The 144,179-nt window shown below is 44.0% G+C and overlaps 1 long non-coding RNA gene across 1 annotated transcript; it reads left to right on the top strand.

The window, feature by feature from the left end:
* Window positions 1–9,006: 9,006 nt before the first annotated feature.
* On the top strand, window positions 9,007–57,349 carry LOC144767922 (uncharacterized). The gene is made up of 4 exons (XR_013598385.1): window positions 9,007–9,094; window positions 15,496–15,546; window positions 18,449–18,567; window positions 56,144–57,349. It is a non-coding gene; the product is annotated as an uncharacterized LOC144767922 (long non-coding RNA).
* The last annotated feature ends 86,830 nt before the right edge of the window (window positions 57,350–144,179 follow it).

Below are 144,179 nucleotides of genomic sequence, written 5' to 3' on the forward strand. Positions count from 1 at the left end.
TCACTCACACCCCATCCCCATAGGCTCCTTTCCTCCCTCCAACTCGCTGGCTCCCCCGCCCCCCCCCACCCCACCAGGCTCTTGAAACGTGACGCTTTACCAGTGCTTCCCTCCCACTCGCTCACTCCCCTTCTCCCCCACCCCCACCCCCATCCGACTTGTTTGCCAACTATTTACCCCTTCTCCATTCTCAAACATTCCCTTCTTTAGCTTTCTATTAGAAACCGCTAGCATCAGCCTCCCATTCTGTGCTTTTACTCCTCCCGCCTCATTCGCTTCCGAGTCCATTTTCACGTGATGTTTTCCTTTTTCTCAGTTTTCTATATAGTCTCTACCGGAAGCTATTGGACACCTTTAAAACTCATTTGCTCCAGAGTCCGTTTTTACGTGTTGGTTACTTTTTTTACCGTTTACAATGTAGCCAGATTTTTTACTTACACTGGTTACTTTGATTAGTTTGCTTCAGAAACAAATGCGCTCCTCTGACATAATTTTTTTTTAATTACACACGGCATTCACGCTTTATTTTTTGTAAGAAACACTGTGATTACTTTGCCTAATCTCCTAAACAAACATGCTGCGTGACAGCATTCTTCCCGGAAATCAGAAAACTAGCCAGACAAACCTCAGTAGATGTTCATTTGGAGGCCCAAGTCAAGAGTCCTAGAAAGACCCTTATGTGATGTGTCTGAACACTAAACCGGGTTAATCTGCGAACAAATATGGACAAAACGGAGGAGCTACGCTCGCAACTAAGATGGCCGCATAGGCTCCCGGCTCCGCCGACCTCCGTCCTCCGCCGCACAATCCTGCTACAAATCCTGAATTTCTACCCTGCCTCCGGGTGAGTGAACGGCTACGTTATATTTTGGTGCAATCCCGGGATTTTTTCCAGCTTTGTAGACGAAGTTACGTCGAGTTTTAGTTTGGGGCCTACACCAGCTTGTCAGCCGGGGACTCGAGTACTGGCCCAGCCGGGTTCCAGTTGAATAACATCGGCTGTGGGTGACCATCAGGGTCCGGTCCTTGGACATGGGAAAAAAGTTTAAGCCCGATTTTGACGGCGGGTGTTGTTCTAGCCTACAATCGATGGAGGGTTGATGAGGCACGACAATCAATCATATCAATCATACCATTTGTATAGCGCGCTACTCACCCGGAAGGGTCTCAAGGCGCTTTGGGGAGGGGTCCGCTACTGCTCGAACAGCCAGGTCTTGAGTTGTTTCCTGAAGGCGAGATGGTCCTGTGTCAGCCGGAGGTGGATGGGGAGGGAGTTCCACGTCTTGGCTGCCAGGTAGGAGAAGGATCTTCCTCCGGCGGTGGTTCTTCGGATGCGTGGTACGGCGGCGAGGGCGAGGCTTGTAGAGTGTAGCTGACGGGTGGGCGTGTAGAAGGTCAGGCGGTCGTTGAGGTACTTGGGGCCCAGGTCGTGGAGAGACTTGTGTGCGTGGGTAAGGAGCCTGAACGTGATCCTCTTGTTGACGGGGAGCCAGTGCAGGTCCTTCAGGTGGCCGGAGATGTGGCTGCGTCAGGGGATGTCCAGGATGAGTCGGGCGGAGGCATTCTGTATGCGCTGGAGTCTTTTCTGTAGTTTGGCTGTGGTTCCCGCGTAGAGGGTGTTCCCGTAGTCTAGTCGGCAGGTGACGAGGGCCTGGGTGACCGTCTTCCTGGTTTCGGTCGGGATCCATCAGAAGATCTTTCGGAGCATGCGCAGGGTGTTGAAACACGATGAGGAGACGGCGTTAACTTGTCTGGTCATCGAGAGGGAAGAGTCCAGGATGAAGCCCAGGTTGCGTGCGTGGTCGGTTGGCTTGGGAGCGGTGCCCAGGCGGGGGGCCACCAGGAGTCGTCCCAGGCGGAGGGCGATGGTCCCAGGATGAGGACTTCCGTCTTGTCTGAGTTCAGTTTCAGGCGGCTGTTCTTCATCCATTCGGCGACGTTTTTCATCCCTTCGTGCAGGCTCGTTCTGGCGGTGGCGGGGTCTCTGGTGAGGGAGAGGATCAGTTGGGTGTCGTCGGCGTAGGAGATGATGTTGAGGTTTTGGTGGCGTGCGATGGTTGCAAGTGGTCTCACGACACTGCGCTGCGGGTGTGGGTCCCTGGCACGGAGACCCGGTCTGAACCCCGCCGGTGTTTTCCGGGTTGGGATCTACGCCTGTGGCCTCGGAACCTGGAACGCGACCTTGGTAAGTCCTCGGTCTCCCTCCGCGACGGTCCGTCCCAAAATTAGCCAATTCCCCCGGGGTAGGCCGGGCCTCGGGGGACGCGAACATGGGTGTCTCGGACCACGATTCGGTGGGACGGACTGAGTCTGAACCGTCGATACGATCGGTATTGGCAGCGATCGGGGCCTTACATTCCCATGTGGAGTTCATTGTCCGAAAAATGATTGTGGTTGCACACGGACTTGGACAAATGGGACCGGACCCTACACCGTCTCAAAATCCTGATCAGCCTACATCACCTATTGCGGTCCCTGTAGCGGCAGTGTACCCCGTGCCACGAGAGGTGTCGGAGCTTCATGGCAATATGATGGCCGATAATCGTGTACTCGACGTGCCGTATGGTCTGCCAAGCCCACCAACATCGTCTACCGAGTTTGGTTGAATTGTTGCTCCCCTTCCGGACTCTCTTGCTGGGATCTCTCTATGGAATGATTCAGTATTCTACCCCTCTTTGACGCTTTCAATTTACTCACAGAGGCACAGACGTCGTGAGCTTATGTCGACGAGGGTCACCGTTGCTGCCGATAAAATTCCCAGGGACTCTATAACTTTGCCTCGCCTCATACAGAACTATACTGAACTGTTTTCACATTCCAACTATCCTGCGGAGGCGAAAGCCTGTCTGGAAGGGGCTTGCTCGACTGATCGGAAGGGTCAAGGATGAGACTGACTGTTGGGGTTTGGCACCATGGGTTTTCTGAAGTGGGATTCGTTACCATTGTATTTATGGGAGGTAGGGTGGTCGTTACTGTTTCCCCTGTTTAGTTTTTAAATTTGCTTTTCAATGGAGTTATGAGTTTATTATGGCGATTCTTGGTTCTGGCGGGGGGAGGGGAGACCGGGGGTCCGTATTGAGATGTCCTCCTCCAAGTTTTACTACATTTAGTACCTAGTTAGATGGGGCGACAGGCACGCAGCTAGTTGGGGATAGGGCGCAAGCCATATGCTGGGGTGCAGGGTGGGGGAGGGGTGTTTGTTTAGATTGTATTTGTAGTTTTTTATGTTTGAAATCCTTCAAAATCCTGATATAGGTGGTCTTCTTGAGTAGCGGATTTGTGTTATGGGGTGGACGGGTTCTGGTGGAGATATCACTTGCGTGAGTTAGCCAATTGTCGCGTAATTTCTCACAGTGTTCGGTACAGTGGATGTAGCTTCGTAACCTTCTTATTGCTGCACCCTTCCCCCTCCCTTCTATCCGGGGTTGTTATTCAATGTTTATCCTGCTTTCTTGGGGAGGTGGGATGGGTGGTAGGCGTTTGTTTTGACTATCCTGATTGTAGTGCAGCCATATACCAGATGTAACACGTGAGCAGACTCTTTTGATGATTCTCCGTCTATATGCCCTGTATGTATATTATTGATCCTTCATTCCGCGATGTAAGCCACCTGTTATTATTGTTCTTTTTCTTGTTTCTTAAATAAAAAGATTTAAATTTTTTTTTTTTTTTAAATATGGACAAAACAAGTCCAATCTGCGGCCCAGAAACATTTCTGTCAAATCCGATCTTCGTTCTGTATGTGACAATCACTCCATTGTTTACTGATGGCAGAAGCTTTAAGCCTCTCTCTGCCTCAGGAGTGAACGAGGTGTAATTTACTGTGAATAAAACTCTCCGGGTGGGACGAGTTATTAGAAGTACATTTCTGCATCACACCAATTGCACCCTTATAACCCGATGTTCCTATTACCAGCTCAATGGCGACCAGTTTATCACCCTCTAAAGGATGAGAGGCTGAGCCTGCCCTACGAGTATTGAGATTTGGTAGAGGGGACACTCGGATGTCGGGTCAACTCAGTAAGTCATCTGGCTTAGTGAAGGCCAACAGCTTGTCTGTCTAGAAGTCTTTTATAATCGTGGTTGAGTTTACTTATATTTATTTCCATGTTTAGAAACATGTTTTGCTTGTGTGTGTAAAATAGGTACTTTGACGGTTATGGGTGGCATACGGGACGCTCTGTGTGTGGGCTTGTTTAGTTTTACACAATAGCACACGTCTAAGTATACCCCAGCTGTATATTAGTATCAAAGTGTGATTTTTGTTTATAGTAGAGCAGTAATAAGGTGCATGGTTTCGGCTACCAAATAAAACGTATTGAAGGGTACAGCGTTCATACTGATGAAGGGTCATGGCGAACACCCCCTTGCTGTGCTTTGAAAAACGCTCCTTTTCGGGTGGAAGGAATTACCCATAAACACGCGGGCGCATTGCTTGTAGCTGAATGGCGTTTGGCAGGTCTTGTGATTTTCATTCTGTTCCAAATATGCATTTTATATATTTGTTTAATTGCATTGCATCTATTGGAAAATCCAAAGACTCTACAAGCACTACATGCTTGTGTTGGCTAGCACAAAAAGTAAACAAAATAACTAAGTAGAGAGGACCTACTAGTAGTGAGCACTGTTCCTACTTGAAAACTATAAGTTTTCCAACAATATAACATAGACTACTAATCACTTTATACAGACAGTAACCAGTATTAAGATTTCATATACTCTTTTTTAATTTTTCAATCATAGTATTTTTTTTCAAAATTTAAACATAAGTACAAAATGTTCGTGTATCCTGATATACACTCAAAAATAACATATTGCTTGTTTTAACATGATTACATCTATCTAAAACTTAGAGACACAGCAAAAGGGGGGAAGAAACAAAGATACCAGCATTATCAACTGGTACAAACTAGAGAAAAACTTCCTAGTTATCTTCTGCCTTACAGTTCAGTTGGAACAGAAATGCATAGTTCAGATTTCATCAAATGATGGCCTAATTGCAACCCCCAAATTAATAATAGGCTATATCCTCTATCTAAAACATAGTTATGGAGAAACAGAAACATTTCCATACAAGACATGAAATAATATCGTCCAGGCTTCATTGTAACCAGGAGAACTTATACAGAAATGGTTTTCCGGCGGAGCCATAGGGTCCAGTGAGCCAAGTAACATCGAGTACACATCTTTTGTCAAAACTATCCACTTTCAGTGCGGCTACCTGGCTTTAGGTATAATTTTTTATGTATTCTCTTCCGTGTATTCTTATACGTCCTATTATCGCCGTATGGTTTACATTAATCATGTTAAAACAAGCAATATGTTATGTTATTTTTGATAGCATTGATAAGCTTTTTGTACATTCTAGGATTTCGCCCCTGAAGAAGGGTACCTTCTGGTCCCGAAATGCATTGGGCATCGCATCTTCATACAATCAACTGATATTGATACATGAACATTTATGAACAATATTTTCTTAATTGTTTAGAAATATGTAATTATTGTATTTGTTATGTATTCATTTACAACCTAATGTTAGACACATTGATTTATATCTACAACAAGTGTATATCAGGATACACGAACATTTTGTACTTATGTTTAAATTTTGAAAAAAAATACTATGATTGAAAAATTAAAAAAGGAGTATAAGAAATCTTAATACTGGTTACTGTCTGTATAAAGTGATTAGTAGTCTATGTTATATTGTTGGAAAACGTATAGTTTTCAAGTAGGAACAGTGCTCACTACTAGTAGGTCCTCTCTACTTAGTTATTTCGCTAGGGACCGATCACCATCTACAGATAACCTCAGACTGGGCTGGTGAGGCATTAATAACACAGAACGATTCAGTTCTATGGTTAGGGGCAACATGAATCTTATTAACATCTGCTAAGAGGCCCTGTTCCACACCCAGTGGCTATCAGCGCCTTTACCGAACTCAGTGGACCATTAAATCCTTGCTGTCTAAACCCATTTGTACAGTACTGCGCGAACCTAGATGGTTCAATCAGGAGTGCACAATTGCAAACAGGAAGCTCCGCAAGGTCCTATCTCAAAGCCCTAGGTGTAATGGGATGCGGTCATTAATGCCGCCAGCTTAAATAATGGGAATATATTTTGGACTACCATTAAAGATCAATGGGACAACCGTTCACTCCCATCAGATGCAACATAATGAGCGCCACCTAGGAAAGTCACTTTTCCACTATTTACCAAGAGCCTGCTTTTTAATCCGACCCTTTTATTAACAGGGTGCCACCTGGAAGCCCATTATCAATAAACAAGGTTGAGGAGGCTATACGTCAGAGTGCGGGCAAAAAAACTCCTGGCCCTGATGGGTTGGCCATTGATCTTATTAAATATAAACCAGATTTTTGGGCCCCACTGTTGTTAAATATTTTTCATATTCTAACCAATGCCCCACTGTCTAAGACATGGTGTACTAGCACGATCGTTCCCATTTTTAAAAACGGCGATTGCACACAACCTTGTTGCTGTAGACCGATCTCCCTCATAGATAACAGCCTTAAAATTTTAGGCAGAGTTTTATACACAAAAATTTTAACCTGGACAGAGCACAATCAGAGGACAGAGGCTGCGAGCTCGTTCCCATCGATCCCGCCGAGCTGTAGTCTTCCGGTAGCAGCGCATCCAAACACAACAGCACGCCAGGGGGCATAAGAGATCAGCAATGGCCCTGTACTTGATGGAGTGGAGCAGCTACCGACGAGATGTGGCTTCCCGACAGCCGCATATCTAACAACAGCCACATGCCTGGGAGCTTATGAGATCTGCCCCGAAGAGACCGCTTTGCTTGCATCTGTTCTTCCTCGCCGGCCCTCGCATGTGCTGACGCCAGTGGAGTGTCCTGAGGCACAGCGAGGGTCCGCGACCTTACCAACAGCACTGTGGAGACAAGCCCGGACGGGAAATTGAATCGGGTGAAGCCCGAAGCAATTCTACCGTGTGGCCCTGCCCCCTTCCGGCCAGTGATGAAACATCGCCGAGAGCGTTCATGGAAATTAAATAACAGCCAGAGAGGACCCCCGCGAGTGAGCCTCCCCTGCTGATGTAGAAGACTGCCATTTAGACCTGTGTTTTTGTAGTGTATAAGTTAAAATCCCATGTTTAGAACAGGGAACTAATAACTGTCATAAAAGAGCTGGAAATAAACTGGAACGTACAGATTAGGGCGCTATGATCCCCCCTCGGTCTTTCATTATTATAATGTTGCAGAAAGGGGTCATTTCGATAAAAAAATAAACAGTTATTATTAAAGAGAACCCCGCAACCACGGAGTGAGATGTTGAATTATGAGTTTGTTGCTTCTCCAGACCAAGTCCTCCTAAACTATACTGTCTATCAGTATGGATGCTTGTAGTTCTCTGTCGTAAGTAACATTCCTATACACTGATTTACACATTTTGAATGAGTGTATGTGTGTGATGTAAAGTGCTCTAACAGCCTACACTGGTATGAGTGGCGCTATAAATCTAGTTAAATGCATCCGAGCTACAGTGGTTATGGAGAATTGAGGGGACTGTTAAAGGGGTGGTAGTAAGGGAATCCGCAGCAAAGGTGGTCATTGGGGGTCCAGCAAACAAACAAGCCGGCCCTGGATATAATAATATACGTACAGCTGACAACAAGGCGAGTGCTCTTCTGCAATGGCCAAAGTCATACAACTGAATTGAATTACCACCTATCTTAGTGACTCCACTCTTGACTAAGCGTTCGTCCAGTATTAACAGGCTTGAGAGCAGCAATGAGCCTGGCTGACTGTAACTTATGTGCGCCTCAGTCTCACTCTCCTGAGGCTTGCCTGATGCGGAGAGTCTTTGACCGCTGACCGAACAGGTTACAAGGGCACTAGGCTGTGCCCTTCAATTTCTGGTGCTTTGCAGATATATTTTAAGATCTTTTTAGGAGTTTCTCGTTGCTCAAATGGGTGTCATTTCTTATAATTGTATGTTTCCCTCTTCTTCATTGCTTGGTTTTGCTTGTGAGAAAGTGTCACTCATAGTGGTTGAAATGTCACTCACAATTACACTGAAATTAAGAAAATGTCACACATCTGAAACCCTGGCAGCTGTGCTGGTGTATGACAAATGCGGCATCTTGCAGGGGGCTTTGGTTTTCTCAGAAAAGATAATCTGCAAAACCATCAAATGACTGACCCTCTTATGATCCCTCGGAGGGTCTGTACAAGTGGTGACCGACGACTGACTCAGCTTCTTCAACACTTCAATGCCCCCCCCCCGCCCGTCCCATGACCACACTGGGGGCGCTGGCAGCCTGGGCAGCTTCAAGCTTCTCCCAGCCCCAGTGGCTGTTTAAATGTCCCAGATACAAAGCGCGCCAATGCACCTTAGAAACGGGGATGACTGCAGCCAGGCTTAAAATAGTGAGTCTCACGCGCCGTGCAACTGCGCATGCGCGGAAAACACACACTGTCTCCAGCATGCACAAAGAGTATAGTCCCAATGGAGCTTGGAAACTGGGATTAGAGTGCCTCACCTCTACTTTTGCACCGCTCAGTAGAGGCTGCAGGGCCTGGGGGAGAGGTGGGGGCACGCGGGGGGGCCAGCTGCCTGTGAGGAGTGTGTCCCGGTGTGTTATTGCCCCCAGAGTGACGCTCACGCCGAGCCACAAGCGCGTACAAAACATGGAGTCTCACGGCTGCGCACGCGCAGGACCGCTCGTCACTGCTGCGCATGTGCGGAGCGAAGACTTTACTTTCTATCCCCGAGTTAGGACTTTGCACGGAGTGCAGCCTGTGAACTGCCCTGGACAGAAGACACTCAGTCTCACTGCGCCTGCGGAAAGGAAAAACACTCAGTCTCACTGCGCCTGCGTAGAGGAGAGACACTTTCCTCAATATAGAGGAGCCAACCCGAGACGCTTTGCACTGAAATCGCAGCGTTTGCTGTGTCGCGAGGCGCCTCGTGGTCCTTGGTGGTAGAGGTGTCTGTCCTCCGCGCATGCGCAGTTAATCCAAGGCCTCTTTACCCCGCGCTCATGGTTCAGTCCTGCACTCGGGCTCAGCATAGAGCACAACACCCACATGAAACCCCAGGTGAAGCCCGACCAGGTGAGGTCATGAGGTGGAAAGATTGTCTGCTTCTGGAGGATCTCGAGCCTGCTCTCCGGGGTTCATTTGTTGTTGTTGTTGCATCGATGGATGATTATTTTGTTTCAACAATGCTCATTGGCCCTCACTGCTGGAGTTGGGTCGCTCTTTTCAAGGCCTCAGCAAACGGTGATATTTTGTCTGTGTGATGAGAAGATCGACTTGAATTCCGTTTTTGTCTTTCCCCAGAGTAAAGGGGGGCAGCCCCGTCAACTGAAAGTGAAAGAACGCACTCCCAGCCAGCACCGACTGCGCCTCATTGCACCTGTCCTGGGCCTGCACAGCATCATCTGATGAGGCTAAAACTCCCTCCAAATATGTCTCAACCTCACTAGGGCCTCAGTAACCAGGCAGCGGTCAGCCAATGCCCATCAGGTAAACAAGCATTGGCATCGCCAGTAGATCTCGCCTTTGGGACCTTATAAGTGTTTAGTTATCCAGCACAATATCCTTGGTGCAACAACATCAACTGCTGCATGGCGAAACATGTATAAGGTCCCAAAGGCGCTACCTATTAGCTATGCCAATGCTTGTTTTTATTGGTTCCTGTTTGTGCCTTTTAGAGATGCAAGCTTCTGTTTCGTCATCGAGTCTAACTACTCCCGCATTTTGTTGATCTAGGTCATGGGTACTCATAAACATTTTCTCGGGGCCGCAAAGTTTGGTCTATGGTGTGACCGAGGCCCGCATTGATGCCAGCGGGGTGTAAAGTCTGGGATGGGGAAACAAAGCATGTATATCTAGTGGCTGCCTTTAAGAAGGAAGGTGTTCCTAAAGTTAAAGGCCTAGTTACTTCATTTTCCTAACTGTCATTAACTTTTAATTAAGTGTTTGCTGTATATGTACGTTTCTTTTTCATGTTAGTTCTGAGTCGAGTAAACAGCAGCCCAGTGCTGCTGCTGCCCAGGGGTCCGCAAGTAAAGACCTGAAGGGCTTTAAGCGGCCCCCGGGCCGTACTTTGAGTATCACTGATCTAGATCCTCCCGGCGACCGCCCCAGCTACATGTGTATTTCCATGTTCTTCGAAAAGGGGTTGCAGTTGAGCAGACAGGCTCGTCAAGTCTACAAGGAAGTGTGAGTGTGACGAGGCTGGTGTATTTATTCACCACTTAACTAATCAGTCTCCTGTCTCTCCGTCCTCACGTAAGTCACAATTTGTGACACATTTGCTATTTTAAGGATTGTAATAACATCACTTTTGTATATTTAAGTCCATACAGGTACTGAAAACAGCAAACCGCAAGTACAAAAATGAAAAGTACAGGGGGCACGAGCTGTAAACAAAACAAAAAATAGGTTCCAGAGGGGCAGGGTTTGCAAATTAGCATAGGCAGTGTGCAGTAATGTCACAGAGAGGGACATTGCAAGTCTAATATGCCTCTCTTTAATGGTAATGAACCGTGATTCACGTATTATAAGCACGCACTTGAGCAGTGTATACCCTCATGTACATAAATAAAGAAGGCTTAAATGTATTTTGGTACAACAATGTGGGAGAGTTTTAATGAAACGTGGGGGAACATGTTAACATTGACTTTTCTTGGGCAGAGCAAGTTTCTAGTGGGAGAAAGCTAAAATATTGTAATGCATGATATAGAATGAATATAGTGCTCTCTGAATCTGACTTGCATATCTATGTACTTTTTTTACTGCATTGCACAGATATTCTATGCAGTAGTCTATTATTATTTTCCTTTTGCATGATAGCGTTTATTACAGTTAGCTTATAGATGCCACTTCTTCAGCTATTCACTAATGGTGAGCATTTTTATTTTGTTGCCCGTAAATATTCTCTATCTCAGTGCGACTCTGGTAGTTGGCAGCCCACTAGCGATTCATTTGATGTTTACTAAATACCAGGCAGTTGGGGTAAACCTGCTACTTGCTACCAAATGGGTGTTTGGACCCACAACAAACTGGAACAAGCATTTGCAATGCATTTGGTCTCACATTTACGTAAGTTTGGGCTATTGGCATTGTAAATGACAATGCCTTTTATTTATGTTTTGGGTTTCAAAACATAAATAAAATGCTTTGTCATTTACAATCCCAATAGCTTAAACTCGTGTAAATGCGCAACCTGTTGCATTGCAAATGCTTGCTATCTTCAGTCTCATGGTCTTTTTAGTAACATTAGAAAACTTAAATTTGAAGCTTTTGTGTGGGCTCTTATGGCCTAGGGCGCTGTACACACAACCATACATTTCTAATTCGTTGTCAACAAAGTTTGAATTTGAATGATTCTGCCCAGGTTTAACCAAAAGCTGTCAGTTACTGAAACATTTTGCATAGTGTATTTTCCTGTCAACAAATAAACATGTGTGTGGCATAAATGCCTCAGTGGCCGCTTACTTCTTTGAAGTACTATTGTCCTTATAGTAAAGTCCCCAATTTAATTATATTCAAATGGCATTAGATTTATGGAATTCCCCCTTCCCACCCCACAACAGAACCAATCCTATGGATTACCTAGATACCTGTGTGTGTGGTTTGATTGCCACAGTTGTCCTTGAGGACTCCGGTTCTGGTGTGCATTACTGGGTCAAAGGTGAAGATGGACATATACTGTTTGAAGAAGTTATGTCCAGTGGTCCTTTTGGCAGCGGCTATAAACCACTCGCGCCTCTTTGTCCCATGCTCCACTGACATCCCACTGATTTTTCATGGAAGATTAAATCTGCCCCTGTAAGTGTATCCCGCCCCTGGGAAGCCCGTGGGATCTATTGAAAGCCAATGGCCTGTTAAATTAAACCACGCGAGCTACCGGGGCAGAACCCACAGATGGCCGCCGCGGTGCGTGCATCTGCGGCGCGGCGGCCGTGCTCTCAGGGCTTCTACGCGCTTGGTTTCTTGGCCTCCAGGTGTAATATTACTGTAGCACCAAGGCCGCAGGCCACGGCTCTCATTCAGTCCATTTTTTTCGTAAATGTATTGTTTGGGTGAGGGGTTAAGTTTCTCTAAATTTCAAACAGGAAGAGGACTTTTCTGCAGATGCGCCACTGAAAAATCTGTTAATGTTATTCATTGCATAGGAAATTAAGGTGGTGGACATGGTGGTGGTGGATGCGGTGGTGGTGGACATGGTGGTGGTGGTGGATGTGGTGGTGGACATAGTGGTGGTGGTAGACTTGGTGGTGGTGGATATGCTGGTGGTGGGCGTGGTGGTGGACATTGTGGTGGACATGGTGGTGGTGGACGTGGTGGTGATTGACGAGGTGGTGATGGACGCGGTGGTGTTGGACACAGTGGTGGTGGACGCGGTGGTGGCGTGGTGGTGGTGGATGTGGGGGTGGACGTGGTGGTGGACATGGTGGATGTGGTGGTGATGGACGTGGTGGTGGTAGACGTGGTGGTGGCCTCGTGGTGAATGTGATGGTGGTGGTGGTGGTGGTTGTGGATGTGGTGGTGGTGGTGGATGTGGTTGTTGTGGACATGGTGGTGGTGGATGTTATGGTGGTGGACGTGATGGTGGTGGATGTAGTGGTGGACGTGGTGGACATGGTGTTGTTAGTGGACGTGGTGGTGGACATGGTGGTGGTGGACGTGGTGGTGGTGGAGGTGGTGGACGCAGTGGTGGTGGATGCGGTGGTGGTGGACGTAGTGGTGATGGAGGTGGTGGTGGACGTGGTAGTGGTGGTCGTGGTGGTGTACGTGATGGTGGTGGACATGGTGGTGGTGGACGTGGTAGTAGTGAACGTGGTGGTGGTGGACGTGGTGGTGGTGGATGTGGTGGTGGACGTGGTGGTGGTAGTGGATGTGGTGGTAGTGGACGTGATGAAGGACGTGGTGGTGGTGGATGTGGTGGTAGTGGTGGTGGACGTGGTGGGTGTGGTGCTGGTTGACGTGGTGGTGGAGGTGGGTGTCATGGTGGTGGTGGACATGGTGGTGGTGAACGTGGTGGATGTGGTGGTGGTGCACGAGGTGGTGGTGGAAATGGTGGTGGTGGATGTGGTGGTGGATGTGGTGGTGGTGGACATGGTGGTGGACGTGGTGATGGTGGTGGACGTGGTGGTGGTGTACATGGTGATGGTGGTGGACATGGTGGTGGTGGTGGTGGTGGATGTGGTGGACATGGTGGTGGTGGATGTGGTGATGGTGGTGGACATGGTGGTGGTGGACATGGTGGTGGTGGACATGGTGGTGGTGGACATGGTGGTGGACGTGGTGATGGAGATGGTGGTGGTGGACGTGGTGGGGGTGGACGATGTGGACGTGGTGGTGATGGATGTGGTGGTGATGGACATGGTGGTGGTTGTGGTGGAGTTGGTGGTGGTGGATGTGGTGGTGGATGTGGTGGTGGTGGACGTGGTGGTGATGGACGCAGTGGTGTTGAACGCAGTGGTGTTGAACGCGGTGGTGGTGGATGCGGTGGTGGATGTGGGGGTGGACGTGGTGGTGGACGTAGATGTGGTGGTGGTGGCCTCGTGGTGGTGATGATGGACATGGTGGTGGTGGACATGGTGGTATTGGTGGATGTGGTGGACATTGTGGTGGTGGATTTAGTGGTGATGGATGTGGTGGTGGTGGACGTGGTGGTGGTGGTGGATAAGGAGCCTCGTATACCACACATATAATAATACATAACAGAGCCCGTTTACACACTTATCACACTATCTGCTCCATCCTTTTGTTGTTGTTAGCCACTGCCATGGCACTCCTCACTGTGGTAGTGCCCCCAGCCTCCGCTCTTCAATGCCCTCGATGAAGTCTGCATCGATCCCCTCTCGTGCACAGCTCCCAGGTACACGTCAGTGTCCTTCTCCCACCAGCAATGTCCCCTCTCCCTCCTTGCAGGGCATCCCTTGCCCTCTGCAGCCCCCGTCCCCGAACCCTGTGTTACCCTTTTAACCCCCGAATTACTGCTTGTCTACTACAGTGCCCTTTAGCTCCCTCTTCAGCACATCTGTTACCCCCACCAGGCTCAAGCAGTGCAGCTTTCACACCACCTGGAGTTCTTTCTCACCTCTAGAAGAACCCCTCTCACCCTTAGTAGTGCCACTCTCATCCCCAGCAGCACCCCTCACAGCGTCCTCTCACCACCCCACAGTGCCTCTCACATCCTCGCAGCACCCATCACACCCTCGCAGCGCCCATCACACCCTCGCAGCACCCATTACACCCTTGCAGCACCGCTCTCAATACAGCTTCAGTTCTCTCACCTCTCTCAGCCCCCTCTCACTCTTAGCAGCCCCCCTCAAGCTTTGAAGCCATCGCTGTTGCATATTTATCTTATGCAACTAACAACCATTGACAAAGCCAATAGTCCTGGCTTGTAGTAGATGTAATGTTACTTGTTATATATGGATGGAATGCCGAAGCAGCAAAATACCAGTGGGGCGACACACTATGCCGAGCATGTATTTTCAGTTTGGGTTTTTAAGCCTTGCCCTTCATTACACCGACCACGTCCCTCTGGGAGCCATCACAAGGTTTTTCATTTCACTTAAAGCCCTTTCTCCGGTATAGTGACTTCCTGCTGAACAGGGAGAACAAGTTCACTCAGACTTGGCAGTCAGCTCCAGAGAGACTAATCCATGCCCGGGCCCCTCATCCATTGCCACCTTGTGATTCTTACAGCGTTACAGTTCATATCTCATTCCCCTTATTGGATTTTGTCATTTTAGTGTCATTTTGTTCAATACATTTTACTTTTTTTTTTCTATTTTGGTTTGGGTTTTTTATTGTTTTTCATTTTGACTTTTACTTTTTTGGTTTCTACATACATATTTTACATATTACCTTAAGGTAAGCCTGCCTGTTCCGTGCTTAGGTACCAGGGGGTTGATCCTAGGTTAATTGAATGGCTTTGAAAGTTCACTCTGACAACGGTTGTGATTGTTCCTCATCTACCGTAAATAATAATTCAGTTTCTTACAGAAACTATGTGAAATTATCTGCAAAACAGGCAGTTGATAACCTACCAGGCTTGAAGCACCCTGTGGACAAACTGGAATATGGGAATAGTATTGTGTGGCAATAGAACCTCTAAAAAAATTCAGCTTGGATATGAACCAAGAATCACGCTTGAATATCACAACTTTTTAAAACAAGGTAGTCAGGAAAGATTGGCGTATATATTGCAGCTCTTTGCATTTTGGCAGCCCCAAGCAAATTTGAGAACAGAGTGGATGTATGTAGCAGAGGCGAGTCTGTTCACCCAATGTGAGTGGTGATATCCGCTTTGCTGATCTGCCTGAAGTTATGATGCTGCTGACAGTGGCCTGTCTGCTAATAGCGATGGCGTGACTGGTGGATCTATGAAGCCAAATAAGAGAAAGTTATCTTCCGACACCACAGTCTTCGTCACTGAGACCAGTAATACTGAAGACTCTGAGACTCACAGCAGTAATTTCTCCTTTCAGAGCGTTATTGCTGGAGATGGAGTAAAGCCCAGAAGTAAGCACATTACTAAGGTACCAACATAGTTTAATATTGTTCATTTGTATTAACTGTTTCTCTTTTGAAGCATTTGGAAATGCATTTTCTAGTTTTGTAGTTTTTATTGTAGGCTGTTATCTTCGGTTTAAAGGGAATGGTGTTGTAGTGTGTGACCTTAATGTTGCAGTTTGCATTTCATTACCATCATTTGCTTACCCTGGAGAATCTCCGGGGTGCAGGAGGTTTGCTGTTTCAGAGTTCTTTCTTCAGCTTCTGGGCAGTTGTTGCTCTGTGGGGATCTGTGATCCTGTTTCTCTGCTCTTCTTGTAATAGCTCTTATTTTATTATTTTGAGAATTTGTAGAGCGCGACTGACACCTTGCAGGCTTCCTGGCGCTGGAAATTACTCTGTTAACGGTAAACCGGAAGAACAGTCGGACGGGCAATTTATTTGGGGAAGAGCCAGGTCTTAATACGTCTCCTGAAGGGAAGTAGCAGTGATATCTGACGTATGTCGGTGGGCAGGCTGTTCCACAGCTTGGCCGCTGCTACACTGAATGATCTGCCCCCTGTTCTAGTTCTGTTAAATCTGGGTACTTTTACCAGACAGGCAGAAGATGAACGTAAATCTCTGGCAGGAGTGTACCACCGGAACAGGGCTTGCAGAGGTTTAGGTCCAAGTCCGTGCAGCGCCTTAAAGACAATGCAGAGGGATTTGAAGGCCACTCTTTGTTTTAGGGGTAGCCAATGCAGCTCAGCCAGAGCTGCTGTGGCTGAGGCCCTCCTCGTCCAGCCAAGAGCCAGCTTGGCGGCGGCAGATTGAATTCGCTGTAGTCGGTCCAGCATCGTGACTGGAGACTCCAGGAGCAGGGCGTTGCAATAGTCAAGGCGACTGAGTATCGTGCACCTGACTATCGACGCCCTGGCTTGTGCCGGGAGAAGAGGCATGATTTTCCGCAATGATCGAAGCAGGGCAGTGCAAATCCCCACGGTTTTCGTCACCTGGGTTTCCATACTTAGTTTGTTGTTCAGCATGGCTCCCAGGTTGCGCACCGAAGGAACTGGCAGAGGTTTGTCTCTGAACTCCGGGGGCCAGAATTCGTTCGGAAACTGACGGGGTATCTTAGTGCCTGAGCAGAACAGGACCTCCGTTTTCGCGGAGTTGAACTGGAGGGAATTACTGTGTAGCCATCCAGCCGTCTCTCTTAGGCAGTCGTGGAAGGTAGAGAAAGGAATGGCATCTTCACCTTCCCACGAGAGAATAAGCTGTGTATCATCCGCGTAATTTATTGTTTTGACCCCAAAGGATTGGATCAATTTGATTAGCGGAATGAGATACACATTAAAAAGGATGGGGCTGATGGAGGAGCCCTGAGGGACTCCCTGGGGCACTGTTGCAAAGGCGGATTATCAGAGCTCCATCCTCCCGCCAACGATAATAAGATGCCAGGCATCACCCAGCACACACCACAGCCTATGATGGGCTACGTCTATCTGCTCGGTGCAGTTAGAGCGTGGATATAGTTCTCCGGACCCATCAGGCTGTGAATGTAACCTAAGGGCTTAAGATGAAATGTAGAGCTTACCTCCTTCCTGAGTGGCTCAAGACTGCTGTGTGCAGACCCGATAGCTGGTAGCACCCTGGAGTATGTATGTATAAATCAGATTATGTTGGAAGTAACCTGCAATATAGTGGCAGGCAGCACCCTGCCATAGAGTAGGGTTTCTCATAGTATTTTATTTCCTGACACATTAATGGAGATTGTTTTTTAACAGGCAGAAGACCAACACTGACCGTACATTTTTCTGGGTTTGTCTTTAAAATGACGTACACATTAGGAATGGCATTTCGTTCTGCTGGAATAATAACACAAGTTATCTTGCACTCTGCTATGATGTTGCATAGTATGTTGGCTGCAATGCATTCCATGTTTCATTCAAACGTGCTTTCTAAAGGCCACACACATGATTTGCTGCTGTAGAGAAATAATGCTCCTGTGTACTGTGGCAGACTCAGAAATATTGAAAAACTTAATGATTTTCTTTCAGCACTTCATGTAAAGCCTTTCACATTTTGACTCAGTCATTTGGCAGAAACATAACTTAGGACCATTAAAATAGTTGTGATGGGGAACATTTGTGTGGGGTTAGGACTGGCTCGACCAGAGTGCTTGCTGTCTTGGAAGAGTATGGAGTTGACCACCTTGCCTGGTCCGGTGTGGAACCAAGCCAGCGATGCTTTGCTGCAGGCTCAATTGGCCTGATAGCTGGTTAACAGTTTGAGGAGGAGGAGGTGAAGAGCTGGCTAAGTGTGCCATGAGGCTGGCATTTCAGTACATCCCTGAGAAGTGAGCTTTGAGTCGATGTAGTGTTTCTCTTATACCACGTGCAATTCATCCTCCCCAAAGCCTCAAGAATTCCTGGGTGTGAAGGGCGGCTGATTCTGATTGGGTGCTTGATAGTTTTCCAGTTTTCTCATGTTCTTGATTGTTCATGTTTGTCAGTAGTTAATTAAACACGCCCAGGTGTTTTATCTCTTCAGTTGGCACAAGCTGCAATAAAAGTTTCTTTGTCATTGCAAAAAAATATGAATGGCCGACGAGCCTCTGTGGGTCAAAGAATGGAAGGGCTGGGGAACTGTCATTCATCCCACTGCTAAGCAGAGCAGTGTCATGCTTCATCCTCCGTCAGGCCTCTGATTTTGACCAACATCGCTTAGAACACTGAGACTTTAGAGACCATCCTTTTAATGAGAAAAACAAAACTACAAGTCCCATAAGCAATAGTGGTGGAAGGTGTCATGCATGACCTGGGACAACATCCGATTCAGCACTTCCAGTTCCATTTTTTAAGTATTTGAGACAATATTGAATTTATAACCTTTGTTTTTTATGGTCATGAGTCACCAGAATACTAAAAACCTGTCTTTTATTTTCAGGGTCAATTAAGTAATGGTCACCAGCTTGGAAGCTCTGGTAATTCTTCAGTATTTGTCATTGATCTCCATATGTGACTGGTTTGGGTCTGCCCCTGCATCGTTCCCGATAACTCGCACAGGTAAGGAGTTTGTAGCAGCAACGTGATAACCCCATACTCGTCTGTAAGAAGTGCACTCGGAGGCAGGTGTCCGATCATTTTTGTGAAACAAGCAAGCGCGAATATCTGCTATGTACATTTGTTAAAATAAAACAGTCAAATCACTGTATATTGTTCCGGAGGTTCGTCCCAGAGACATTATCTGTAACTGAACGCAGACACCCTAGGAAGCAGGTGCTTTTAAGACAAGTTGCGTTCACTCACCTGAAGGTGACATGCTTCATCATTGGGCTCTACTCTTCACCAGGCCCTCGCTACAATGCCTGGTGGGCACCACCAGAAGGCACTTTGTCGCAGATCTTTTAATAAGTACGCCGGATGAGTATAGTTGGACAGAGGGTGTTGTGTCATAAGATGTGAGATTGGTGAAGTCTGAATAAAAGATCAACTATTGACCAGTTTCCGCAATTTAGTTAATGTGATCTTCCTGGTCTATGTTGAGATTAAAAACAGTGGCACAGAAATTGAGGAACTAATGGCCCCTATCACTGTGTGAAAGTGTCGATCACCTATGGACCTGCTGGTAAGCTGGGGTCTATACTTTAGGTCAACGTTTTACATGCCTTGTGTAGTCATGGAGCAATCTGTTGGCATTTCATCAGGACCAAATATTGGAAAATGGGTAAATGTGACCTAATCTTCTCCACAGCGTGAGGAGCTCTGTAACTCAAAGCCCTGCACCATGCATAGGTGATAAGGTGCCTATTACCATCGTACTACCACAGGTGAGCGCTGTCTAACAGGGTGCACTAGATACTGTAACCCTCCTAAAATTCAGGGCATATTGACTTATCCAATAGCAAGGACGCCGCATCAGAGGGCAACTGGTTTGAAAAGCACATGCTTCCTAGGGTGCCTGTGTTCAGTTAGAGATAATGTCTATGGGACTGAACCTCCAGAACAGTATACTGTGAGTTGATTTATATGAAGAATGTGTATACTGGACTGTCATTTTCCTCGTCATCTCTTGTGATATGTAAAATAAAACACAACACACCTGGAGGCCAACAAATCTATTATGAATTTAATGCAAAAATAGCAAAAGGCCAAGCAAACTAACAAGTCACAATTGTCTTTGCAATGGACGAGAGCATCCACCCTAAAGCAAGTTGGAGTATATAATGCTAATGCTACACAATGTATTTTTTATACACTTTTCTCCTAATACAAGTCAATGAAACCTGAACACATGATAGAAACAGTTACTGAAACGACACGAATGAGTAGGAGGCAGGATCTTCTCTCGAGAGGAATGTGAGGAGTCTGTGAGTTGCAGATAAAAGATACACAGACAAGCTGCAGAATTCACTGTTTCTGGAAATAACACTTCTGTTTGTCAATATTCAATTCATTACAAGATGCAGGAAAGTGTGCAGATGGACATCACTAAATAAAAGGGTTCTGGGCCCTAATAGAATCATGTAACTTTGCAGGTTATCATTCTATCCGACTTGAGCCATTAGTAGCACCTTGGGACTAGTGATCATACTAACCAGCTTCAGTCAGTATTGGCTACCTGAGACCTATTATCCTGCTAAGTAACTCCAGTCAGTAGTGACCCCTGTACCTTAAATCCTGCAAATATTCAAAACCAGAGGTCAACTCTACTGCCAACCAGTTCCGGTCAATATTGACATATATTGTTACCCTGCCTGTAATGAATTCCAGAGGCCAGCGTTGTTGCTAGCCAGCTCCAGTCACCAGTGGCCCGTCACATATTATCCTCAATAGGATCAATGCCCAAGGCCTGTGCAGCTGCTAACCTGCCCTAGTCAGTAGTGTCCTCCCAGACCTGTTATTCTGCATATAATCAGCAAGGCTTTGGCCCTAATAACACTCACCCCCACATCCTTACCGTATAATAGCAATGTAATTTATTTACTTACATCATACGGTAGGTACCGCACTTTTTCACACGATCCCAAAAACAAAGAAAATCACAATTTGCCTAATTGTTCAGCACTCCACCATGTCAAAAATGACCAAATCACACCAAGCACTATAGCCTGCCACATCACATGGCACACTCAGCCACAACATGACAAGATACCACGGCTGGGATTTGGGGCCATTAATCCTCTTTTCGAGGCTTGTGTGCTGTAGATGCACATGCTTTACATACTCCTGCCATCTTGTGTTGGGTGCGGATGTTTGCAAGTTATTTTCCTTTGAAGAAGTCTTTCCAGTCACGAGGTAAGGTGACTCCACCTTTCGGTGATAGTGCGCATGGGCATCGACTGCATTGTTAGATTGTTTTTTACCCCAAACGGGTTTGGATGTGTATTACTGCACTCCGAAACCGCTCTTCAGGTTCCCCTCAGTGCGCAGTCCACGCTACCCTCAACTGTATTGTTTCAGTACACGTTTCCCTGTTCTCCGCATTTCAAATCAATTGGCAAACTCTCCATTTTGTGGGCAACCGTCGGGCCTTGCTGTGTAGATCAAGTTTGTAACTTGTGCATCTCTCCGGGGCACAAGAAGGAAGACTGCGACGCTTGTAAGTCGTTTCGGTCCAAGAGGACTCTACACGATTATCAGGCTCGATGATGAGAGAGACAGCGTCAAAGCATTCAACACACTCTGGATATCTTCGGGGAAGAATCTGACCAAGACGAGATAGAAGCATCCGCCGTAGAAGAAGAGGCCCATCTCTATGCTAGAGCGCAATCGCTGGGGCATGCTGGGGCAGCCATGTGATTGCAATTCTACGTCATACCATTACCATAGGCGACTGACCAAATGTATAGGTTATCTTGCGCCCTTCTGACATCTAAACAGGTCTAATAAAAAGCATTTGGGTGTCAGCTCAATACTTAGTTGTGTGGCATGCACTATTTCTTTGACAGCTAGTTTGATCACACATCAGAGTACTGGCTGATAGGTCTGACGACTCCAGGAGCAAAATAAATATCTGCATTTCCAACCACAGATTGGTATTATCAGTTGACTGTAATGCCCTTTGGTTTGAAAAATGCATCTGCCACTTTTCAAAGGTTGGTGAACTAAGCCCTTGCTGGATTGGAATCCTTGAGTGCAGCATATCTACACAATATTGCTGTCTTTAGCTCCACCTGACAGGATCACCTGATTCACCTTAGGAAAGCACCGGGGGCTCTGAGAAGTGCAGGCCTCGTTATCAAGGCATTCAAGTGCCAGATAAGGCAGGGAAAGGTTGCATACTTGGGTCACTTTGTTAGTGGAGGCCAGGTTCAACCATGGCAACCCAAGATCTAGACCATTCTGGACTGGATGGCTCCAACTACCCAGACTCAAGTGAGGGCCTTCCTTGGCTTCCCTGGATTATGTCAAGCAATTCATTGTGCAGACCGATGCCTCTGAACATGGTATAGGAGCAGTGCTATCCCCAAAACATGACCACGGTCAAGATCAGCCACTGGCTTTCATCAGTAGAAGGCTAATCCCCAGGTAACAGCGTTGAAGTGCCATTTAGATGGACGCCTTTGCTGTGGGTTGGTCCCTTGAGAAGTTTAGGTCAAACCTCTTTGGCTCCCCACCATTCCTGAGGCAGTGGTGTTTGCCGGAGGTGCAACAGGTCCCCCACTCTTCGGTTCCTGCTTCTAACTTCCAGGTCTGGCCTTTGCCCGCCCCGCTTGGCTTCGGTGACGGCCGCCTTAGTTTACAGCCGTCGCCCACAGAGGACCTGTTTTCTCCACTGTGGGGCCCTACGGAGGCGGGTGCGGCCTTTGCTCACGCAGTGTCCACGGCTCTGGGTTTTCTGCGCATGGGGACCCGGTTGCTCATTTCCCGGCAGACCATCTTTTGGAGGTTCTCCACCAGGGCTCTGGTGGGAGGGAGCTATTTCTACCCTTTGAGGGTTCGCTCGTTTCTTCCCTGATGGAGACCTGGGGGCGTCCCGCCACAGGCGATCCGGTGCTCCAACACCTCCTGCACCGGCACCTTCCAGCGCCACGTGACCTAGCATGTCTTTCCCTCCAACCCTCTGCTTCCAGTCCACTTTTGCGGACTTCTTTTCCCTCCTTGCCGCCACTGTTGTCTCCGCCATCGCGGGAGGCCCGCTGGCTGGACTCTTGGGGACACAACATGTTCGTCTCGACCAGCGATGCTTTGCGGGCCCTTAACACCTTATGCGTGTTGGCTAGGGCCACCTCTTCTTTTTGGGACTCGGCTGAGTCCATGGGATTCGCCGCGTCACAGGAGACTGTTTAGGTCGACTTACGGCATCATGCGTTTGATGGCCGGGAGCTAGCAGCGTTTATTCTCCGCTCCGCTCTGGACATCTCGGAAGTGCTGGGCCATGCCATGGCTACCTCGGTCGCCCTCCGTTGGCATGCTTGGCTTCGGGACAGTGTGTTCCCTGAAAATGTTCGGGAGCGGCTGGTTGATCTTGGCCCGGTAGCTCTACCATCCCTCCCATATCTTTTACCATTTACAAGGGCAGCCCCTGCTGAGATACAACCTGTGTCCACCTGTTGACACCAATCAAGATCTGCTTCCCAATCCTCCACCCTGGGGGTGGGGGGCGGGCTGGCTGGCTCCCCAACCGCTGCAATATTACGCTTGCCAACCGCCGAAGCCAGGGCCAGTCATATTCTGCTAAAACTTTGCCATGTCACCTCACTCGTGATATTCATTGAATTACCGGACAACTCCACACCACATTAAAAAAAGCCCCCCCTCACATTCCCTTACTCAGAAAGGTTGTCACCCACCCTATTCAGTGCACAAAGCTCTGGAGTAGTAGGTCCTATGTAGATCTGTAGTTAAATTAGACCAAAACGAGTTCTAATTGCCACCTCCCTGGCACCCTGAATGGCCTCAACCCAATCGCCATCGCCAAGTGTGCCTAGATCCCTCTGCCACACAGCTCTCCGCGTCCCCAAGGGATTCGGAGAACTGTAGATCAACTTCCTATAGATGGGCTTTTTCAGTCAGGGGATTAGTTAGTAGCTGGTCCTCCAGTGGGGATGCATCAGGCAACTGCCCCCTTCCCGGATGTGACTTTGCAGAGCGTGACCCACCTGCAAATGTCAGAACCGTTTTTAGTCACCTAATTTATACTTTTGTGGTAGGATCGTGAAGGACACACGCACCTGTCCCCTCCACACATCGCCCGGCGTTCTAAGCTAATCAATCCCCATTATGTGAAGCCCTGCAATCCTCCCACTGCACTTAAGAGATCACTATCATACAGTGGAGTCATTTCAGTCCATTTACCTTCTCAGCCTAAACACTTGGTAGCCTCTCTCCACACACTTACCACTGTTTGGCTACGAGTAGGTAGGGTGCTCTCAAGCTTTCTTCGATAGAGCGCCGGGGTGGGGTAACCTCTCTTGCCCATGGCCAATCTATCTACCTGGTAAGCAGGATCCTTACGGTCCGCAAAAACCCAGTTGTTGACTGCCACCAGCTGCGTGACCCAGTAATACTTCTGAATGCTCCGGACCGCCAGTCCACCTTAATGAACTCCCCTCTGCAGCTTACTCAGCATGAAGTGCCACCATCCCACAACAGCAGCCAAAGTTCTCAGACTACCTTTTGAAAGAAAATCTCTAGTGGGATCTTAAAGGACTTTTTTTGCACGATGTACTAGAGGCCCTGGAGGGTGATCACTTAAAATAGGGCGACCCGGCCCAGTAAGGAGTGCCCACTAGTGTGGGGCATCCCTGCGAAGACGATCTAATTTCAGGAGTATGTTCCTGACTGTGGCCCTCTTGTAATAAACACGCCCAAATATTTAATGCCATGTAGTGCCACCCGAACTGTGCAGCCGCAGGGTCCCTGCCACCAGCAGGAATATTAAGGACTTCTTCCAGTTGATCTTATATCCTGAATAATCTCTAAATATGTGAAAAATGTGTAGGATTCGTTCACTCAAGAAGGCTGATTACGTGTCCTACAGCAAAACGTCAGCGTAGGGGGAGATTCTCTCATCCCACTCCTGATCAACTGGAATACCCCATATGAGAGGTCCTTGCGAACCCACTCACGTGAGAAGAGCATAGGAGACAAGGAACATCCCTGTTGGACGGCAAAGACTCGGGAGACTGTATTATTGACGCACATGCACGCTAGAGGGTCCACATACAAGAGCTTGACAGCAACGCCACTGGTTCAGCAAAGGAATCCCCTGTCGCATGTGGTACGCCATTAAGGTGTCGGAGATTTAAGCGCGTTCCCTGGTGTGGCATAACGCCCGATTGATCAGGATGATCCACTGTTACAATTACTGTCCGCAGGCAGATCGCCAAGGCCTACTCAAGGACCTTAGTCTCAAAATTAAGCAGGGAGGTAGGTCTATAAGACCCACACTCAGTTGCTGGTTTGTCATTTTTTGGGATGACCACCACCTCAGACGTTCTTTGGTCCTCTGGGAGACACCCTTATTTTCAGGCAGTCTGAAACCTCCTCTGGAGGCACTTCCTGATTTTATCCATCATGCTTTTATATAATTCTAAGGGGAGCTCATTAGGCCCTGTTGCTTGCCCTGTTTGCAAGGTTCTTATTGTCTTATTTATTTAGTCTACTGTCAGGTCTTGCTCTAGTGCGTCTCGTTCCTCATTTGTTAGCATTGGCAGGGTCAGGTCTTACAGGAAGTCTCTCCCAATATTTCCGTCCCCTTGTTGTCAATAACCTCAAGGATCCAGTTCCGTCCTTTGTCTCGTCTTTTTAGCCATGTAAGCAACTTATTGGCTTTATCAACGACATCATAGAGACCATGCTGGGTAGCCAGCGCATGAGTGCATGCTATTTTCCATTAGTGCTCTTAATGTGTGCTGCTTCAGTTGATAGTGTAATGGGAGAGAAACTGTTTCCCCACATGCCAAGCGAGCCTTCCAGGAAATCACATTCCCTTTCCTGAGCCTCGCACTTCAATTTACGCTCCTTCAACATTCTCTCAATCAAGGCTTGTGTCTGGTCTTGAATCACTGCCTTGAATTCATCCTATAGCTCGCAAGTTGATTCAACAGGCCGCCCGTTCTCCTTAAAATAGAAGTCTGCTCCATCTCTCATATGAGCTTTGAACGTCTTGTCTTTTAAATATCACAGATCAACCCTTGGGGGTAGCATGAAGTCAACAACCAGACCATCGAGTTGCACCCCCACCAGCGAATGGTCTGTGATTCCCACTGCTATGTGCGTAGCAGCTCTAAAATCATCTTTATGGACAGTCTGGGTGAAAAGATAGTGCAGGCATGTCAGACTACCATGTGCTACAGACAGGTGCGTCCGGTTCTTTTACCCTCTTCCCCTCTAGGGGCATTTAGGAGTATCATGAATATAGTATAGGGTCAGTTCTGTCACTTCAGTCACCCCAATGCGTGTATACTCTTGTATACGGTATACACCTGTTACAACGCATTTTTTACAACGCAATACTGTTACAACGCATCTTTTACAACGCAGATACTATTACAACGCATACATTTACAACTCATACTGTTACAACGCAGATACTGTTACAACGCATATACTTTTACAACGCATTTTGTATGATATGTGTATAGGCTATTATTGTCAATATATTTGAATAATATATATTTATATTTAATTTAAATTTGTAAAAATTAATTTTAAAATATATTATTTTTATAAGTATTTTGAGTATTAATTTGGGTATTAAAAAATAATTAAAATATGTAAAAATTAATTAATTATTTTATTGTATTTATAAATATAATTATAATTTATTTTTATTAGTAAATAATATGGTAAATGTTAATTGAGTATAAATATAGTTATGTGAAATATAAAATATAAAATATTAATAATAATAATTAATGTGAGTATTAATTTGGGTATTATTGAACTAAATTAAATTTGTAAAAATTAATTTTAGAATATATTGTTTTTATAAATATTTTGAGTATTAATTTGTTTATTAAATAATATATAGTTATGTGAAATATAAAATATAAAATATTAATAATAATAATTAATGTGAGTATTAATTTGGGTATTATTGAACTAAATTAAATATGTAAAAATTAATTTTAGAATATATTGTTTTATAAATATTTTGAGTATTAATTTGTTTATTAAATAATTATTAAAAATATGTAAAAAATAATTAATTATTTTATTATATTTATAATTATAATTAGTAATTAATATGGTAAATGTTAATTGAGTATAAATATAGTTATGTGAAATATAAAATATTATTAATAATAATTAATGTGAGTATTAATATGGGAATTAAAAAAATAATTAAAATATGTAAAAATTAATTAATATTTTTATTGTATTTATACTTATTTTGAGTATTAATTTGGGTATTATAATATTAATTTAAATATGTAAAAATTAGTCAATAATATATTTGTTTTCATTTATAAGATATTTATTTTATTAAGTTAATAATAATAAATTTGAGTATTATTTTGAGTATTATATAACTAATTTAAATATGTAAAAAATAATTAAAAAATATATTATATTTATAATTATTAAATTTATTGTATGTATAATTAATTTGAGTATTAATTTTGGTATTATAAAATTTAATAGTAATAAATAAATCTATTTAAAAATGATAATAGATTATATTTAAAAAAATTAAATTGGGAATTAAAGAAACAGTTTAATATTTTATACGTTTATAAATAGAAAATAATTTAAAAGATTATATTTGTGAAATACTTATTATAATACTATGGTTCCCACGGTTTAACATTGTTTTCAATGGATACATTTGTCCTTCATTTATTTTCATGATACCTTGATATATGTATAGCGGTCCGAAATTAAAGCAAAGTAAAGTAACAGAAAGGAAGAGAAAATAACAGAAAAGAAAGAAGAAAACAGGTAAGAAAAGAAAGTACAATTTTTACATGAAAATAGTTATGAAAATATACAATGCATTAATTAAATAAAAATGAACAAACAGTTTTTTAGTAAGTAAAAATTTTATTTTCTTATTCAAGAAATATATTAAAATAAACTTCTATTTTTTTAACATTTAATGTATATTTTTGAACATTTTTTATATTCATGAAATAATATAAAAAAAAAACTTTATTGCAAATAATCGATTAAATATAAATGTACAGTAGTCCCTTGTTTATTGTTGCAGCATATCCTGACGTCATTACGTTTACGCGAGCGTCATCGGCCATTTTGTGGAGTACCGGAGCAGGAAGCAGCAGGAAGCAGCAGGACGCTGATCTACGTTCAGGTAGGAAAACACTTAAATATTAAATAATATTGTAAATCAAATAAAGATTATCATTTATTTTAAGGATAGGTTAAGTAGAGGTTGCTCGAATTGAAAAAAATGTTATTAAAACAACATGTCGCTACTCGTATTTTTAGAATATGCCTATGTTGGGTCGGAGGGCGTGGGGAAGATCGGTAATTAGATTAATGAAATAATCAGTTCTATGAAATGATGTAAAAGTGTTTTATATTGTAATTAATATAAAGTAAATATAATTATGTATGCAATGTATTTAAATGCATTTTCGAGTGAAATTAAATTTAGAAAAATGGAGTTTGAAAAAGTTAGTTTCACGTAATTGTTGATGAAATATTATTCAAATGTAAACAGTGATATTTCCAATGTTTTATTCGTTCTTTTTAAAAAAAATAATGTTTTTGTTGGACATTCAAAATATTGGAATATTTGCAAAAAAGTGATATTATGATTGGTTATATTGTTTGCCATTAACTTTTATTAAAAAACTTTTGATTATAATTCTGCTTTGTCTTTCAATTGTTAAATTTAAAGTGAAAGATTCATGATTTATTTCTTTTTTGCTTTATTATATTTAAAGGCAGAATTAATGTTCACCGTTATTATAAAAATAAGGTGAAGTGTATATTTATGGTTTTTGTTGGAGTTAGTATATTTGGATTGAGAAAATCAGGTTACATTGGATTTTAACATTGAAAAGGCCAGATTGTGTTTCGCTTTTTGAAGAAAAGAAAGGAGATTAATATATGTATGATTTATTTTCGTGTCTATAATAACATTTAGCACATATTTGTAATTTCTTGGAAATATCACTATTTTGCTTAAAAAAATAGTTTTATCAACAATTTTATGATGTAGTTTTGAAAGAACAGTTTTGAAAGTTATTAAAAATGCATTTATTACATTTGCAAAGTAATTTCTAATTAATTAGTAATATTGTCAAAAATTTAGGGTAGTAAATATTTAATTTGCAATTTTCAAAAAAAATTATTTAAAAATTTTAAAAAAATTTGAATCATGTGAGGGGTTTATTAAAAAATTGTTGGTAAAAAATTACTAAAAAATAAATAAAAATGACCCAACATCAAATTTAGAATTTTTTTTAAGTAAAAAGGTTTATTGCCAATTTAAATTAGAGAGTAAATTTAGATAAAAGCAGGAAAGTAATGTGAATAACAGTTTAAAAAGAAAGGATGTTAGCAAGATTCTCAAGGTAATCTAGAGCCACACACAACGAAAATTGTTGTAAAAGTCCCAATAGTCGTTCAGACATTTCCTTAGTTCTTTGAGTAATCCGTGAGTTTAGACTACCTGTGAGAGTTTGTGATAGTCTCATTTCTTGAAAGCTTTGCTCCTTCTTCAAAGTTTCAAGAAATGAATAGAAATTAGGGTGGGGTTTTCCAATTAAATGATTGAAGGAGTTATGCCATCCCTCAATGGCATTATTTGTTTTAGCCTCTCCCTGTAGGCAACTCGAATAACAGTTCCACCACTCCACATGGAAACGTGGCTTCCTCCTGCGACCCGATCTGCCTAGGTGTCCAATCCATGTGTCTTCCATATAATTTAGAATTGGTGCCAATTTGTCTTCGTTTGTTAAATAATAATCAGATTCTGTAATGGCAGTGTAGTACTCGTCTACACTTTCGGGAGGGACAAAACAAAGAGCTGTTAATTTTTTTCAATTCTACTTGAAGTTTGCTGTCTGTTGAGTATTCTGTAACTAAGGGTGTTTTCTGTAATTTACGCCAGAATGCCTGGGAAAAATGGAAAAAACACCCTTGAATTTGGGTATCCGTGTACATTTTGGTGATCACATTAATCATGCTCAATTCAAAATCCATTATTATTTTCCTAGGGCTTTGCTTAGTTATAGATTTTATCACAGCTAAAAATTCTGTGTAAGTTGCAGAAGTCTTATCAGGCAGCAAACTATACACTAGGGGTATTACACTGTTGTTAATTTTTGCGTGGATAGTATAAATTTGGGTGAATGGATGGGGCGTGCTTTTAAACGTCCCATCCATCATCCAAATTTCACTAGTTTCAAGCTTTACAAGGTTACGTGGAGTACTAAATATTAAAATACGCTTTAGAGGGTTTTCGTTATCATGCAGTAGGAAAGGTTCATTAGCAAAAGAAATTGTAAGTTCGTGAGGAATATTGATATCAGAAAAACTATGTGGCGTATTTACTTGAGTATTACTTGCCTGCTTTTGACGTTGTATAATTCTACGCAAATTATGAATAGTTGGAATATTACTAGCAACATGAGTAGGGACATGTTGTGCAACCTGTCTCAAAATAGATCCTGTGGATTCATTGGAGGTGCTTGCAATAGCTTTCATTTCATTAACTGTTTCTCTAACATCAACTTCCATTGCAGAGGCAGAGTGGTTATGGTCAGTTGTTCTTACAATAATATCATTGACCGTAACCGCTCTGCCGCTGCAACGAGTTGTATGGTATTGCACGCATCTCCAATGAATCCGTGGATTACTTAACCTATCCTTACAATAAATGTAACCTGCATGATTAAGTAGTTGGTTTCCTTTCCTGGAAGAGATATATTTAGCTGTTGGATGTGTAGACATTTCCTGAAAAGAGAGAAAAAAAATATTAAGTTTGTGAATATAAAATTTTTTACAATAGATTTGTATGTACTTTTCCTATTGCACCACTATTATTATTGTATAACTGTTTATTATTCTGCATTTTCTTATATATAACTTTTATATAGAATTAGAATAATAAATAATATATTTACTCTATGCAAAACTTTTTCTACTGCAGTATTTACCAGGTGTTGGATTAATATTTTACATGTTTCAAGACTATCAAGTAATTTATCTACTGTTGCACTTAACTGCAGTTGTAATAGAAATTTACACCTGTAGAATATCATGCACTTTCCCTACTGCAGCACTTACTCAGAGTAGGAACAGTAATTTAGACCTGTGGATTATCCAGCACTTTCTCTACTGTTGCACTTAACCGGAGTTGGAATAGTAATTTACACCTCTACACTATCCTGCACTTTCCCTACTGCAGCACTTACCCGGAGTAGGAATACTAATTTACACTTCGACACTTAACTGCACTTTCATTACTGCAGCACTTACCTGGAGTAGGAATAGTAATTTACACCTGTGGATTATCCAGCACTTTCCATACTGCTGCACTTACTTGAAGTAGAAATAGTAATAATTTACACTTCAAGATAATTTAGCACTTTTCCTACTGCTGCACTTACATTGAGTTGGAATAGTAATTTACACCTATGGATTATCCAGCACTTTCCCTAGTGCTGCACTTACCAGAAGTTGGAATAATAATAATTCACACCTCTAGATTTTCCAGCACTTTCCTACTGCTGCACTTACAGGGAGTTGGAGTAGTAATTTACACCTGTGGATTATCCAGCACTTTCCATACTGCTGCACTTAAATGGAGTTGGAATACTAATTTACAACTTAAGACTATCCTGCACTCTCTCTACTGCACCACTTACCTGGAGTTGGAATAGATATCAGTACCTTTACACTATCCTGCATTTATTTGTATTCATGCTTTATTCATATGTGTATAATGAAAACTGATTTTCACTTACTTTTTGAATTGGATCTTTTTTTTGCTGAGATGGGTTTCTGATATTGTTTTTGGTTATAGTAGATCTTTTTGAAGATCTTGCTGGGTTGTGTCCTTTAAAAAGAAATGTTTTGTTGAAAATGTGTGACTTATAAATTGTGAAGAAAGTGACTTTTTACTTCCTTAAATTTTAGATGTTTTTAAATTCAAGAAAAATAGAAATAATGTACAATTTTACAATTATATTACTGGAAATATACTTTTGGTCTGCACTTTACCTTATGCTGCACTTACCCGGAGTTGGAATATTATTTTACAGGTTTCTTGACTATCTAGCACTTTCTCTACTTTTGCACTTACCTGGAGTTGGAATAGTAATTTACACCTCTACACTATCCTGCACTTTCCCTACTGCAGCACTTATCTGGAGTAGAAATACTAATTTACATCTCGACACTTAACTGCACTTTAATTACTGCAGCACTTACCCGGAGTAGGATTAGTAATTTACACATGTGGATTATCCAGCACTTTCTCCACTGCTGCACTTACTTGAAGTAAAAATAATAATAATTTACACTTCAAGATTATTTCACACTTTTCCTACTGCTGCAATTAAATTGAGTTGGAATAGTAATTTACACCTGTGGATTATCCAGCACATTCACTAGTGCTCCACTTACCAGAAGTTGGAATAATAATAAATTACACCTCTACATTTTCCAGCACTTTCCCTACTGCTGCACTTACAGGGAGTTGGAATAGTAATTTACACCTGTGGATTATCCAGCACTTTCACCACTGCTGCACTTACATGGAGTTGGAATACTAATTTACACCTTAAGCCTATCCTGCACTTTCTCTACTGCACCACTTACCTGGAGTTGGAATAGTTATCAGTACCTTTACACTATCCTGCATTTATTTGTATTCATGCTTTATTCATATGTGTATAATGAAAACTGATTTTCACTTACTATTTGAATTGGATCTTTTCTTTGCTGAGATGGGTTTCTGATATTGTTTTTGGTTATAGTAGATCTTTTTGAAGATCTTGCTGGGTTGTGTCCTTTAAAAAGAAATGTTTTGTTAAAAATATGTGACTTATAACTTGTGAAGAAAGTGACTTTTTATTTCCTTAAAGTTTAGATGTTTTTAAATTCAAGAAACATAGAAATAATGCACAATTTTACAATTAAATTACTGGAAATATACTTTTGGTCTGCACTTTACATACTGCTGCACTTACCCGGAGTTAGAATATTATTTTACAGGTTTCTTGACTATCTAGCACTTTCCCTACTTTTGCACTTACCCGGAGTTGGAATAGTAATTTACACCTCTACACTATCCTGCACTTTCCCTACTGCAGCACTTACCTGGAGTAGGAATACTAATTTACGCCTCGACACTTAACTGCACTTTCATTACTGCAGCACTTACCCGGAGTAGGAATAGTAATTTACACCTGTGGATTATCCAGCACTTTCCCTACTGCTGCACTTACTTGAAGTAGAAATAGTAATAATTTACACTTCAAGATAATTTAGCACTTTTCCTACTGCTGCACTTACATCGAGTTGGAATAGTAATTTACACCTATGGATTATCCAGCACTTTCCCTAGTGCTGCACTTACCAGAAGTTGGAATACTAATAATTTAAACCTCTATATTTTCCAGCACTTTCCCTACTGCTACACTTACAGGGAGTTGGAATAGTAATTTACACCTGTGGATTATCCAGCACTTTCCCCACTGCTGCACTTACATGGAGTTGGAATACTAATTTACACCTTAAGACTATCCTGCACTTTCTCTACTGCACCACTTACCTGGAGTTGGAATAGTTATCAGTACCTTTACACTATCCTGCATTTATTTGTATTCATGCTTTATTCATATGTGTATAATGAAAACTGATTTTCACTTACTTTTTGAATTGGATCTTTTCTTTGCTGAGATGGGTTTCTGATATTGTTTTTGGTTATAGTAGATCTTTTTGAAGATCTTGCTGGGTTGTGTCCTTTAAAAAGAAATGTTTTGTTAAAAATGTGTGACTTATAACTTGTGAAGAAAGTGACTTTTTACTTCCTTAAAGTTTAGATGTTTTTAAATTCAAGAAACATAGAAATAATGCACAATTTTACAATTATATTACTGGAAATATACTTTTGGTCTGCACTTTACCTACTGCTGCACTTACCCGGAGTTGGAATATTATTTTACAGGTTTCTTGACTATCTAGCACTTTCCCTACTTTTGCACTTACCCGGAGTTGGAATAGTAATTTACACCTCTACACTATCCAGCACTTTCCCTACTGCAGCACTTACCTGGAGTAGGAATACTAATTTACACCTCGACACTTAACTGCATTTTCATTACTGCAGCAATTACCCGGAGTAGGAATAGTAATTTACACCTGTGGATTATGCAGCACTTTCAATACTGCTGCACTTACTTGAAGTAGAAATAGTAATAATTTACACTTCAAGATAATTTAGCACTTTTCCTACAGCTGCACTTACATCGAGTTGGAATAGTAATTTACACCTATGGATTATCCAGCACTTTCCCTAGTGCTGCACTTACCAGAAGTTGGAATACTAATAATTTAAACCTCTATATTTTCCAGCACTTTCCCTACTGCTACACTTACAGGGAGTTGGAATAGTAATTTACACCTGTGGATTATCCAGCACTTTCCCCACTGCTGCACTTACATGGAGTTGGAATACTAATTTACACCTTAAGACTATCCTGCACTTTCTCTACTGCACCACTTACCTGGAGTTGGAATAGTTATCAGTACCTTTACACTATCCTGCATTTATTTGTATTCATGCTTTATTCATATGTGTATAATGAAAACTGATTTTCACTTACTTTTTGAATTGGATCTTTTCCTTGCTGAGATGGGTTTCTGATATTGTTTTTGGTTATAGTAGATCTTTTTGAAGATCTTGCTGGGTTGTGTCCTTTAAAAAGAAATGTTTTGTTAAAAATGTGTGACTTATAACTTGTGAAGAAAGTGACTTTTTACTTCCTTAAAGTTTAGATGTTTTTAAATTCAAGAAACATAGAAATAATGCACAATTTTACAATTATATTACTGGAAATATACTTTTGGTCTGCACTTTACCTACTGCTGCACTTACCTGGAGTTGGAATATTATTTTACAGGTTTCTTGACTATCTAGCACTTTCCCTACTTTTGCACTTACCCGGAGTTGGAATAGTAATTTACACCTCTACACTATCCAGCACTTTCCCTACTGCAGCACTTACCTGGAGTAGGAATACTAATTTACACCTCGACACTTAACTGCATTTTCATTACTGCAGCAATTACCCGGAGTAGGAATAGTAATTTACACCTGTGGATTATGCAGCACTTTCCCTACTGCTGCACTTACTTGAAGTAGAAATAGTAATAATTTACACTTCAAGATTATTTAGCTCTTTTTCTACCGGTGCACTTACATTGAGTTGGAATAGTAATTTACACCTGTGAATTATCCAGCACTTTCCCTAGTGCTGCACTTACCAGAAGTTGGAATAGTAATAATTTACACCTCTAGATTTTCCAGCACTTTCCTACTGCTGCACTTACAGGGAGTTGGAGTAGTAATTTACACCTGTGGATTATCCAGCACTTTCCATACTGCTGCACTTAAATGGAGTTGGAATACTAATTTACAACTTAAGACTATCCTGCACTCTCTCTACTGCACCACTTACCTGGAGTTGGAATAGATATCAGTACCTTTACACTATCCTGCATTTATTTGTATTCATGCTTTATTCATATGTGTATAATGAAAACTGATTTTCACTTACTTTTTGAATTGGATCTTTTTTTTGCTGAGATGGGTTTCTGATATTGTTTTTGGTTATAGTAGATCTTTTTGAAGATCTTGCTGGGTTGTGTCCTTTAAAAAGAAATGTTTTGTTGAAAATGTGTGACTTATAAATTGTGAAGAAAGTGACTTTTTACTTCCTTAAATTTTAGATGTTTTTAAATTCAAGAAAAATAGAAATAATGTACAATTTTACAATTATATTACTGGAAATATACTTTTGGTCTGCACTTTACCTTATGCTGCACTTACCCGGAGTTGGAATATTATTTTACAGGTTTCTTGACTATCTAGCACTTTCTCTACTTTTGCACTTACCTGGAGTTGGAATAGTAATTTACACCTCTACACTATCCTGCACTTTCCCTACTGCAGCACTTATCTGGAGTAGAAATACTAATTTACATCTCGACACTTAACTGCACTTTAATTACTGCAGCACTTACCCGGAGTAGGATTAGTAATTTACACATGTGGATTATCCAGCACTTTCTCCACTGCTGCACTTACTTGAAGTAAAAATAATAATAATTTACACTTCAAGATTATTTCACACTTTTCCTACTGCTGCAATTAAATTGAGTTGGAATAGTAATTTACACCTGTGGATTATCCAGCACATTCACTAGTGCTCCACTTACCAGAAGTTGGAATAATAATAAATTACACCTCTACATTTTCCAGCACTTTCCCTACTGCTGCACTTACAGGGAGTTGGAATAGTAATTTACACCTGTGGATTATCCAGCACTTTCACCACTGCTGCACTTACATGGAGTTGGAATACTAATTTACACCTTAAGCCTATCCTGCACTTTCTCTACTGCACCACTTACCTGGAGTTGGAATAGTTATCAGTACCTTTACACTATCCTGCATTTATTTGTATTCATGCTTTATTCATATGTGTATAATGAAAACTGATTTTCACTTACTATTTGAATTGGATCTTTTCTTTGCTGAGATGGGTTTCTGATATTGTTTTTGGTTATAGTAGATCTTTTTGAAGATCTTGCTGGGTTGTGTCCTTTAAAAAGAAATGTTTTGTTAAAAATATGTGACTTATAACTTGTGAAGAAAGTGACTTTTTATTTCCTTAAAGTTTAGATGTTTTTAAATTCAAGAAACATAGAAATAATGCACAATTTTACAATTAAATTACTGGAAATATACTTTTGGTCTGCACTTTACATACTGCTGCACTTACCCGGAGTTAGAATATTATTTTACAGGTTTCTTGACTATCTAGCACTTTCCCTACTTTTGCACTTACCCGGAGTTGGAATAGTAATTTACACCTCTACACTATCCTGCACTTTCCCTACTGCAGCACTTACCTGGAGTAGGAATACTAATTTACGCCTCGACACTTAACTGCACTTTCATTACTGCAGCACTTACCCGGAGTAGGAATAGTAATTTACACCTGTGGATTATCCAGCACTTTCCCTACTGCTGCACTTACTTGAAGTAGAAATAGTAATAATTTACACTTCAAGATAATTTAGCACTTTTCCTACTGCTGCACTTACATCGAGTTGGAATAGTAATTTACACCTATGGATTATCCAGCACTTTCCCTAGTGCTGCACTTACCAGAAGTTGGAATACTAATAATTTAAACCTCTATATTTTCCAGCACTTTCCCTACTGCTACACTTACAGGGAGTTGGAATAGTAATTTACACCTGTGGATTATCCAGCACTTTCCCCACTGCTGCACTTACATGGAGTTGGAATACTAATTTACACCTTAAGACTATCCTGCACTTTCTCTACTGCACCACTTACCTGGAGTTGGAATAGTTATCAGTACCTTTACACTATCCTGCATTTATTTGTATTCATGCTTTATTCATATGTGTATAATGAAAACTGATTTTCACTTACTTTTTGAATTGGATCTTTTCTTTGCTGAGATGGGTTTCTGATATTGTTTTTGGTTATAGTAGATCTTTTTGAAGATCTTGCTGGGTTGTGTCCTTTAAAAAGAAATGTTTTGTTAAAAATGTGTGACTTATAACTTGTGAAGAAAGTGACTTTTTACTTCCTTAAAGTTTAGATGTTTTTAAATTCAAGAAACATAGAAATAATGCACAATTTTACAATTATATTACTGGAAATATACTTTTGGTCTGCACTTTACCTACTGCTGCACTTACCCGGAGTTGGAATATTATTTTACAGGTTTCTTGACTATCTAGCACTTTCCCTACTTTTGCACTTACCCGGAGTTGGAATAGTAATTTACACCTCTACACTATCCAGCACTTTCCCTACTGCAGCACTTACCTGGAGTAGGAATACTAATTTACACCTCGACACTTAACTGCATTTTCATTACTGCAGCAATTACCCGGAGTAGGAATAGTAATTTACACCTGTGGATTATGCAGCACTTTCAATACTGCTGCACTTACTTGAAGTAGAAATAGTAATAATTTACACTTCAAGATAATTTAGCACTTTTCCTACAGCTGCACTTACATCGAGTTGGAATAGTAATTTACACCTATGGATTATCCAGCACTTTCCCTAGTGCTGCACTTACCAGAAGTTGGAATACTAATAATTTAAACCTCTATATTTTCCAGCACTTTCCCTACTGCTACACTTACAGGGAGTTGGAATAGTAATTTACACCTGTGGATTATCCAGCACTTTCCCCACTGCTGCACTTACATGGAGTTGGAATACTAATTTACACCTTAAGACTATCCTGCACTTTCTCTACTGCACCACTTACCTGGAGTTGGAATAGTTATCAGTACCTTTACACTATCCTGCATTTATTTGTATTCATGCTTTATTCATATGTGTATAATGAAAACTGATTTTCACTTACTTTTTGAATTGGATCTTTTCCTTGCTGAGATGGGTTTCTGATATTGTTTTTGGTTATAGTAGATCTTTTTGAAGATCTTGCTGGGTTGTGTCCTTTAAAAAGAAATGTTTTGTTAAAAATGTGTGACTTATAACTTGTGAAGAAAGTGACTTTTTACTTCCTTAAAGTTTAGATGTTTTTAAATTCAAGAAACATAGAAATAATGCACAATTTTACAATTATATTACTGGAAATATACTTTTGGTCTGCACTTTACCTACTGCTGCACTTACCTGGAGTTGGAATATTATTTTACAGGTTTCTTGACTATCTAGCACTTTCCCTACTTTTGCACTTACCCGGAGTTGGAATAGTAATTTACACCTCTACACTATCCAGCACTTTCCCTACTGCAGCACTTACCTGGAGTAGGAATACTAATTTACACCTCGACACTTAACTGCATTTTCATTACTGCAGCAATTACCCGGAGTAGGAATAGTAATTTACACCTGTGGATTATGCAGCACTTTCCCTACTGCTGCACTTACTTGAAGTAGAAATAGTAATAATTTACACTTCAAGATTATTTAGCTCTTTTTCTACCGGTGCACTTACATTGAGTTGGAATAGTAATTTACACCTGTGAATTATCCAGCACTTTCCCTAGTGCTGCACTTACCAGAAGTTGGAATAGTAATAATTTACACCTCTAGATTTTCCAGCACTTTACCTACTGCTGCACTTACAGGGAGTTGGAATAGTAATTTACACTTTAAGATTATTCAGCACTTTCACTACTGCTGCACTTACATGGAGTTTGAATACTAATTTACACCTCTAGAGTATACTGCACTTTTCTTAACGCAGCACTTACATGGAGTTGGAATATTATTATATAGGTTTCTTGACTATCTAGCACTTTCTCTACTGTTGCAATTACCTGGAGTTGGAATAGTAATTTACACCTGTGGATTATCCAGCACTTTCCCTAGTGCTGCACTTACCAGAAGTTGGAATAGTAATAATTTACACCTCTAGATTTTCCAGCACTTTCCCTACTGCTGCACTTACAGGGAGTTGGAATAGTAATTTACACTTTAAGATTATTCAGCACTTTCCCTACTGCTGCACTTACATGGAGTTTGAATACTAATTTACACCTCTAGAGTATACTGCACTTTTCTTAACGCAGCACTTACATGGAGTTGGAATATTATTATATAGGTTTCTTGACTATCTAGCAATTTCTCTACTGTTGCAATTACCTGGAGTTGGAATAGTAATTTACACCTCTACACTATCCTGCACTTTCTCTACTGCAGCACTTACCCGGAGTAGGAATACTAATTTACACTTCGACACTTAACTGCACTTTCATTACTGCAGCACTTACCCGGAGTAGGAATAGTAATTTACACCTCTAGATTTTCCTGCAGTTTCCCTACTGCTGCACTTACAAGGAGTTGGAATAGTAATTTACACTTTAAGATTATCCAGCACTTTCCCTACTGCAGCACTTACATGGAGGTGGAATATTAATTTACACCTCTAGTGTATCCTGCACTTTTCTACACTATATTACTGCAGCAATTAAATAAAGTTGGAATAGTTATTACTAGCTTTACACTAATCTGCATATATTTGTATTCATGCTTTATTCATATGTGTATAATGGAAACTGATTTTCACTTACTTTTCGAATTGGATCTTTTCTTTCCTGAGATGGGTTTCTGATATTGTTTGTGGTTTTAGTAGATCTTTTTGAAGATCTTGCTGAGATGTGTCCTTTAAAAAAAAATGTTTGGTAAAAAATGTGTCAATTATAACTTGTGAAGAAAGTGACTTTTTACTTCCTTAAAGTGTAGATGTTTTTTAATTCAAGAAACATAGAAACAATGCACTATTTTAGAATAATATTTTCCATTTCAACTGGATTTATATTTGCTTAAAAATGCTGTATTTGGTTTGTCACGAAAATATTTTTATTACCTTTTTTAAAGATGTCGATTAACTTTTTTGGGGCAGTTATGATCCGGAAATGTAATTTAAAAGTAAAATTTCTGTCATAAAAAATTATAATATTTATTCTTAATGCGACATTTTTTGAGTAATGCCTGATAAAGTCGTTTAATGAATAATGATGATGTACCTTCTTGTAACTTTGAAAAACGGTTCGTTTTTTCCCAAAAAAATGTTCTATCCTAGGTCTCACGTTTTCCTTGGATTGGAAGTGATTTCTATGAGTAATATAAAAAATAAGTATTAATTATTTCTTATCGTATTTACAATAAATGGTGTTTTATTTTTCAACTTATTTAAATTCCCAGTAATATTTTCGTAACATCTAAATAAAATTTAAATAAAAAGGATAGTTACTAATATTTTAATTCAGATTTACTTATTAAAAAAAATCTATTTTGTTAACGTTTTCGATAAACGTTACTTACTTGTTAATCGTTTTATTCAGTTGCTCAGTAGCTCAGTCAGTCTAACTGATATGAAAGGGTGAAAAGGTCAGATGTTCAGATTTCACGTCTGCTCTCTCGGGTAGTTGAGAATCAACTAGTTTCAAAATGGTGTCTGGTTACTATTTATAAGTTTGGTTTAGTAACTCAGTTTTATTTATAAAAATATGCGCTACAATTGGTTTTTAATTTTACATTTATTTCTGTGTAAACGTATAATGTAAAAATTAATTATAAGTAATTTAAATAGCGTTATATCAGCCGTTTTGGCATCCATTTTGGATAATGTGTTGTGGTATTTATTAATTGAAATAATAGTAGGACTAAATAAATTGTAATACCTTTTCAAAATGGCGTCCATGAATTATATATATCTGGTTGTAAAATAAAAAAAATACATATCGTGTATATTATTAAAGTTTCGTTTGTTTTAGTTTTAAAAAATGGAATTACGAAAAATGATATAATTTTAACACGTGGAGTATTAATGTAAGTATTCGAGTATTAAATTTAATACTCGAGTATTAATTTATTAAATAATTAATTAAAATTAGTAATAATATGGTAGTTTTTCTTACCGATTTTTAATACACTTCCCCACCCAAAACCCCTATTTTCCCTGCATCCCGTGCCAGGTTTTATTTTACAAAAAAATATATATATATTTATTTATGCGTTGTAATGGTATACGTTGTTATATATTGCGTTGTAATGGTATTTTTGCTAAATAAGTACTATTTTGCGTTGTTATAGTACTCGTTGTAAAAACATGCGTTGTAACAGTATTCGCGTTGTAAAAAATGCGTTATAACGGTATGCGTTGTAAAAGTATGCGTTGTAACATCATATATCCCTTGTATACTCTATCGTAAGTGTCTTACCCTTTCACAGGATGAGTCAGTCTTGTCTGGGTCTCTTTCCTGTTTCCCGGCACTTGAATGGCACGCCTGAACACTCGAGAGAGCAGTGACCCACCAGCAGGCTTTTGTGGAGCGCTTTTGTCATGAATATAGTACTGCATTCAGTAGGGCACCCACTCTTTTCTTTGCAGTTGCCTGAAGATCAGCAGTCCCAAGGTAGCAGTCACACCTAGCCTGTCTGTAAGTGCAGCCCCCTCTGGAGGGCCGACCATCAGCAATTGAGCCCACATTGTGGCTGGCTGGACCACAGGCGTAAGCTCAGACAGGGTGTTCGACACTGGAGTAGTTGTAGTCCCTCATGGGCCTCTAACACAGAGTAGTCAGAAATTCAGCAGCTAAAAGCCCAACACAGGCTCTCCAGGAAGTCAGTAGATTCAGACCCTGATGTGTTAGGAATTTGGCAAATGCAACCTTGAACGGGACAGTTGGCAGCACACACTCTCCTACTGGGCCTCAACAATCATGTTATCATAGAGTTTTATTTTCACCCTTAAACTGTTGGGAGAGTCAGTTGTGGGGTGCGGGGTCCCTCAGACTAGCTGGTCCTGCTGAATGGCTTTCCGACCCGCCCTACATATAACTGGGATGAGTCAGACCTTGCTTCTTCCAGGACAGCCTTGTCCTCCTGCTGGATAGTCAAACTCCCTTCCCTTTCTTACCAGACAGGCAGGCTTCTAGGCAGACTTCTAGGCTCTTCAGGACAGGTACACAGCTTCTCCATTAAGTAATTCAGCCTGCAGGTGATGTCCCTTCAACTTAGATAGACTGTCAGGCTGACACCATCCCTGATGGCACAGCAGGCACCTGAGTACTTTGTAGAGCACTTTATTCGTTGGTAACAGAGGACTTTGAACTGGGGTATACAACAACTGGGGTATACAAGAGGGATAGATGGTCCCACTTGTATACACAACTGGCAGGCAGGAGATGCAGTTTACTCTGTTGCACTCTCACATTGCATTTATGCTACGCACACCAAACCCTAAACACGCACTTGATGTTAGCGCAAAGTCTGGGCACAGGTATTGAAATGGAGCATTACATGGGTGTGTCAGTAGGATGCCACTCCACTGACCACGATGCAAAGATCTCATCAGGCTATTGATCCTTACAACAGGTTGCATTGCCATCACCGCTCTAGCTGTTAAACCCATGACAGTCCTCTGCCTTAAATGAGGGCACACTTGGTGTGACCCTTCAGGTCACAGGGTCGGTCCAAGATCTCATAGTCCCTTGTTAGAAGTTGCACAGTACTGGGGTGGCAGAAAAATCTCATGTAATTGTTTTGTGGTAGATTTATCCCAGTAACGTGCAGTTACAAGTTTGACGCCATGGACTGGGGTGTTGCCACGAGGAACAGATTCTTCTGCCTGTCAAACCACATGCCATTCACTATTTCATAGCGTTTTTCTGCTTTTATTTACCACTTGTTTTAAGCAGGTGGTAGATATATGCAGGTGGTTGGTTGGGGGGGGGACGGGTGAAGCAGGGGAGGGAAGAGGAAAGCATATTCTAACAGAGGGAAGAATTGTGTGTTTTCCCCAGTTAGTATTTCAGTTTCAATTTCAAGAATACTTTATCCGGTATAAAAACAATACCATACAAAGTGCATTATTATAAAAAAGAAAGGCATTACAACTGGTAAAAGTTAAATGATAAAATGGGGGTATATGTAAACAATCTCAATAAAGTTTTTTCATGCCTTAAATGTCCGGTTAAGAACGATTTGTACAATAAAAACAGAATCCTGGGCCATTTAGTGCAGCCAACCCTTCTATCACAAGAGATGATCAAGGACAGTTATTCGTCACCTCTAGTATTCCTTAGTCTCACAGCCGATCTCAAGAAGTTTACCATACTAAACAATGTTAGAGGATCTACTGACAGTTTCAAAAACAGTAGTGCCACCTTTACCTGGTTGAATCTGGCTTGCCTTAAAAGCGGTTTTAAAAACAATGTCCTGGGGTACGCATAAAAGGGGCATATTAAAACAAAATGAAGAGTGTCCTGCGGAGACCACTGGTCGCAGCCGCACGGCCCTTTATGTCGATATCTGGTGTGTACCCTACTGGAACTGATAAAATATGGTGCAGGAGATTCAACCTGAATATGGTCATTAAGAATCTGTTGTGTTTATTCTACGTGTTGGACAGGTAAAATTCCATTCTTGGGGTTGATTTGGTTAGCAAGTGGGCTCTTACCGAGGATTTCATCAGTTCTCTGTCCTCCCTTTCCAAAGCTGTTTGCCTTATGAATTCTATCTTTATGATACCCTTGTCTTTAGGTCTGAGTTCAGCAGGTTCATCAAAATACTTAGCATAGCCCAGCCCTTTCAGGGTATCCCTTACATATTTAAGCCAAGGTATCTTTAGTCCCCTATCCAGGGCAATGCAGTCCGTTAGTATTTACCTGCTTAGTGTGGCCTCTGGGTTCGTCCATATTTTAATCCAACAGGTTATGAGTTTGAGTCTTAACCTGTCGCTAATATTAGAGCGGCCTAACTCCTCGTGAACAATATGGGAAGGCGTGATTTGTGGTACCTGCAGAACCCTTCTCAGGAATTTGTTTTCCTCGTTTTGGAGCAACGAGATGTCTCTAAAACCCCATACCTCGCTCCCATACAAGGTCCTAGCACAGCATACTGAGGTGTACAAGTGCATGATTTCCTTTGGTGACCAGCGGCCTAATCTTTTTGCAAAATTCATGATTGAGCCCACCGAGCTAATTTGGGATCTACATTTGTCATTAATCAGTGTTTTGAATCTAAGGTGATAGTCAAATAAAATCCCTAGGTAATTAAATGCCTGCACTTTTTCTAATTTGTGAGACCCGATTGTAAAGATAACATTCTTAGACGGTCTTTTCCCTGTTTCCATAATATAAGTTTTAGTAAGATTGGGTGTTAGGTCCATATCCTCCATGAAGCTGACAAAGCCGTCAACAAGGGACTGTAGTCTCTGAGCTGTGCGGGCCAGGAGTACCGCATCATTCGCGTATAGTAGGACCGGTATGCCTCTCCTGCTTATACTTGGACAGTCCACCCCTAAGTCTCCTAGCGCCTTGTCCAATCCATTTATGTATAATGTGAATAGAATCAAAAATACTTTATTCGGTTTTCGTAATTTAGAATAACCATAAAAGTACATAAAAAAAAAACAGTTGATTGTACAATAAAAACAATTTTTTTAAAAGAACAGTATCAATATACATATAAAATACAGTACATGCGGTTTGATGTCTAAATCATTAAAAAGTTAATTATTGCATTGAAGAAATTACACATAAAGTCAACTGTAACAATTTCCAGTTCATAGTAGAGACATATTACTCTCTGCGCTAGTCCTAGATCTTAATACAGATTTCAAAAATCTAGCTAGCTGGTTTGATGTGACCTCATCCTCCAAATATTGCAATCGGAGGAAAGCTGGGCGACATCTGCGTAAATTAATTAATTTTAGTATCGGAATTAACCATCGTTTTCTTTGGGCCGAATAAAATTTACAAAATAGGACAACATGGATGGTTGTTTGAGTTGATGTTTCATCACATGGGCATAAGAGTAATCTTCTTGACCAATCATTTGTTCTAGGATAGGGGACAAAATGATGGAAAATATTAAACCGGAACCTAGTTAATAATAGCCTTTCATAGGATGTTAAATTGAAAGTTAGATACGGCTGGATAAGCAAGGACGTTTGAACCATTATAGAGTGCTGTACACTCTTTTTTCTGACCCCACTGCTGAGGCACAGCTGTTCTAGGTGGGTCAGACAGGTTAGCTTAAATGATTTCCTTGACAATCCTGCGATCTGTGTGGGGTTATTAAAATAGTCCACCATTCCTAGATCATCAAGAAAATTTCTGACATAAGCAATCCAACCTATCCTGTGCACTTTTTCAAGTGAAAGACAATCCAAGATGAGATTTTGTGAAAAATATGTTTCTGTGGATGTTCATATGCGATGCCACAACATGAGGGGCTGGATTGCTATCAAATCTGTCAGAAATGGGAGTCCTAACTCCATGTGGCAAGAGTAAGTTGAAGAGCCCTGAGGCAGCGCAAGGAGATATCTCAAAAAGGTGTTTTCCACTCTTTGTATTGGTTCCACCTTCACGTAGCCCCATAGATTACGGTGGATATGCATTTTGCCTTGTAGATGTTTAGTAACTCAGTTGGAGGCCGCTTACCCAGTCTGCGTGAAAAACTAATTAAGGCCGCAGTTGCTCTTGTATATGACAACTTCCTTGCGTCAATGGCCTGTTTCCATGTCTGTTTATTATCTATGACAATACCCAAATATGGATACGTAATCGCTGATTCCAGCTTAATACTGTCTAGGAAAATTGCTTTGGACCGTTGTTGAGTGTTTCCTAAGGTCATTACAAATGTTTTTTTTATATTCATTTTTAGGTCCAGAGCGGCCATAAATATTTGATACCTGTCAAGGGCATTTTGGAGTTCCCGGGAAGTACGGGCTAGAATGACCGCGTTTGTGGTAAGTCCTGGCACCCTTTCACCATGGCTCCCTCAAGGGCATTGGTGTAGAGAGTAAAAAAGAAGGGTGCCAGGACACATCCCCGCCTTACTACCCGCCGTACTTCGAACGACGCGGTCAACTGTCCACACACACCGTACCTAACTCGTGGAATTGGCTCCTGAGTAAAGTACACGTATGAAATCCAGTATGACAGGTTCTACCCCCATGTCCTGCATGACTGCCCATAGCTTGTTGTGGCTAACGCAGTCGAACGCTGCTGATAAATCAACGTATACTAGGTTGAGACACCCGCCCTTCGCAGACGCATACTTCCCCGCTAATAGTGTTAGATTCAGGACCTGTTCAGTGGTACCTAAGCCCTCACGAAAGCCAAATTGGAGGTCTGATAGTACCTTTTTTCTTCTGCCCAAAGTTGGAGTCTCTCTAGGATGATGCGGCCCGCCACCTTCCCCAGAGAGTCCAACAATGATATTGGTCGGTAACATAGAGGGGATTGCCTGTCACGCTCTTTAAAAATTGGTACTAGTATACTAGCGGATCATGTGGTAAGCAAACCGACCATACAAGATGCTTCCAGTACCCAAACTAAAATGGGGGCCCCGAGTTCCATATTAAATTTAAATAGGTCTACAGGGACTCCTTCCGGGTCTGTTGCTTTACTGGTCCTACTTGCTGCTAATGCAGACTCCACTTCCTTTAAGGTAATGTCAAGATGTATTGGGAAGGGAGTGGGATTGATCTTATTATTGCTATCCCCCATCGCAGTTTTTTGGAGAAGCTTTTCATTTTCGGGTAAATCAAAGATCGGGGCAATATGGTTAACTCAGGTTTGTTCATCAATTGCTACATCCACTGCTGGATTGGAATGAGTGTCCGCTAGAAAAGGTGACTTGACTATGGCCCAAAAGGTGGTATTGTCATTTATGACACAGCTTTTATGGAGTTCTTCCCACAGCTCGTCTTTTAATTCCTTTTTCCTTAGTTTTAATACACAGTTATATTCCTTTCTGAGGTGTGAGATTTCATTTTTATCCCTTACCGGTCGTTGAAGAGCCCGTTTCAGTTTGGAATGGGCTTTGGTGCACCATGTGTTAAACCACCCGTTTGATTTTACAGTCTTTGATCTTACATTGGCCGTCAGGGCTTCTTTAGCTGCTTGGTTGATTAACTGAAAATTATCCAGAACCAGCTGGTGGTTACTTGTGTCATCTAGACTTTTTTTAATGGCTCCAAGGGAGTTGGTCACTATATTAGTTGTAATTTGTAGTGGGCCTATTTTTCCCCATTTAAGGGTATAGCCATTTAGTCGGTTTATCGACAGATTTGTCTGCACCAAAAACTCGAATAAATTCCCTCTATCTACAGATGGTGGCAAAGATAGAGTTATGCTGTTTGTATAATGGTCGCTTAGTGCGATATCGTGTGTTAGAAATGTTAATAGCCTGGGGGACGAAGATGTAGTGACCTATATGTAGTCTATAGTGCTAGAGGATTCTCTCCCATTATAGGTGTTTGTTAGGGAAATTGGAGGCTGCACAAGTTCATTTGCTAAGCCCATTTCAAGATCGAAGATTTTTTCATTCAGGAAATTTCCCATCAGGGTATGATTGAAGTGGGTAAGTGGATTATCGTTTTCGTCCTCAATGCCACACAATCCGTCAGCACTATATCCACAGATATATTGATTAAAATCCCCACCCCCTATTATATCTAGGTCCTTCCTTACTTTTCTTTTTAGTTCTACCAGACTGGTATAGATCTCTGTTAGTACATTTATGACCTCATCTGCAGCGAGGTTATTGTAGAAATTAACAAGGGCTATGGGGGTAGTTTTATTTATGTTTAAGGTTATAATTTGATAGTTAGATGCTACCTTAGATACATCGATTTTCAATGACCTTATAGTATTGGAGACGAAAATGACCAGTCCGCCCTTTGCTCTTCCAGAAATCGAAGGCAAAGCCATAGAGTAAAAACTTTTATAGCCCTCAATATGGATCTGGGTAGTTAGCCATGTCTCCTGAAGACATATGATGTTAAATTTGCTAATAAAATGTATCCAAAATTCATTATTTGCTTTGGATTTCAAGCCTGCGATATTCCAAAAAAGCAACCGTAGCTCGGCCCTATCAATGTGTTCAGTTTTAGAGGCCCTTCTGGGGTCACAGTGGAACTACCTACGGGATCCTGTCTGAGTTTAGGTTCCACCATGCTTTCATGAAATTGGTCCTCCTGATAATGTTATATCTTTTGGGTCTCTAATAGGGAGTCAGTTTTGTTCTTCCAATCCCGATAGTGGGGTAAATCGATTTACTGTGGGAAACATCTGTTAGAGATCATGTCTCTTACAATTCTCAAGTGAATGGGAAAATGGCATACAGGTTAAAGGGGGATAGAAAAAAAGCCCAGGGGAAGTATGTTAATTTCACCTCTGACAAAGTAACTTCTTGACAGCTCATAATGAATTCAGTTTACTACCCTAGGTGATCCAAAGTTAAGCACTATACAATCGCCAGGACATGATCTTGGGCCAGAACCCACCCACTGCACCCTTCTTGCCATTTTAAAATCTCTGAATAGTGCCTCATCTAGACCTATTTTTGAACCTATCCAATGTAGGGCTTTATTTCTAAGCGATTCCCATCCCTCTTCATCTGAGGTAGATTTACGTGGGACGTTTGTCAGCACCACAACATAAGGTGTTGCTGCCGGTGGAAGATTCAAAATTTCATCTGGCCTTAGTTTTTTCGTAATCTGATTATCGGGCGTTGATGAGAGAATCTGTTGTAAGCGAGGGGGAAGCGTGGGGGTACCTGATAGAATAGTATCTGTGGTTGCCTCAGCAGAATTATTGACCTTTCCACAAGCTTTAATTTGGGAAGGTTTAGATGACTGAGTCTTTGGTCTTAAACTAGAACTTGTTTGGTTTGACGTATGTTCTCATTTCCTTCTTGGCTTATAGTTTGATTACTTTGTGGGGAGTAAATATTTTTATTAAGCAGCCCTGAGTAAGAGGATAGCGTATGCTCAATTTGACTCAGTCTGTTTTCCATTTGGTCCAGCCTTAACCTAAGATACATAACCAGCCTTTCTAGTACTATAGTAAGGGACTTAATATCGTTATTTACACCAGCACAGCCCTTGTTGTGTGCACCCTGAGCTTGTGTCGATGTTTTAGATATCCCTCCTTTCTGCTTTCCTTGCTTGGTGCGTTTCTTTCTAGGGTTTACTGCTTCTATATCGCTGTCTGGAGGAGGGGGATGTGCGCTTGTGACGCTTAGGGGGTTCGCATGGAGCGTATTGGCCTGATGACCCGGATGTTTCTGTTTTTTTTGTGGGGGTTGTTCGATAGAATCTGAATCGCCTAAAGTGATTCTATCATCGTTTTGCTGGACACAACCATTTACAAAGGGTTTTGTTGGTACTATCTGTCTTTGGTTCGATGACTAGGCCGATGGATTAAGTTCCAAAGAATTTGCATTTATCTGTTCCTCAGCTGTACTAATCTGATTTTCTAGGGCGGCCATTGCTCCCGTTAGGTAGCTTGGCAGTGTTTTTTGTGTATCCGCAACGGCCCTCCTTCCGTCCTTAGCATTGGGGCTGACATGCTTCCTTTTTTGCCATCCCTATGCTCTCTAGGTATGGTCCTACCGTCACAAATTACAATTAGGGTAAGGTACAGGAAATAAGTATTAGCCAAGGGGAATGGCCCAGCCCAGCCCCGGTCGGCCACTGACGGGCACAGATGGGCCCGAACTTGGCCCAGGCTTAGCCCGGCGCGGCACGCGCGTGGTCCCGTGACGCGGGGCTGTGCTCGATTTTAAACGCCTCCAGGCGTGGGAATGGCGATGGCGGCTTCCGCAGCAAAGGAGCCTGCGGGTTGTGGTCCCCCTCCGCACTGCGGCTGCGAAAGAATGGAGGCTGCGGCGGCGGGAGGGAGATGGCCAGCGGCAAGGGCAGGCAGCAAGGTCAGTGTCCAAATGCCCCCAACAGTCTAAAAACAAACACCCGCTCCACCGGGGCTGTGCTCGATTTTAAACGCCTCTAGGCGTGGGAATGGCGATGGCGGCTTCCGTCGCGAAGGAGCCTGGGGGTTGTGGTCCCCCTCCGCACTGCGGCCGCGAAAGAATGGAGGCTGCGGCGGCAGGAGGGAGACGGCCAGCGGCAAGGGCAGGCAGCAAGGTCAGTGTCTAAATGCCCCCAACAGTCTAAAAACAAACGCCCGCTCCACCGGGGCTGTGCTCGATTTTAAACTCCTCCAGGTGCGGGAATGGCGATGGCGGCTTCCGTCGCGAAGGAGCTTGGGGGTTGTGGTCCCCCTCCTCACTGCGGCCGCGAAAGAATGGAGGCTGCGGCGGCGGGAGGGAGACGGCCAGCGGCAAATGGCAGGCAGCAAGGTCAGTGTCCAAATGCCCCCAACAGTCTAAAAACAAACGCCCGCTCCACCGGGGCTGTGCTCGATTTTAAACGCCTCCAGGCGCGGGAATGGCGATGGCGACTTTTGCCGCGAAGGAGCCTGGGGGTTGTGGTCCCCCTCCGCACTGCGGCCGGGAAAGAATGGAGGATGGGGCGGCGGGAGGGTGACGGCCAGCGGCAAGGGCCAGCAGCAAGGTCAGTGTCCAAATGCCCCCAACAGTCTAAAAACAAACACCCGCTCCACCGGGGCTGTGCTCGATTTTAAACGCCTCCAGGCGCGGGAATGGTGATGGCGGCTTCCGCCATGAAGGAGCCTGGGGGTTGTGGTCCCCCTCCGCACTGCAGCCGCGAAAGAATGGAGGCTGCGGCGGCAAGAGGGAGACGGCCAGTGGCAAGGGCAGGCAGCAAGGTCAGTGTCCAAATGCCCCCAACAGTCTAAAAACAAACGTGTGAATAGAAAAGGCGCCAGGATACATCCCTGCCTCACACCTCTTGAACAAGGGAAGTGATTAGTTGTGTTCCCCTCTTCATTAAATCTGACCTGTGCAGCGGTGTTCTGGTGGAGCACTCTCAAGATATTTATCACGCATGGGTCAACACCGAGCTGCCCCAAACATTCCCATAGTTTCCTCTGATTAACCCGGTCAAAGTCTGCCGTCAGGTCCATGAAGGCCAAGTACACCGTCCCCTTACTTGCCACGGTGTACTTGGCCACCAGGTGGTATAGATTAAGGCATTGGTCCGTTGTGGATCGGCCATTTCTAAACCCATACTGAGTGTCCGAAAAGATGTCATGTTCATCCGCCCAATCTGTCAGCCGGTTAAGGATAACCCTTCCCAGGACTTTCACAGTCAAGTCTATTAACGAGATCGGACGGTAACATTGTGGGTCGCTCCTTTTCCCCTTTTTAAAAATCTGGACTATAGTGGCCAAGGACCATGACCTGGGCATCCCTGCTTCCACGGCTGTACTAAGAATTCTTGTGATTATAGGGGCCCGAGGTATGCCTGGCTCTTGAAGACATCTGGCGGGATCCCATCGGGGCCTGGGGCCTTGTTACAGGTCAGCCCGTCTATTCCTGCTTTGATCTCTACCAGGGAAAAGATGATCTGCATGCTGATTGCGTTTTCTACATCTGGGCTCATTGAGTCTTCCGAGCCAGCATAATTGTAAAGGCCTTTAAAATGCTCCTCCCACAATTCTGGGAGAATATGACAGACCACTTTTGGTTTATTTGATTCCTGGAAGCAAGGATCGTTAATTACTCTCCAGAATTCATTTGTATCCCTGCGCTCTGCAGCATCTTTTAGTGTCTCCCATGCCTGATTCTGAAGCCTGGTCTTACGCTGTTTATGGCCCTTTTATAATGTGCCCTGCACTCTACCACTTTACTCTTATTTTTTGGGGATGGTTTTAAGTGCTAGCTTCAGTTCTCTCTGAGCCAGGGTGCATGCATGGTCAAACCATCTAGGGAGCAGTGGGTCAGGTTTTATCTTTTTGCCCCTCAGTAACCCGTCGGTATGCTGCGCTGTGCTCTCAAATGCGGTGATCAGATCAATCCCCTCCACTGCTGGGTCTAAGCATTTCCAAATCTGGCTTTCCGACTTGGTGAATAGCGTTCTGTAAAACGCTTCCCCATCTATGTTCTTCCATCTCAATCTCCAGCCGTGATCAGTGGCTTGAACTAAGCCACTAGATTTCCCTTGAACGGGCTCAGTCATTGGGTTAGTATCCCTGATGGATAATGCCAGTGGGTTATGGTCACTGAAAACGCTGACCTCTATGCTGACATTCGTAACCCTTCGTTTAAGTGTGTTAGTTTCGAATATATAGTCAATTATAGTATCCCTTCCCCTACCTTTAAAGGTTGGGATGACTGTGTTATTTTCCCCCATTTTGACAAGATCCATCGTGGGTATGAGGGCGTGTGAACCCAGGATCTTGCTTAATTCCCTGCCCTCTTTTGTGTGTTCTAAATGCCAACCCTTATTAGTTGGGCATGAATCCCATTCTCCCCTGTCCCATTTCAGGAATGGGCATGGGTGGCAGTTGAAATCGCCCACCAAGATCAGCTGGGAGGATGCGTCCCCTGCCTCCTGTATACCAGCCAGCCTGTTATGTAGCTCCCCCAGTGTTAACGTGGTTTTTCCCACCACCATTGCATTGTAGAAGTTAATAAAAATTAATTTTAGTCCCTTTTTGCAGTACCTAATTCCCTGCATGGATTCCGAGTTCCAGCCCAAGTGTTCCCAAGTCCCTTGCATACTCAGGTCCACATAAATAATTAGGCCGCCCTTAGCGCTTTCCATGGTGGTTTTGCGTGCCGGGACAAAAAACATTTTATATCCTTCTAAGTGAGGGGCAGTGATGTTGATTTCCCAGGTTTCCTGAAGGCAGATGATATGAAATTTCCTGATAAAATCTAGCCATTCTTTATTTTGTATTTTAGCCGATAATCCTGCAATGTTCCAAGAGACCGCTCTAATCTCGCTGGTTGTAAGGTTATCCATGCTATTCCCCTTGGTGCCCTTCCCTAATGTTAAAAGTGTCTCCGGCCGCCTTGCCAACAGTTCATTTCCCTCCCTCCACGCTTCCCCACACCCTTCCAGAGAGGTTGGGTTACTTGCCTCTGTTGTATATACCATTCCCTTTGCTTCAGTCCTGAGCGGGCTCTCCTGAATTATCGCTTCTTCAGGTCCCTCCCCTCCCCCCTGTCAATCTAATTCGTCCATTGTAAATGCATTAGCAAGTGGCACATATCTCTTGGTTACTGGTTTGGACCAGTCTTCCCATTCCGGAGTGTTCATTCGCCGCCTATAGCCTGCATTACCTACTTCTCTGGCTGTGTCCCTGTAAAAAAAACTCAGGGGCAGCATTTTGATGCAGGAGCCACCTTCTACCTCATTGGGCCTCCACTGCCTTGAGGAGAGCAACTCCCTAACTAGCTCTGGGTATCTAAAATTTACAATTACACAATCTCCCGCGAACTTCTTCTTACTAGCTCCTATCCAAGCCACCCTCCGTGCCATGAGAATGTGCCTATGATGGAATGTACTTACGTTCATGTTTTTGACCATCCAGTGTGCTGCCTTGTTAATCAGGGTTCTTGTTGTTTCTTCTCTATCCTGGCTACATGTTGGAACCCCTGTCAGTACTATAGTGTAGGGACAGGATGCCGGCGGTAGATCCAAGGTCTGTAGACCCTGGGTACTACGTGCATGGTCAGATGAGATTGGGATTGGAATAGTGACAGTCTTTCTCTCCCCATTATGTGTGGTAGCTGTAAAGGGATTGGAAGCATTACTTGGCCCCGAGCTTAATTGGTTCCTAGTGTTTTCCCTTTGTCCCTCCCTGGCTACCTCGTTCCCACCTATAGGCTTGCCAACGTTAGAGTTCCCCTCCCCTATTCCCTTATTGCTGTTAACTGGCTCCAGGCAAGGCAAGGACCCTGTCCTCTCATCCGCCGCCCTTACACTAGTCGCGGTGGGTTGTCCCCTTTCTTGATCTAGTATCCTGCATATTTTCCCCTCTAATCTATTTATTTCTTCGAGCACTGGCCCTAGTTGTGCGACTAAAAGTGATTCCAGCTTCAACTCTAGAGCCGTAACGATTCCCTGGGACCAATCCACTCCTCCACAATTTGGGCAACTTTGACATGCTGTGCTCGCGGTCCCCCCCTCATCTTTGTTAGTCTTGTCCCCCCTTTCCGTTTGGTTGTAATTTTGGGTCTTGTTGTGTGTGACCCTCCCATAGCTGAGTTACCAGTAGCCCTGAAGACAACTGGGACGGGCAACTATAGGGGCGGAGTTTGTAGTGAGTAGGAACTTTTTGGAGCGTGTCACCACTTCCCTAACTGACCCTTGTGAGGAATCTGATTCACCCACATCCAATGTTACTAGGGCTATCCCTTCCCCCAAACCACTCATCTCCAGTGACCCTGAGGGGATGGCCGCATGCCCATTTCTTTCGCCCATAGGCGTTTGAACTAGGTTTGAATCGCTTCCCGTCTGCTCATTTGATTTGGCTAACTCGCCAACCCCTTGTTCTAGCGAGTTGGTGTGAACCTGTGCCTTAGTGCATTGAGTAAATGTAGTGTGCACAGTGTTTGCTTGATCTGAGGGGGTGTCAACTCTGGGGGAGGGGCAAGCTGCCCAAAGAGGATCGTTTCCGTGCAATCAAGGTGTCCAAGGACAATCGCTTTTCAGTCAACTGTATTTCATGTGTGAGAAGGGACTCTGCTCTCAATATAAAAGTGTCCAGGGTCCCCTTCACTCCTCCCCCCACCCTGGTCTGTGTGGGTTTACAGTTCGCCATACTCGGGTCTAGAAAGAATCCTAGCTTTACTCCAATGACAAGAAACAGTACCTTTAGTAATCTCTCCACGGACAAATGAGCTGTCAATCAGTTGCACTTCCGGAGGCTGCTAGATGTCTGTCCCCCCTGGAACGTTTGACAACAATAGACAGATCCCGTGGAGAGTCTTAAGGGGGTGGCCCGGCCCAGCCTCCTCTGGCCCCGAATGGCCACAGATGGCCGGCCCTTTGCCCGGGCTTAGCCCGTGCCTCCCGCGCGCGTCCCACGACGCGGAGGGAGCGCTGATCCTTTGAGCGCCTCCGGGCGCGGAAGTGGGTGGAGGTGGGCGGGGTGATGCAGCAGAGAGAGTTCTGGGGGCTGTAGTCTCCTCCCTCGGCGGCTGCGTGGTGTTTCTGGCAGCGGCGGCGGAGGAGACCAGCAGACGATGGCCCACAGTATTGGCGGCGCGTCAATGCAGGTAGGAGGTCGCCAGTGATCGAGTGTTTGCCCCAAAGAGATTAGAAACAGAAGCTCCCGCTCCACCGAGGGAGCGCCACTCCTTTGAGCGCCTCCGGGCGTGGAAGTGGGCGGAGGTGGGCGGGGTGATGCAGCAGAGAGAGTTCTGGGGGCTGTAGTCTCCCCCCTCAGCGGCCGCGTGGTGTTTCTGGCAGCGTAGGCAGGGGAGACCAGCAGCCGATGGCCCACAGTGTTGGCGGCGCGTCAATGCAGGTAGGAGGTCGCCAGTGATCGAGTGTTTGCCCCAAAAAGATTAGAAACAGAAGCTCCCCCACTTAGTAAAAAAACAGCATAAGTCTTGGCTGCTTCTGCTGCACCCAGAGTCTTGTGGGTCTTTTCTGTCTAATTTTTCTGTCTGGAAAAAAATTGTGTCCTGTTTTTCTGCACCCGGTAAATCCAGGTGCAGAAAAGCCTAACAACTGATAATCAGGTGGAATAAAATGAACTCATGAAAGTACTCCTTAATTTCATTGCCCTTGATTCATACTCTGTACCATAGTTGAGGGATAGGTCTAGGCATAGTCCTCGCAATACACAATAGATTTGCGTGCGGCAGAGGCCAGAGCTCAAAAGTCAGGATACCAGATACAAGTAGGTAGTAACTCAGGGCAGGGGGAACGCCTGTTGTCCATAGAGGGGAAATTCCCATCCTAGAAATCTACATTAAAAATTCATTAATAGTATTCTATTTTAAATATCTGTTTGGTGCCAGTCCATATGACTTTAATGTCTGCTTTTGGGATTCTATGTTACAAGTCTATAGGGTACATGTATCCTTTGTGAGCTTAATAAAATGTTGGAAATTCTACAAATCCTCACTCCTACATCCAAGTACTCTCAGGCTACCATTCTACACTCTGCTCTGTCTGAAGAATAGCACAACTTTTTCAAAATTCTGCAATTCTGCATTGATATGGCTTGCAAATTATTTTTGGGGAAATTTACATGTATTAACTATTTAATTTTAATACTATAGGTGATTGAAATTACGGACGAAGAAAGCAAGATTTAGCACCAGCCAACTGAATGTTAGTGCCATAAGGAGGATTATTTTGAAAAACATCCAGCATTCTAAATTTAAACAATTTCCAAAATCTAGGTGTGGCGAGGAAGTGGGAGCTGAGGAAAGTACTATGCCTGTAAGTCTCTAATTCTGCATTTCATTAACCCAGAGCAAAGTCATATATGTCCACACAGCATCAGAAATAATGCCAGAAAGACCAATCACCACATCCTCATCTGAAATATTATCAGAAAGACAAATTGCCTCAGCATGACAGAATAACGTTCATCTAAAGCACGCATGACCTAAAGCATCATGTAATTCCAGAGTGGCAGCACACACTGCATAAAAGAAAGATATAACAAAAGATTTCTTCTGCAAACCATCAAAGAAAAGACACTGAAAGAAGACTCCGAAGCTGACACGCTAACAACCAAAAGATTGGAAAATCACCTTTGTTCATCAACCGTTTTTAACCAGTTACGCATGTTTGAGACTATCTGCCTCGGGACATAACACCTCGACCCACTCTGCTCACTCTGGCGAAAAACTAAAAAATTCACCACTTTATTGTGTTCATGACCATCTCAGATTGTTTCCTTTTTATTGTGTACTGTAATTCTATGTAAATCGCCTCAACATTATCTGTTGTGCAGGAGTGATATGTAAAACTGTTAAATATAAAAATGAATTAAGAGAGCACCGTTGCTCTACAGCTAATGTAAATAAATCCTCGTCTTCAGAACTACAATCCTTAACCTTACACCAAATATAGAAAGGGTAAAAGGAACTGATGTTCTGCGACTGGTGAGCCACAATATTACTGTGCATGTTCTAATGTTCTCAGTTACTGCCATTACGCCAGTGCAAAAAGGTACTTCTCAGTTTAATCATTAAATATCAGACTAACACCTTATCACTGCATTGCTAAGAACCTATACAAATAGATTTGAGAAAAACTTCAGTCACAAAATAAGTTGTTGCCGGAGAGGCTATAACCAAAAGACAGTTATCTGCTATAACATTTCGACAGGTTTTAAAAAGCTGCATTCAGACATATTTTGCTCAATTCAAGTGTTAAGAAGATTACACACAATTTCTTTTAGAGATAAATGCTGAACATTATCTAAACAAGCCCGATTCTAAAATCGGGTTCACTCTTACCGTGGCATATAAGCAAGAGAAAACTAAATGTAGAGATATTAACTCTAGGAATACACCTTATAAAAACACGGGCTGTTGAAAATTAGTACGATTTGGTGAACATTATCTGCGCCATCTTGCCTCTTCCCCTGATGCCACACTCTTGTCGTGCGCGCCCGCCATTTTCTAAGATGCCCCGATCAGAACGAACCCTTTTGCATACCGCTGGCCCCTGACATAGCCCTTCGCCTTCACTAAGCCCGCACGCTGACCAACCCTCCCGCTTGCACCTGCCTTGAATCATAAACCCCTTCTTCGGCGCTGCTCTGCCCCAGGCCCTCATCCTGTTCCCAGCGCGACACCTCCCTGCTTTCCTTTCATGATCTCCGGCCCTTAGATGCAAACCCCCTTTTTCCCCGTGTGCCCGTTTTGTCCTCCCCGTTCCCAAGCCGACACCCAGCTCTGCCGATACCATCCTTGCCCCTCCCCGTACAATAGAAAGCTTCCCCCATCAAAGAATCCCCGGGTTGATCAAAGCCCCCACCCCATGAGATCCGATCAAACCCCCACATTCCGTGAATCGGCGGATTATCCAGCTGCGCGATGCTCATCACCTGTTGTGACTAGGGTGGGGACTTCAACTGTAAATGTGTGTGGGAACGGGCCCAAAGGGGAGTTCCGAGAATGTCTTTTCCGTTCATCAAAGCTTTAACATGAATGTGTAATCTACAATAAAGTCATAAATGTGTGTATAAGAGGCCAGGCCTCAGGAATACAGTTAGAGCACCTCAGAACGATACCTTCTGTCCGTTTCGTTGTGTTCTCCTCCGGAGAGAATAAAAAAACCTTGTTTCCTGCTTTCCAGTCTCCAGCGCCTGCCTCTTCATTGATTTAAATAACTAGAGGGTCACAGAGGCAATACCGCCGGGCAACTATCGATTGTCCCCGACCCGATTGAACTTTTTACAATTGGCGTCCCAAGCGTGGGGCCCATCAGCGACTCGTGGATCCAGTGGGAGAGGTCCCGACGACAGAGTGAACGACTGCAACGATCGGGAGAGCTCTTGCCCAATAGACCCTCGTCTGGCAGCCGATCATCCGAACTTCACTAGTTCCGAACAGACCTCTCTCGAGTGATCTACGGTCCTGACTGGGAACCATCAGGAGTGCCGTGAGAAATACGAGAAAAAGAGGACGATCGGGCGCTGGATTCGGAAGACAAGAAACTGTCCATGCGGTCCGGGTAAGGTCGTGTTGCCACGACAAGTTGCGAAAAAATTTGTTTGATTGCTTGATTGTTCAAAAATACTAGTATTGCTCTTTTTATTTTTATTTTTTTATTTGGAGATTCACTGTCTGCAAACGGAGAAACAACAGGCTCTCTCTCTTTGCAAGCAGTGGAGGATAGGTAGGGTAGCAGCCGTGCTTGTTTTCTTTCTCCCCCACTCAATAATTGCTTGAAACTGAACTGTTGTTCGCAAAAATATTGTTTCCTGGAGATTCCCTGTCTGCAAACAGGGAAGTGACCACCCTTTTTGCAGATAGTGAAAAGGGTAGGTAACGCAGATCTTTGCGGACCTACTCATTCCCCCCATTGTTATTTATTGGTCTTTTGGTTTTGGTCCATGAGGTATTCACTGCCTGCAAACAACGTAGAATAGAAATATTCTGTCTAGTCTTTGCACCTAGTGATAAGATAGGCAGTGCTGACTTTTTTTAGTCCCTCGTTACGAGCCGTCATGTCTGTCTTCTCCCCACTGATTAATAGCCTGTTTAGCCCGGACCGGGTGTTAGAGGTGGACCATATAGCTCCACTAGAAGGCACCCCTAATAAGGACATGTTCATAAACTATGGGTTAGTCACCATAGCTTATAATAAATTATGGCACAGGTATACCGAAGAGAGTCAAGACAAACAGTGGCCACTGGCAGGATCCTTTGACCTTGATAAAATAGAAACGTTAGAAATAGCCCTTCGAAATAATAAGACAACGCCAATTATGCTCGACAGTCTCGGTATGTGGCGCAGAGAGGCTATGCAACGACAGAGAAAAGACGAGGACAAACAAAGTAGAGAAATATACCGACAGGACAACCCCAGGACACCGCTACCCACGACTTATCCCCCAACACTATGCAAAGGACGACCAGACTCAGGGTCAAACCAATGCGCTTTTTGTAGGTATGTCGGACACTGGAAAGCCCAATGCCCGACTCTACTGAGCGTGAGTAAAGGCAAAGGGCCGACAGGAACGACAGACCGGCAGTACAAGAAAAAGCGCGAGACAAAGAAGAACCCGACTTACATAGACAGACCAGACAGAACCACCACGTTTGATTATGCCCGATGGCACAGATTTCGCCAGGGAAATTTCAGCGACATGCTCAAGTTCTCCTAGGTCGGGCAATGTCAAGACGGGAACCCAGCCTCGTTTCAAATTCACAGACAGAAAGAGATAATTATGACCAATAACTGTTTTATATTCGTCTTGGGTCTTTGTATGTCATACTTGTACTGTCCCCCGTCTGAGTTTGTGTGTATGTAATGTACAAATCTGCGTCATCCCTCTACACGTGTTTCCGTGTTACTCAACCTCTGTTAGCAGAAACTTAGCATAAAAGCAACCTGGAAAGAAAGAAATGGTAAAACAAAATCCGTAGACCATTAGTGAACTTGAACTTTTAATTTAACACAACAAACAAGGAATAATAACGATAAACTGTAGAATATGAAAATCAAACAGAACATTCGCCCCCCCCCCATTCTGGAACCTTCCAAAGTAGGGCAGGGTTACGGCTACGCCCAACCAACGGCAACCCATATAAGGCGAGCCCGGCCGCCAACTCTTGGTCAGGAAATCTTAACGTATGGGGGAGCCGGAGGAGAGGCAGGAGCCCGCAGCCTGGGCATTTGCAGGTAGTCCCGCCACATGTCTCCTTGGCCGGCCGCAACGGGCCTGGAAAGACTAAAGTGGTCCCGCCACATGTCCGGAGAAGAACGAGGCACCTCTTCCTTTTCTCTTCCGTCACAGCCGCAGCAGTCCTGGACGGCGGGATGCCCTGCACGTACCTCCACAACAATTTGTCCAAGTTGGGCTGGGAGGGAGAGGCGACGCGGACGAGCCTCTCCCACCTCCACCGGTAGGAGGTTTCCCAGCCCCTGGCCCGACGCCGAACACCCCCAGTCAGGCGATGGTGCCAATACTTCCACAGCACCGAACACACCATGGTGGCGCCCCAGTACTTGCGCAGCACCGAACGTGCAATGGTGGCCATACTCCCACAACACCGAGCACAGGACTTGGGGAACACCGGAGGTGGAGAGGCCTTCATGCGGGGCGATGAAAAGGAGCGGCATGGGGTGCACCGGGAGAAGGAGACGAAGCGAACGAGTCTCCCTCGCGCCCCCCCAGGTGAGGGCATCGCAGCTGCACCCCAGCTGAACGTCCCGCTTTCACAAAACAGGGACCTCTTCCTTTCACTCCGAAGGGTCCCTTCCACTCTTGCAAACTCGACGGGAGTGGCCCCTGTAGGGCCTCAAAATGGCGTCTGGGTCCGCTGGAAGGTGGGCCCCGGCCACTAGAGTAACTTTGACCAGCAATATAACTCGAACATTTGCCCCCTGGAGCACGAGCCCCCATCTCCGACAGCATCTCCGCAGCCTTGAAGATCCTACAAAGGTCCCCGGCGGAACCTTCGGCCTTCGCAGGTTTCCGGTAAGGGACGGCTGCCTTGATCGCCAACGAAACAAACATGACATTGCCACCCCTTCTGTTAGCATGAATTCTAGAACTGCCGAAAAAGACTCTGGTCCAAACTGCCAGTAATGAGAAACATTTCCCCTGATGCTGCTTCCGGACTGAGCCGGCCCCGCCCAAAATGGCGCCGGTATCAATCGGAACTTACGAACGCCTCGTGGTGTTCCTTCGCACTAATATAAACTTGATGTTCTGAGATTTTTTGTGATCCTTTGTACACTTGGCTAGAAAAGACAAGGAGAACTCACTCGACGAACAGTATGAAAGAATCCCCATTACAAATGTTGATTACAAATGTACAATGTATTATATTTTTTATAACTGATGTAAACCTCATTTACGACGCACACGTACGGTATGCCTATAGGAAATCTGATTACAGCTATTATGATTATGCTTCTAAATTATGAAAATAAATGCCCCCGAACCCCCAGCCAATTAATAGACGTTTTAGTTTCTTACAAATGAATGAGTAAAACTTTCCGATGTTTTTATTGCTGCAAACGACACCCCCCACTGTACGCACTTTAGCCATTGCCACGACCGGCCAAATACGACCGCACCCTCATAATCCATATGCTGAAATGATTTTGCAAAATAAAGTCTTTTGAAACTATGGACGGGTATTGCATGCTTTATTTTAAAAATGTGGGATCGGTGGGACAGTTCTTTTTCTGTGCACCCTACTCTGCTCTCTCTTTAAGGTTAAAAGAAGATGGTTGCCCAGCCCTGGAGGACGGATCGGATCGACAACACGACACTCCGCCTTCAAAGTACGCGACTGACTCATGAACTCTCGCGTAGAGGAAGACCTTGACTTCCAAGGATGGGTAAAACGAACGGTGTAAATGAGGGAATGTAAAAGGAGGGTGAAATGAAATAATGTAAATATTATAAAGTACAACGTTCAAAAGGTATCAGGGAACGGAGCTGACCCAAGAACCGAAGAACCTTAGAACGCCACAGCGTTAAAAGAGGTTTAAGGATCCCGATAGTAAAATACATCCTCTGACTAGATACCTCGCACTAGGCACCTCTGGTTTCCTTTTTACGTTTCCCCGTGCACGACCTATATGGACATACTACCCCCCCCTCGACTCCAGAAACCATATCCCCGGGGACCCTGCCCCGAGGAGGAAAGACGAGTAAGAGGTAAGTAAAGGACTTATGAATCCATGTATTTGAATGCGCGCGAATGCTGTCTCCCCCACCCCCCCCCCTTTTTTTCCCTCTGCAGGTTACATCAGAGATTACAGCCGAGGTGTGGCGAAGATCTGAAGCCTTGCCATGTCTAATACGCGAAGCGGACTAGCGCCGCAAGGTGGTGTCTAAGCACGCCTGCAAACTACTCACGTATCGAACAAACCTGAAAAATTAGCACAACCTGATAAAAAGTGATCACCCTTAAACCAGACCGGATGAATGAACCCATGTCACGTATGATGCGAAACTATGAGGGAATGTGTGTGTGTGACTGAGACGTTGACCCAACTGGTCGAAGGACCGAGAATGCGAGAAAGTGCGACAAAATGGTACCTCCTTTCTTCTTTCCTTTTTCTCAAGGCATGTCCCCTCTACCCTGTTTAATGCTCAAACTGCATGATTACAAGATTCTAACCCAGACCCGTGAATGCCCTTTGCTGTGTAATGCACTAAATAGCCTTTCTTGAATACACTGCCACCCTCTCTGTTGCACGTGTACTATTTAGCCTGCCGTTGCGCTCTCTCTCTCTCTCTCTCTCTCTCTCTCTCTCTCTCTCTCTCTCTCTGTCTCTCTCTCTCTCTCTCTCTCTCTCTCTCTCTCTCTCTCTCTCTTTCTCTCTCCCTCTATTTCTGCACTCCCACTCTTCCGAGTGATTAGCCCCGAAATTGGCAGATTGCCACCCCTAGCACACCACCTAATTGGCTTCAAATACCGTCAGTATTTGCACAAAAACTAGTCTTTAATACAATCACCCTGAGACCGCGTCATTACCTCTCCTTTTCCGCTAGAAGTCAATGAGCCAAGGTTGGGCCGTAAGAGAAAGGACAGGTAAGACGACAGAGGTTCCCTAATCTGACCCGAAAATAAGGGAACTACATGTCAACGGCTCCTATAGTATAAAACAAGGACCTCAGAATACGCGACCCTCCCCTCCCCGAATTGTCGCAAAACCCAAACCGGAAAAATGATCACCCCTGTTACCTCCCCTGTATCAGCCGCCCAAAAACTGGAATTATGAAACTACCCCTCATTTCCGGTTGTGAGAGATGGGTCGATTTATGCCCTTGCCACAAGTTTCCTATGTCCCTGGTTGTTTCCCATAAAACCCCTGTCCTTCCTAATTAAGTAATCGGGCTGTAAAAGGTTACGTAGGATCCAGAATAATGTTTTACAAGGTTAACAGACTAGCCCAAGGTAAAGAAATCATCAAAATGAACCCCGTAGTAGTTGAAAAGCAGGAGGCATCAATAAATAGGAAATGTTTAGCCATGTTCGTCTCTCAGCAAAATACCTGTGTAGTAAATAATTGTAAAGGAAGGTCATAGCAAATCCAACAGGCCCGCCACCGGTCGTTTCATATGCCAGTTGTGAGAACGAGCATTTTCATTCTTTGCCTGGAGCTGGGAGAGAAATAGACTTTTTGATTATCTTCATCTGCAAATTTTCTAAAGACTGTCTTTTCAAACTTGTTTAAGGGTACTGCTGTTGGAGGAGAGAAGGACCGGATGTGGGAGCACGAGGCCTGACTGCAGACTAAGGAACACCTGCGACATTAGCCAAGGCGAGACCACGACAGAAAAGAGCTGCAGGACGAGGCACTGTTTTCGACAACATGAGAAGAAAGGGTCGACCTGATGCCCCTGCTTGGTGTCCAGTGCCTGTCGACAAGTCCCCGCTCTCTGAATTCTGTCACACGCCCGCCTATTTGAAGTCTCTCGTTCCCCTAGTTTGTTCCTAATTTGGCCTTGCTCCATCCCCCTTTCCCTCTGACCTACCCTATGGACTGTTTTGTACGCTCTTCTTCCATCTGAACTTACTGACAATCACCTCAAAGGACACAGGGCGAAAAGGACCTTTCCGACCAGAAACGCGAGGAAAGGGTCGTGCCCTGCAACGCAGAACTTAGAACAGAGCTGGACTTGTAGCTCCACCGCCGGTGCTCAACAGCGCCAACGAAAGCTGCTATGCCTCATTTCTCTCCCAGCCGCCATTGTATTGATCCATGCTCCAATCCGAATCTGAAATATGTAATAACCTGCCCGTTCACGTTATGATATGTACTTGCTGCTCGCTACAGAACCGTTTTTTGTATTGCATTTCTATGACTTTCCTGCTGAACAAATTTATCAAAGTTTATCAAATAGGTGCACCTCCTAAAAACTAGAAATCTCAAAATGTATTGTTTACAACTCTTTCCTCTAGGGTTCCTACCGTTTCCTTTCTCATGCCCACCTCAGTAGAACCGAATAGAAAACACCCAGCAAGATGTCTTGAATATGTTAAAGGGAGGACTGTTGAAAATTAGTACGATTTGGTGAACATTATCTGCGCCATCTTGCCTCTTCCCCTGATGCCACACTTTTGTCGTGCGCACCCGCCATTTTAAGATGCCCCGATCAAAACGAACCCTTTGCATGCCGCTGGCCCCTGACATAGCCCTTCGCCTTCACTAAGCCTGCATGCTGACCAACCCCCCCGCTTGCACCTGCCTTGAATCATAAACCCCTTCTTCGGCGCTGCTCTGCCCCAGGCCCTCATCCTGTTCCCAGCGCGACACCTCCCTGCTTTCCTTTCATGATCTCCGGCCCTTAGATGCAAACCCCCTTTTTCCCCGTGTGCCCGTTTTGTCCTCCCCGTTCCCAAGCCGACACCCAGCTCTGCCGATACCATCCTTGCCCCTCCCCGTACAATAGAAAGCTTCCCCCATCAAAGAATCCCCGGGTTGATCAAAGCCCCCACCCCATGAGATCCGATCAAACCCCCACATTCCGTGAATCGGCGGATTATCCAGCTGCGCGATGCTCATCACCTGTTGTGACTAGGGTGGGGACTTCAACTGTAAATGTGTGTGGGAACGGGCCCAAAGGGGAGTTCCGAGAATGTCTTTTCCGTTCATCAAAGCTTTAACATGAATGTGTAATCTACAATAAAATAAATGAAGCAGGCAATGCACAGCTTGTGTTGTAGTAGAGATGTTTTTAAGTGGGGAATTTGACGATATAAAGGAATTTTAAAGGTGCTCCAACTGGCGGCGTAACCGTCCGTTTACGCCAAGAGATAAACCAATAAATGTGTGAACACAATCAGTGCGCACATCCCAGTGATTGGGCACTCCCTCTGGTTCAAAAAAAAGAATCCAATAAAGTTCCAAAATTTATTCAATTTGATTGGATATTTTCAAATGAGTTTCATTAATTAATAGGTAGCATCCAAATTATACGGCTTTATACGAAGTCATTGTTGCTCCAATGCATTTCGGGTGCATTACCCTTTCTCAAGGAGCTCTGAAAATGAAAACGAACTGCATTTGTATCAGCATTACATTCACAAAACGTAAAAGATGAATATAAACATTTCCAAAAGTGAATTAAACACAGCGGAGGCGAGTGAAAAAAGTGAAGGAGATAGGAAAAGTTGTGACTTGTTGGGTGGGCAGTGAGGAATGGTGAGTATAGATTACAATGCCGGGGTACCTTGGTGGTTTGGAAAAATTATGGGCTCACCCAGATATAGTCAGAAGTGCCTAATAGTGGAAGACGGTTCGCGAAAGTGAAGATAAGTGGAAAAAATCTAAAGCGTGCTCACGTAGACTTGAAGCTGTAACGCGGTGCTGTAAAGAAAACGGAGGATTAGCCAATAACCAAACAATCTGTGTTTGAGTCTGCCACGTTTGACGGAGGCTTGCTGGCAAGAGCGGAACTTGACTTACCTAGCTAGATTCTATGGGGGGACTGTGAAGTCTCCAAGCGGGTTAACTGCTAGTCGGCTGCTACGCGTTAACGCCCGGTGGGTGTCGAGGCTTGTGTGGGAAACTGACTCGGTGATAACAAGAACCCGAGTTAGCTATAGTGGAGATTGAAGAAGGACTCAAATGCCGGCTATGGGGGCCATGTTGGAATGGTGAGAGGGGAAACCTAAACGGGAGAGCGTGTCATTAACGGTGTAAAGGTGAAATAGGCGGAAAAAGTGAAAAGAATAGCCCACACCATGGGGGGTGGAAGGGGATGATAAACGATATTGCATGGATTAATGGGAAGAATAATAATTATGAACAAATATGACCAATGGAAAATATGACAAATAAAAAAATGATACAACAGTGATGTTTCAAAGACTCGCAATGGATCAAAGTGTCCTTAAATACCCGGCCGGGTATTTATAAAAAGCAACTGAGTTCGATCCGATCATTCAGACCAAAAGGTTTGCAGGCTTGCAAGCGATAAATCCATGACATTTCTCTTTGCAAAAGGAACTTGTTGTTATCTCTTCCTTCCTTTTTGTCAACAATTTCAAGGACCATGAACTTCAACTGTGCAATGGTGTGATGACATTCCATGAAGTGGGTTGCCACACTAGATTTTGTTTGCTTTGTCCGAATATTGGATTTGTGTTCATTTAACCTCACCTTTATTTTTCGTTCTGTTTTGCCTATATAGATCTTACCACAAGGGCATTTCAGTAGATAAATGAGATTAGATGAGTCACATGTTGCATTGACGTGCACTTTAATTTCTGTACCTCTCATAGGGTGATTTATTTTGCTGCCAGCGATAATGTTGTTGCAGTTGTTGCAGTTGTGGCACGGTTTAGTGCCTTTGTAGATGGTTTGAGTTGGTGTTTCTTTGGAAAGGATCTCCTTAAGATTATTGGCTCTTGAGTAAGCGAAGATGGGGGGATTTTTAAACATTTCATGAAAATCTGGTTCAGATGCCAAGATTCTCCAATGTTCCAGGATGATTTTCTTGTATCTTCCGCTTAGAGTGGAGAATTTCGAAACAACTACCATCCGGTTTGAGTCATTCTTAGTTGTTTTCTTTAAGGCAGTTTCACGGTCGATGGTGGAAACTTTGTTGGTGGCTTCATTGGTGGTTTCTGGTGGATATCCTCTAGCTGCAAATCTGAGGTTCATTTCATTGATCCTTTGAGCATATGTGTCCGGGTTGGATACAATGCGTTTTAGTCGTAACATTTGACTATAAGGAAGGTGACGTTTTAGGGAGTGTTGATGGAAACTTGTAAAGTGCAACGTGTTATTCCTGTCGGTTGGTTTCCTGTAAAGATCGGTGGTTAAGCCCATGTCAGATCTAGTGATTGATACGTCCAAGAAGTTGATTCGGGAATCATCCAGATTCCAAGTCAATTGAATTCTTTGGTCTTTGGAGTTGAGGTTGTTTAGTTCATCTTCTAGCATAGTTCTGCTGCCTTTCCACAAGAAAAATAAATCGTCAATGTATCTGACATACATTAACAGATTGTTGGTCCAAACTGGATTGTCATAGATATGCTGTAGTTCAAAATCGGACATGTAGATATTGGCATACGCTGGCGCCGCGCAGTTGCCCATGGACATTCCAGAAGATTGTTGAAACCACTGGTTGTTGTGGCAGAAGTAGCTGTGGTAAAGAGTGTAAATCATCAGCTCCATGAGGAACACTTGCATAGCTTCGGGGATGTTGCTGTGTGTGAGAGCTTTCTCAATAGCTTCAATACCCCCTCCATGTGGTATGGAGGTGTATAAACTATTCACATCCGCTGTGCAGAATATTAGGTTGTCATTTTTGGTGATCTTAATTTCTGATAGTTTGAGTATGAACTCGGTAGTGTCTTTCACATAACTTTTGAGTTCCTTAACGAGAGGTTGAAGGTAACGGTCAAGAAATTTACCTATAGGTTCATGCAGAGATCCTTTGGTGGACACGATTGGCCGCATTGGCGGGTCCATTAGGTTTTTATGTATCTTTGGTAGTAGGGTCAGCGTGGGACTTCTCGGGAAGTCAACCAGTAGGAATTTTTTGGTTCGCTCATCAATGGTACCTTTGTCGTAAGCTTTATCGATGATGGCAACTAATGCAGTTTTGTATAAGTTGGTTGGGTTAGATTCAAGCGGAATGTAAGTCTCAGCTTGGCCGATATGGTCATTCATTTTTGCATTGTACATGCTAGAGTTCATCACGACGAGAGCCCCGCCTTTGTCGGCCTTGATGCATTTTATCGATTTGTTGTTGGCAAGCTTTCTCAAGGTGTCCTTATCCTTTTGTGTTAGGTTTGTAGTTTTGGTCTTTTTCTTGAAATTAATTTTTCCCAGGTCCTGCTTAACCAATGTTTCGAAGGTGTCTATGCTTTTGTGGCTCACTGGTGGTATGTAAGAGCTTGCTGGGCGAAGTCCACGTAGTAGGTCTGGTTTTTGATCAGTTGGTGGTGGAATTATATTTTCAAAAAAATGCCGTAACCTAAGTTTTCTCGTTAACTTAAAGGTGCTCGTCTCCAGTTCAAGCAAGTTGGTAAATGAAGTTGGAATGAAGGAAGTGCCTTTTTGTAGCAGATCAGTCTCATGTTTTGTTAATACAATGTCAGAGATGTTAATGACTAACGATTCATCTTCTTTCTGTCCTTTTTGGAGCCTCTGGTGTTTGGAGCCTCTGGTTCCTTTTCTCTTACTTCGCCTGGGTCGACGATTTCTGGGGGGCCTTTCTCTAAAAAAGAAACACTAGCAGATGTGGAAGCATTCTCATCCGTTTGATTTCTGGCTTGTTGTTGATTCCTGGGGTCCGAAGTAGACTTTCTTGGTTGTCTATTCGGGGACTCGCCCCCGGAGGACGAGGTATCCGTGTGTTGACTTGAAGGTTTATTGCGGCGACGTTGGGCATAGATGTCAGCCCAAGTGTAGACCTCATCTAGCTGGTAATCCAACGTGTCACGTCTGAATTTTCTTAGTTTCCTATCGTTGATATCCTTGGTGTGTTTTTCCAGTTGTGTTTTCATGTCTTCTAATATTTGAGCGATGTCTTCAGTAGATTTGAAAGCTTCAAGTTCTTTTTCGACTTCCTTGATTTCATTGGTAAGTTCGGTCAGGATGTTAGAGAGTTCCTCAATAATGAGTAGTATCAAATCTAAGCTACACTTGTTGAGAATGGCGTTCCATTTAGCTTGGAAATTTTTAGAGTTCTTGCATAGAGACGGCTTTAAGGCGATTCTGAGTCCACGGGGGATGCGAAGGGCTTGGTGATATTTCACTAATGTCTTAGCGTGTAATTGCTGGTTGATACGGCGTTTGGAAAGGTATAGAAGATGTTTGACACATTGTTCTCTAGTGCGAGTATTGGATTCATGTGAGACATCATCTTGGATTAGTGCGTAAATGCGTTCTTTTTCATCATCACCATATGCTAGCAGGTCAGCTCTAGCTTCTGTAGATTTTGAGATGTTTTCGTATTGCATTTTGAGGCGTGCTATTGCCTATTTGGGCGGAAGGAAATAGAATCAAATAAATGAAGCAGGCAATGCACAGCTTGTGTTGTAGTAGAGATGTTTTTAAGTGGGGAATTTGACGATATAAAGGAATTTTAAAGGTGCTCCAACTGGCGGCGTAACCGTCCGTTTACGCCAAGAGATAAACCAATAAATGTGTGAACACAATCAGTGCGCACATCCCAGTGATTGGGCACTCCCTCTGGTTCAAAAAAAAGAATCCAATAAAGTTCCAAAATTTATTCAATTTGATTGGATATTTTCAAATGAGTTTCATTAATTTACAGTTCGTTTTCATTTTCAGAGCTCCTTGAGAAAGGGTAATGCACCCGAAATGCATTGGAGCAACAATGACTTCGTATAAAGCCGTATAATTTGGATGCTACCTATTAATTAATGAAACTCATTTGAAAATATCCAATCAAATTGAATAAATTTTGGAACTTTATTGGATTCTTTTTTTTGAACCAGAGGGAGTGCCCAATCACTGGGATGTGCGCACTGATTGTGTTCACACATTTATTGGTTTATCTCTTGGCGTAAACGGACGGTTACGCCGCCAGTTGGAGCACCTTTAAAATTCCTTTATATCGTCAAATTCCCCACTTAAAAACATCTCTACTACAACACAAGCTGTGCATTGCCTGCTTCATTTATTTGATTCTATTTCCTTCCGCCCAAATAGGCAATAGCACGCCTCAAAATGCAATACGAAAACATCTCAAAATCTACAGAAGCTAGAGCTGACCTGCTAGCATATGGTGATGATGAAAAAGAACGCATTTACGCACTAATCCAAGATGATGTCTCACATGAATCCAATACTCGCACTAGAGAACAATGTGTCAAACATCTTCTATACCTTTCCAAACGCCGTATCAACCAGCAATTACACGCTAAGACATTAGTGAAATATCACCAAGCCCTTCGCATCCCCCGTGGACTCAGAATCGCCTTAAAGCCGTCTCTATGCAAGAACTCTAAAAATTTCCAAGCTAAATGGAACGCCATTCTCAACAAGTGTAGCTTAGATTTGATACTACTCATTATTGAGGAACTCTCTAACATCCTGACCGAACTTACCAATGAAATCAAGGAAGTCGAAAAAGAACTTGAAGCTTTCAAATCTACTGAAGACATCGCTCAAATATTAGAAGACATGAAAACACAACTGGAAAAACACACCAAGGATATCAACGATAGGAAACTAAGAAAATTCAGACGTGACACGTTGGATTACCAGCTAGATGAGGTCTACACTTGGGCTGACATCTATGCCCAACGTCGCCGCAATAAACCTTCAAGTCAACACACGGATACCTCGTCCTCCGGGGGCGAGTCCCCGAATAGACAACCAAGAAAGTCTACTTCGGACCCCAGGAATCAACAACAAGCCAGAAATCAAACGGATGAGAATGCTTCCACATCTGCTAGTGTTTCTTTTTTAGAGAAAGGCCCCCAGAAATCGTCGACCCAGGCGAAGTAAGAGAAAAGGAACCAGAGGCTCCAAACACCAGAGGCTCCAAAAAGGACAGAAAGAAGATGAATCGTTAGTCATTAACATCTCTGACATTGTATTAACAAAACATGAGACTGATCTGCTACAAAAAGGCACTTCCTTCATTCCAACTTCATTTACCAACTTGCTTGAACTGGAGACGAGCACCTTTAAGTTAACGAGAAAACTTAGGTTACGGCATTTTTTTGAAAATATAATTCCACCACCAACTGATCAAAAACCAGACCTACTACGTGGACTTCGCCCAGCAAGCTCTTACATACCACCAGTGAGCCACAAAAGCATAGACACCTTCGAAACATTGGTTAAGCAGGACCTGGGAAAAATTAATTTCAAGAAAAAGACCAAAACTACAAACCTAACACAAAAGGATAAGGACACCTTGAGAAAGCTTGCCAACAACAAATCGATAAAATGCATCAAGGCCGACAAAGGCGGGGCTCTCGTCGTGATGAACTCTAGCATGTACAATGCAAAAATGAATGACCATATCGGCCAAGCTGAGACTTACATTCCGCTTGAATCTAACCCAACCAACTTATACAAAACTGCATTAGTTGCCATCATCGATAAAGCTTACGACAAAGGTACCATTGATGAGCGAACCAAAAAATTCCTACTGGTTGACTTCCCGAGAAGTCCCACGCTGACCCTACTACCAAAGATACATAAAAACCTAATGGACCCGCCAATGCGGCCAATCGTGTCCACCAAAGGATCTCTGCATGAACCTATAGGTAAATTTCTTGACCGTTACCTTCAACCTCTCGTTAAGGAACTCAAAAGTTATGTGAAAGACACTACCGAGTTCATACTCAAACTATCAGAAATTAAGATCACCAAAAATGACAACCTAATATTCTGCACAGCGGATGTGAATAGTTTATACACCTCCATACCACATGGAGGGGGTATTGAAGCTATTGAGAAAGCTCTCACACACAGCAACATCCCCGAAGCTATGCAAGTGTTCCTCATGGAGCTGATGATTTACACTCTTTACCACAGCTACTTCTGCCACAACAACCAGTGGTTTCAACAATCTTCTGGAATGTCCATGGGCAACTGCGCGGCGCCAGCGTATGCCAATATCTACATGTCCGATTTTGAACTACAGCATATCTATGACAATCCAGTTTGGACCAACAATCTGTTAATGTATGTCAGATACATTGACGATTTATTTTTCTTGTGGAAAGGCAGCAGAACTATGCTAGAAGATGAACTAAACAACCTCAACTCCAAAGACCAAAGAATTCAATTGACTTGGAATCTGGATGATTCCCGAATCAACTTCTTGGACGTATCAATCACTAGATCTGACATGGGCTTAACCACCGATCTTTACAGGAAACCAACCGACAGGAATAACACGTTGCACTTTACAAGTTTCCATCAACACTCCCTAAAACGTCACCTTCCTTATAGTCAAATGTTACGACTAAAACGCATTGTATCCAACCCGGACACATATGCTCAAAGGATCAATGAAATGAACCTCAGATTTGCAGCTAGAGGATATCCACCAGAAACCACCAATGAAGCCACCAACAAAGTTTCCACCATCGACCGTGAAACTGCCTTAAAGAAAACAACTAAGAATGACTCAAACCGGATGGTAGTTGTTTCGAAATTCTCCACTCTAAGCGGAAGATACAAGAAAATCATCCTGGAACATTGGAGAATCTTGGCATCTGAACCAGATTTTCATGAAATGTTTAAAAATCCCCCCATCTTCGCTTACTCAAGAGCCAATAATCTTAAGGAGATCCTTTCCAAAGAAACACCAACTCAAACCATCTACAAAGGCACTAAACCGTGCCACAACTGCAACAACTGCAACAACATTATCGCTGGCAGCAAAATAAATCACCCTATGAGAGGTACAGAAATTAAAGTGCACGTCAATGCAACATGTGACTCATCTAATCTCATTTATCTACTGAAATGCCCTTGTGGTAAGATCTATATAGGCAAAACAGAACGAAAAATAAAGGTGAGGTTAAATGAACACAAATCCAATATTCGGACAAAGCAAACAAAATCTAGTGTGGCAACCCACTTCATGGAATGTCATCACACCATTGCACAGTTGAAGTTCATGGTCCTTGAAATTGTTGACAAAAAGGAAGGAAGAGATAACAACAAGTTCCTTTTGCAAAGAGAAATGTCATGGATTTATCGCTTGCAAGCCTGCAAACCTTTTGGTCTGAATGATCGGATCGAACTCAGTTGCTTTTTATAAATACCCGGCCGGGTATTTAAGGACACTTTGATCCATTGCGAGTCTTTGAAACATCACTGTTGTATCATTTTTTTATTTGTCATATTTTCCATTGGTCATATTTGTTCATAATTATTATTCTTCCCATTAATCCATGCAATATCGTTTATCATCCCCTTCCACCCCCCATGGTGTGGGCTATTCTTTTCACTTTTTCCGCCTATTTCACCTTTACACCGTTAATGACACGCTCTCCCGTTTAGGTTTCCCCTCTCACCATTCCAACATGGCCCCCATAGCCGGCATTTGAGTCCTTCTTCAATCTCCACTATAGCTAACTCGGGTTCTTGTTATCACCGAGTCAGTTTCCCACACAAGCCTCGACACCCACCGGGCGTTAACGCGTAGCAGCCGACTAGCAGTTAACCCGCTTGGAGACTTCACAGTCCCCCCATAGAATCTAGCTAGGTAAGTCAAGTTCCGCTCTTGCCAGCAAGCCTCCGTCAAACGTGGCAGACTCAAACACAGATTGTTTGGTTATTGGCTAATCCTCCGTTTTCTTTACAGCACCGCGTTACAGCTTCAAGTCTACGTGAGCACGCTTTAGATTTTTTCCACTTATCTTCACTTTCGCGAACCGTCTTCCACTATTAGGCACTTCTGACTATATCTGGGTGAGCCCATAATTTTTCCAAACCACCAAGGTACCCCGGCATTGTAATCTATACTCACCATTCCTCACTGCCCACCCAACAAGTCACAACTTTTCCTATCTCCTTCACTTTTTTCACTCGCCTCCGCTGTGTTTAATTCACTTTTGGAAATGTTTATATTCATCTTTTACGTTTTGTGAATGTAATGCTGATACAAATGCAGTTCGTTTTCATTTTCAGAGCTCCTTGAGAAAGGGTAATGCACCCGAAATGCATTGGAGCAACAATGACTTCGTATAAAGCCGTATAATTTGGATGCTACCTATTAATTAATGAAACTCATTTGAAAATATCCAATCAAATTGAATACATTTTGGAACTTTATTGGATTCTCTTTTTTTTGAACCAGAGGGAGTGCCCAATCACTGGGATGTGCGCACTGATTGTGTTCACACATTTATTGGTTTATCTCTTGGCGTAAACGGACGGTTACGCCGCCAGTTGGAGCACCTTTAAAATTCCTTTATATCGTCAAATTCCCCACTTAAAAACATCTCTACTACAACACAAGCTGTGCATTGCCTGCTTCATTTATTTGATTCTATTTCCTTCCGCCCAAATAGGCAATAGCACGCCTCAAAATGCAATACGAAAACATCTCAAAATCTACAGAAGCTAGAGCTGACCTGCTAGCATATGGTGATGATGAAAAAGAACGCATTTACGCACTAATCCAAGATGATGTCTCACATGAATCCAATACTCGCACTAGAGAACAATGTGTCAAACATCTTCTATACCTTTCCAAACGCCGTATCAACCAGCAATTACACGCTAAGACATTAGTGAAATATCACCAAGCCCTTCGCATCCCCCGTGGACTCAGAATCGCCTTAAAGCCGTCTCTATGCAAGAACTCTAAAAATTTCCAAGCTAAATGGAACGCCATTCTCAACAAGTGTAGCTTAGATTTGATACTACTCATTATTGAGGAACTCTCTAACATCCTGACCGAACTTACCAATGAAATCAAGGAAGTCGAAAAAGAACTTGAAGCTTTCAAATCTACTGAAGACATCGCTCAAATATTAGAAGACATGAAAACACAACTGGAAAAACACACCAAGGATATCAACGATAGGAAACTAAGAAAATTCAGACGTGACACGTTGGATTACCAGCTAGATGAGGTCTACACTTGGGCTGACATCTATGCCCAACGTCGCCGCAATAAACCTTCAAGTCAACACACGGATACCTCGTCCTCCGGGGGCGAGTCCCCGAATAGACAACCAAGAAAGTCTACTTCGGACCCCAGGAATCAACAACAAGCCAGAAATCAAACGGATGAGAATGCTTCCACATCTGCTAGTGTTTCTTTTTTAGAGAAAGGCCCCCCAGAAATCGTCGACCCAGGCGAAGTAAGAGAAAAGGAACCAGAGGCTCCAAACACCAGAGGCTCCAAAAAGGACAGAAAGAAGATGAATCGTTAGTCATTAACATCTCTGACATTGTATTAACAAAACATGAGACTGATCTGCTACAAAAAGGCACTTCCTTCATTCCAACTTCATTTACCAACTTGCTTGAACTGGAGACGAGCACCTTTAAGTTAACGAGAAAACTTAGGTTACGGCATTTTTTTGAAAATATAATTCCACCACCAACTGATCAAAAACCAGACCTACTACGTGGACTTCGCCCAGCAAGCTCTTACATACCACCAGTGAGCCACAAAAGCATAGACACCTTCGAAACATTGGTTAAGCAGGACCTGGGAAAAATTAATTTCAAGAAAAAGACCAAAACTACAAACCTAACACAAAAGGATAAGGACACCTTGAGAAAGCTTGCCAACAACAAATCGATAAAATGCATCAAGGCCGACAAAGGCGGGGCTCTCGTCGTGATGAACTCTAGCATGTACAATGCAAAAATGAATGACCATATCGGCCAAGCTGAGACTTACATTCCGCTTGAATCTAACCCAACCAACTTATACAAAACTGCATTAGTTGCCATCATCGATAAAGCTTACGACAAAGGTACCATTGATGAGCGAACCAAAAAATTCCTACTGGTTGACTTCCCGAGAAGTCCCACGCTGACCCTACTACCAAAGATACATAAAAACCTAATGGACCCGCCAATGCGGCCAATCGTGTCCACCAAAGGATCTCTGCATGAACCTATAGGTAAATTTCTTGACCGTTACCTTCAACCTCTCGTTAAGGAACTCAAAAGTTATGTGAAAGACACTACCGAGTTCATACTCAAACTATCAGAAATTAAGATCACCAAAAATGACAACCTAATATTCTGCACAGCGGATGTGAATAGTTTATACACCTCCATACCACATGGAGGGGGTATTGAAGCTATTGAGAAAGCTCTCACACACAGCAACATCCCCGAAGCTATGCAAGTGTTCCTCATGGAGCTGATGATTTACACTCTTTACCACAGCTACTTCTGCCACAACAACCAGTGGTTTCAACAATCTTCTGGAATGTCCATGGGCAACTGCGCGGCGCCAGCGTATGCCAATATCTACATGTCCGATTTTGAACTACAGCATATCTATGACAATCCAGTTTGGACCAACAATCTGTTAATGTATGTCAGATACATTGACGATTTATTTTTCTTGTGGAAAGGCAGCAGAACTATGCTAGAAGATGAACTAAACAACCTCAACTCCAAAGACCAAAGAATTCAATTGACTTGGAATCTGGATGATTCCCGAATCAACTTCTTGGACGTATCAATCACTAGATCTGACATGGGCTTAACCACCGATCTTTACAGGAAACCAACCGACAGGAATAACACGTTGCACTTTACAAGTTTCCATCAACACTCCCTAAAACGTCACCTTCCTTATAGTCAAATGTTACGACTAAAACGCATTGTATCCAACCCGGACACATATGCTCAAAGGATCAATGAAATGAACCTCAGATTTGCAGCTAGAGGATATCCACCAGAAACCACCAATGAAGCCACCAACAAAGTTTCCACCATCGACCGTGAAACTGCCTTAAAGAAAACAACTAAGAATGACTCAAACCGGATGGTAGTTGTTTCGAAATTCTCCACTCTAAGCGGAAGATACAAGAAAATCATCCTGGAACATTGGAGAATCTTGGCATCTGAACCAGATTTTCATGAAATGTTTAAAAATCCCCCCATCTTCGCTTACTCAAGAGCCAATAATCTTAAGGAGATCCTTTCCAAAGAAACACCAACTCAAACCATCTACAAAGGCACTAAACCGTGCCACAACTGCAACAACTGCAACAACATTATCGCTGGCAGCAAAATAAATCACCCTATGAGAGGTACAGAAATTAAAGTGCACGTCAATGCAACATGTGACTCATCTAATCTCATTTATCTACTGAAATGCCCTTGTGGTAAGATCTATATAGGCAAAACAGAACGAAAAATAAAGGTGAGGTTAAATGAACACAAATCCAATATTCGGACAAAGCAAACAAAATCTAGTGTGGCAACCCACTTCATGGAATGTCATCACACCATTGCACAGTTGAAGTTCATGGTCCTTGAAATTGTTGACAAAAAGGAAGGAAGAGATAACAACAAGTTCCTTTTGCAAAGAGAAATGTCATGGATTTATCGCTTGCAAGCCTGCAAACCTTTTGGTCTGAATGATCGGATCGAACTCAGTTGCTTTTTATAAATACCCGGCCGGGTATTTAAGGACACTTTGATCCATTGCGAGTCTTTGAAACATCACTGTTGTATCATTTTTTTATTTGTCATATTTTCCATTGGTCATATTTGTTCATAATTATTATTCTTCCCATTAATCCATGCAATATCGTTTATCATCCCCTTCCACCCCCCATGGTGTGGGCTATTCTTTTCACTTTTTCCGCCTATTTCACCTTTACACCGTTAATGACACGCTCTCCCGTTTAGGTTTCCCCTCTCACCATTCCAACATGGCCCCCATAGCCGGCATTTGAGTCCTTCTTCAATCTCCACTATAGCTAACTCGGGTTCTTGTTATCACCGAGTCAGTTTCCCACACAAGCCTCGACACCCACCGGGCGTTAACGCGTAGCAGCCGACTAGCAGTTAACCCGCTTGGAGACTTCACAGTCCCCCCATAGAATCTAGCTAGGTAAGTCAAGTTCCGCTCTTGCCAGCAAGCCTCCGTCAAACGTGGCAGACTCAAACACAGATTGTTTGGTTATTGGCTAATCCTCCGTTTTCTTTACAGCACCGCGTTACAGCTTCAAGTCTACGTGAGCACGCTTTAGATTTTTTCCACTTATCTTCACTTTCGCGAACCGTCTTCCACTATTAGGCACTTCTGACTATATCTGGGTGAGCCCATAATTTTTCCAAACCACCAAGGTACCCCGGCATTGTAATCTATACTCACCATTCCTCACTGCCCACCCAACAAGTCACAACTTTTCCTATCTCCTTCACTTTTTTCACTCGCCTCCGCTGTGTTTAATTCACTTTTGGAAATGTTTATATTCATCTTTTACGTTTTGTGAATGTAATGCTGATACAAATGCAGTTCGTTTTCATTTTCAGAGCTCCTTGAGAAAGGGTAATGCACCCGAAATGCATTGGAGCAACAATGACTTCGTATAAAGCCGTATAATTTGGATGCTACCTATTAATTAATGAAACTCATTTGAAAATATCCAATCAAATTGAATAAATTTTGGAACTTTATTGGATTCTCTTTTTTTTGAACCAGAGGGAGTGCCCAATCACTGGGATGTGCGCACTGATTGTGTTCACACATTTATTGGTTAATCTACAATAAAGTCATAAATGTGTGTATAAGAGGCCAGGCCTCAGTAATACAGTTAGAGCACCTCAGAACGATACCTTCTGTCCGTTTCGTTGTGTTCTCCTCCGGAGAGAATAAAAAAACCTTGTTTCCTGCTTTCCAGTCTCCAGCGCCTGCCTCTTCATTGATTTAAATAACTAGAGGGTCACAGAGGCAATACCGCCGGGCAACTATCGATTGTCCCCGACCCGATTGAACTTTTTACAGGGCTGTGAGAACAAATTCAGTGTTAAAACCCGCCTCAATCAAAGCAAAATAACCCAAGTTGGGGAGAAAAGTTACCTGTGCCAAAAAAGAATTCAACCGTAAATCTCATCTCACTGAATTTGATAGAATGCACACTGGGAAAAACCTCTCTCAGTGCTCTGAATGCCAAAAACGTTTCAGAGATAAATATTATCTCACTGAGCATATGAGAATCCACACTGGGGAAAAACCTTATCAGTGCTCTGAATGCCAGAAAAGGTTTAGCTTAAAAGCGAGTCTGTATCGACATGTGAGATTCAACCATAAATCACATCTCACTGAATTTGAGAGAATGCACACTGGGAAAAACCTCTCTCAGTGCTCTGAATGCCAAAAAAGTTTCAGAGATAAATCTTATCTCACTGAGCATATGAGAATCCACACTGGGGAAAAACCTTATCAGTGCCCTGAATGCCAGAAAAGGTTTAGTTTAAAAGCGAGTCTATATCGACATGTATTAACCCACTCTGTGGAAAAACCTTATCAGTGCTCTGAATGCCATAAAAATTTCAGTGAAAAAAGAGACCTTACTGTACATACAAGGACCCACACTGGGGAAAAACCTTATCAGTGCTCTGAATGCCAGAAAAGGTTTTGTAAAAAACAAAGTCTTTCTCTACATGTATTAACCCACACTGGGGAAAAACCTTACCAGTGCTCTGAATGCCAAAAAAGGTTTTGGACAAAAAAAAATCTTTCTCAACATGTATTAACCCACACTGGGGAAAAACCTTATCAGTGCACGGATTGCCAGAAATGTTTCACAACCAAAACCTGTCTCACTAGGCATAGAATAACTCACACTGGAGAGAAACCTTATCAGTGCTCGGAATGCCAGAAATGTTTCATTGACAAAAACACTCTCACTCATCATATAAGAACCCACACTGGGGAGAAACCTTTTCAGTGCTCTGAATGCCAGAAATGTTTCAGTGTAAAATTCAGACTCACTGAACATACAAGAATCCACACTGGGGTAAAACCTTATCAGTGCTCTGAATGCCAGAAAAGGTTTTGTAAAAAGCAAAGTCTTTCTCAACATGCAATAACCCATTCTGTGGAACAACCTTATCAGTGCTCTGAATGCCAGAAATGTTTCATTGAAAAACGCTATCTCATTCTGCATATAAGAAAGCACACTGGGGAAAAACCTTATCAGTGCTCTGAATGCCAGGAATGTTTCAGTATAAAAAGTAATCTCACACGGCACATGAGAATCCACACTGTGGAAAAACCTTATCAGTGCTCTGAAGGCCCAAAAGATTTCAAACGTGAATCACTTCTAACTGCACATGTGAGAGTCCACACTGGGGAAAAACCTTATCAGTGCTCAGAATGCCAGAAATGTTTCAGTGACAAAGGAAGTCTTTCTCGACATACAAGAACCCACACTGGGGAAAAATCTTATCAGTGCATTGAATGCCACAAATGTTTCAGTGAAAAAATCAAGCTCACTCACCATATAAGAACCCACACTGGGGAAACTCCTTATCCATGCTCTGAATGTCAGAAATGTTTCAAAAGCAAACTCCGGCTCACTCTACATATACGAACCCACACTGGGGAAAAACCTTATCAGTGCTCTGAATGCCCAAAAGGTTTCAAACTTAAATCACTTCTAACTGAACATGTGAGATTCCACACTGGGGAAAAACCTTATCAGTGCTCTGAATGCCCAAAAGATTTCAAACTTAAATCACTTCTAACTGCACATGTGAGATTCCACACTGGGGAAAAACCTTATCAGTGCTCTGAATGCCAGAAATGTTTCAGTGAAAAAAGAATACTCACTCGGCATACAAGAACCCACACTGGGGAAAAACCTTATCAGTGCATTGAATGCCACAAATGTTTCAGTGAAAAAACCAAGCTCACTCACCATATAAGAACCCACACTGGGGAAAAACCTTATCAGTGCTCCGAATGCCAAAAATATTTCAGCCGTAAATCTAATCTCACTGCACATGTGAGAATCCACACTGGGGGAAAAACATTATCAGTGCTCTAAATGTCAGAAAAGAATCAGAGGTAAAGATGGTTACATGCACCATAAGAAAACACACCATCAAAAATACTTCAGGACTCCAAGTGCCAGAAAAGCATCAATTTTAAACACAATCTCACTCTACATGAGCAGACACACACAGGGAAAAAACATTAACTATGCTGTGAATACCAGAAATTCCTATTTGATAGGTACAGCCTCACTAACCATAAGCGACTCCATACTGATGAAAATCTTATGAGTGCTCCGAATGCCATAAAAGCTGCAGAGAAAAATGCTATCTCACCATGAGAAACTCCACACTGGAAAAAATCCTTTTGCCATAAAAGCTTGAATCTGAAAGACAGAGTTATGCTTCACGAGAGATCACACTCTGGGGAAAAACCTTATGAGTGCTCGAAATGCAAGCAAAGTTTTGGTCACAAATGACTTCTCACTTGTCATGAGTGAACTCATACGGGGGAAAAAGCCCTATGTGTGTTCTGAATGTCAGATAAGGTTTAATCACGAATACGATGTCACTTCACATGAGAGAATTCACACTGGACTAAAGCCTTATACAGGAGGGGAAAGCCAGAAATGTTATACTCAGAAAGGAGATCTCACTAAACATGAGAAATGCACCCACACAAGGTGAAAAGTAAGGCATATCTTGAGCTGCAGAAAAGCTTCTAACAACCTGACTTTACATGAGAGAGCACATGTTGTAGTTGCAATAGGATTAATCAAGAATTTCTTGCAGGATAACTTAGGCTGCCCGCATGCAACCTCCAAAGAAATTTCAGGCCTTGAAAATGTTTTAATTGCATCAAAATCCACAATTTGACTATCTGAAATTTCAAAACTCTCAAGGTCTTTACTTGACACAGAGAAGTGTTAGTACTTGCAAAAATCAACTAATTACTACAAAATTCACAATATTAATGTCTTAAATTTTCTCCGCCCAGAAGGTTTCTACTCGCCCTTGTTTCTTAACATTTGACTGATATCTATATTTTCATAAGAAGATTCAGCCTAGGCGGAGTTCCTCAATGAAGAACTCCGCAAAGTGTCATAAAAACTCAACCGCTCTACGCGGAGTTCTGCGAGCAGTGGAGTGTGTTAAGGTCATGCAGTTCGTGGTGATTTTGATCTCCGATTGTTAGTCCCACCCTGTACAATTAATCGTGAATGGCACCATGTGCAGCGCAAGAGGGTGCAGCTGCTTCTACTCGAGCGGCAGCTTTGTCAATGCGAAGGAAGGTTTCTCAACGCGAGTGGTTGTATCCTGCCGCGACTACTCGCATTGAGAAATCCGACGACCAATCTCGCCAGGAAGTTGATTTTTGCTCGCCAACTAGACCTTGACAAGCGCGAGCAAGGAAAAATCCCATCAGGAGGTGGATTTTCCTCGCTCCAGTACATGGCGTTAAAGAGCACGAGTGTGGAAAATAACCTCGCTACGCTCCACAGCGAAGAGTTTTTAGAAACTCCGCAAGCTCCGCTGATTACGAATAACTCTGCTAGAGGAGTTCACTGTATACGAAAGCAGGAAAACCTAACAAACCCGTTACTTGCCTTCGGTAACGCTCTTTCTGGTGGATACTCCTTTACCTGCAGATTCCTCACCTTGTGAGTATTTCCCACATGCCAGGATGAATCCATGAACTTTAAAGCAGTCCTTCTGCACTGGGGGCTCTCCCTCAGCAATGGCAGCCCTGCACAGGCAGGCGCCAGCATTTTCCTTCGGGCGGCGGCGAGCGCGGGACTTCCTTTCGAAACCGAAAGTCCTGCCCGCCGACAGGCACTATGGTGCCTGACTTCCTGTTTTGCCGCGGGCTGCGGCGGTGATCTTTTCCAGCAATAAAAGGGGTAGGCTCCCTCATAAGTACAAATATACAGCGGGGTGGGCACCCGCATAATCAGGCAAAGTCGCGGGGTGGGCACCAGCGCATAAATTAAAAATAGCACGCTTAGACGCAGGGTGGGCACCTGCACACCATAAATAACAAGATAAGCGGTGTGAGCACCCACAAGGCTCAAGAGGAGAGGGGAATCCCTACAAGGGGGATTCCCTCAGCCCAGGCTGCAGCTCCACACTGCCCAGACCCCAGGCTCTCCCTCGCTGGGGCACTAAATCAAAAGCGCGCCCTGTCTTCATATAAAGCGCAGGAAGGCTGCAGCAAGTCTTGGTTAAAGCAGAACACAGAGCAATAGGTCCAAGAAGTCCTGGGCATCAGGGAGGGCAGTGTAGGACCCATGGGCCAGCACACAGGGCACTCCAGCAAGGAGACAGCCCCCATGGGGTCCCTCCTGGGCCCCACCAGCAGCAAGCCCCTCTCTGTCAGGATCCAAATGTAGAAGGGTCCCCAAGAAGTCCTCCAGGAATCCAGGGGCAGGGCCCAGGGAGGCAAGTCCTCCCCTGGGCCCCAGCAACAGCACTCCCCTGGTAGATTCAAGTAGCAAACAAGAACATTTTCATGGGGTCACAGCCCCTTATTTATACAGCTAAATCCCTTTGTGACACTGCACAGGGCTAGGAGAGAACCAGTTATAACTGGTTCAGGAGCACTTGAGCACCTTGTTTTGCTCAGCTCCTCTCCTCTAGTCACAGGACAGGCCAGGGAAATCAGCCCTATTCAGGTCCCAGATGCAACTCCTCCCTCCCATCTACATGCAGATCTCCCTATTCACCACCGGGCAGACCCATCCTGGCTACTGGAGCCAAGCACACCAGCCAGCTCCTGTCAATCACAAGCCAGACAGTAAATTCACATTCACTGCACACAGAAATGCCAACTTCTAAAAGTGGCACTTCTCCACTAGTCACATTAAATCAGCGCACACCATTGCGTAGCATTTAATCTCTAGAGTCCGCACATACCATAAATTGCCCCTACACTCCTCTCACATCAGAAATTATCATGGACATTCATATCCCCCATGCATTCCTATGGGAGGGCAGGCCATTCTCACCACACGCACTCAGAGAGCGCACACACATTACACTGGGCCACGGTGCTAAAGTGTGCAGAGGCCGCAAATCAACTAACATCAGGTCAGAGTTCAAGGCAAAAAGTTCAGGGGTGAACCTGCTTAAAGGGCCAAGTCCAACAGTTTGGCAATAGGGACAATGGTAGGGCAGGTGTCAGTTTGGGTGGGGGTGGCAGGTTAGAGGGCAGCGTTATGGCAGAAGCAGACAGTGTAGCCATATGGTGTTTTGAGGGTAGGTTGCAGTGTGGGGGATTAGTTTTAGGGTGAGCAGAAAGGGCCAGTGTTTTGTGGGAACAGATGATGGCGGTGTTTTGGGGCAAGGGGCTATGGTTTTCAAGGTTAGTGTGGTGGGGTTGGTGGCAGTGCTGTGGGGTAGGATGACATGGAAAAGGCTAGGCTATTCTAACACCTATTTGTTCTTGTGTAGAGTCGTGGATGCTAGATTCTGCTGGTTATAGAGCTCTTGGGCTGTAACTACAATATACTCATGTTGCTTCAAGACTCCGGTCAGTCCGGGGTTCAGTACACTTCTGGGAAACTCAGAACCTTGTGGGCTGGATCCATATTTTTGAACTCCCACTTGAAAAGGGTGGAAGTAATATGTGCCCTCTCCCTTTCACAATTTGCATCATGCCTATCCTATCTTTCCTAGACAATTGTTGCAAGTGTAAAAACAAGCCCCCTTTCACAGGATTGGCCCAATGGAAACTCTTTGTTTTGTAGCACATTTCTGTTTTTTTTGCATTTTTCAAATGATTTGATTTTGGGGATATTAAGTGTTTACAACACGGGTCTTCAACCTTTTCTGAAGTGAGTGGCACTTCTGATGAGTGAAAGTCTTGAGCTACTTAAGGCTAATCATCTCGCACATTGTTACCAGACAGTTTGTCAAGTAGGGCCTTTTAGATTGAAGATTAACGATATGTCTGCGTCTTCCGCACCATGGTACTCCTATGATCTCGAGAAATGTAAAAGAAAATGTAGGCACCAATGACAATTTTGGAGGAAGAGTAACAGCCTATTGTTCAACACAGTTAAATCACTTTCATCCTTTGGTTATAAAAATTTAGTAACTCCCAGCCAAAAAGTTGTGATGAAGTAGCCAAATTCTTTTTTCCAAAGTTAATAAAATATTCCTAGATTTTACAATAACACCAGATAATCTTTAGGGACAGATACAGTGGAGGAACATATGGTGAATAAACTAATTTACCATTTCCTGGTAATGAGTACATTCACCCCACTTTCTGAAGAGAAAGTCTCTAATCTTATCAACACTATGAAATGTGGAGCCCTGCAGATTCTTGCCCTCCATCCGGTTTCATCTACCATTTCTGCTCATCTCACTTTGTTATTACAATGGTGCTGAAGTCCTTTTTTTTCCAGTTGCTTGGAAAAAGGCATCTATTTTGCCACTTCTAAAGACTCCTTCCCTCGATCCCTCAGATATAAAGAACTACAGACCCAGATTGGTTCTTCCTCTTCCTACTAACATTTTAGAAAAGGCCATGAATCATGAGGTCACCACCTTCTTTGAAAATACGGACTGTCTGGATCCTGCTCAACATGGGTTTAGACTCTACTACTGTACAGAGTCAACCTCATCGGCAGTAACTGAAGAGATCAGATCCATTGTGGATAGAGGAGATTAATGCAGCCTTGATCCTATTGGTTCTAACAGAACTCCACCAAGCATTCCAAGTAGGAGATGTCGTCTGGCACCATGCTTTACAAATCTCCCTCCTAGCCAGCAAAATTAAGTAAAACACCAGTTTTAGTTGGGGCCCTATCGGGTCTGAAGCTCCCCCCAGTGCAGGAGTAAAACCAAATAGTATAAGAGTTGGGCTTACCTCCACGATGCGACCCAGGGCTCTAGAGATAATCTTACCCACATATGTCTAACATTCTTGTATCGTGAAACCGGATGCGGATACATGGACATCATCTTCATTCTGAAGGCCGCATCTCATACAGCTGGCTTCTACACCTCCCTTTATCTTGGATAACTTAAGGGGAGACCAATAGATTCTATGGAGTCTAAAAAGTGTTTTTTTTCTCAGTGCAGCAGATTTAATCAGGGGTAAAGAGTATCTAAAGATACTTGCCATAAAGTTTCCAACTCCTCGCTCGGCGAGTAGTTCTCCCAGATTCTGTATGGTTGATCCTTCTTTCTGTCTGTAGCTGCCAAAAGATGGTTATACCATTGCGCCACTTCTTTTTTCCGAGGAGCTAGATCCTGTAGTTCGCTTTCCATACTGCTATCCTCTGTAAGTGGCCAGCTTTGCTTCTTACAGCAGGAAAAGAGCTGATAAAACTTGAACCTGGACAAAGTACAGTTAGTAATATGGTTCCAGTATTCCCAGGAATGGCATTTGTCACCCAGTACAATGTCTCGCCAATATACAACTCCTGCCTCTTTTAGAGGGTAAGCAAGAGAGTCCAAAAGACACTCCGCTGTACCAGGAGAATCCCAAACTAGCGCCCAATCACTATAATAGGATAGTCCTAAACAATTTTGGCAGTCCGATCTCGACCTAGCCGCCGAATGCATAGTCTTTAAACACATTTTTTTAAAGAATTTAGGAGAGTCGAACTTGTTCATGAAACCTAGCTCCTCTTCCCCTACTAACATGGCTTTAAACATGCAGCCTATCAGCGAACTGTCCGGAGGGAGCAATAGCATTTACAGTTCTTTAGTTCATAAGCCCTACAGTACAGCTGGAAGTCTGGTAGGGCCACCCCCCCTTTGCTGGAGTTTGCGCCTTAATTTCTTCCAGGATAACCAGATCGCTTTACTTGCCCAGATAAAGGAAGATATCTTGCCTTGGATTTTAAGAATATCAGATTTTCCAAATTCTAAAGAAATGTTGTTAAAAAGATAAGCGTATTTTGGGAGGACACACATCTTGATAAGATTAACTCACCCATACAATGATAGTGGGATGCTCTTCCATCGTTTTAGTAGGACATTGACCTCTTTTGAAACTCTATCTAGATTAATCTTGGGGATTAGGGCGGGGACCTGAGATATTATAACTCCTAAGTATCTAAGTTCTTTAGCAAAATTCCCCTCCTGATCGGTTATGTTCCAGGCCACAACCTCGGTTTTATCATTGTTTATCTCATAACCTGACAGGCTTCCAAAAGTTTGGGTTTCAGCTTCAAGCTCTGAAAGTGTAGTGCTGACATTGGATGATAGAAGAATCAGGTTGTCAGCATACAGTGCTAACTTTCGTACAAACCCATTTTTTTAAAAAGGGACACTCTTCTGATTCAGCCTTATGCTCTGAGCTAGCGGCTCTATATATAAATCAAATAAGATGGGGGAAAGCAGGCAGCCCTGCCTTGTTCCACACCCTATCTTAACTACCGGGGAGAGATTGCCATTAACCAGAATCTGGGCCCGAGCGGATTTATATATTTATTTCAACACTTCCCTAAAACTATCGGAAAAACCAAAGACCTAAAGAACCCTATCCAGAAGGTGCTAGTTCACCCGGTCAAAGGCCATGGCTGCATCAACAGTAATGATTGATAGAGGGAGACCCTGCGATGAAGCCAAGTCAATCGACCCAATTAAGGTATGTACTAAATCGGATATCTGCCGGCCTTGCAAGAAACCCTTTTGATCCGTGTGAATTATTGGCCCAACAACTTTGCTAAGCCGGGGATTCAGAATTCCAGCAATGACTTTATGGTCAACATTTAGCAAAGAAATTGGGCGGTATGACTGACATTGAGTTGGGTTCTTACCTGGCTTTAAAATCAGTGCAATAACTGCATCACTCCAAGAGTCAGGCAGGGGAGATGTACCTTCTAAGATCCCATTAAACAGTTTTAGCCAGACCGGGATAATCTCCTCCCTCAAAATCATTCGAAACATTATCGCTAATTAGGAAGATAACAACAAGTGGTCCTGTGATGCTTGCTGGAATGGAAAGTGTTTGATTAGAAGGTGGATTGAATTAAGTTTAGGTGACAATTTCACAAAAATTTATGGATTTTGTATATATTTAAAATTGTTGATCTCCAAAACGGCCTAAATCAATAAATTGAAGGGAAATTTATTGCTTAAGGAAAATAATACTATTTGTTTTTCTATATGTAGGAAGCATTACATTAATGAAATCACTGTATCCCACCTTCTTTCCTTTCCTGTTCTTTATGAACGTTTCTATTGTTGAACTTTAAAGATTGCCCGAAATTAAGAATTGTGCTCTACATAACTTTGCTGTGTTACATTATGTTGATTTTATGTACAACGTTTGTCTCTTATGTGTATGGCAACTGATGTTTTGTTTTGCTTTAATAATCAGCTTATGTTTATTAGGTTTTATTATTCAATAAAATGTTTCAAACACAACAAATGGTAGTTGATATGTATTTACAACTGCAGCATTTTTATTGTATGGGCACTTTCAAAGGGACCAAAAATATGGTCTGTGGGATGACGGAGGACGACATTGGCGTCAGCAGGGAGAGGTTTGGGCAGGTCATTGGTGGTATATGTAAGGTTGGAAGTAGGGGAAACAAAGCATGTACATTGTGTGGACTGTGACTCCTAGAGTTATTGTGAGGGATACCATGCTACCCTGTAAATGAATCCCCTAGTGTTTATTATCAACAAACCTTATTCGGTTTTATTTAAAAAAAACATAAAAGTCATACATAAAATGATAAAACATCTTCCAAGTTACAGATTGACAAATATAATATGTCCAAGTTAATCAGAACACAAGATAAAAATTCATGAATTACAGTACAGAAGTTAATGTTGGAAAATGCTACTTACCAGTGTGCATCTGTTCTTGGCATGTATAGCTGCAGAGATTCACACGCCCCCCCCCCCCCCCACCTCCCCGGAACCTGTATCTGTTCCAGTGTTATATTAGGTACATTCTCATGGACATCTCTGTTTCTTACAAACCCCATCATTTCCCTTCATGGCGAAAAACAGTCTGAGGTTGGAGTCGATGCGCACTATCGTCCAAGGGAGGAGTCACCTATCTCGTGACTACAAAAGACTTCTTCCAAGACAAAAACAAGGTGCAAGCATCTGAGCCCCACACCAGAGTGTGAATCTCTGCAGCTCTACATGCCAAGAACAGATGCACACTGGTAAGTAGCATTTTCCTTCCTACAGGTAGTGGAGATGCCAAGGAAAACTAGAGAAACAAAGGTGATAAGCCCCCTCTTGGCTCTCCCTGACCTGGATGGGGTAGCTGGAACAAAGAGGGTTTTATAGCCATCCAGGTGCTAATTATTGTCTCCAGCCCAAATTTCCTGGAGGCATATCACATCAAAACTCCTAACAAGGGCCAACCATTCAGTGTTCCCAATCTTACTCTTCAGCCCCACGATATTCCAAGAAAGAAATGTACACCCTCCATTCACACTCAATACCTGTTCCGGGGGTGATATATTTCCCTGGGATGCGGGTGCCACAGGGTCCGAGGGACCCACACATCGTCAATCGCAATCTTCCAATGAGCTCAGAGGAGTAAACCTATTTGCTGTGCTTACCCCTATCATCTCCTCTGCACAACCCCTATGGCCCATCTCTTGGAGCTGCTCGCGCTGGGACAGTAGTTGGTAATAATTGGGTCTGTAAAAGTGCCGAGATTGCTGAGTTCCAACCCCTGTAGTTTGACTGGGCAACCGTGGTTAAGGTTCGGTTTACCATGACTGGATTGTAAAAATTGATGATAATGCAGTCCCCCAGCCAGGATTTCTTGGTACTACCAACCCACTGTGTCCGGCGCACCATGAGAATTTGGTTTTCCACCCTAAGCCCAGGGGCAATGTTTTAATTGAGCCAGTGCACCACCTTATTGTTCAGCTGGTAAAAGTCTTCTTTGCTCCCGGGGTTGGGGCATGCTACTCTAGCTAACACCACAACAAGCATTGTGGACTCTGGTAGGAGATGAACAGAGCCCAAACTAGGATAATATTTATTCTAGTCCCCGGGGGCATGGCTTCCAGCCCTTCCCACCTATCATCGGATCTTACAAATCCACCCACTTTGAAACCCTGAGATTGCAGAGACTGAAAAGATACTGGGTTCTGGGTGCCCCTGCCCCCCTCCGGTTGGCTGGATAGTCCTGAGGGTCAGTCCTGGGCATAATAGGTGGCGTTGTATCTCCTACCATGTGACTAGGCTGCTTCGTGATAGACACTGCTCTGTCTCCTGCCCCCGTGCCACTACCACTGTGACTGGAAATGGTGGTCGAGACCGTAGGCCTTGTAGGAGGGATACTTGTGGAGAGAAGGGCATGGTCCCCTTGCAAGGAGGCGATCAGAGCAGACCGGTTTCTTTCCAGTGCAGAAAGTTGTAGTAGGATGGAGCCCAATTTAGATGCAAGTGCTGACAGCAAGGCTGCTTTGAACATGTCTAACGAAATAGCATCCAGGTTAGGCACTACTGGGTGGACTGCTGAAGATGACTGTGATCCAATGTTCTTTCTGCGTTTACAAGGGCCCCCAACCGAGGGGCGCTTCCTTTTAGCGCCTCCTGAGCCCAACCCATTGCCAGGGGTCATGTCAGGGGCTGACCTAAAAATTGGCGACTGGGCACCGACCCGCGTGACAACAACTGGTGTAATGAGGGTTAATACCCACAGCCTGGTTTTGAGGCATATCTTGAGGTATGTCCACCAAGCCTACTTGAGGGGACTGAGGCTGAGAATGGGAACCGGCATATGGAGCAACAGAAGAAACCACTAGGGAAGGGTGGGAAGGTGAGCAAGATAATCGTCTAATAGCCAATTCAATCTCCTTGTCCAGGGGGAGGAGCCTAGCTTGCGGCCGTAATGGTCGCCCTTTAGCTCGGCTCCCGCAGCCCTCCGTCCTGATTGCCTATCCTGTCTTCTATCCTGTCCGGGGACGACACATTTTTGGGGCATTGGAAACATAACGGCTTGTTTGTACTTACCATCCGACCCCGGGGTCTCGGTGTGCGGTGGCTCCGGAGTTGTGGCCTCTGAGAGATCGGGGCCTCTGCGAGACTTGGACCGGGACCTGGCCGGTGGGATCCGACGGCTCTCGGCCCCGGCCGAGAGCGAGAACCAGTGTTGGGAGCCGATGTGCGAAGATCCCGGCGATCCTGACCCGGGCCTGCCCTGGTGGCCGCGCGGCCGACGTGGGTGAGAGGCCCGGGGACCTGAGTCTGTGAAGGGGTCTCTCCCCGCCGCTGCTTTGTCCGGCGGCCCTGGTCCTCGGGGCCCGGACTCCGCTTGATTGGGGCACCGGTGCTGGTGCTGGCGGAGACCCGTCCTGGGCGGACATCCTTTTGGCATCGAGGCCGCTGGGACCCCCGGAGCTTGTAAAGTCCTACATTTGAGAACTGTTCTTTCCGGGGGTCGTGGTGAGCGGCGATTGGGCTGATTCACGAAATGGCGGCCGACCCTCTGAAACGAGAATCACCCTGTGGCGGCGGGCCCGTGTTGCCTATTGGTGTGTGGAGCGGATCTGGTGGACGTGAGCCGACGGTCAGAGATATCCTGGAAGCCCTGAGATCCCTACACGCTTCCCTAGCCCTGGGTGTCTCGGTGGGTACGCCACGATCTGCCACCATTTTGGGCGGCCATTTCTTCTTGTCGCCCTCTTGTTTCGAAGACTTCATTGCCTCGCCCCCCTCGATTGACTTGAGTGTCGCCGCCACTGATCGGAGATCGTGTAGTGTGTCGGTGACTTTGGGGCGCCCGGCTTTTCAAGGTTCGGACCCCGGGGACTTGGATGCTGTACTGCGACCCTGTTCGACATTGTTGCCTGAAACTATTGGTGGACTGCCTCCTGTGCCTGCTTCGATGACTTTGCCTGTGTCTATAATTGGGGCCACCTCGCCCGCTCCAGTGGCGCAACTGGACTCCTGTTTTTCATTGCTCGTGCTGCGATATTTGATGCATCGATATTTTCTGTTTGGACTATTGCTCCCTTGTGGATCTATCTACCCCCCACGTAACTATGCTAGTCACCATTCCACTCGATTATATGCTGATTTCGTATTTAGTATGTGGTTTTACATTGCCATGTGGTGGGTGGGGTTTGTCGCTCGAAAGGGTTGGGGGTGAAATGTACGACTTCCGTTTGATTCCCAGTATACGATTTAGTGGCATAATTGTTTTTAATCGTAGAAAGGTGGGAGGTCCCCTTCTCCTAATGTTTTGTGGCGCGTAATGGGGTGTCGTCCTGGTCTGTTTTTGACTGTGCTTGTCTGGTTGGGCGGAGGGCTGCGGCCGCCCGTTCGGATTATGGTTATTCTGCTCCTCCCTCCTGTCTTCTTTTCTCCGCTTTTGTTGCCCTTTTTGTCTCTTTCTTCTTTCTTACTTCTCGCTATATTTCGGGTTCTGGTTTAGGGCGACAGGCACGCTGTTTGAAGGGTGGGCCATAGCCTTCTACAGGGGTGCAGGGTGGGACGGGTGGGTTGGGTTCTATTTTTTGTTTGTCTTCTGGTTCTATGGCCCTTTTGTATCTCTTCTTCGTGAGGCCACGTCTGTCCTGACCTCCTATGGTGTGTTTCGGGTGGGGGGTGTGGCGTCGTTAATCCTCCTGCTATGTTTCGGCTGTCTTTCTCCCCGATCGCCATACCCCCACTTGGGCCGCTACTCCTTTTGTCTCCTGTCTTCCCGCCACAGGGGGCCTGTGTCGGCGTGTCTTCTTCCTTTCGTTTTTCATATTTTCTTATTTTCTTTTTATTGTTTTATTTTGTCTTCCCTCCATTTTTCTTTCCCTTCCTCTTCCCCTTCCCCGCTTCGTCCCCCCCCCCCCCTTTTTTTTTTTCCCTTCCTGTGTCCCTGAGGTTACTATGACGGGCTGGTTTTGATGCATTGTTTTTCCGATCCCTCTGTTCTGGCTTGGTAGTGTCTTGGGTGGCGGGCATGTTACGAGGATAATGCTCAGGGGCTGATTGTGTCTCACGTATCCTGATTTTCTTGAATGCATTGTATTATCCCCCCGATATTTTGCCCCCATGCCCCCTTATTAATGTTGAGGTTGGTTTGGGATATCGGATGCCTCCGTATTGAAAGTGAGCCTGTCATATGTCTTCTCCCCATATTATAAAATTAAGCCTTATTTACTCCTGTGTTTTAGCCCTTTGGTTACTGTATCTCTTCTCCCCTTCTGCGATTCCACGGCCTCTGCTTTGTATTGATTGATTATGTAATATTTGCCTGGTGACTCCTGATTATTTTGCACATTGCGGCCGGCCGGCTTGGTTGTAGGCCTCGACTTGTCTCTCCTTTTGATGTCAATAAAGGTTTTCAAAAAAAAAAAAAAATCTCCTTGTCCAGAACCCCAGCAGCCTGCTGCAAAAAAACTTCATATGTATGACTTTTATGTTTTTTTTGTTTTATAAAACCGGATACATTTTGTTGAATCCCCTAATGTTTAGAAGAAACATAGATTAGACAGTAATGCATCTTAAAGTAAGCCTTTTCTGCCTGCTATTGCTGCATTTGGGGAGCCAAGTTTACACAGGCAGTAACTTGATTGGTATGAACTATATTCTTAGGCATCACTATCTCCTTATTCCTTTAGTCTATTATCTGTAAACACTTTGAGTGCTTGGTAACGGGCTCTGTTAAAGTACAGAGTGCTTTAAAAAATCCTTGTGAACCCTGCAACAAGGTGTTTAGTTCACAGAGTTGGGCAGCCACAAATCTCACCCATTTATTCCTGGCTTGACCTTTTTGCCAAAATATTGTGGTTGAGAACTCTCTATTAAAGGTCTGGGCAGCTCGCAGTCAGTGGCATTTCCTTGATAAGAACAGTCCCGGTCCCACCATCACAGACAGTGACATCCACGTTGTGTAACAAACAGGATGGAATCTAGAAAACCAGGAGATTTGTTTTTCAGCCTCCCCTTGTAACAAATTGTGTTCTCAAGATCAATCTCTTCGTTTTGAACAGTTACAGGAATAACTTAAATAAAACTAAACATTTGAAGTAAGTTTGTGATTGAAAAACAGGACTGTAACATTGGGTAGTCTGAGATGCATACTTCGTATCATCCCACTTGTACCATACAGCAAGCGGCAGCTAAACCGCCACCCAACTGATTGGCCATCTTTAAACACTGTAAAAACGTGCATGTACACGCTGGGGCTGCCAGCTGCATTCCGCTTATGTTGTAGGTATTCTCTGCCGTGTTTCGTTAACCAGAAGCGCAGAGAGAAGCCACAATGATTTTTTTCGTTCTTCAGAAATCGAACATGGAGTTTTGAAACTTCTAATGAATATATGAATCGTTTACTTATACTTTAAGTTATTAGACTCTAAGGGCCAGGTGTAGGTAAATAGTATTTACAGATTCTAAAATACCGAATTTTACCGATTCGGTATTTTAGAATCGGTAAATGCTATGTAGGTAAATATTCGGTAAAAATTACCGAATCGTTAAGATTCGGTATTTACCGAATCGGTATTTACAGATTCGGTAATTGCCATTCATTCCTATGGGCCTGGAGGCCCATAGGAATGAATGCCAATTACCGAATCGGTAAATACCCATGCGGTAAAATAGGGAAACATTCAAGGGTGGCAGGGTGTCACATTGACACCCTGTTGCACCCCTGAATAGTGCTTGTGTGCACATGTGGCACACATACATGCCCTAAGGGCATGCATTGCTGCCACATGGCACTGGTGTAAATGCACAGATTTGCATTTACAGAGGTATTCGTTATTTACCATCAACTAATAGTTGGTGGTAAATAACGAATCCTTAAAGCACTGAAGCACTCTTCAAAGTGCTTCCTACATATCATTTAGCGATTCGGTAAATACCTAATCGGTAAATGATGATTCGGTAAATACTGAATCGATATTTATCAAATCTCCCCCACATGTCAAATGGCTCAATACTGGTCGGTAAACCTGAAATTTACCGAATTTTGGGTTTACCGACCGGTAATGGGCCACCTACATCTGGCCCTATGTTCCCTGACTGATTGTAACAAAATGTAAATTTTAGCAAGGACAAGTGGATACTGTCCTTATAGAATCCCTTTGGGATCGTAAAGTAGTGCCACACTCAGTGCAACCCCCGGCAAATTCGTTTTTCTACTGTCCTGCACTGTGAAGCTAGGAAAGATTGCATCAAAGATGGCATTATGAACTTTGGCACTATATCTTGTATAGCGATCCTAATTTAATTCATTTTCCTAATTAGGTTACCTTGCCCCGTGGACAAAACATTGATCTACAGTTTTCATCTCATCCCGGCTGGGAAGTGAGTCTTAACATGCTTTCTACATTTGACTAGCCTCCAGATTTAGATAACATTAGGCTACCAATGGCTTTCATTCCTATTCAAGGGCCGTATTAGGTCTCGCCTGGGTAGCGCTTGTGCTATCCCTTTGAGACATGCTGTATTCAGGATATGGGGGTGTAGCTCCTCCCACTTTCTGCCCATCTTTTTAATTGTCTCCTGTTACTGTCAATTGTAAATGGTGGCTTTTCATTGGTCAATAGAATTCACCCAGTATATGGAACACACTCCCTAGAGACCTCCGATGCCACTGCTCCTTCTCCTGCTTCAAAGGGAACCTGAAACTCCTCCTCAACAAATACCTTACCACACACGCCAACTGAACTAGGCTCCAATAGCTCATTCTCTCCATTACGCAACGGTTTGAGATAGTTAGTTATTTGATTGTTTCAGTGATAAAGTATGTCATTCACTTCCATAATTTATGCTGTTCTAATAAGTCCGCTCACTGTAAACACACCTTTTTTTGCCTTATTCTCTTTATCTCTATTCATCCTTGCTCGTTAATCTAAGTGTATTGCATCCTACGCAGAACTACGTTATTTTATTTCTCATTTTATGCATCCTATGTAAAGCTGCAATATGCTATTTCTTTTCATGTAAAGCGCTCTGATACCTTTTCGTCTAGCTTACGCTATATAAAATTTATAAATAATAGGATTAGTACTCCCTTAGAGCCATCTTTTCTCATGTTGTAACCTCCCATTGTGACTGCCCCCTTACATGTGTTGCTGCGCTGTATGTTGTATTTACAATCCGGAGCACTATTTCCCTAAAAGACTTCCCCCAACCTGTTGTTGTAGGCACGACACGCTCACCCGCAATGTAATGACTTTTTTTTTGCAATGCAGCATGCTCTGCTTGTACTTTAATAATGGCGGCCGCTCGACTTTTCATTTGTTGCTCGTGTCTCACCCAACTTCATTTTGAAACATTGTTTCTCCCAGCGCAGCATGATGCTAATGGAGCCCATGTGTCTTCTTTTCAAAATGTGCGGTTCTACTGACTTGCCCCTCATATGAAACTTGATACTTTATCAAAAAACAAATATATATATATATATTTTTTTTCCACGTTTTGCTCAATTTCGCGGCTTGGCGCTGCTTACAGCCGTGTGGTCTCCCACGGGTGAGCAACCCGCTCTATATTCTCCACACTTTCCTGATGAAAAGCAACGGATCGCACCACAGCAAACATCTTGGTAAATCTCAGATTTTATTAGGTTTTTCCGTACCAAACAAACACCAACGCGATTCGTTCTAACCTAGAACTTGATCACGGTGCCGCCCCCAAAGTACTTCCTGTATTTAAACCAATCATTACTTCATGTTAGTCACATGATTTAGTTCCTGGGGCATTGTGGTTTATATCGTTTATCTTGTTCTGTTTACAATTCATTACTACAATTTTGAACCGATACGTCTGCAGCTGAGGGACGTGCTCCAGCCTAGGTGACTTGCCATGTCCCTCAGCTGCAGACAGGCCCCCCCTCGTGTGTGGTTGCCTGGGCTGAGTCAGCTTCCTGGGCACAGCTGCACCCGAGTACTTCACAGGTCTTTAAAAGACCTCTAGCTTGTTAATGAGGCTTTGTTGTTTTGTCACCACTTCTAGAGCCTCTGTATCTCCAATCTAGCTATTGCTGGGAGACCCGAACTGTTTTCCCAGCCCCCCACCACCCACTAAATGTGGCTCTAGTTGCACCGCTGGCTGCAGGGCTTATGATTTGCTCCTGCCCCTCCCCTTCCATCACTGTAAATGAGGTGTGAAAGGCAGGAAGGAAATGCACCGAGCAGAGGTCATATTTCCAGGCTACCTTCACAGACTGGTGAATAACAATTAGAGCAGCCCCTCCGATCTGCTGAAGGACCTGCGCCCCCTAGACTGGTAGCGGGAGGGGGAGGGTTTAAAGACACCATGCCTCCTGCCATACTCTCGCATCACCGTAGTTCAACGAGAGCACTAGGATGAACCCAAACTGCATCTCCCAAAAAGCATTTGGCAACTATTCTTAACATGTAGTTTCTTTATAGGGCAAACCTGACCCACAGGTATAAGACAACTTTACAAAAGAACCAGACTATGTCACTTTTTTGTCACAAGGAAATTAAATGATTTGCCCAGAATCACATGATATTGGGTCAAGGCCGAGATTTGAACATACTTTCCGATGGTCCAAAGCCATAATTTTTCGTCTTTAGACCAAACTTCTCCTTCCCTAGGCAAACAGCAGCTTAAAGATTTTTTTGTTTTGCAGCAACCTAAAATTGCTCCCTTTTCAAGGCTGTTCCGTCTCACTGACAACTATAAAAACCTTTTTGCAATATACAAAAATTGGTACAGCGGCATAATGATGGCTTTCTTTCAAGACTAAGGACTATTAAATCTCACCTCGACACTCTCCCTTCTCGCATACGCAGATATCAGACCCGCCAGGTAGAGCTAAATTGCAAATGCCCTTTAGCTCAATTGTTTCTCAGCGATTTCCATAGTGACTGCCTTTGTGGTTTTGATATTCTAATAGCGAGTCCCGCAACAGAAATAATTTTTCTTCGGAATCAGTTTGTCTCTCAATCTTTGAAACAGTTTGATAGAAAACACCATTTATTTATGTTTGCTCTGGGGCATGTCTGCGTTCAGGTTTGTTTGGGGAAAACATTGTTATTTGATGATTGCAATTGCCATGCTGCATAGAGAATTGGCACACCAGCATAATGGCGCTTTATTATTTGAAATTATCCTTCATACATTCAATAGGTGAAACAGGGTTCCATGAGAATAGACAGAGAGAAGGGACTAAACCCCGGGAGAGGCAGCAGGTTTCGTTACAGTGCGGGAGCTCGTCACGCGCCTTTTGGGCACCGTCAGAACCTCGAGTCTGTCAGGAAGACAGACATCTCAAGGACTGAAGCGATGTCTCATCCACTGTAGCTTTTATGTACTATCCACATGACTGCCACCTGACACTACTGGCTGTCTCACAGTACTACGCTGCACTGGGTCTGGCCACACTACCATCTCATAGGCACCCATACTATTCCAGTAACTGAACTCTCCAGAGGACCCCCCGGCTGCCTGGTTCCCTCTGAAGTACCCAAATGTATATAGTGGACCTGGTTACACTGGGTACCTGACTGCCCAGTCCATGCAATAGGTACCCCGACCACTTTGTATTTGTTTTAATTTTATTTTTGTCTCGGATTTGGAGACCCTTTTAAGTTGGCATCACAGCCTGCACTAACTAAATGGAGGGACCGCTGCTGCTGAGAGCAGGGACCCCTTAGCCTGCTGGTACTCTAGGTGTGTAGCATTGTGGGCATCACAGGCTGTAGTGGTTACATTAGTAAGTGGCAGCGAGGCCTGGCACAGCACGATAGCCTGATGCCAGCGCTGGCACAGTCCCATTTATTCATGTATGAGCCGCTTTCACGTGCACTTCCTTCCTATTTTGGCACCAACATTAAAGTGGCCCCATTATCCAACCATAAACCTTAACAAGCATTGTTATAGCCAATAGGTCTCGCCTTTGGGACCTTATAAGTGTTTATCCATGCAACAGTTGATGTTGTTGCGCCAAGGATATTGTGCTGCATAACTAAATACTTATAAGTTCCCAAAGGCGAGACCTATTGGCTATGTCAATGCTTGTTATTTGTTTTCTAGTACAATATATACTATATTGTACTAGAAAACTAATAAAATTGTCAATTTAAATAAATGGAAAAATACTAGCTGTAGCGTCTTCTTTTGCTTGTGGCAAAAATAAATGTGGATAAATATAGAAAAAATGGCAAAAAATAAATACCATAAAACCGGGAACCCTAACTATGATAGAGGGGCCTATGTGAAGGAGTAGAATATTTTCGAGTAGTGAAATGCCCCTCCCCTGTTCCTCAGACCAGTAACACCCACTCATTTTTATGATACACTGCAAACTGTGTGAGAAATTTCTGGTTCATACTTGATATCTCTATCTTAGGAATTGGTTGTTTCAAAGATAAATTGCTTTTTTTTTGTCAGTGAATCTTTGTTGAGAGAGGATGGTGGTTACTGTAAACAAAACAACAAAGCCTGGAAGAGACCGCTATCTTAATATTTTAGGAGACAGTTGTGCTCCTAAACCAGAACCTCAAAACCTAATTAGAACCTACAATTCAGTCTTGTTCGAGAATATAAAACCGTATCAAATATAAGGAATAAGCCACAGACACAGGAAAATTAGAAATAAGCTGTTCCTTCAATTGTCGCTTTGACACATGACCTACGCCACATTGTACTTGATCTGGTGTTTAAAACGCCATGGTATTTACCTCTGTTTACTTTGCTATCTAGCACGTTGTGGATTTGAAAAACTGCAAATAAATTTTTTAAAAGAATAAATAAGCTGTCCAGTTTAATTGCAAAACTGACCGAAATACTCATATATTCATTAAAATACCGATATATTCCTTGAAATACAGATATATTCATTGAAATTCAGATATATTCATTGAAATACAGACTGGCACTTCCAGTTGTCACCTTTCTGTAAATACTCTTAAGTCCTTTACATTAGTGTTTGGAAGATGCTCATCTGAAGTGAAGCTATAAATACTTTTCCACAGCAGCAGCCAAGTGTGAGGCCCTGTACTTGAACTGTCTGACCCTTAAAAAGATTCATGTCTGTGACATCTGAAATCCCAGGTCTTTACAGGTATAAATGCTTGTTTGTGTGAAATGTATTCACTGCTGGAGCCTGGAGGCAGCGGTTCCGTCAGCGGCCACCAGAGGGTGCTCCTCACCTGCTGATGAAACCCACTGAGCTGCACTTTGTATGAAAGGGAGACGGGTTTCCTCTTCTGGGTCAGCGGCGGCAGAGACAGCACAAGCAGCAGTGGTGACATCACTTCCTGCCTCTCCTGGTGTGTCCAGCCTGCAGCAGAGGAGGAAGGAGCCCTGTCTGGTGGGCAGTTACCTCCATCTTCAGACCCTCACAGACCCCAGATCTGCCCTTGCCCCCCCTCAGACCCCATATCTGCCCTTGCCCCCCTCAGACCCCAGACCTGCCCCCCTCAGACTCCAGATCTGCCCCACCAGGAGGAGGAGAGAGCCTGGACAGGTTTCTGCTCAGGTAGGAGAGCTGCTAACTCACTTGCCTGCAATTTATGAAGATTCCCCCCCCATTTATTTATTTATTTATTTATTTGTGCATTTTTATATAGCGCGGACTTTACCCGAAGGTGTCAGAGCGCTTCACAATAGGAACAGAACTGGTACATGAGAACATTACAAGTGAACCAAATAAAAAGGCAAACGTTACATTAAATGAAGCAAAAATGACAATCGTGAGCCAGCAAAATACAAGAGGTAGCAAACGGTGCATTACAAAAGTGACAATCGTGAACCAACAAAATAAAAGAGGTAGCAAACGGTGCAATACAGGAGGAAAAAGTGACGTGTGCAAGTTACAAAAGCGTACAAGGTAAACATAAAGCTATAATACTGCAATATATGGAGGGCACTCAAGCACAAGCCCCACACCCCCCCGGCATTCATGGTGACGTCAGGAGAGCTCAGCTCCTCCTGCCGATTAGCCTGACTGAGGAGCAGAGGAGGAGAGGCCTGTCCAAGGGGGGCAGAGGAGGCGAGGCCTGTCCAGGGGAGCAGTGTCTCTCTTCGGGGCCTGTGCATAGCTCCATGAGGCTCTGGGCGGAGTCAGAGGCGCTGTATGGGGGGAATGAACTCTGGGCTCCTCTGTCCTTAATATGAATCCTTCACCGGGAGGCCTGTCCAGGGAGCAGAGGAGGTGAGGCCCGTCCAGCGGTGCAGAGGAGGAGAGGCCTGTCCAGGGGCAGAGGAGGTGAGGCCTGTCCAGGGGGCAGAGGATGTGAGGAATGTCCAGGGGGCAGAGGAGGAGAGGCCTGTACAGGGAGCAGAGGACCCCTTGAACCCCTTCCGGTTCCGGTTCCGGCGCGGACGCGGTCTGCTGAGGCTCCGCAGCCGGGCGGCCCAGAAGACCGCACATCCTCGTCAAAGTGGGGAGAGAATCACTTCCCCTAGAAGCGGAACCGCGTCTGACCCAGAGGGTGCCCGAAAGCAGCGGCGATCTCCGGTGTCCGCTGAGTTCCAGTGGGCGACGCCCGCTCCCGGGCCCGGACACAACATGGCGGCTACCAGCCATTGGTACTAGTCCGGACCATCCAGCAGTAACGAGCCGGGTCAAGCGATCTCCGGCTGCGAGGGAGCCTGGCGAGTGCTCCGTACCCAAGCAGAGCGAGGCGCCGACCTTACATCCCTGACTGCCAACAACGGAGGACCCGTCCTGCGCTGGCGGAGGTCCGAGAGCAGCCGGACCCTGTCATCAGCGCCTCTGCAGCGGCAGTGTCACCGAGGGGCTGTACACCTTCGACGGTGCCGGTGACCCTCTCCAGCACTCCACGGAGGCGGTATCCGGGGCAGTTGGCACGGTCCCCCCCCCATCTCGACCGGCAAAGTTTCTTCAAGCCCGAGGTGCCTGACCTCAAAATGGCGTCCACGTGGTGACGGCGCTCGCACTCATCGGCCGACTCGCCCCGGAGGCTTAGAGCGCGGTGCTTCAAAAGGTGAGCAGCGCGTGACATTGCCCCCCACTGCTCCTGGAAAAGCCCCCCACCCCCCCTGTCTGGCTGGGACGCTTGGGGTAGGGTGACCCGAATTTTAAAGCCAAAAACCGGGACATTTAATAAAAGTAGAAGAAGGACTACCATTTTACTTCAAGCGATGAGAGAGCTCCTCAGCAGAGAATTACAGAACAGGAAGTAAGAACATACATAAAATGCAATTTTTGAGCCCAGTGGCTTGCCTGTTAGTTAAATTGCTTTCTTGGAGCGGCTGCTAACTATCCCTGCTTTGTAAAGCATGGAAAACACCTCCCACCGTTTTCAGTCAAGCCTCTCTAAGATCTGGGACATGAGCTAAAGTTCTTGTAATTTGCTGGGACAGATGGGGAAAAACAGGGACCGTCCTGGCAAAAAAGGGGACGCCTGGTCACCCTAGCTTGGGGGCCAGATCACCAACTACCCTTGCCATGGCTGCCTGTCATTAAGATGGCGGCGCCCGGGACAGGGCAGGCGCCTTTTGTAAATTGACACAAATTCGGTTAGTGAGGGCCCTACAAGTTCTCCACTGCAGGCAGTAGGGGGCCTTACATTGACTCAGGCCCAGGGCGCCTTTAGGAGATCTGAAGAGCATCCAAGGCAGCACCTGAGAAAACCACTCTTCCCCATGCCTGGAAGGTGTCTGGTGTCTCTTGCAAAGCGCTGTAGTGCTCTCGAGCCAGAGTCGCGCTATATAAAACTGCAAAGATATAGGAAAACAATCTTTCGAAAATTAAAGCGCCATTACTCAATGTGGATCATAAAATAGCGCCACCTACAGTCATTTATGAGAAAGGTGCTCCAAAATGGCACCACCCGACTCCAATCACAGCACTGCTGAAACTGCCTGAAACTGCCTGTTTTAGCTCAATCTTACTGACACAGCCTCTAACGGTCGCCATTTTGGCTCAGTACTGCTGTTTCACGACCAGCCCATGCCACCTGACCGGAAAATGGCGGAATTGGAGACCTCGACGCCGCGCGCACCTGCACGCCTATTTACCGAGCTGTATTAAGTAAGTCCACAGCCTGTCTTCCAGATGTTTCATCTTCACGGCCAGTGCTTCCTGCAGCAATCGGACAGCCCTCGGAATGCATTCCTCCGTCAAAATCGCCATCCGCTTAACTCTTTAATTGTGTGGTATTTATTTTAAACACTTTTACAGCTGCGCAGCAAATAGTGCCAGCTGCACCGTTTAGGCCTTCTACAGCTGCGCAGCAAGTAGTGCCAGCTGCACCGTTTAGGCCTTTTACAGCTGCGCAGCAAGTAGTGCCAGCTGCATCGTTTAGGCCTTTTACAGCCTGACGGCACATTAACCCGGATTATGCGCCCCCTTTTTGCCCTCTTATTTCTCCTCACTACTGCTCTCCCAGTAACACCCCTCTCATCTCTCCCCCACCCTCCTTCGCCTCATCTTCCCACCATGGCCACCTCTCGAGTTAAGACTGGAGCCAATTGCTACAAAATCATTTATCCTCCCGACCAGCCTAAAGCTACAATAAAACGACTGAAGCATAACACTATTGAACGTTTCCCGGACTCCCTTTTTGTGGATCAATTTTACAATGGTCGTCTTGGGAGGCTCAAAAACGACTTCATCTTCTTCACTCGCGACACCCCCTCTTGGTCCAACAGTTTTTACAATTCCCTTAACGTCACCTCCTCCTCCTCTATCCCTTATGGGAAACAACTTAAAATTTCCCCCTCTGGGTGCTTCAATGGCTACCTCACTATCTCACTCTATAACAACGGTACTGTTATGATCCAAGGCAAAGACTCCTGCCTCTCGCTCTTTGACCACCTCTTCCCCTCCTTACTCCCCTCCTCTGCAACCGGGTTTCCCCTTGACTCTCCTTCCAGCTCCACCCATTACTCCCTTTCTCCTCCGCCGACCCCACCTCACTCCAATTGGCTGCACTCTCGAGAAGCTCAGGCCGGCCCTCTTCCTTCCCCCCCAAAACTCACCTCATCTCCTATTCTTCCCCCCCCCACAGTATGTCCCCTCCCACATTACTTCAGCCTTACCACTAGCTAACACGCTCCTCGTCCCATCTGCACTATCACGATACTCCAATCTCTTCAAGCCCGTCTGCGCCCGTCCGCGCCGGACACGGGCCTAGGGCCACCACCCCTGGCTCGACGGTACTCGCCCACTCTACATCCTACGCGCGTACTGCATTGATTGACCTCCGCCCACAAGTCATGGAAGAATGTACAAGGTACAGTCCAGATCTTTTATCACCTAATACTGTCTTGGACTGCAAACATTGTCAGATGTCCATCCCCCTATTACATAAAATGGTGGGTAATGATAATTCCTACCAGATAAAACAACAGTTCACCATAGCCCTTATCAATGTGCGCTCATTAGCCAAACATAGGCAGGAAATAGCCGATGTACTCACAGACAGGAGCATAGACATAATGTTCCTGACAGAGACCTGGTTGGACAAAGCATCTGACCCAGATCTGGTGATAGCTGTTCCACAAGGATTCAAAGGCTATAGACTGGATAGAACTGGTAAAAGAGGGGGTGGGATTGCCATAATTGCCAGGGACACTTTTAAAATTCGTACCACAGCAATCCCCTCTACGACATGCGAGGCATTTCATTTTGATATTTACCTGACCCCCTCATACAACTTCAAAGGCATACTATTATACAGACGACCAGAAATTCGGTCAAGATTTCTCACAGAAATTGCCACTATGCTAGAAACCTTAGCCACAGATAAATCTATAACACTGCTAGGTGATTTCAATTTTCACCTAGACTGCAATGAAGATAAAGACACCATATCTCTGCAATCTGAAATGGAGCTTGTCGGTCTATCTCAGTTGGTGAAAGGACCTACTCATACTGCAGGCCATACCCTGGATGGTATATTTACTAATTTGGACAATATGCTAGTAACCGATGTCCTGCCACTGACTTGGTCTGATCACCACCTGATATCGGCCACTATACAAATTAACAAAACACCCACTGTAACAACACCACTCCCCAAACGAGAATCGTTTAAAGTCTGGAAGGACATTAGTATTCCCAGCCTTAAGGATGCGTTACAGGACTCACTACCTACTTGGGCTAATGACCCAGAAACGGTTATTGAGCAATACCAAACATGGGTGGGCCAGGCAGCTAATAAGCTGGTACCAGTAAAAAGATTGTCCAGGAATAGAAGCTCCCCTTCAGCACCTTGGTATACCGAGGAGCTAAAAAAACTAAAACAGCAATGCAGAAATAAAGAAAGAATCTGGAGGAAAAAATACGATAATGAAAACAGGAAAGTGTATAAGGAATCTCTATCCCAATATAAACTTCTGATCACAGAAACAAAAAAAAGGTATTACACAGAGCAAATTGAAAATGCAAAAAATTCAAATAAAAAGCTCTTTGAAATAACTAAACATCTGGCGGGATGTGCCCCAGACCTTAATCACCCTTGTTCACAAATTTTCTGTGACTCATTGGCATCCTTCTTTTTCACCAAGGTGAATGACATCTTTTCAGCATTCAATCTTGGAGTTAACCATGGAAATGAAAAAGTAAATACACCTTTGTTAAGCAATAACCTCTCTTGTTTTGCAGAGGTAACGGAGGATCAAATCCAGAACATTGTTAAAACAATCAAATCTGGATCGGCCCTGGACCCCTGTCCTCTGAACACCCTTCGTCTGCTAATGGACACTATGATCCCAGTCATTACCCAGATATGTAATCTAATGTTCCGTACAGGTATCTTCCCTAACTATCTAAAAAAGACCTTATTAAAACCTCTCTTGAAGAAGCCTGGCTTAGATAAAACTGAACTGAAAAATTATAGGCCCATAGCAAACCTTCCATTTGTTGCTAAGATAGTTGAGAAAGTCATGAATGTCCAACTTGCGGAATACATTGAGCAATATCATCTGCTCGATGAAACACAATTTGGATTCCGCAAGTCTCATGGAACGGAAACTGCGCTCATTAAAGCGGCGGATGATATTCGACTAATCAGAGACCAGGGTGGCACTGCACTACTGGTTCTCTTAGATTTGTCGGCCGCCTTCGACACGGTTGACCATAAGATCTTAGTCAACCGTGTCGAAAAAATGGGCGTGCAAGGTCTAGCAAAAAAACTATTGGCATCCTTTCTAACAGGGAGATCTCAGGCCGTTACAATGGGCCAGTTCACATCTGCTGAGTTATCACTGCCATGTGGGGTACCTCAAGGTTCATCCCTTAGTCCGACACTATTCAATATATATGTGTCGGACCTCGCAAAAACCATCAAAGCGCACGGGATGAACCTTACCTCATATGCAGATGATACACAGCTGATACTGGCTGTCAGAAATGATAGGGAAACAGTGGCGGAGAATTTTAAAACAGGCATGCTGGCCATTGGACAATGGATGTCTGCAAACTGTTTGAAATTAAATTCCGAGAAAACTGAGGTGGTCACTTTTGGCCACCTCAGTCCCAGCTGGTCCTCAATCTGGTGGCCATCCTCTTTTGGAGCTGTCCCCAAACCAACCACGAAGGTGAGAAATTTGGGTGTCATCTTCGATGACAATTTAAACTTCATGGCACATGCCAATCAAATGGCCTCCACAGCTTTTTATAAATTACGACTGGTTAGGAAGATTCTTCCTTTTCTCCCTAAAAATGTTGGCAAAACATTGGTCAGCGCCCTTGTCTTATCAGCATTGGATTACTGCAATGGCTTGCTTGCAAATGCTCAAGTCAGGATTATCAAGAAAATGCAGACAATCCAGAATGCGGCAGCCAGACTTCTCCTTAACATCCCTAAATTCAAACCAATAGCTGAGACATTGAGAAATCTTCTGTAAGGAATAGAATCAAATTTAAAACACTGTGCATCGTCTACAAGTCATTACATCAGCAAGCGCCTCAATTTTTGTGTGACCATCTTACCCCATACATTCCTACTCGGACACTACGATCAGCAAGACAGAATGATCTGGTAGTGCCACGGACTAGGCTGGTCAACTGGGGAGACAGACGTTTCCTAGTTGCCGCCCCAAAGCTATGGAACACACTCCCGCAAACCATAAGATCTAGCCCAAATCTCATGTTCTTCAGGAAGAAACTGAAGACATGGTTATTCGACCTCTGAAAATTGTAAGATCACAAAACTAAAAGATCACATAGGAGAGTATTAAAAGTACAGCGCCAAGACGCCTGCGGGCATTTGTTCGCGCTTAATAAATGTTAAAAATAAATAAATAAATAAATAAATAAATTCTCCTCCCCCATACTTCTTCCCATCACCCCCTTCTTCTCCTCCCCCATACTTCTTCCCATCACCCCCTCTTTAGTCCACCTTTCCTCCAACACTCTCCCCCAATTAACTTTCCCTATGCTCCCCTTAGCCCTCCTTCCATCCCTCCTCTCCAACCCTTCATCCCCTCGTCATACACCCCGTCTTTGCCACATTCCCACTGCATCTCTCTCCTCCCTCCTACTCCTCCAGTACTGCCGCACTACCCCCTTTCCCCTCCTAGTAACACCTTCCATCTCCCTCCCTCGGGCCCAGCAGAAACACTTCCCCTCCTCAACTTCCCTCTCTCTCAACCCCCCTCACTCTGCCAGATGACCGTTCCCTCAACGCTACCTCTCCTAACTGACAGGACCTCCGCAACCACTGCACCCCTTTTCCTCCCAAACCTCCTACATTCCCATGTCGCCACACAGGCCTCGCCCCTCCTACCTCCCTACCGACGTGTTCCGCACCTTTCTCCCTCTAAATTTGTCCTTAATTCCTCCCCCTCATGCTACACCAACAATGACAACTCTCCCTTAACACCCAATTCACTTACTTCCGCTCCCAACCTCCACCTTTCCTCACCTGTGAACACCGCCCCCGACTCACCTCCTGTCCCCCCACCTCTCCCTGCCTTCCACCACCAATTCCACCCCCCCTTATTTCAGTCGAGCCAACCAACCTTCCATGTTCTACCTCTTTCTCACTGGAAAATACGCTAGGCTCCCTGATCACCTCCATCTCCCAGCTTACAGTTGCCATTTCACTTCTATGCTCTAAGATCTTCACCCCTCCATGCACCTCTACTCCCTCCCAACTTCCCCGGAGTTGCACCTCGCCCCCTCACCCCAACACAGCCAAGCTCAACCTTTCGTCTGCAAACGTCGTTAACTCGCACAAGCCCTTGAACGCCACCCTTCTTCAACAGGCATACCCTAGCAACCCCACTGTCTACACTATTCCGACCATCACCTCTGTCAGAACAAAGCGTCCACCTAAACCCTCCCGAGCACCCCCGCAAATGTACAATATCCCGATCACTCTTCAGAGCCCAAGTGCCCCCGTCACCAAAACAGTCTTGACAGAGCTGCGCTGTATGCTTCACAACTGCAGATCTGCAGTAAAACACAAACTTGAAATCTCCGACACCATCACCCTTCACAATCTTGACATGCTCTTCCTGACAGAGACCTGGTTCAAAGATACCTCTCACGCTATTTTTGATCTCCTATTACCCACAGGTTACTCCATAATTAGGAATGACAGAACTGAAAACACGGGGGGAGGTGTTGCAGTCATCTTCAGAAACGCCCTCCAACTTAAGGCGTCTCCTATCAGCTCCCCCCACACCTTTGAATGCCTTTCTCTTGAACTTCAATTGCAACACCGTTCACCGCTCAGATTCCATATCATTTACCACCCGCCTCGTAGTGGCTCTTCATTTATAGAAGATCTCAAAGACTTCATCAGCGACCAATACTCTCAAAGTGACAATCAGACCATCGTGGGTGACTTCAATCTCCACTGGGGGCACCGCATGACTCCTCTGCGAACTCACTGGCCACCTTCCTCTCTGCAAATGATCTTATCCAACACTGCATTGAACCAACCCACTCCAAAGGCGCAATCCTGGACCTTGTTATTTCTAAAGCAGGCATGCTTTCTACTAATACCCCAATTCATGTAGACTGGTCTGACCACCACCTCATCCCATTCTCCCTTCAACTTTCACACTCTATAACTCTTGGCCAACCCAAGAGGGCCATCTCCTGGTTCCGTGATGCCAAAAACATTGATATCGGTCCCCTCTGTGAATCAGCCTTGCTATCCCTTCCAAGACTAGACCCGAACATAGCTGTTGACGATCTCACCTCCCAATGCCTCACAGTTCTTGCAGCTGAAATTAATAACGTCGCTCCACTCAAAAGCAAAAGGATAAGGCCCACTCCCTCAGCACCTTGGTTCAAGAAATCCCTTTATGATGAAAGGAAGCAGCTAAGATTCCTGGAGAAGCAATGGAGACAATTGCCCTCCAATGACAATTTAGCCTTGCTTCGCACAGCAAGATGCAAGTACCACAAACACATCTTCCTTGAGAAAGCGACGCACTTCAAAACCCTCCTTGACTCCGCCAAAAATAGACCCAAAAAACTATTCGATCTCATCAAGACTCCGAGCTGCTCTCCCCCAACCTCCAAGGTGGAGGATTCCTCAAAGAGAGCAGCGGATTTCGCTGTTTTCTTCGCTGGAAAAGTGAAAGCACTTGTGGATCAGGTTGCTCATCCTACACCTCCAGAGGAGCGCAAATCCTTAGCCATCTGGCAGAGCTTTGACCCCATATCTGAAGATGCCCTTCTCAAGTGCATACGGGAAACAAAGCCCTCCAACCATTCTCTTGACCCTATCCCCAGTGCCATTGCCTTGGACTTCTATACCCATTCCCTTTCCTATTGGACTACCCTGATCAACCTCTCCCTCTGGCAAGGCTCCCTTCCTGTCTCCTTCAAAACTGGGCAGGTCACCCCTCTGCTTAAAAAGCCCACTGCTGATGCGAATGACCTCAACAACTTCCGCCCCATCACTAACCTTCCCTTTCTTGCGAAGATCACAGAAAGATGTGTAGCAAAACAACTCTCTCGTCATATCAAGGACAATGATCTTCTTGACAATTGTCAGTCCGGCTTCATCCAAAACTGCAGCACTGAAACAGCCCTTCTGCAAGTGGTTGATGATGCGCTGAGGATACTCGACTCAGGGTGGTCCTGTCTGCTAATTCTCCTTGACCTTTCCGCAGCCTTCGACACTGTTAATCACAACACCCTCCTCAATATTCTTCAACAGAGAATGGGCATGGAGGGCTCTGTGCTTAAGTGGTTTGCATCCTTCCTCTCTGACAGATCGCAAATGATCAAAATAGCGAACAGTCTCTCTTCTCCTGTGGCGGTGGGTCAAGGTGTTCCCCAAGGATCAATACTAGCACCAACATTGTTCAATCTCTACTTAGAACCACTGGGAAACCTCCTAAGCAAATCTGGGATTCACTATCATCTCTATGCAGACGACACTCAACTCTACCTCAAGGTTGCCTCCACTCATGATCTCTCCATCCTAAGATCTACTCTTGACTCCATTCAAAACTGGATGTCTACTCATCAATTGATTCTGAATCCCTCCAAAACTGAATTCCTCCTCTTCTCCTCCTCACTCTCTCCTCCCCCGGTTCAATCATGGATGGATCAGATGAATCTACTAAACAATAAACCCATCATTGTCGACAGTGCAAAATCCCTTGGTGTCATTCTAGATAAAAAACTCAATCTAACTCCCCACATCAACTCTATTGCAAAATCTGCTCGCTACCAACTGCGCCTTCTTTGGGGAATCCGTCGCTTCTTCCCGGAGCAGGACCTTATAACCCTGGTGCAATCGCTGGTCCTCTCTAGACTAGACTACTGCAATTCTCTACTTACTAGCCTCCCCAAATCTCACCTGTCCCCACTTAAGTCTGTCTTCCATTCAGCAGCTCGTTTCATTTATGGGGCCAAAAGAAGCGATCACATCACGCCGATGTTATCCACCCTCCGCTGGCTTCCCTTCGAGGCTAGAGCTATCTACAAGACTGCCTGCATTACCCACAAAGCCTTGCACTCCTCATCTCCCAGCTACCTGGCGAATAAACTGAAACTCTCTGGTGGCTCTAGACGTTCACGCAATGCGGAGAATCTACTGCTTGAACCTCCCACTTTCAAGAAGGAAAGAACAATGGCCCAATCCTTTTCAGGCAACGCAGTGAGAATCTGGAACTCCTTTCCACCTCAGCTCCGGACCACCGCCTCCTCCCAGGCCTTCAAAGGGGACCTCAAAGTTCTCCTCCTCCAGAGACACCTCCAAAAGTAACTCACGTCCTCTTGCTATTTGTGAGGAAGACTTCCCACTACTGATAATTTCTACTTTCCATGACCATGGAAGTGCCTTCCCAGTGTATGCCTGTGATTGGAGGGTCTGCCTTTTTGCAGTATTTTCCATGTACTGGTGTTCGGTGCCCTTTTGTAACATGCACACACCACTCTGCCCTTGCAACACACGGCTGCTACCTCTCACATGTCTTTACCCTTGATACTTGCACAAGTGCCACCTGGCCCACGTAACGCTTGTTCCTGAGCCTGAGTGTCTAGCACCTATTGCAGGACTATACCTCTAATTATACTCTGTTTTCTCTTATAACTGCACACTTGTCACTTTCTTTTCCTCTTGTGCACTTTTGACTACCATGTATTTTGGTTGCTCACAATTTTTACTCAAGTATTTTGTTTGCTCACGATTGTCACTTTTACCTTTACTACCTCATGTATTTTGGTTGCTCACAATTTTTACTCAAGTATTTTGTTTGCTCACGATTGTCACTATTACCTTTACTACCTCATGTATTTTGTTTGCTCACTATTACCTTATGTAAGTAACGTATGTTTTTGCAATCTGTTCTTTTGTAATGTTTCTCATTATGTTTCATGTCTGTTCCTAATGTGAAGCGCTCTGACGCCTTCGGGTAAAGTCCGCGCTATATAAAAATGCATAAATAAATAAATAAAAATAAATAAATAAAGGAAGAGAGGCCTGTCCAGGGAACAGAGGAGGTGAGGCCTGTCCAGGAGTGCAGAGGAGGAGAGGCCTGTACAGGGAGCATAGGAAGAGAGGCCTGTCCAGGGGTGCAGAGGAGGTGAGGCCTGTCCAGAAGTGCAGAGGAGGAGAGGCCTGTACAGGGAGCAGAGGAAGAGAGGCCTGTCCAAGGGACAGAGGAGGTGAGGCCTGTCCAGGGGGGCAGAGGAGGAGAGGCCTGTCCAGGGGACAGAGGAGGTGAGGCCTGTCCAGGGGGGCAGAGGAGGAGAGGCCTGTCCAGGGGACAGAGGAGGTGAGGCCTGTCCAGGGGGGCAGAGGAGGAGAGGCCTGTCCAGGGGTACAGAGGAGGTGAGGCCTGTCCAGGGGGGCAGAGGAGATGAGACATGTCCTGCAAGCGTTGGGGGTGCAGAGGAGATGAGGTCTGTCCTGAGGGGGTGCAGAGGAGGCGAGGCCTGTCCAGGGGTACAGAGGAGGTGAGGCCTGTCCAGGGGGGCAGAGGAGGAGAGGCCTGTCCAGGGGACAGAGGAGGTGAGGCCTGTCCAGGGGGGCAGAGGAGGAGAGGCCTGTCCAGGGGTACAGAGGAGGTGAGGCCTGTCCATGGGTGAACAGGAGGTGATGCTTTTCTGGTGGGGGGTTTCAGAAGAGGCCTGTTCTCTGGTTTGGTGCCGTACAGAGGAGGTGAGGCCTGTCAGGGAAGGGGGGTGCTACAGGCGAGGCCAGTCCAAGGTAGTGCAGAGGAGGTGAGACCTGTCCAGAGCTGGGGGGTGCAGAATAGGTGAGGCCTGTCCAGGGGGGTTCAGAGGAAGTGAGGCCTGTCTAGTGGGGTTCAAAGGAGGTTAGGAATGTCCAAGGGGTGCAAAGGAGGTGAGGTCTGTCCAGGGAGCTGCATTGTAGGTGAAGCCTGTCCAGGGGGTTGCAGTGGAGGGGATGTCTGTCCAGGGGTGCAGAGGAGGCGAGGCCTGTCCAGGGGTGCAGAGGAGGTAAGGCCTGTCTAGTGGGGTGCAGAGGAGGTGAGACCGATCCATGGGTGCAGAGGAGGTAAGGCCTGTTCTGTCCAGGGGGGTGCAGCCTAGGTGAGACCTGTTTGGGTGGTACAGAGAAGTTGAGACCTGTGGAGAAGGGGTGAGGTGCAAAGGAGGTGAGACCTGTGGAGAGGGGGGAGGGGCAGAGGAGGTGAGACCTGTCCTGTCGGGGGGAGGTTAGAAGAGGTGAAGCCTGTCCAGGGGAGGTGCAAAGAAGGCGAGGCCTGTCCAGCAGGTGCAGAGGAGGGGAGGACTGTCCATGGGATGTAGAGGGGGTGAGGCCTGTTTGGAGGTAGGTGCAGAGGAGGCGAGTTCTGTCGGGGGATGCAGAGGAAGCAAGTTCTGTCCAGGGGGCTCAGAGGAGGTGAGTGAGGCCTGTCCGGCGGGTGTAGAGGAGGTGAGGCCTGTCCAGGGATGCAGAGGGGGAGAGGCCTGTCCAGGAAGGTGTAGAGGAGGTGAGGCCTGTCCTGTGTTTGGGTGGTTCAAAGGAGGTGGGGCCTCTCCAGGAGGGATGCAGTGGAGATGAGGCCTGTTCGTCCATGCTGGGTGGTCGAGAGCTGAGTTTAAGTTTGTTAATTGTTGTCCCAAGAGATTTATGGAATGAGTGTAAGTTGCTTGTAAACTGGCCAATTGAAGAGCCACAGAGTGAAGCGCCTCAAAATATTTTATTATATAGTACAAGAGATTAATGCAGGGTTACTGACAATATTGCAAAGGCAAATACCAGGTAAAAGAGGACGCATATTTTAGCGTTGCATCCAGATGTTAGTGCTTAATGTGAAGGGCTGCAGACTATTATTCTGGATGAGATTTTGTTGTAACCAAAGTACTGCAGTGACAATTTTATTACTAAGCAGAAGAAGATCAAAATAAAAATAATGATGGCTCAGTCAAAGATTATCCAGAAGGGTGACAAAAGTGGTTCTCGCGGATTGTATTCTCGTTTTGATTCTGGGTTTGTTGCTGGTGTGAATTTGGATATGCACGGCGTACATGTGCAGAGTAATGATGTTCAGTATGTGCAAGGAGGAAATGTTGTTCCTCTGGGTCAGGGCCGGACTGGGAACCCAAACCAGGCCTGACAATTTTGACAGACCAGCCCCCTGCCTCTTTTGTTGCTGGGGGTGATATAGCAGCACCAGAGCAAAACCAGCCCCCAGTAACAAATACGTTTCCCAGCACTGAAGAATCAGCCCCCACTCTTCCAGCCCCCCGGGGAAACACCCGAAGCCAGTTACGGCCAGTCCGGCCCTGCTCAGGGTATCGGTTTTACTGACAGTGGCAATTTAAATACCTCAAACACTAATAGTGTGCAGAATAAGACTCGCTCCTTGCGATGCTTGCAGGAACCTGGGAAACTGGAACATGAATCAGATGGCCAGATGGGATGTCACAGTCAATGGTCCCAGCCCAACTGGCCTCTATGCTGAGCATGCAGAATCAAAGGCAGATATATTGGAACATGCCTTCAGTCCCGATGGTCCCACAGCCCAGTGCAGAATAGAACGCCACATTCTCAACAAATTCAGTATTTCAACAAAATCCTTCAGTGATTAATAAGGATTTTCCACAACTTCCTCCTACACTAGGAGTTTCTACTGGACTGAATCAGACACAATGACGGTGCCTGAGATGGGAGAAGGATTGCGTGCTTGGTGCAGTCCTAGAGGTCACTGAAAGTAATACGATGCACAGCAGTTCCGGCAGCAACTGCCGAAAGATCATTCCCCCATTCCACAGCACGAACAATCCACATTCTACAGCACGAGTCCAGAACACTCGTGCTGACCACTCGCGTATCCAAACACATCCCCCTCCCTTCATTTAAACAAAAGAGATAAACACCCCCCACCCAATACTTAGTAGAACACAATACAAAGCAATATTAAAAACAACCTAAATAAAGGAAAAACAAAATGATCATTCAATATGTAACAAAATCACGATATTTGATAGGAGTGGTTCTAGTTCTTAAAGAACCTCGACAAAGAACAACATTGTCATTTGATGCAGAAACACTAGAACTGATAGTCTTGGTAGGAAGAATCGAATCACGGGGGATTACACCAAATTTATCTTTTACAAATTCAACCTTTGACTTGGCAACAATGGAAAAGAGAGATTTTTTCAAAATGTTCCCATTCTCCAACACAACAACATGATCTTTTACCTCCTTGACACGGAGAGGGGCAGAAAATCGAGAATGACCCTTGCGCACAAGGATAGGTTTCTTGCTTCTTACCCAGTCACCCTGACACACAGGAGACACTCTGATGCTATCATGTGCGTATTTAGCTTGAGCTGCAGCCCTGACATCAGCCACTTTCCGAATTTTATCTACATCAACCTCCTTCCTTAACATCCAATCCTTATTGAGTGTAGAACCAGTTACTCTTCCTCTGAGCAAAGTAAAAGGTGAAATACCTGTACTAGCATGAGGAGTAACCCTCATAGCCCACAGCATGTCAGAAATTACTTGTTTCCAGTGAAGACCATTAATGGAAGCCAGTTGCAATTGGTCTTTAATCACACGGTTCGGGCGTTCAACAAAACCATTGCTAGAAGGATGATAAAGAGAAGTGAGAATATGTTTAATTCCATGCACTTTAAAATAATCTTGCATTTCTGTAGAAACCAACTGAGTACCATTGTCAGATACTAATTCCTCAGGAAATTCTTCACGAAGAAAAATATCCTTGAAAAAATTAATTACCGTGGCAGAATTGATTCCTTCCACAAATCTAACTTCTGGCCATTTCGACATGTAATCAATTAAAACTAACGCATATTTAGAAGTACCACCTAAATCATTTAATGGACCAGCCACATCAAACGCTAATTTATTCCAAGGTGATTCTTTCACTGAAATGGGTTTGATGGCAGAAGGACAAGTAACCTGGGTTTTGTCACTCAAAACACAAGGTCCACAATCTCGAACACAATGTTCAATGGCCCAATCAACACCCGGCCACCAAAAATCTTCATGTACTCTCCGTTTCATAGCACGAATGCCCAAATGACCAACATGAGCTAGATCCAAAACTGCTATACACAGTGATTTTGGAACAACCAATAAACCACCCCTGCGCAAACTTCCATCTACTAAAGATAATTCATCGCCAATTCTTTTGAAAGGAACTAACTCAGAAGGAAGAACCTTATCATCCGGCCAACCCTGAGTTAAAAAAACTATTACTCTACACAAATCAACATCCTCAGAAACCGCAAGTTTCCAATCCGCTTCTGATAAAGCAGCACGAGTATTAAGTACAGTACTAACAGCACACACATCTCCAACTGATCACACTCCGGTTCCAAAATATCATGGGGAAGAGGTAACCTAGATAAACAATCGGCTACACAATTCTTCACACCGGGTACGTACTCTAACCGGTAATTAAACTCACCAAGTCTGTACTGCCATTTGGCAATGCGAGGTGTGGCTCTACCCCCACCCTTAGTTGTAAAGAGATCCACCAAGGGTTTGTGATCAGTTTTGAGAACGAAGTGATTACCCCACAAGAAATTCCTAAAGTATTGCACACCCCACCATAAAGCCAAAGCTTCCTTTTTGATTGTGGAATAAGTCCCCTCAGCACCTCAGAGTGTTCTGGAAGAAAAAGCAATAACCTCTTCCCTATTGTCAGACATCTTCTGCATCAAAACAGCACCGAGACCCACATTACTGGAGTCAGTGATAACCATACATTGGTCGCTAATGTTGAACAATTTCAGTGGACGTGCCAGCACAATCGCTTCTTTCAAAGAATTAAAATCTTTGGCACACTGTTCAGACCAAATATACTTCACATTTTTTTAAGAAGATTATGCAAGCATACAGTTCTATCAGAGAAATTTGAAACAAACTTTGCATAATATTCGACCAGCCCCAAGAAAGAGCGTAGCTGGTCCTTGTTTTGTGGTTCAGGTGCATTTGGATGGCATCAAGAAGTTTCATTTTAGGTTCCACCCTCTTAGCTGAAATGTGATGTCCCAGATAATCTACACCATCCCTAAGAAATTTGCATTCATCCCTTCTTAGAGTTAAACCACTAGACTTCACAATATCTAAAACAGTCTTGACTCTGACATTATGTTCTTGTACAGTCTTGCCGTATATAAGAATGTCATCCTGAAAGAACACGACTCCTACAGTGTCCTTAAATAAATTGCCCATGAGGCGTTGAAACACTGCAGAAGCCGACGCCAAACTGAACGACATTCGTAAATAACGGAACCCACCTTCAGGAGTCACAAATGACGTGAGGTGCCTTGAATCTTTGCACAACTCAATTTGATGATATGCCGAAGATATGTCAAGAGACAAAAAATATCTGGCACCTTCCAAGGTAGACAACATTTCATTGATGTAAGGGCAAAGGTTGTCGATTTATCCATATGCAAGAATTCAAATCGCGCAAATCCACTCACATCCTAAGCGATTTATCAGCCTTGCGCGCCAAGACTATGGGAGACAGCCACTCAGAACCTTCAATTGGTTCAATCACTCCCAAAGCACACAATCTCTCAAGTTCCAGTTTCAACTCGCCACGCATACTTAGTGGTACCTTGCGCACTTTGTGGGCAATTGCCCTAGCACCCTCCTTCAAAACAATGCGATGTTGAAATCCCTTAAGTTTGCCAAGTTTATCACTGTAGACATCAGGATAACTGTGGATCCAATCATTCCCAACTGATGAACTGGCACTGACAGAATATACCTACCCAACGTCAGGAAGATTAGCATAATACTGTTTAGCTTCCCGTCTAGATAAAACCATATCTGCATGATTAGGATCAAGGATGATTCCGAGCTCACCTTGTTCATGCCATCCTACTAAGTTGGCACCCTCTTTAACAATATATACTGTACATGATGTACCATTGCCCTTGTACTCCAATTTACCTTTGAATTTGCCTAAGACCTCTATTCTTTTACCCCCACAAGCAAACATTTTAATGGATGATTGCGTCAAAGAAATTCCACCTAAAGTGTCAAAATCCTTGACATTAACCAAGGTAAAAGGAGAACCAGAATCTGCAAGAAATTTGGTATTAATATCATTCAGACTGATAAGACACACGGGAGATTTCCTTCTCTGAGGCTCATCAACAGTCGCTATCTCCACAACACCCTCAAACTCCATAGACGAGGTACATAACATCAATAATTCATAACAAGTGTTATCATCATTATACTCCACATTGTGATCCTCTATGTTTTTTACGGTGTGTGACGGTCCCTTCAGTGCCAAATTTGCTTTGCATATACGTGCCAGATGCCCTTTCTTTCCGCACTTGAACAAGATTGGTTTATGGCAAAGCAGAACTTAAAATTTCCCAGGTGAGATCTACTACCACAACGATAACATGACAGTCTTGACCATCGTTTCTTGTTCTGGTGACTGACGTAAAAGAAGTTCGAGGAATGTCCGTGTTGACAGCTTTGGATGATTTTGCAGAAGACTTGGTACTGACCAGATTAACTTCATTTGGTGAAGAAGATGATGCAGGTGCACTCAGCTCTTTCATACAAAACTGAGAATGTTCAACAGACTTAGCTAAAGTCAGAGCAGTTTCCAAATCCGGATCATCAGCAGACAAAAGTCTTTCTCGAACTTTCTTGTCACAAGTACGTTTAATGAGCTGATCTCGAATAATTTCATCCCTAAATTCTCTATAGTTGCAGTTTACAGCTAAAATTCTCAAAGCCGCAACAAAATCCTCAATAGATTCACCAGGCATCTGTGCACGTTGTAAAAATGTATGCCATTCCAGCACAATATTGCGTTTGGGACTGAATCTTTTATCAAGGGTTTTTATGAGTGAAGCGTACTCATCAATGACTTGAGAATCACCATCATCACCTGTGCTTGCTCTTATCCTTACCTCCTCAAGAGGCAAGGTCTCCAAAATGGACCTACCTTCAACACCCAAATTATACACTAGTAACGCTTTCTTCTTTTTGAAGTGAAAGTATTGTTTCTCTCTGATCGCACTGCTAACCAGTGAAATGCTGCTACTGAAACTACAAACATAACAAAGAATATCATTGCAATTGTACATATCTTTTTCATTGAAAGCTTGACATGGAGGGTTGTTCTGTTGCTGCGTCTCAGTCCGTAGGCCATCATACGATCTCCACTTCCTTGATCTTGGATAGTTAGCTGGCACATGATGTCTTCTTTGCTGTCAATGTTCAGATCTTGGACGGTGACGGGTGGAACCTCAAAAAGTCCAATTGCAAGTGTTCATTGAATTGAAGTTTCTCCACTTCCGAACTGCTTCTTTTAAAAAGATGTGTGTCTCAAAGCAGATAGGCGGAAGTTCATCAGAGATCGGACGCTTTTTCTTTGTCTTTGATATCTGAATGAAAAAGAACTTTGGAGCACGCATTAGTGCACATAAACAAACAACAATTCGTCGCTTACAATATCAGAAGAGGGCCCAGTGGCTTGTTTTAAGTCTGGTGGAGAGAACAACCACATACATTGATCTGTCAGTGACAAGCCGGTGAGATGTGATGTGATGAACAGAGCTGGGAGTGTTCCTTAGTGTAAACAGAGCAACGGTAAGGTAATATAGCCATTTCTTTCCAATTGGGCACTATGACCGCCACTGTCACTGCGAGTCACTGCGAATGGCATCCAGTAATCCTCAGTGACATATGACTTCACAAAGCAGGAATGTAGTTGCGGCCTTTGTGTCACAATGGACACATGGTCCGGCTACCACTACCATGACGTGTCTGTATTTCTGGCATTCGTCAAGCATTTCAACATAGTCAATGGAACCTTGGGCCCTGGTATTGTTGATGCTACTGTTTCTATAGCTGAATTAGAGAAATACTGTTGATACCATGAGGCATTAATGAACCAAGAGTTGTATATGCTCATGTGCATTGGGGATGGACCACTCTGTCTGCAAAGTGGTGGACATGATATCACTAGGAACATGTGTAGGAAGGTGTAACTGAGTGTGTGCTATTTGCAAAAGCCTTCCTGTCCTTGTGTCTGAAAATTAAATAAACAAATAAAATCTGATTTGTGTGTACTCCCCTCCTCTTCCACAGCTCTTTTCCTTCAGGTGGGGCACTTCCCTGTATCTCTCTAAGCTGCAGCTGTGCAATGAAATCATAGTGCTGTGTATTATCAATGGTGTACAGGCATGATGGATCATCTTGCACTGTTGAGGGTGCATTTTGGGCAAGCAGAATGGGGGGGGGCTCAATCATTTTGTGCTGGGGATAGAGATAGTGCATGTCTGGGCCTTCTAGCTGCTGCATCCCTTTTTCGTAGAAAAACCATCAATAAAGTACACGTCAGATATACAACCACCTCTAAAGTGCGCACATTCTAGTCTGACAATATTGTAATACTGAGCATTGCTTATTCCCTGCATTCGTCCTTTAACATTGAAATCTACTCTATATCTGCATTCATTTGCGTTTTCCTAGCACTGGGCATGTGTGACGTAATAGCTGTACACAGCGGTGCATATCTGGAAACGTATTCCTTATCTCTTCTTATCCATCTGCACATACATATTCCTTACTAATTGTTTTTCCCAAACTGTGTGGTTTTTAGGCCACTCATTTCTCTTGCTACGTATCTATACACATACAGTTTACTTTCTCATTAATCTTATTGTTCGCTGCCAACTACAGGAAACCTGTTTCCTGTTTGGCTCTACGCCCAGAATATGCAGTTGTCCAGAAATGCTACCTATGAACGTGGGCCGAAAATAAAAAGAAACTCTATTAATTTCTCTGCATTTTATAATATCTGAAAACATGTGTTGTCTCTATTTGCAACATGCAAAATATACGTGTTGTATTATAAAATAAAGATGGCTTATTTGTAATGCACATGTTCACTCGAAATGGTATATTGATGATAAACAGCAGATCTTTATTGTATTCCAACTCAAGGTATTCTTTGAATCTACCTTAGAAGTATGAAATGCTCAATAGACCTAGCAGCACATGATCTCGTGACTTGTGATATTTATTTATCTGAAAAGAAATGTGATGCAACTAGTGTGCTTTCCATTACATCGTTTTATCTCTGGCTTGTGCCTGTGTCAGCTGCTGCTGAATATTGGGAGGCAGGAGTAATTTATTTTACTCAGTTGCTCAGTCTTGCAATATTTGGCGAAGTTTACAGTGTGAATTATAATTGACCATCCACATAGAGAGACATTCATATTCTTTTGGAACTGAAAGTATAACTCTCTATTTCTGAATGAATATGCGAATAAAATACTCGTCGTCAGCGTGCAATGGGACACTGAAGAGGGCAGTCTTCAGGCTCACGATCAAACAATACGACATAACTTGATTAATTTTTGTTTGACAGACATCATTCTAGTCGGTGGTGCATCGGGAATGGAGAACGTCATTGTGTCGTTCTCATTGAAATATATTCTCATATTTATTTTGGCCATCAGATCACGTCCCAAGAGAATACCTTTACCTCCTATTTCTATTTGTACTGGCTCTGTGAAGGGGACCCTTAATATTGCCCCAGAGAAATCTAGTGTGTTTGCGCTCTGGTTGGAGATGGGCAGTGCCCCCTCCTTGATACAGGAGAATGTGGCACCTGTGTCAATCAAAAAACTACACGTGTTGTTGTTAATCATGACATTCACAACTGGGTCCTCTCTACTGTTTGTGATACACGACAACACGGGACACACTAGAGTTATCTGGGGGCTGTCCTAACTTGCCTGGTACTGCTGGATGGTGCCTTGTGAAACCGAATTAATGGGGGGCAGTACTGTAGCTCCCTGTGATACAGGAGCTTGAGTCTGGGGCACCATTTGGTACACAGGCATGTGTTGCTCTTCTGGTCGTTGTGCTGTTACCTGTGTGTCACTTCCTAGTATATTCAAGGCATTTTGTGAAAAATTAGTGACAGTAGTCCCTTGACTCACTGGTGTAGCTATCATAACTGTATCAAGAGCCTTTATTTTCTTTAATTTTTGCTGTTCTAATTTAGCAGCTGCGTTGTCAATAGCTAATTGCCTTGTTTGTGACATTAGAGATCCAATTTCTGATACATCGGGAAACTTCCGGCGCAGTTCGTTTCATAGCGCTGATCTTATCTTATTGAAAGGATCACCATCTAATTCTGAATTAGTGGTGGAAAGCCTTGCGTCGATCCTCTGCATCCTTTCCAATCAGGGATGTGAGCAGGCTTCTCATATCCCAAATAGCCAATGACATACCTGTAGTGTCATTTTCAAAGGCTTGTATCCATTTTCCCGCACCCTCTGTGAGGGGTGGGAGTTCTTTCTTCATATTCTCTGTGTCCGTTAGGGACCAAGTTACCGCCATAGGGGGTTCATGGACCTCTTCGGACGGCAGGGGCAGCTGGTGTGTTACCCCTGTGGGTCTTGTGTTATCATACCTGCGTGCGTATTTCTTCCAGACCCTTAGGCCTTGGCGCATGTAGGTGTAGTTCCAATCATCATCTCCTGCTTCCTGCAAGATACATTCTTCAGCAGTGGCCATTTGCTCTGGCTCAAAAGATCCTTCTCGGGGCCAGACATTCTTTTGAAGTGCATCAGCCTTTGTAACCACTGGAGGTGATGTCTGGGTGTTGTAATTAGCGTCTGATGGTGGAGCTTGGGGCACACCTAAGTTGGCTGTGAGAGAAGCTGCTGTGTTGATCTGTGGTGGGGCTGCACTTTGTGCTTCCTGATGCAAGTCTACCCATGGCCCTTGCTGTGGCATGATAGTTGGGACCCCACCACTGTGTGGCCCTACCTCCTTCGCACCACTAGCTACTTCATTTGGTGCTTGTTGTTTCTTTTTACTAGATTGGCCCAAGTCACCCATCAGCTCAGTCATGCTATCCCCTATACTGGCTAGGTATAATGACAGTTGCTGGAGTGTTGCTGTATTACCTGTGGGGCTTCTTGAGTACTGTTTGTGTGACATGTCCCCTTCTTCTCTATCCATTCTTTGGCATAGGTCACTTTTTGCCCTCCACCTGCTAATGTCTCCCTCAGTTACTACCTCAGAGGGATACTGTTCACTGTCTCTTTTTACTTCATTGAACTGTAGCTGGTGTTCTTTCTCTCTGTTAGAACCTGTGTTAAGGGGCTGCCACTCATTCCAATATGTCTGTGTATCATAATGCTGATGACTAGGGGATCGGAATGGGCCATAATGTCTTGTTCTTGTTCTCGGGGGATTATGGTCCTCAGTGAGGGATGTGGGTGCTGGGCGGTCAAGTCTGGGGAGTGGCATGTGGGAGCTGTGCTGCTCTTCCTGCTGGGGACTGCAGAGTTGGACACATCTCATCTTTACTGTCAATAGCGTGTCAATTTGACCTGGCATTCCTGATGCTGCTCCTTGCAGTACTGGGCTTTGGGAGCTTAGGGATAGATGGCCTAATGTATCCTCCTGTCTACTGTTTTGTGAATTATCTGAGATGTCTGGGGCTGAGGCATCGTCATGGCCTATGGCTGTCTGGACATTTGATAAGAGTTCTATGTCAGTCTTGATACCCTGTCCTGGATTAATGTCATCTGCGCCATAGGCTGGTGGATGTGCTGTGGGTGTGGCCATTATCCTTCTGTGTTGTGTGTAAGCAGGGGTAAGAGTGTAACGCCACCGGGTGTTATTGTCAGCCTTACCTGCTGCAAGGATGTTACGTCAATTCCTAGGGCTGAGATTAGTGTCAAAATGACTGTACATGTCAGGTGTGAGACAGACTCAGGGGATGTTGCTGTTCCTTCAGAAAGGGCAACAATACAGCCGTTCACTATGTGTACCGTGATTTGTAGTCTTGGGTCTTGTCTGGGCTGTCTGCTCATGTCCTAGGGTTGTCTTTGGGCGGCGGGCAATCTGTGGCAGTGAAAGCAACAATACTAATCTTCTTTTAACATGCGGTTTTGTAAATATGCCCACATTTCTGGATAATGCGTCGTGGAAGGGTGTCTTTGTAACAGTTCTGTGAGACTTGGTGATGGCTGCTGCTGCAGCTGGTCATGCAACTCGTGGGTGTGATGCTCACAGCCTAGTGGAGTGAGGGTATTCTGCGAATCTCCCTGCCCTTCCAGGCTGCTGGTGCTTGGAGGAGGCGGTGTGAGTGAATGCTGGTGGGCGATGTCAGGGCTCTCTCTATTTACTACACTACCTACTGACTGAAGTGTGAGTTGTGTGTTATCAGTGAGGGATGTATACGTTGGCACTGGGAGGCACAGTCTCACTAGATGCAATGTAGATGCCCTTATCTCAGTACCCTGTGTGAGTGGGATTCCCAATAAGTCCCACGCTCTAGATATTAAGGAAATTTGGCTTCTGTTAAATTTCCTATGGGTTTGTGCGCTAACGTTCTGCACTGATATAATTTTATTGTCTAATATGTGCAGAACTACCTCAACTGGTTGTTGTCCACTATGGCTCATCTGTACTTCTTTGGTTATATGTACATATATGTACTGGACATCTGGCTCATCTCCTGTCAGTTGTTTTCGGGAGTGGGGCAGTTTACCACAAGCTCATCACCTAATGCTTCTGTAATGACGGAATAAAATGCCTCTCTAATTTCTTCTTTTTCTGGGCCGTTGTAAATACCTTCTGGGGAGTTGTCAGGGAATTCCAGGGCAGTAGGATGGTTACCAAAACAAGCCTCAAGGACCTTGCTATACAAAGGTTTGCGAGGCCACAATGATGTCACAATAGCAGGTACCTCTAGTCCCGGTAATGTCATAAAAATCTGCACGTGTATGGCGTGTGTAGTTTTGTATGTCCTATAGTCATGTATCCTGTTCATTTGTGTGGTATGTTGTTAAAACATAAAAAGAAACATTCCATGCTATACTAAATGACACTCAGTCATCCAGAGAGCGCAGAGTGCTTCTCTGTGTCCTCCCCCGTGAAGCCTGCAGTGCTCGTGGAGGGAGGGGGCTATCCTGAATGCCACGTGTGCACACAGGAGAGTAGCAGCACTAAAAAAACAATATATCTATGACAATTGTGGTGCTCAGTATGCTGTATCTTTGCGGAAACTCTTAGTTTATCAGTGGCAGATCAACACATGGGGATACATAAAAATGCATTTACAATCTCCTTAGTTATTGAATCTCACTAACAACCCAGTCTTTAATTGATGTTCACAAAATATTTGCAGCAGTATTTAGCAGGCCCTTACCCAAAAATATTAGGATTGGTATGGGGCCAGTCAACATAAGAAAATGGCCATGAGGAAAAAACAATAATAAAAAAACGAATTACTCCTTTGAACCTGATAAAAGACTCTTTACTTAGACACTAAGCAACAACATACAATCTTAAAAGAGTACCTAATAATTAGCAGCCTTAGTACCTGTGTTTCAGAAAGAAAAAGCAATGTACAACAGCGCACGCAAAAGGAGAGAAAAACACAGAGGGTACTGTTAACTGGCGAAAATACACTGGCTAAAATGATAAATGTTCCTGATCACACAGCAGGAATTTCCCTGGTCACACAGCAGGGACAAGCGGTGTCTGAAAATACCGTTAGCTATGCGGATCTTCAGATTAGCTTCTTCTCCATTAGTAGTGAAATGGAGGCCCCCTCTTTCCTTATACAGAGAGGCACACTGACATGATAAATGCTGGAAAGGCGAATACCCCAACCTTCCCCTTCCCTGTTATACTATATACACAGGGGAACCTTAAAAATAAATGCTGGAAAGGCGAATACCCCAACCTTCCCCTTCCCTGTTATACTATATACACAGGGGAACCTTTAAAATAAATGCTGGAAAGGCGAATACACCAACCTTCCCTTTCCCTGTTATACTATATACACAGGGGAACCTTTAACCGCTAAATAAAATGCTGAATAAAAAGCTAAATGTAAAAAATAAGCGTTACAAGACGACAGAAATTTCCTTCTTTGTACTTTGCAGCTACACGAGGAGCAATGATAACATGTGGCTATTTATAGGAAGAGATACACATAAATCTCAGTAATGACCTAACTGTCAGGCTCAGTCTCCACTTAGCACACAATCCCTCCTCTGCGCAAGATCAAATGGCGAGGCCAACAGACAGGGAGCATGGAAAAACAGGCAAGAGTACTGCTTGCGTCACGACACAACACACCTCTCCTCCGCACCCAAGAGAGAACAATAGCAGCGACGGGCAGTCAAACAATATGATGCTTACCCATGCGCCGTGCTCATCCCAATGGCCCGGCCGGAGAGTGGTGCAGAATCGCTTAACAGCTTCATACTTCCTCCCTTTAATCCAGATGCATCCTGTTTCAGTTAGTTTCTAGCCATCACGTTGCGAGGTCACCAGGATGTTGGAGGGAAAATTAATTGGGGCAGGAGGGGTCAGGGGGCTTGGCGCAGCAGCTCAGAAGCCGCACTGGGGAAATCGTGAGAGAGAACTAAGGGAAATGGCACACCTTAATTTGTAACCGGTGCTCCTGGAACGCTTGCTCTAAAAACAGGAAAACATGGATATATGAGCCTTGGAGACTGTTTCTGAAAGTTTGTACAAGTTTTATTAGAAGACACAGCTTCTAGAAATATTCAATGATATCACAATAAATCACATAGTACTTGGTCCTGCTCCTAGCATTCTCTTGAAAGTCGCATGGACCAGTTTGGATTTACAAAATACAGTTTACAGCTGCTATGAGAGAGAGAATATACTTTAAGTACACTTGTGAGCTTTGAGGCAGATTGCATAGAAAAGGTTAAGCACATAGTATTGGGAACACTCACCACTGTATATAAAGTCATATCCTGCAAGTACAAGTTAAACACCTCAAATGCAGTGAAGATGAAACAAGGTCAGAGAAAACATAACAAATATAACGTTTCAGATGGCGAAATATAACTTTAAATGCAAGAAGAAAATAGTATTATAAAGCAGAATATACAATAGAGGAGCAGAGCCTAAGTACATGGAACAAGGGCTATCTCGAGTAACCCTGGGAAAAACTCCTGTCCGACACTCAAGTGCAGACGCGGAGTAGTTCAACGATATTCTCGCGGACCACCCTTTTATAGTGACCAAACAATGAGACTGTAATCACGCCATATCACGCCACCTCGTATCACATATCTTTCCATCGTCTCTCACGCCCCTGCCTGGTACCTTCCCATCATAAGTGTAGATGTAGCCCCTTTCTCGTAATTGTGTGGCACGTACGCCAGTCTAGAGTTCCTGGCATCTTGACTGGAGGTTTGTCATTAATTCATCATACACAACACAAATGTGTTATTATTACTTTGAAGGATTCTATTCATGCGTTTATGTGCCAGTCTGTGATACTGATTTGCCACCTTTGTCCTCATTTATCGGAATAGCCTTAGCTGTGGTGGGAACTTCCTCTTTCTCTGTTCTCTGTTCACAGCTTTCAGGTGGGGGCCTGGGGTGTGTTGCAAGATTAAAAAGGAACTTGAACTTTATCGTTCATGAACCTAGCATACAGTAGGGTGGGGGCCCAATGGAGGGGTGCGAAGCCACGCAGACAAGTGGAGCTGAGTGAAGCATGGGTCAGACCTGCTTTCTGCTTCTGTTCTAAGCAGATAGAAAATGGCAGTGCTCAGGCCAACGTAACTGAGGCCTATAACACTCAAACAGCAGGGCCTACACAGGGGTTAATGCTGGCTAAGTGATAAGGGTGTGCTTGGATAACTATGCAGTGAAATTATCTCCCTCTGTCAGTATCGCCGTCAATTGCTTCAATGTAAGCTTCAAATGTAGCCTTCCACTGTTTCCATAACATGGGAGGAGGACCAGGTGATTGTAAAAATTTGCTTGGGTGAGTTGCTGCCCCAAAAATGAAAAGTAATTAACTACAACAGTGACAATGTCTTCCACAAAAATGTTAAAGTGTTTGCCTGTTTGCCTTGAACACGCTATTGATTCAATGCAAAAATGCCTTTCATAAACCTCATGAAAGAAAAAAAACTGTCTCTCTTTATTTATTCAACAATACAGTTCATAGTGAGCAAATGTCCAATACGTTTTGCACACCAAAATGACAACGCGATGTAAATGCGTGTACAAACTGTGAAGATCGTCTCTTTAAAACAAGCCTTCAGAGCGAATGCATCGCACCGGAGATTGACGATCAGAAACCATGGCAACAAGTGTAAACGCCAGCACGTTCAAACGCAAGCTTCAGGGAACGCTCACGCAGCAGTGCAGAAGGCAACGAGAGACGTTAAGGGCTCGCGCATCAGGCTAAACAGGAAACACAATAATAAAAAAAAATGAACTCCTCACCAAGAAAAATCCATCTGAAGAACCCACAGCATAAGTATGCCAGTGGCAGTCGGCACACAGCGGCTAGCGTCAGCACTGGAAAGGTTTCCAAGCTTCACTCGATGCAGCAGTTGCCTCGAAGTGGATTAATCGGACCACGATGTTCAGCAACACCTCTGGGAAACAGCTGACACCGGACCGTCCTGTCACCAATGAAAGGAAGACGACGCTCGGTGAGTTGTAGGAGCTTCCTCTATTACATCCGATGCACAGCAGTCCCGACAGCAACTGCCGACAGATCATTCCCCTGTTCCAAAGCACGAGCAATCCACATTCTACAGCACGAGTCCAGAACACTCGTGCTGACCACTCGTGCGTATCCCACCAGTCACCCAGAGTGGCTCTTTTGTAGAAGAAGTAAATGGGAATTCAGCATCTCTTTTAATCAATAAATGTGCCTCCTGTTCCACAGTCAGACTGACGGGGGCTCCCAACCCACCCCTCTTGGGAAAGGAGTCCAAGTTGTAGGCATTTCTAATAAACAACTAATAAGCTGTCAGCAAATGTTCCCGTACAAATTGGGTCAATGATGAATGGCCAGAAACGTATACTGTGATTAAGATCCAGTTATTATGTTAGGGAATTACCTTGTAAAATGACTTGTGGCTTTTTGGGGAAGAGTCACAATTAATTATTCATTTTGTAGGTGTGGTTTATCAAATTACATTTTGTTGTGCCATGTTTTCATGAACATTCATTGATTGCTTTCATTTTTACCTCATCGTGAACCATGTCAATATTGTGTTTTCTCTGTCTAACAACTTAAGAACTTTTCCTTGATTCCTAACTGAGCAGATTCTATATCAGTTTGCTATTTGACATTATAAAAAAAATGTTTTCTTATATCTTAGCACACATTTGTTGTGTGTGGTCTGTCTATTGACTTTACAGCTAGAGTTATTTCTGATTCTGGCTTTTCATATACTTTAGAGGTTCCCTTTATGTGATTCTCCTGCAAATATTATGATAATTATTTCTCTGACTGAGCAACCATGTTGATGCCTTCAGTAATTATTTGAAGTTACAAATGGGGTGGGGTCGCACACTACTCACACACCGGCGGTGTCGCCCCTAAGGACTCTGGGCAATGTAGTAAAGTGTTCGCGATGCATCATCTTTCGATCTTCTGCTATCTTCGCTGTCTTCGCCATCCCTGGACACGTGTTTCGGGGTATCACCCCTCGTCAGCAGGGATAGGCCGTGTACTGGGGTTGCCGATGGCTGCCAATATCTGCCAGGTATAGTACCACTCAGGCGCGTAGGTGCGGGATCCCAGGCTCGTCAGCTCACTGTTCACGGGAGCTTTAAAGTTACAAATGGGGGTGGGGTCGCACACTACTCACCTGGTGGGACACCAACAATTAGCGAGCTTGGAGGTGAGGGATATTAGGCTTTAAACCGCAGCCGTAAGTTGATGAAGCTCTTGAGCGATCTCAGTGAGTTTGGCGTCATTAGTAATGTGGGAACAGGAGCTCGTGATGTGGGCCAGGAGAGAGGGTGCTCTGGTTTATGGTGTTAGGGAGAAGCTGAGTTGGGAGAACCAGGGGAGTGGGGAATAGAGATGGAGCCATGATTGAGGAGTGGGGGTGTGGGACTCATAAACTGGTTGCTGAGTAGATAGGCGCTATGCTATTGGTCATGTTAGGGGGTTCCAAGATAGCAAGTGTCATGGGTTGGTCCAGAAAGGGTGTCACAGATGCATCAGTGCTGACAGCGGGGGCATGTTCAGAGGTCAGGAGCAGAGATGAGGTGAAGGTGTTAGTATCGAGTCAGGGTATTTCGGTTGTCGCTGCTCTAGGGGTGTGATGAGGGCTCAAGCTATTATGACGAAATATGCCGGTTGAAACACGCTGCAAGGGTAATGGTAAATGAATGCTGTTGGGTAATCTGATGAAGGAGGATAGGGAGCAGGGGAAAGGGGTGGAGCAATACAAGTAGTGGGGTTAGGAGAGGGTAGAGAACGAGGTACCCGTGGGATGACTAAAGGGCTAGGATGAGCTTGGGTCAGGGAGGAAACCTACTTTATCACAGAGAGTTTGAGAGGAAAATTTCATCAAGTAATTCTAGGCTGCGTTCAGATGTTTGGATGAGGATAATCCCATTGTTATAAAGGGAGATGATTGCCTCTGCTCAGCAAACGATAGAGGGAGTTACAGAGAGTCTGAGACCATGGGGGGCTTTAGTGGATGCAGTGATCTGGAGCAGAGAGCAAAGGGCTTTCCTTCATTGAGCTGGTCTTTTAGTGTAAAAGATAAGGTCACTTATGGTAGCTTCTTTAGAGGTTGGAAATAAGGGTTTCTGGGTGAAATTTGAGAAGCCTGTGTTTGAAGTTCTTGAAAACGCTTTTAGGTAGTTTAGGGGGTATATGCTAGTGTAGGAATTACAGCCGTCTGGAACCAGTTTGGAGACTAGTGATCTTCGAGAAAGAGAATCCGTGGCTAAGGGCACCAAATTTCCAGAGTGGAATATAAAAAAGGGAAGTTGAAATACATTAGGTCAAACTAGATTTTGCAATTAGGAAGATAGAATCCTGATTAGAGGGATAGGGGGGATGAGATGTACAGTGGCCTAGGATGAAGTCTGGAATTAGTAAACAACATCATTCTAAGATGGCTGCCACCTTGGAAATATTTAGAAGCTATAGAACATGATAGTCCTTCTGTCATGTCCGTAAGAAGGAAATGCTAAGTCCTATGTCAATATCTAGATTTCTAGAGGCTGCGCCATTTTAGATTGGGCAGGATCATTATATGGGGAGAGGGTCGATACATGATGCAGGGCCTACAAGGGCCAGATAGAGCCCCTTCACGCCACATGGGTCCCAAACACAATCAGCGCACAAAAGGCCCCCTTAATCAGGCCTTGAGTAAACAGCGAGGGGAATCCTCCTGAAAAAAAGTTAGTAGTGAATGAAACCAGTCACCTCCATGAACAATATGATTTGATGTATGGCAAAACGTCCTGGTGTCCACCGTGCTGTCTTGCGTCTTCCTGATCCATCGCTTACTCCAAAAGCTGTTCTTGTTTTAACAAAACCTTCACCATATGTATCTACCCAAAGCTATAACTAGTATATGACTGCTATGCGAGCACACTTTTTTAAATAAGTTACTCTATGAACACCTTTGCTGAAATAAATAAGATTGCGGCATGTTCAAAGGAATTTTTATGTAAAATCTCTATATGGTTAAATATGTCTTAAATATGTCTTCATTAGTTTCAACAATAGTAATACATGTGATGCTTTTACAATCAATTAAAAATTGTATATGCACATTCCAGTATTTTCCATTTAAGTAATTTAAATTTCTTTACATCCGACAGAAAACAATCCTTGATTACACAAAATGCTTAAGAATAATGAAGATAATACTGTAAATATGCAAAAGCAAAGTCCGAAACATTGAGTTCCAGTATTCAGCAAAACATAAGTGCTGACAGAGGCAGCCGAACCTGAACATAAAACTGACAGATCCTGGAAGTACCGTCCAGGGCAATTCGGTGGATCTACGAGTCTCAGCTGTGCACCTCTGTGCCTCAAGATGAAGAAATGACCTCTAGAAAATGAAGGCAACACTGATTAAACACTTCTTGTGTAAACATGTCCAATACCAGCTCTGATCATGAGGTGGTTACAGCAGTGCTCTGCTTCCTAAAGTGATATCAGACCACCATTCAGTGCTGGAGGTGTACTGTAAACTCTTTCAGGCCATTCCATAGCAACCAGCGAAAATCACAGTTAACTGAAAGTTAAAAGAAATGGGGGTTCTGCTATATAAAACACAGAGTACTGTCCCAGTATCCCCCGACCAGAAGGACGATGGATCTTTACTCGCAAGCTGGCAGAGTCGTTATCCTTTCTAAAGACACAATCAACCACAAAGGAGCCTTACACGTGTTATGAGTGTGGCGAGTATTTGGTGACCTTTGCACTTTAAAGTTTATTCAGAAAGCAAACGAGCAAAATACCACACACATACATGGAGTGTGAAAATAACACAAGTGCTTTATCGGTCATGTTGGCCCTTCAGACAGCACAGTCAAGAGTTGTAGAAAAATGCATACCCGACTCAGGGACACTAACCAAGAAGGAAAAAACATATACTTGCAGTGAATGTGGAAGTAGTTTTATTTTCTCTTCAGGATTAATGTATCATCAAAAAACACACTCAGGTGAAAAACCATATCATTGCAGTGAAAGTGGAAGTAGTTTTAGGAAATCGGCAATATTAAGGAATCATCAGCGAACACACACAGGCGAAAAACCATTTAAGTGCAGTGAATGTGTTAAGAGCTTTAGTCGATTAACAGATTTAAAATGCCATCAAAGAAATCACACAGGGGAAAAACCATACAAGTGCAGTGAATGTGTGAAGAGCTTTTGTCAATCATCACACCTAAAACAGCATCAGAAAACACACACCGGGGAAAAACCATACCATTGCAGTGAATGTGGAAGTAGTTTTAGGAATTCGTCAACATTAAGGAATCATCAGCGAACACACACAGGGGAAAAACCATTTAAGTGCAGTGAATGTGTGAAGATCTTTAGTCGATTAACAGGCTTAAAATACCATCAGCAAATTCACACAGGGGAAAAACCATACAAGTGCAGTGAATGTATGAAGAGCTTTTTTCGATCATCACTCCTAAAACTCCATCAGAGAACACACACTGGAGAAAAACCATATCATTGCAGTGAATGTCTCAAGAGCTTTAGTCAATTATCAGTTCTAAAAATTCATCAGAGAACACACACAGGGGAAAAACCATATAATTGCAGTGAATGTGGAAGTAGCTTTAGTGAATTTTCAACATTAAGGAAACATCAGCGAACACACACTGGGGAAAAACCATTCAAGTGCAGTGAATGTGGAAGTAGTTTTAGGAATTCTACAACATTAAGGAATCATCAGCGAACACACACAGGGGAAAAACCATTTAAGTGCAGTGAATGTGTGAAGAACTTTAGTCGATTAGCAGGCTTAAAATACCATCAGAGAAATCACACAGGGGAAAAACCATACAAGTGCAGTGAATGTGTGAAGAGCTTTTGTCAATCATATCACCTAAAACAGCATCAGAAAACACACACCGGGGAAAAACCATACCACTGCAGTGAATGTGGAAGTAGCTTTAGTGAATCTTCAACATTAAGGAATCATCAGCGAACACACACAGGTGAAAAACCATTCAAGTGCAGTGAATGTGGAAGTAGTTTTAGGAATTCTACAACATTAAGGAATCATCAGCGAACACACACAGGGGAAAAACCATTCAAGTGCAGTGAATGTGCAAAGTGCTTTAGTCAGTTATCACAACTTCAAAGACATCATCGAACACACACTGGTGAAAAACCATATCATTGCAGTGAATGTCTGAAGAGCTTTAGTCAATTATCACACCTAAAACAGCATCAGAAAACACACACTGGGGAAACCCATTTAAAGTGCAATGAAAGTGGGAAGAGCTTTATATATTTATCAGACCTAAAACTCCATCAGAGAACACACTGAAGAAAAAACATATCATTGCAATGAATGTCTAAAGAGCTTCAGTCAATTATCAGTCCTAAAAATTCATCTGAGAACACACACGGGAGAAAAGCATATCATTGCAGTGAATGTGGAAGTAGTTTTAGTTCCTCTTCAGGTTTAATGCATCATCAACAAACAAGCACAGGGGAAAAACCATATCATTGCAGTGAATGTGGAAGTAGTTTTAGGAATTCAGTAACATTAAGGAATCATCAGCGAACACACACACTGGGAAAAACCATTCAAGTGCAGCGATTGTGGGAAGAGCTGTATATATTTACCAAGCCTAAAACAGCATCAGAGAACACAGACTGGGGGAAAACCATACCATTGCAGTGAATGTGTGAAGAGCTTTATTCAATTATCAGACCTTAAACACCATCAGAGAACACACCTGGCGAAAAACCATATAATTGCAGTGAACGTCTGAAGAGCTTTAATCAATTTTCACATCTGAAATAACATCAGAGAACACACACAGGGGAAAACCCATATCATTGCAATGACTGCCTGAAGAGTTTTAGTCAATTATCACACCTAAAAAAAATCAGAAAACACACACAGGGGAAAAAAACATATAATTGCAGTGAATGCAGAAGCAGTTTTAGTTCCTCTGCAGGATTAATGTATCATCAACAAACACACTCAGGGAAGAACCATATCATTGCAGTGAATGTCTGAAGAGCTTTTGTATATTATCATACCTAAAGCGGCATCAGAAAACGCACACTGGGGAAAACCATACCATTGCAGTGAATGTGTGAAGAGATTTTGTCACTAATCAGACCTACATAAACATTAGCGAACACACACAGGACAAAAACCATACCATTGCAGTGAATGTGGAAGTAGTTTCAGTTCCTCTTCAGGATTTATGTATCAACAAACACACACAGGGGAAAAACCATATCATTGCAGTGAATGTGGAAGTAGTTTTAGAAATTCAGTAACATTAAGGAATCATCAGCGAACACACACAGGGGAAAAACCATTCAAGTGCAGCAATTGTGGGAAGAGCTTTATATATTTACAAGCCTAAAACGGCATCAGAGAACACACACGGGGGGAAACCATTTAAGTGCAGTAAATGTATGAAGAGTTTTAGTGGGTTAACAGACTTACAATACCATCAGAGAAATCACACAGGGGATAAACCATACCAGTGTAGTAAATGTGTGAAGAGCTTTTGTTAATCATCACACCTAAAACAGCATCAGAAAACACACGCCGGGGGAAAAACCATACCATTGCAGTGAATGTGGAAGTAGCTTTAGTGAATCTTCGACATTTAGGATTCATCAGCGAACACACACTGGGGAAAAACCATACCATTGCAGTGAATGTGTGAGAAGCTTTATTCAATTATCAGACCTTAACAGCATGCGCGCGAGCGGGTTTTCCCGCTGCGCGCTGAGATTTAAAAAAACACGCGTTACGTGACAAAGCCAGCTCGTCATGCGCGTAGCGTAGGTAACGCCCATGACGAGCTGGCTTTGTCATGCGCGTCGAAGGGGTTAAACACCATCAGAGAACACACACTGGGGAAAAGCCATATAATTGCAGTGAATGTCCGAAGAGATTTAGTCAATTATCACACCTGAAAAAACATCAGAGAACACACACTGGGGAAAAGCCATACAATTGCAGTGAATGTCCGAAGAGATTTAGTCAATTATCACACCTGAAAAAACATCAGAGAACACACACTGGGTAAAAAAACATATCATTGCAGTGAATGGGGAAGTAGTTTTAGTTCCTCTGCAGGATGAATGTTTCATCAACAAACACGCTCAGGGAAAAAACCATATCATTGCAGTGAATGGCTGAAGAGCTTTTGTAAATTATCGTACCTAATGCGGCATCAGAAAACACACACTGGGGAAACCCATTCCAGTGCAGCGATTGTGTGAAGAGATTTTGTCGCTTATCAGACCTACATAAACATCAGCGAACACAAACAGGAGAAAAACCATACCATTGCAGTGAATGTGTGAAGAGCTTCAGTCAATCTTCAAACCTACAAAGACATCAGCGAGCACACCACCATTACTGAACTCACATAGAAATAAACATAGAGCTGAGTGAATTTGGTAATAATTTAATTACATCATCAATAATACTCACCCATCTGTAGGTGTGCACTGAAGCAAAAAAGTGCAGTTATTGTGAGATGAAGGAATTATATAAACTGATAAAATTACAAGAATACGGGACATTCAAATACCAGCTGATAAAAAGCAGGGGATAGAAGACTGAACTAGTAGGAAAGAAGAAAAATACATATATTTGAAAAATTATAAAAATGTCTATTCTCTGCTATTGTTTATTTCCCTACAGCTAGGAAAAACATGAAATATCAGGAAACCCTTTGGGAGACTAGCACAAAGTGGACTAAAAGTAAAGACACATTGTTGGTTTTAGTTCTGTGAGAGAGTTATAACGAAAGAAATCCAAGCACACCTGACCATGCTGCCTGTAAAATCAACACCATGAACAATGCTTGGACTAACAAGGGTATTTTCAGCTAATTCTGGAGATTAGTGATAAAACATATAAAACCAACAAACTCAAAATAATTTAAGGAGCACAAAATGAAGATTCTTCAGAGCTGGCTGTGGTTGTGATCATTATATGCATCATTAATGGTTCTGTTACAGCGGCCAGAGAACTGTGTAGAAAAGCAGAAGTGAAAGCAGGAGAATGTGAGGTGCAGCTCTCCGGGTTAACCCTTGCAGTGCTGACATTTACCTCTGAAGCTCTGATATAGAACAAATGATGATAATTTCCATCATCATTCAATCAAATCCGAGGAGACAGAGAAGTTGAAACATTTAAGGCCTGATTTAGATCTCGGCGGACGGGTTACTCCATCACAATGTTGACAGATATTCCATCCGCCAAAATATGAATTCCATTAAATCCAATTGGGTTAATATTTCGGCGGACGGGATATTCATCACTGTTGTGATCGAGTAACCCGTCCGCCGAGATCTAAATCAGGCCCTTGGTTATTAACAGGTTTCTGAAAGCTAGAGCTGCAGCTGTGTGATAGTCAGACCGAGCACGCAGCTTCACTTCAGAAGTGCGCAGGATCAATAATGAAGGTCACGGAGCTGCAGCTGTGTGATAGCCAGGCCGAGCACACTTCAGAAGAGTGCAGGATCAATAATGAAGGCCACAGAGCTGCAGCTGTTTGATAGCCAGGCCGAGCACACTTCAGAAGAGTGCAGGATCAATAATGAAGGCCCCGGAGCTGCAGCTGTGTGATATCCAGGCCGTGTACCTCACTTCAGAAGAGTTCAGGATCAATAATGAAGGTCACGGAGCTGCAGCTGTGTGATAGCCAGGCCGAGCACACTTCAGAAGAGTGCAGGATCAATAATGAAGGTCACAGAGCTGCAGCTGTGTGATATCCAGGCCGCGTACCTCACTTCAGAAGAGTGCAGGATCAATAATGAAGGTCTCAGAGCTGCAGCTGTGTGATAGCCATGCCGAGCATACTTCAGAAGACTGCAGGATCAATAATGAAGGTCTCAGAGCTGCAGCTGTGTGATAGCCAGGCCGAGCACACTTCAGAAGAGTGCAGGATCAATAATGAAGGTCACAGAGCTGCAGCTGCATGATAGCCAGACCGAGCACACTTTCGAAGAGTGCAGGATCAATAATGAAGGTCACAGAGCTGCAGCTGCATGATAGCCAGGCCGTGCACCTCACTTCAGAAGCGTGCAGAGCCAGTAATGAAGATCTCAGAGTTACAGCTGTGTGATAGCCAGGCCGAGCACAAGGCTTCACTTCAGAAGAGTGCAGGAATCATAATGAAGGTCACAGAGCTGCTGCAGCTGTTCACCATAGATGAATTATTAACGAAGTCTCCAATCCACATGCTGTGTGATTACCGGGCTGAGCACAGGGCTTCTTTGCAATAAAGTGACGGATCATTAACAAAAGTCACAAAGCCTCCCAATGTCTGATAGCAAGGCAGAGCACAAAGTGAACAAAATCACCATTGTACATTCGTGGATGACAGTTTTAGATGGCTGATGGAGCTGCATTTTGAAATGATTGTTCTACAAAGGAAATTAAAAAAAGAGATTGATTGCACCATACTATTATACAGTTGGAACTAATCATGACACTATACAATGTACATAATAATTACTAGATTTCACATGGTAACAAAATTGTATGTTTTTGGTTATGTAATAAAACAAAAAATAATTTGGATTTATAGTATTTGACTGCTGATTGTAAAGAATGAGATTGCTCCCCTACACTATCAAGATACTTTATGCTGCCTGCAGAGAGTCTACAGCCAACCCACAAATGATGGAGGGAATGCAGAACAAATCAAACATTCATCCACAGTCAGGAGATCTGATTTAAATCCATCGTTCTTTTGCTCATCATGCCATCCCAGTTTAGAACCAGCCTTATGCAAATCCGTCTTGACCCTGCTCCTCATTGGGAACAGTCCAGCCCGAACTGCCAAACCATGTCCTCCCTGGACCAGAAACGAGCATCCTGAGAACGGTTTCAGCGTATCCCCACTCATCAGCCAGGTCAGATTCAATTCAGTGGCACAGTGAGCCCGGGAATCATGTCTGGCCATACCAGGAGCACTTAGGGCAAGAAAGCTAAAGACACACAAATGATGGACCGAATGAGGAACAAATCAAACATTCACCCCCAGTCAAGAGATCTGGGTTCAATTCATCCTTCTTTAGCTCACCATGCTATCCAAGATTAGACCCAGCCATATGCAAAGTAGTCTTGACCCTGCTCCTCATGGGAACAGTCCATCTCGAACTGCCAAGCAAGGTCGCTCCTCCCTGGACTAGAAATAAACATCCTAGGACCAGTTTTAGGGTATCACCCGCCATCAGCCAGGCTAGCTTGAAACAGTGGCACAGTGATCCCGGGACCCAAATCTGGGCATACCCGGCGCACCTAGAGCGAGAAAGCAAAAGACACACAAATGCTGGATGGAATGAGGAACAAATCAAACAAGGACCCCTAGTCAAGAGATATGGGTTTAATCCATTGTTCCTTTTCTCACCATGCCTCCCCAATTTTGAGCCAGCCATATGCAAATCAGTCTTGACCCTGCTCCTTATGGAAACAATCCAGCCCTAGCTGCCAAGGCAGGTCCTCCCTGGACTAGAAACAAGCATCCTAGGATCAGTTTCAAGGAATCACGCCTCATCAGCCAGGCTAGCTTGAATACCGTGGCACCGTGAGCCTAAGACCAATATCTGTGCATAGCCAGCATAATTAGGGTGAGTCTGGCACAGATGGCAGTTGAGGGGGGTCCAACTTGACAGTGTGTCCCTGGACTGACAAGGTTTATTTGGTTGGGATGGTACTAGCTCTCCTGTGTTGCTGGAAAGAGAAGTTCTACTGGTAATACAGAGATCTGTACTACACTACTTTTAATTCAGTCATTGTTACCCAACCAATGCATTATTTTTTAAGAGCGATAACAATATGTCTGTCGACGGCACTCCTCTTGTTAATAATCTATATAAATGCCACAAAATGTTCAGTACTTGAATGTATTTTGCTACAAGAGGGATGTAAACATATATTTGTCATATTCAAAGTACAAAGTACAAAGAGTTTCTCGGAAAGCTCTCAGCACCTTGGAAGGGTGAACAGTTATAAAGCTACGGTTATTTAAGGATTGGGTTTCATATCTACAATGTCGGTCTACCCATGTCCCAGACTAACCGGGCATTTTAAACTTTTTTCATAGTAAGTAAGGCTGTTATTTAAGCCCTTGTGAGAACATACAGTGCTAAAAGTCTAGCAAAAGCAATTTATGGCGCCCTCCACTGGTGTTTCTGAGTCGGACCTGCTTCAGCTTCTGTTGTATAGAAAGTTCTGTGGGTTGCTCTAGGGGATAATAATTCCATAGTAGTATGGGAGCTTAACTTTAAATGTTTATTGACTAGAATGGAACTAAAAGCCCTCCTGGACTGGGCCAAGATATGGGTAAGTAAGTAGTCCACACTGAAGTATGTCTTTGTTATTGACGAGATCTGTTGAGATTCCAGGGGGAAACTTCACGGAATAATTTTGATGATCTTGTTGTCACTGAGTGTAGATGATTAGAACATGGATCACTGACATCTCACTGTTTATTCGGCTCAAATATGTGTTTGGAATTGTGTTAAATTGTCCTCATTTCGTGTGCATTTTCACACCAATACTTCTGAAGTCAGGGGACCATATCTATAAATTAATACAGTTGAATACAATTACTACAGTGATGCTGAGTCATTTGGTAATTTTAGAGAACCAAACATTTGCCACCAAGAATTGGAAAAGTGATTATATTTGATTTTTGAACAGGTAAACCATTTTCTGCCCCTGGTTTTCTTTAAAACAGATGCCAGCCGATATGCCTATAAAGCTGGTTTGATATACAGCCAACACACTAGGTCAATGTCTGGAAGCCTAGGACGAGGTCACTTTCAGAACTTGGAATTGAAACATTTAGTTGGTGTTAAATGCTAGAAAAAGCATTGCCCATCCATGGAGCCAGAGTTCCGTCCACCATGGCAGTTTTGGTATGGAAGGCTTTGTGAACCAATGACATTAAAGTAAAGAAATTCGACTTCCTATCGACTTGGCTGCCTGTCCTGTATGACATGGTGGGTGTTCATAGAGAACTGGCTTCTCAGGCTAGGCGGAAGGAACTGGGGATGTTACAACTAATTTAAGAGATAGTTTGGTTGATAAACAAGACATCTGTCCCTAGCTTTCATTGCAGTGTACAGAATAAGGAGGTCGTCAATTTCTGAAACACCTAGTAGCTGACATCGAGGCTACAGATACAATTATAACAGAGCAGCAATTTGCCAACATGTATGTGTTTAGATCATTTTCACTGTATTAGGGCCCTTAAAATGAAAACACAATTTTTTAAGAAAGCTAGTGTGAGAGCAATTTCCCTCCTAACCTCAGATGATCTGGACTTTCTGTAGTAATTAGAAAAAAGTATGAAACAAAGAGAAACTAGAGAGTTTTAGGTCTAAAAGTGACTGAATTAGCCTAAGAATTCCCATCGCCCATAGATTGAAGGATGCAGCTGGTAACATATCTCCGCAGGTTTCGTTTAGCGATCGGTGGATTGAATTCTTTTAGTGAGTCCGTTTGTGTATCTTTAAATGTTTAATCAAACGTATAATCCTTTTTAGACCGTTTGACACACTAGTTCCTTGTTCCCTACCACTGTTTATAAATGGATTAGTTGATGTTAAAATACATTTTAGTCATTGATGTTTTCTTCTGTGCTATTGTTGTATCACTTTCATGGAATATTCATTAATTCTGAAATAAATATGGTTTGATTCATTCACTCACATTCTGTCAGCTCTTCTGTGATTTGTTTTATTTAGGAACAATGAATGCTTGAAATGTATTTCCAGGGTGGAGGTGTTCAAACTGGGGGTGTGCCCTCTTATGGGGTCCTCCGGTGATCCCAGATGGGGCGCAAGCTCTGTTAAAAAAACATTATAATGATAACAGTGCTTTATTTTTAGCTGAAAATAATGAGTAAGTTGCTCTCCAATGGGCCGTCACTAACATGTTTCGTCGTTTATATCCTAGCTGGGAGTATGTGTCAAAAGGGATGGGACTCGAAATGTTCTTCAAAACCTCCACCCCACTTAAAATAAACTCACTGCGGGTACTTGTACCCGTTATTAGAACATTGGAATGTTGGGAGCTCCATTGAAGCAGCTCCCAACATTTCCTGCGGTGTTCGTGACTGTGCTTTGGCGCTGGAGGTCAGAGGAAGCTCTGCTTGACCCCTTGGAAGCGCTCTGCTATTCTACTTGGAAGCGCTTTGCTAGGCGCTACTTTTCGCCGGACCCGCTCCGCGGGTCCCGCTTCAAGCTGCAGTCTGTCTCCACTTCTTCTGGGCTGAAGGCTTTCAGGGCTGCGAGCGTGTGCACTGCTGGACTCAGTCTCCCAAGAGTCCCAGCAGTGTGAATCACCAATTACACCCGGTGACGCTCTCCCTGTAGGCCACGCCCCCAGCTGTGAGGAGAAAAGGCTCCGGATCTGCCTAATCTGTGGATTTTCATCCTGTTGTTTCCTGCGGTGTTCGTGACTGTGCTTTGGCGCTGGAGGTCAGAGGAAGCTCTGCTTGACCCCTTGGAAGCGCTCTGCTATTCTACTTGGAAGCGCTTTGCTAGGCGCTACTTTTCGCCGGACCCGCTCCGCGGGTCCCGCTTCAAGCTGCAGTCTGTCTCCACTTCTTCTGGGCTGAAGGCTTTCAGGGCTGCGAGCGTGTGCACTGCTGGACTCAGTCTCCCAAGAGTCCCAGCAGTGTGAATCACCAATTACACCCGGTGACGCTCTCCCTGTAGGCCACGCCCCCAGCTGTGAGGAGAAAAGGCTCCGGATCTGCCTAATCTGTGGATTTTCATCCTGTTGTTTCCTGCGGTGTTCGTGACTGTGCTTTGGCGCTGGAGGTCAGAGGAAGCTCTGCTTGACCCCTTGGAAGCGCTCTGCTATTCTACTTGGAAGCGCTTTGCTAGGCGCTACTTTTCGCCGGACCCGCTCCGCGGGTCCCGCTTCAAGCTGCAGTCTGTCTCCACTTCTTCTGGGCTGAAGGCTTTCAGGGCTGCGAGCGTGTGCACTGCTGGACTCAGTCTCCCAAGAGTCCCAGCAGTGTGAATCACCAATTACACCCGGTGACGCTCTCCCTGTAGGCCACGCCCCCAGCTGTGAGGAGAAAAGGCTCCGGATCTGCCTAATCTGTGGATTTTCATCCTGTTGTTTCCTGCGGTGTTCGTGACTGTGCTTTGGCGCTGGAGGTCAGAGGAAGCTCTGCTTGACCCCTTGGAAGCGCTCTGCTATTCTACTTGGAAGCGCTTTGCTAGGCGCTACTTTTCGCCGGACCCGCTCCGCGGGTCCCGCTTCAAGCTGCAGTCTGTCTCCACTTCTTCTGGGCTGAAGGCTTTCAGGGCTGCGAGCGTGTGCACTGCTGGACTCAGTCTCCCAAGAGTCCCAGCAGTGTGAATCACCAATTACACCCGGTGACGCTCTCCCTGTAGGCCACGCCCTCGAGTCCATCGTGACGTATTAATAGAGTGTCTGCACACCGCAGCGCGGTAGCGCGCGGGTAGCGCCCGGGAGAAGCCCGGGACAAGGGCGGGCCCTCTGAGGCCCTCAGAGGCACGAGAAGGCTAGGCTAGGCCCATTCCCTTAGGCCTGGTAAGTCATACCTTATTGTAAACTACCTGTGAGACTACACCTAAAGCTAATCTGCAGCCGGGTAGGTATTTAAGTTCCTTTCCATTAGTAACACTTACTGCAGTGTAATCCCAGAATTCCAGATCGACATAAAACTTGCTCCTTCACAGCGCACTCACGATAGTGTTTCCCAGCCAAGATGACAAAGAAACTAAGATCTGGTAAAATAATAGTAGGAAGATCCAGCTCCAAAACGAAATCAAATCCCCTTCGTAACAAACATAGCCAATCTACCAACATGAAAAGTACCTGCCAGCTCTTTAACTTTTGGGAAAAGGGTAAAAACAAAGCCTTAGGGTCAGCTAACAAAGCAATGGACCCAAAAGATCCCGGAGTTATCCATTTAGACTTTACCTTAAATGATGTTTCAGAAAATCTTGAAATCAAAAAAGCTAAGGCGGACTCAAGTCCAGCTAGGACGCTACAATCCCCCCCCAAGAGTGATTTCTCACCCCCCCTGTTTTCTACCCTGAAAAATAATATTGTCCTAGTACCAGAGGTAATCATAAAAACAAAAAAAGATATAGAGCAAGACAATTTAAACATCATGGCAATTCCCCACGATGAAGCTACTCAGCCTGCAAACAGTTCTCTAACCAAAACTTCATTTCACAATGGTTTGTCTCCACTGATTCTAGATGAAGTCCTATGTCAACGGTATTTAGAAACCGATCCCACAGCAGTTGAGTTACCCCAGAATACTCCGCTAATGTCAAATCATGCCGGCCTACAACTTTACAGCAGTACCCCCTCTAAAACCTCACACTCTCACTTTTCCTCTAGCCCAACTTTAAATTTGTTCGGAATAAATTCCTCCCAATGCAAGGGGCCTGACAAACCGCTTTCCGACTCCCTCTGCATCTTAGAACATTTATTGGCCTCTATCTTACACTTACTGGAAAAATTTGTGGGGGGATCCGATTGCGTGCTTGACACAGTGACCCAAATTCTAAAAGTCCTGCTGAGGTCCCAAAAAGAGAATGAAGCGGGCGGGAAGGGGCCCTCCTCCCCTCCCACGGCCCCAGATCAGATCGGCATAAATGAGCAACCCCTAGTAGCTACAACTACTTCAAAAATAGTGCAAGAAAAAATAGGTGCTCCCTTTCCATTTTCCAATTTAAATGGTTCAGTAAATCACGACTTTGTAATAAAACCCCATGGGGAAACCCTGCTAAAAACTGGAAATAATTTATTTTCAATTTTTAAGAAACAGAAGGGGGACGGGGAAATAGAGGAGGAAGCTATTCAGGGGGAAACTGATAATAGAGAGAAAATAGGGCCTTTAAAAAAGAACGGAAAGCACAAAAGGAAACTGTTAAGAC

The sequence above is a fragment of the Lissotriton helveticus genome, chromosome 1_1 (genome assembly GCF_964261635.1).
Source record: "Lissotriton helveticus chromosome 1_1, aLisHel1.1, whole genome shotgun sequence".
NCBI lineage: Eukaryota > Metazoa > Chordata > Amphibia > Caudata > Salamandridae > Lissotriton > Lissotriton helveticus.